Source organism: Chiloscyllium plagiosum, unplaced genomic scaffold (genome assembly GCF_037043375.1).
Source record: "Chiloscyllium plagiosum isolate Xiang-an unplaced genomic scaffold, Cpla_swu_hap1 HiC_scaffold_8, whole genome shotgun sequence".
In the NCBI taxonomy this organism is placed as follows: Eukaryota; Metazoa; Chordata; class Chondrichthyes; order Orectolobiformes; family Hemiscylliidae; genus Chiloscyllium; species Chiloscyllium plagiosum.
In genome coordinates, this window is record NW_028270146.1 from 19,913,948 (window position 1) to 20,023,071 (window position 109,124).

The following is a 109,124-nucleotide window of genomic DNA, read 5'->3' on the forward strand; positions in this document are numbered from 1 at the left end:
AATTAACTGTTGACCTTCATAGTGAAAGGATTCGAGTACAAGAACAGAGATTGCTGCAACTGCACAGGGCCTTGATGAGACCATATTTGCACTAATATGTTGATAATTGGAACTGTGCAGCTTTATATTCACTTCTTAAATTATATCTATTCAATTACAATCATGCGTTAAAGCCTACTGAATAACACATCGATGAATGAAGCCCATCAACTCCAGAGTTCACTGAAAGCATGCCACTGATGGCTCTTATCAACATTGAGTAGCAATTTCTAAAATCATCTTCTATTTAAAATATATAAAATACAATTTGCACACTCCATATCTCAAATCTGCATACCATGCTCCTACAAAAAAACTCAAAAGAAAACGTGGAATAAGGTCTCTCTTTAAAGCAGTAGGAGATGGCGAGAAAGTGCATATCTCTACTCCAGACTAATTAGTAATACATCCTAGTTAGAAAGAGATGAGATTCTCCTCTGCTTCCCTTACTTCTTGGTGTCTATAACCCCTTATTATAGAAAATAAAGCAAATTACTTTCTACCCTTTCCCCTCCCTCACAAAAGTTCCAACTGAAATAAGTAAAATCAAAAAAAGTCAAGAGAATGGGTCTCTAACTATAAAACAACCAGTCCATACACACCCAATACTGCAAAACAAGAAATGTTGCGAAAATTAAAGCAAACCTGTACAAGTTGAAATCTTGATTGCAAACAGCAGTATCTATCAGAGAAATCACTTGTGTTGCTAGTCACTTTTTTTATTGAAAAACGCACCAAAACATAAGAGGTGCACATAAAAACACACATGCAATCACACACACCCTTCTCAAAGTCACAACCACAGTGGCACACACTTTATTTTAAAAAAAAGTTTAAAAAACATTGAGGTCCTTCTGTATTCGGGTGACTCCTCATGGAGGAAAACTGAATAGTTTAAAACAAAAAAAGTAGCAGAATTATATGTTAAACAAATCGCAGGTTAGAGTACAATTCAGTTTAAAAATAAAAATACAAAAAAATGAAAGAAGATACACTGCATGACACACTTACCAATAACTACCATCTAATTTAACAAAAATCTTATTAAAAAAATAACATTTCTGTTCTAGGCATCTTAATTACAGGCTGTACAGATTTTTTTTTCAACAAAGTTAGGGAGGTACTTGACTTCTGCAGGTGGACGCAGGTTGCTTCCAATTTCCTGCTACAAATTCAAATCAAATAAAACATTTCTAGTATAGTGTAAATCAATAAAGTTACACAGATTCTTAAACAAGACTTTCTGTACAAGTAATGAAAAGACACAGCAGTCCATAATCACCTCCTTAAAGCATTAAATGTATCTAGACACACACAAGAGAACCAAAATTTACATGCACGCATACTAGGTGGACAACACTATCTCTCTGTATATACGATACACTGCATGTATATACGATACACTGCAGGCAAAAAACAAGAAAGCTTATGTTCCTGTGACAGCCATGAAACAAAAATTAATCCTCTCAACTGGAACAGCTTGAATGTGACATGGGACATAGGGAATGGAGTTATACTTTAAAATGAAATTAGCCATCTTTCTCTCAGGCAGGCTCATTCTGAACAAATACCTCAAATCCAATTAATTTAGATTAAAAAGTTCAGTCACAAAAAAAAATTAGTAAAAGTCAAAAGTAGCATACACACTGGTATAGAATGCAGCTGCAGAAATTTTAGGGCTAATTTAAAGGAATTTTTGGAGTGATCAAAATTTTGCGTACAAGTTATGTATGCATTTAGCATAAACTTCTTTGTATTGTGAGTACAGCATTTGCACCTGAATAAAAGAGTCATTTCTGGATCTAATGAATGCAGACAGGGATACCAGCTTTATAAAATAAATCTAGTTCTACAGCCCACTGCACAAAATGCATTGCATTTATTCCATACCTCAGTGACCCCAGAGTGTGGGAACACCTCCCAACCTTTTGAACAGCCAACAGCCCAGTTGAAATATCTTTAATAGCAAGCAGAGACAGCTGCTGAAACGGTGATTTTATGTAAAGTAGGGAGGGAGCAGAATGAAGAATCAATCATGTAACATCCTCCACCATTAAATGTATTTACACTAATTCCACACTAAGAGAAATTAATTCCAACTGTTTGAATCATGTGGGCTACATTAGGATCACAGGGAGCATGAACTGCCCTCCCCTCAACCAGCAGCTCTCACCTTACCATTTGAGTAAAGTTTAACTTAAAAGTAGACCAGACACCATTTCGAGATTTTGCGGTTTTAACAAAGGGAAGTGCAAACTAGGCTTCCCTTACTTATTTTTTTTTTGAGGGTTGGAGCAGAAGGAATGAGAAGGGAAACTAAGACTAAACAAGAGTGGAATGATTGGGATCAGTTTATTTTCTCTTAATGATTCAGTGTTGGAGGAGTGATGGTTGAGTGGCAGAAGGGTGTATGCAGATTTGGTTTCTCAGAATATATCTTCCCTGGCCCCTTCCTCGATTGTGCATTCCCGCAACTTGGCCCTACTCTGTGTTTAGCATCTTTGCTCAGCAATTCAAAGTGATGGACTGAAGCACATTTGACAGCATCAAAACACTGTGGATTATTGAACGTTTTCAGTCAGATTACATGGTCAGAATGCAGCTGAAACTGGTTGAATGACCAGGAAAGTAAACATCAACTTCTGAGGTTTGGTATATGGAGGTGGAGGTGATGGAAATCTCCTCTTTCCCCATGCACTGAAGTGCCAGGGTTCCCTCTTTTGGACCCAGTAGTGAACTCCCCCTATCCAGACCTCTGCTGCTTAGAAACTAGCAAACACAAAAAAAAAGTTTACATCAGACACAATAATATCTTCTATCTCCTTCCAGAAAAAAAGTGGTAATTGGCATCCACTAACTCCATAAATCTCTAACTAGATAGATTTTTGAAATCAAAAAAGTGAATTCAAATTCACGATTGGGCAGGGATTGCACACAGGTGAGATTGAGTGTGTTGTGGGGGTGGGTAGAACATTTGTGACCTATTACTTGGCGGAGCATGCTTTGGGGCATAACATCCAACTTCTACTCATGGTTATGATTGTCACTTAAATATTTTATTGGATAAAAGCCTTTAATTCGGTATGTGTGGGCAATGGGATTTCACACAAATCAGTCAATTTGCTTTAAAAAAGGGTGAAACTCTGTCATAGGGCAAACCTGAGCAAAGTTTCTTGGGGAAATGCAGGAAAAAGAGCCAACACTGCACTTTCCAGAGGATTGTTAAGTAATGAAGGCAAGACCACAAGGCTAACTCAAGTTGACCCTTTCATAAACACCAATTTCCTCCCCAACAGCCATGTGGACAATATTCTACACGGGCACACAAATGTTTTTTGCACTTTTGGCATCAAACAACATGTTACTTAAAAACTGGGTGTGTTAACATTCATTTAAAAAATTTCCAAATCTCCGTGTCATCCAAACAGAATGCTCGTTTTCATACCAACAAATTAATGCTCCAATCCCAATCCAACCCAATCCATCACCTTTCAAAGCTTCCACAGAATACTAAGCTGCAGTGAACCCTGCCAAGATAAGACTACGAGCTAGGAACCACACAGAGAATTTTATAGCATAATTAGTTAACATGAGCAGGTTATAAAAGAACAAACTGTACGCCTCAGCCTCTCTTTCACCCAAGTACGACACATTCATTCAGGTCAACAAAAGCATCGCCCAAACAACCAATCAGATTCAATCTGAGCACAGTCAAATATTGCATTTTGCCTCAGTCTGCACAAAACATTGTGACTTTTAAAGCATTCTGCAGAGACCAAGTTTATGAAGCTCACCAGGCTGGGTTTAATATAAAACTGAACTAGAGAATATTTCGAGAAGTTCTACATCATGGTTTAAACCATTGAGTTAGCTCAAGCTGTACAACACCATACGACCCAAAGTGGAACACTGGCTGCAGGTTTAGTTGTCAACAGGTTCTTGATTCAGAAGTACAACTTTAACCCGGGGAGGAAACATGAGAAACAGTGAAGCGTTCTCTAACAATACAAAACTCTCTCCTGAGGTAATTGCAAGGAAACAAAACATACAGGCTGGAATTTCAATTTTTAAGAAGTCCCATCACATCAAACCGATGAAGGATTTGTTCCATTTGCTATCCCAATCACACACATTCACTCGCTGTCCTTGCCTCATTCGTTTCTCAACCCCACCCCCAAACCCCACCCTCCCTTTCCCCATCCATTCTTTCTGGTAACACTTTGGGTTCATTCAATCACACATTTCCTCTGCTATTTCGTGTGGGTTTAAGATCCCTGGAACAGTCATTTGAAGCTTTCTCTTCTCCTCCTGGGCCTGACGCAGAGCTGTTTCCCTCTCCTCCAGGAACAGGTCTGAAGTGTCTTCACCACCAAATTCCTAACAAGAAAAATAAAACCAAATCATCATCACAGTTACTATTCCATTCATAACTCATGTGAAAGCACAATAAGCACATGTGGCAGCCCTGCCTCCCATCAGAATTTTTTCTTAAAAAGTTTCTGATGAGCATCTGCTGTCTGATAGAGAGGGAGATATCGAAGCATTGTTTGAAACCAATATAACCCTTAAACAGTGATATTCAAGAATAATTTAAAAATGCACATAGCACCTTAACTTGAAGAAGTGTCTTAAAGCACTTCACATGAGCATTATATGACAAACGCTAATTCAAGGTAACCAACAGCTTGCCAAATAAGTAGCATTTAAGGAATGCCTTAAAGAAGAAAAACAAAGGCAGAGATGTGGTGACCTTTTGGGAAAGAATTCCAGCACTTTGAGCCTGGGCAACACAAGGCACAACCACCAATGATGGAATAATTATGAAATCAGGAATCCACGAGGGAATATGCTTTGGAGGGTGGTGGTGCTGATAAGAGATGACAGCAATAGGCAGGGTCAAGATCTTACAGCGATTTGAAAACATGCACAAGGATTCAACACCACACCTAGCCTAAACAAGATACTTGCATTTTAGGAAACTGCACGTAGTTCTAGGAGGAGTCCGAACCACAGCTGAACGTGGTGACGGATACACCTATTGGATTTGATGCCACCAATTTCTTTGCTGGGTTGGGTTCTCGAGGGCTGACTTGGTCTAGTGGCCATGAGAAAGACTTCAAATGTCAGGTCCAAAGGTATTCCCCTGTTAATCTCATGTAATATCAAACACTCCTCAGCATTAACTCATTTTAGATTCTTCCACAACACTGGTTGGACACTGAAAAGGGCTGGGATGGGGACGCAGACCAAAACTGTAAACGAGGGCATGTGAAGATGGGTGAAGAATTGAGCTGATGATGTAGTGGCAACGTCATGACTAGTAACCCACAGCCCCTGTTCAACACGTGCTCAAGACCCACCATGGCAGATGATGAAATTTGAAATCATTAAAATCGTGGAATAAAAAGCCAGCGTAATGGCAACCATGTAACCCATGTGGCTCACAAACATTTTTAGGGAAGGAAATCTGCCATCCTTACTTGATCTGGTCTGCATGTGACTCCAAAGGCACAGCAATGTGGGCGAATCTTAGCTGGCAATTAGTGATGAGAAAAAAATGCTAGACTGGCCAGTGATCCTCACTTCACAAGTGAATTGAATTGTTATAACAAAAAGGAAATTTAGGGAGATAATATTCAGGACAGGATCTGCAGGCCATGGTACAATAAAGGGATAAACATATACTGGTCCTAGATTCTGACAGCATGCAATTTTCATGAGACAGAAGAAAAAAATGAAATCAGGTGGGGTTGGTTGGGGGACATGAGGAGTCAATTAATAAAAGGGAATGGCGAGTGTTAAATTCGCGAGACTATGAATCCAGAGACTATGGCAACGTTCTTGGGACCTGTTCAAATCCTGTCATTGTCGATGGAGGAGTTTGAATTCAATTTTAAAAATCTGAAATTAGGAGTCTAATGATGACCACAAATCCATTGTCGATTGCCAGAAAAATCAGTCTAGTTCATTAATTCATTACAGCGGCATGGTGATTCAGTGGTTAGCACTGCTGCCTCACAGCGCCAGGGACCGGGGCTCAATTCCTGCCTCGGGCAACTGTCTGTGTGGAGTTTGCATATTCTGCCCGTGTCTGTATGGGTTTCCTCCGGGTGCTCCAGTTTCCTCCCACAGCACAAAAATGTGCAGGTTAGGAGAATTGGCCTTGCTAAATTGCCCGCAGTGTTAGGTAAGGGGTAAACGTAGGGGTATGGGTGGGTTGCGCTTCGACGGGTCGGTGTGGACTTGTTGGGCTGAAGGGCCTGTTTCCACACTGTAATGTAATGTAATCCTCCCACAGCACAAAAATGTGCAGGTTAGGAGAATTGGCCTTGCTAAATTGCCCGTAGTGTTAGGTGAAGGGGTAAATGTAGGGGAATGGGTCTGGGTGCGTTGCTCTTCGGAGGGTCAATGTGGACTTGTTGGGCCGAAGGGCCTGTTTCCACACTGTAGGGAAACTAATCTAATAATCTAATCTAATGCAATGTCCTTTAAGAAAGGAAATGGCCACCCTTACCTGGACTGGCCTATACATGACTCCATACCCACAGCAATGTGGCTGACATTTAACCACCCTTTGGGCAATGAGAGATGCACAATAAATGCTGGTCTGGCCAGTGACACACTCATCTCACAGATAAATTTAAAAAGAGTACGAATCCAAAGGTAGAGACATTTTCATCGCCAGTTATCTTCCCCTCTCCTGACCTCAAGATCTTAATGCCTGCTGAGTTGCTAAATCATCAGTGCGGGGTACCCACAGGAGTCTGCCCACACTCATTGCGCAAATCTATTCAAAATCTGCAGAAAAGAATCTGCAACATTAAACACCCAAGTCCAACTATACTCAATGAGACTCATGGCTAGAGTAGGTTTCAATATATGTCCTCAAACATGGAAAATGGGAATAGTAAGATAACAAGAGTCCAGAAAGTCTGTTGCTGTTAGGGTGAAAGGCAAGGCTGGTACGTGTCGGGAATGCTGGATAACTTGAGAAATTGAGGTTCTGGTCAAGAAAAAGAAGGAAGCATATCAGGTACAGACAACAGAGATTGAGTGAATCCCTACAAGAGTACAGGAGTATGAGGGAGATCAGGAGGACAAGAAGGGGACATGAGTTAGCTTTGGTAAATAGGGTTAAGGACAACCCAAAAGGATTCCACAAATACATTAAGGACAAACGGGTATTGGGAAAAACAGGGCCCCTTAAAGATATGCATGGAATTGCAGATGGGGGGGAGATACTAAACAAGTTTTTTGAACATAGAACAGTACAGCACAGAACAGGCCCTTCAGCCCATGATGCTGTGCCGACCATTGATCCTCATGTGAGGTAAACCTAATGTACGAACTCTCAAATTTCTGTGACTATATGCATGTTTAGCAGTCTCTTAACTATCCCCAATGACCTCGTTTCCACAACTGCTGCTGGCAACGCATTCCATGCTCTCACAACTCTCTGCATAAAGAACCTGCCTCTGACATCCCCTCAATACATGCCGCCAAACAGCTTAAAACTATGACCCCTCGTGTTAACAATTTCTGCCCTAGAAAAAAGTTTCTGGCTATCAACTCTATCTATGCCTCTCATTATCTTGTACACCTCAATTAGGTCCCTTCTCTTCCTTTTTTCCAATGAAAGAAGTCCGAGCTCAGTCAACCTCTCTTCGTAAGATTAGCCCTCCATTTCAGGCAGCATCCTGGTAAACCTCCCCTGAACCCTCTCCAAAGCATCCACATCTTTCCTATAATAGGGCAACCAGAACTGGACACAGTATTCCAAGTGTGGTCTAACCAAAGTTTTATACAGCTGCAACAAGATCTCGCAATTCTTAAACTCAATCCCCCTGTTAATGAAAGCCAAAACACCATATGCTTTCTTAACAACCCTGTCCACCTGGGTGGAAATTTTAAGGGATCTATGTACCTGCACACCAAGATCCCTCAGTTCCTCCACACTGCCAAGAATCCTGTCTTTAATCCTGTACTCAACTTTCAAGTTCGACCTTCCAAAATGAATCACTTCGCATTTATCCAGGTTGAACTCCATCTGCCACCTCTCAACCCATCTCTGCATCCTGTCAATGTCATGCTGCAGCCTACAACAGTCCTCTATACTGTCAACGACACCTCCAACCTTTGTGTCGTCTGCAAACTTGCTAACCCATCCTTCAATCTCCTCATCCAAGTCATTAATAAAAATTACAAACAGTAGAGGCCCAAGAACACCACTCACCACTGACTTCCAGGCAGAATATTTTCCTCCCACTACCACTCACGGTTTTCTATCGACCAGCCAATTCTGTATCCAGACAGCTAAATTTCCCTGTATCCCATTCCTCCTGACCTTCTGAACGAGCCTACCATGGGGAACCTTATCAAATGCCTTACTGAGTCTATATACACAACATCCACCGATCGACCCTCATCAACTTGTCTAGTAACATCCTAAAAGAACTCAATAAGATTTATGAGGCATGACCTGCCCCTCACAAAGCCGTGCTGACTGCCTTTAATCAAGCCATGCTCTTCCAGATGGTCATAAAACCTATCCCTCAGAATCCTTTCTAACACCTTGCAGACGACAGACGTGAGACTTACTGGTCTGTAATTGTAGTGGATTTCCCTATTTCCTTTCTTGAAGTGAGGAATTACATTTGCCTCCCTCCAGTCCTCAGGTACGACTCTGGTGGAGAGCGAAGATGCAAAGATCTTCGCAAGCGGTGAAGCAATCACATTTCTCGCTTCCCAAAGCAGCCGAGGACAAATCTGGTCTGGCCCTGGCGACTTGTCAATCTTAATGTTTGTCAAAATTTTCAACACATCAGCTTCCTCAATCTCTATCCATTCCAGCATGCCCACCTGCTCCTCAATGGTTTCATTCACTACAAAGGTCCTTTTTTTTTTAGTAAAGACAGAAGCAAAAAACTCATTTAGGGCTTCCCCTACCTCCTCAGACTCTATACACAAGTTCCCTATGCTATCCCTGATCGGCCCTACTCTTTCTTTGATCATTCTCTTATTCCTCACATACGTGTAAAATGCCTTTGGATTCTCTCTAATCCTTCCTGCCAAGCCTTTCTCGGGCCCCCTCCTGGCTCTCCTCAGACCATTTTTGAGCTCTTTCTTCGCCTGCCTGTAATCCTCGAGAGCTGAGCAAGACCCTTGCTTCCTCCACCTTACGTAAGCTGCCTTCTTTCTTTTGACGATAAGCTCCTCCGCTCTCGTCACCCAAGGTTCCTTTATCTTACCCCTTCTTGCCTGTTTCAGAGGAACACATTTGTGCATCACTTGCAACAACTGTTCCTTAAACAGTCTCACATGTCTATAGTGTCCTTTTCATGGAACAATTGCTCCCAGTCCATGCTTCCCAACACACATCTGATAGTATCATAATTTCCTTTTCCCCAATTAAATGTCCTCCCATTGTGCCTGCTTCTCTCCTTCTCCATAGCTATGTAGATCACCAAAATGCTCTCCCGCTGCAAGATCTGACACCTGCCCCGGCTCATTGCCGAGCACCAAATCCAAAATGGCCTCTCCCCTTGTCGGCCTGTCAACATACTGAGTTAGGAAACCCTCCTGAACACACCTTACAAAAACAGCTACTTCTAAACCATCTGCTCGAAGGAGATTCCAATCAATATTGGGAAAGTTAAAGTCATCCATTACAACAACCCTACTACATTCACACTTTTCCAAAATCTGCCAACCTATTCTGTCTTCAATCTTCCTGCTGTTATTGGGGGGCCTGTAGTAAACCTCTAATGAGGTGACTGCTCCCTTACTGTTCCTAATTTCCACCCATACTGACTCAGTAGGCAGACCCTCCTTGACAACGGTAACTTCTGTAGCTGTGATACCCTCTCTGATTAGCAGTGCTACACCCCCTCCTCTTTCCCACCTCCCTATTCTTTTTAAATGTTCTAAACCCTGGAACATCCAGCAACCATTCCTGCCCCTGAGAAATCCACGTCTCTGTTATGGCCACAACATCATAGCACCAGGTACTGATTTTGCATTAGTGTTTACTATGGAGAAGGATGTGGAAGGTATCGAATATGGGAAAATAAATAGCAACTTGAAAAATGTCTATACTACAGAGGCAGTGGCTCTGGATGGCTTATAAAGGTGGATAAATGCTCAGGATCTGATCAGGTGTGCCCTGGAACTCTGAGGGAAGATAGGGAAGTGATTGCTGGGCCCCTTGCTGAGACATTTTTACCATCGATAGCCACAGGTGAGGTGCTGAAAGACCAGAGGTTGGCTAACATGGTGCCACTATTTAGGAAAGATGGTAAGGAAAAGCCAGGGAACTATAGAGCAGCGAATGTGACATCAGTGGTGGGCAAGTTGTTGCAGTGAATCCTGAGGGACAGGATTTACATGTATTAGGAAAAGCAAGGACTGATTAGGGATAGTCAACATGGCTTTGTGCGTGGGAAATCAGTGTTTCATTAACGCGATTGGAGTTTTTCGAAGAAGTAATGATAAGGGCAGAGCAGTGAATATGATTATTGTGGATTTCAGCAAGATGTTTGACAAGGTTCCTCATGGTAGACTGGTTAGCAAGGTTAGATCTCATGGAATACAGGTAGAACTAGACATCTGGATACAGATCCAACTCGAAGGTAGAAGACAGAGGGTGGTGGTGGAGAGTTGCTTTTCAAACTGGAGGCCTATGATCATTGGTGTGCCACAATAATCAGTGCTGGGTCCACTGCTTTTCATCATTTATATAAATGATTTGGATACGAACATAGAGGGCATAGGATTAAGGAGAGGGGAGAAAGATTTAAATGGATCCAGAGGGGCAACGTTTTCATGCAGAGGGTGGTGCGTGTATGGAATAAGCTGCCACAGGAAGTGGAGGAGGCTGGTACAATTACAACATTTAATAGGCATTTGGATGGGTATATGAATAGTAACAGTTTAGAGGGTCAAGTGCTGGCAAATGGGACTAGGTTAATTTAGGCTATCCGGTCAGCATGGATGAGTTGGGCCGGAGGGTTTGTTTCTATGCTATATAGCTGTTTGACTAACTCTCTCTCTCTTAAAAAGGCGATACAGATAGATTTTTAGACATTAAAAAGCGCCAAGGGGTATGGGGAGGAACTGGGAATATGGCAGAGATAGACAGATGATCAGCCACGATTGTATTGAATGGAGGAAGCTGGTCAAGGGGCCGAATAGCCTACTCCTGCTTTTATTTTCACTGTTTCAAACGTGGATTAAACATCTGACGACCATATGTTTACACAGAGCATCCCAGTAGTTCAAACAATGAATGGATGCATTTTGGTTACAAACAAAACAGTTTTGGGAACAAAGGGGAGAGATTTTAGCCCCAAAGCTTGCTGCTTTTCCTGAGAGTACAAAAGCAAACAATTTATCCTGAATCTAGAGGTTGCTGAAGGCAGCATCACAATGCACGGGTTTGTAAATCCTTAACGTTGCTTAGCTACAAGGCACAATTACTCAAGGTGTTCTTGCTACAAATTCCCCAACCAAAGCAGGACTTACTTGATTCAGTTCTCGCTGCATTCAGTTCTTACCTTTATCTGTACAAGGAAATCTCTCAGATGTTCTTTGAAGGATGGAATGTCTTGGTTGAGGCTGAACAGACCAGTCACAAAAACTTTGATCTGCGCACTGAGGCATGAAAAGATAACAGAAACAGAATTGAAACAATTTTACACTTCCTTTTGTCATGCAATTCTGAACAGTGAAAGCCTAAAACACAAGCGAATATTAACATTTCTCTCCAAGCTACAAATAGATCCTTGGGGGAGGAAATTCAGGCAGCAAGGACTGATGTCAAGGTAGCAGAGGCTCTCCAAACACAGCACCTCATGAAGTAGGGAAATATTTACCCCTCCAAGCTGCACAGAATCCTGCCTTGGAACTACATTGCTGTTCCTTCACTATTACTGTTGCAAAATCCTGAAATTCCCTTCCTAACTGCACTGTGGATGCACCTCCACCACATGGACAGTAGCACCTCAAGGAAGCAGCTCATTGCCACCTTCTCAAGGGTAACAAGGGATGGGAAAATAGCGAAGTCCATATGCAATGAAGAAATAAGTAGTACAAAAAACAACAAGGACACTGTTCTCAGAAATGAACCAATGTGGATGTTTTTTTTTTAAAAATCTGCAAATCACAGCATAAAACCCACTAACGTCAACTGCACTTTTTCTGACAAAGGAAACAAAATGAGAAGTGAGAAACACAATGGGCACTAAAGATAAGAAAAAATGACAGAGTAGTTAGGTGGGAACACAAGACAAAGCAAGAGTCATAGGGATGTACAGCATGGAAACAGACTCTTCGCTCCAACCAGTCCATGCCGACCAGATATCCCAACCCAGTCTAGTCCCACCTGCCAGCACCTGGCCCATATCCCTCCAAACCCTTCCTATTCATATACCCATCCAAATGCATCTTAAATGTTGCAATTGTACCAGCCTCCACCACTTCCTCTGGCAGCTCATTCCATACCAGTACCACCCACTGCATGAAAAAGTTGCCCTTTAGATCTCTTTTATATCTTTCCCCTCTCACCCTAAACCTATGCCCTCTAGTTCTGGACTCCCCCACCCCAGGGAAAAGACTTTGCCTATTTCCCCTATCCATGCCCCTCATAATTTTGTAAACCTCTATAAGGTCACCCCTCAGCCTCCGACGCTCCAAGGAAAACAGCCCCAGCCTGTTCAGCCTCTCCCTATAGCTCAAATCCTCCAACCCTGGCAACATGCTTGTAAATCTTTTCTGAACGCTTTCAAGTTTCACAATATCTTTCCGATAGGAATGAGACCAAAATTGCACGCAATATTCCAACAGTAGCCTAACCCATGTCCTGTACAGCTGCGAGATTTTTTTTAAAAAATGAAACAAAAACATTTGCAATTTCTTCAACTGGTAGATGTCTCCAACACTGATCCTGTAACTCAACTAAATTTCACACCACCAGAATTCGCTCTGGTCTACACTGTAGGAGTAATCCCAAATGGAGAGAAAAATTCTTCGATTAACTTAACCCTTTAGTGTTACCAGTGTCGTGGGACTGGGCCTGAAGGAAAGAAACAAAATAAATAGGAGCATGTAAAACAAAAAAGGAGAGAAAAAGACAGAAACAAAACAAAAACAATAGAAAAACTGAAAGAATTGGTGATGCTGGAAATCAAACAAAGACAGATATTGCTAGAAAAGCTCAGCAGGTCTGGCAACATTTGTGGACAGAAATCAGAGTTAACATTTCGGGCCCAGTGACCTTTCCTCAGCTCAAAAAAATGAATTGGTTTTATCTCATTATTATTAGTCTCAACAGCTTATTACGGGATAGTTCCTCAACTTCACCTCTGGAATGTGGTGGTAAGAATGCAGGACATAATCATTTTCATAATCATAGCACTTCAAGCAGTGGAACACTGAATACAACAAGGAGCACAAACACGGTCTATATAGTCTCCCTGCGTAATCAACACAACTTGTGCCACATGATCAGCTAACTCAGCATAGAACAAAGACCAAGGACCAGATTGTCCTTGGCTGAATGGCTAAAACTATCACAACTCTCTCTGGGCAGCACTCACTCTTGGAGATGAGGAAAGGCAGTTTTCAACAAGTTGGCCACAAACTCTTGCACAAAGATCTGATTGTTGATATTGGGGGTCGCTGGGCTCAAAGACAATGTGATCTTGCCGTCCTCCACTAGGCTGAACATGTACGCCAAGATGGTGGCATGCATAGTTAATCCTGGAAAGGAGAAATTAAAATGTTTTTACAAGTTAAAACACATTCATACAATCATATGTAGTCAGATCCAATCTATATAACCAATAACTAACTATATTCCTCCTACACCTCCCCTCTCCAGCCCTACAGTTCTAAAAACATGGGCAGCCTCTTATCAATTTCAGCCACATAGCAACTCTATAAAGTAGCACTTTGGAGCCAGAAGGTTCTACACTGAACAAAACCAATAGGATTTGGAATGTGCTGCATTTTGAATGGTAGTACGGGATTCCAAAAAAAGAGCCTGATATTTGAAAGTGATGAATTTAGAAGGCTATGGACATAGGGTCAGAGAACGGGATTAGTTCGGTAACTCTTTTGGGAGTCGGTACAGCCATGATGGGTCGAATGGCCTCCTTCTGTACCACATACTCTAGGAAAACCTAGTTGGACATTCCAGTGCAGTACAGGAAGTACATTTCCTACACTATGAAGCACTTTACTGGGTTACAATGCACTTTGAGACATGCCATGATGGTGAAAAGATGCTATTCAAATCCAAGTGCTGGCAGGTGGGACTAGATTGGGTTGGGATTTCTGGTCGGCATGGACAGATTGGACCGAAGGGTTTGTTTCCAAGCTGTACATTTCTATGACTCTATGATTCTACTTCTCTCTGCTTTTGCCAAGACCCTCCCCCAAATCAACTGAACTTCAAACAGAAGGATTTGCGTTTGGACCAAACTGTATTCTCACCCGAGCTTCCTAGTACAAAACCCAACCAATGGTAAAGAAATAGCCCCAAATTCTCACCCCCACTCAAACTATACATAACTCTATATTACAGGGGAGATTGCAGCATAGCGGCTGTCACGAGATGAGTAACCGAGAGATTAATCCAAAACACTGGGGACAGGAGTTCAAATCCTCACTTTGACAGCTCAAATTTAAATGAATACATCTGGAATACAAGGCTGGTCTCAGCAATCGTGACAAACAAATTCTTAAAACCAGAAACCATTTGATCCACTAATGTGCTTTCAGGAAAGGAAATCGGTCTATGTGGCAGACTCTTCACAGCCTCTGAAACAACCCTCTCACAAGACACTCATTCAATTAGGGCAACAAATTCTGGCCTTGCCAGTGAAGCTCACATCCCAAGAACAAATTTAAAACAAAACCTCTCTCCACCACTGCACTGAGCTCATCTTAGTTCACTGGGCCAGTAAAAGGTGGTGGGAGGGATTTACAAAAAAAACAATGCATTAATTCCCTCATCTCCCTCTCCAGGATCTTGAACACTATCCAGATCAGAAGGCCAACTTCTTTTGTATTGTTGAAACAGTTAACAAATATAATTTCCCTGCCTTCTTGAACATCCCATCAGCCCACCTACCCAGTCAGTACAGCCATCTTAAAAGGGAAGGGGGGAGAAGTAAAGATCAAAAAGTGAAATGTCTGATTTACCAGCGGTGTGCGAAGTATCTGTCACCACTGAGAAGATGTGCTGAAGAATGTCACAGAAATACGTTTGATAAAAGCTCTGGGCAGCTGTCTCTTCCTGTGCGACATTCTGCAGGAGAGTATAAAGTATAGACAACCCTGCAAAAACAAATGCAGAATTCAGTTCAGACCACTGTCGCAGTCCAAAATCTGTGGGGAGACAAAAACTAGCGAGCCATAAATACAAGACGAAACTGCTAATACATCCAATTAGTAATTTGGCAGAAACTTCATCACCAAGGGAGCATTCAGAATGCAAAACCATGAGGCAAAATTACAATGCGATCAGGCATGTACAGGACATTGGTTAGGCCACTGTTGGAATATTGCGTACAATTTTGGTCTCCTTCTTATCAGAAAGATGTTGTGAAACTTGAAAGGGTTCAGAAAAGATTTGCAAGGATGTTGCCAGGGTTGGAGGATTTGAGCTATGGGGAGAGGCTGAACAGGCTGGGGCTGTTTTCCCTGGAGCGTCGGAGGCTGAGGGGTGACCTTATAGGAGTTTACAAAATTATGAGGGGCATGGATAGGGGAAATAGGCAAAGTCTTTTCCCTGGGGGTTGGGGAGTCCAGAACTAGAGGGCATAGGTTTAGGGTGAGAGGGGAAAAGATATAAAAGAGACCTAAGGGGCAACTTTTTCATGCAGTGGATGGTACATGTATGGAATGAGCTGCCAGAGGAAGTGGTGGAGGCTGGTACAATTGCAACATTTAAGATGCATTTGGATGGGTATATGAATAGGAAGGGTTTGGAGGGATATGGGCCAGGTGCTGGCAGGTGGGACTAGATTGGGTAGGGATATCAGGTCGACATGGACGGGTTGGACCGAAGGGTCCGTTTCCATGCTGTACATCTCTATGACTCTATGAACTGTGGAGCAAAAACTGGGAGCAGATGCTCTCAGGGAAATGCGTGACCGAAATGTGGAGGTTGTTTAGGGAGCACTGGCTAAGAGTGCTGGATAGGTTTGTCCCACTGAGGCAAGGAGGGGATGGTAGGATGAAAGAACCTTGGATGACAAGAGATGTGGAATATCTAGTCAAGAGGAAGAAAGAAGCTCACTTAAGAATGAGGATGCAAGGATCAGACAGGGCTCTAGAGGGTAACAAGGTAACCAGGAAGGAACTGAAGAATGGACCAAGGAGAGGTAGATGGGGGCATGATGAATCCTTGACATGTCAGATTAAGGAAAATCCCAAGGCATTCTACACTTGAGGAACAAGAGTTTGGCCAGAGTGAGGGTAGGACCAATTAGGGATAGTGGAGGGAACTCGTACCTTGAGTCAGAAGGGTTGGGGAAGTCCTTAATGAATACTTTGCTTCAGTATTCACTAGTGAGAGGGACCTTGTAACTTGTGAGGACAGTGTGAAACAGGCGGATATGCTCGAACAGCTTAATGTTAAGGAGGAAGATGTGCTGGAAATTTCAAAAACATGATCAAGTCTCCTGGGCCAGAACAGATATACCCAAGGTTACTACAGGAAGCGAGGGAAGAGATTGCTATGCCTTTGGCAATGATCTTTGTGTCCCCACTGCCCACTGGAATAGTACGAGATGAATGAAGGGTGGCAAATGTTATTTCCTCATTCAAGAAAGATATGATTTGGAGATGCCGGTGTTGGACTGGGGTGTATAAAGTTAAAAATCACACAACACCAGGTTATAGTCCAAAAGGTTGAATTGGAAGCACACTAGCTTGCAGAGTGTCGCAACCACCTGATGAAGGAGCAGCGCTCCGAAAGCTAGTGCTTCCAATTAAACCTATTGGACTATAACCTGGTGCTGTGGGATTTTTAACTCAAAAAAGGTAATAAGGATAACTCTGGGAATTACAGACCTGTCAGTCTTACATCAGTGGTGGGCAAATTATTGGAGAGGATTCTGAGAAATGGATTTATGATTATTGGGAAAAGCATAGTTTGATTAGAAATAGCCAGCATGGTTTTGAGGGGGGCAGGTCTTACCTCACAAGCCTTATTAAATTATTTGAGGATGTGACGAAACACATTGAAGATAGAGCAGCGGATGTGATGTACATGGATTTTAGCAAGGCATTTGATAAGGTACATGGTAAGCTCATTCAGAAAATAAAGGAGGCATGGGATACAGGGAAATTTGGCTGTCTGGATACATATCTGGCTGGCCCATTGATGGCAGAGGGTGGTAATAGATGGAAAGTATTCAGCCTGGAGCTCGGTGATCAGTGGTGTTCCATAGGGAACAGTTCTGGGACCTCTACTCTTTGCGATTTTTAGAAACGACTTGGATGAGGAAGTGGAAGGGTAGTAGGTTTATCCATGACACGAAGGTTGGTGGAGTTGTGGATCGTGTCAAGGGCGGTTATAGGTTGCAACGGGACATTGACAGGATGCAGAACTGGGCTGATAAGTGGCAGATGGAGTTCAACCTGGAAAAGTGCAAAGTGATTCATTTCAGAAGGTCGAATTTGAATGCAGAAAACAGGGTAAAAGGCAGGATTCTTGGCAGTGTGGTGATCGGGGGTCCACATCCAAAGATCCACCCAAGTTGATAAGGTTGTTAAGACGTGTGGTGTGTTTGCTTTAATTAGCAGAGGGATTAAGTTTAAGAGCGTGAGGTTATGCTGCAGCTCTGTAAGGCCATCACACTTGGAATACTGTGTTCAGTCTGGTTGCCTCATTATAGGAAGGATGGGGGTGCAGAGGAGATTTACCAGGAGGGTATGTCTTATGAAGAAAGGTTGAGGGAACTAGGGCTTTTCTCATTAGGGCGAAGAAGGACGAGAGGTGACTTGATAGAGGTCTACAAGATGATGGGAGACATAGGAAGAGTGAATAGCCAGAGACCTTTCCCCAGGGCCGAAATGACTATCACGAGGGGGCATAATTTTAAGGTGAATGGAGGAAGGTTTTGGGGAGATGTCAGAGGGAGTTTCTTGGCAGACAGAGTAGTGGGTGCGTGGAATGCACTGCCAGCAGTGGTAGTACAGTCAGACACATTAGGGACACTTAAGCGACTCTTGGATAGGCAGATGGAAATCAATAAAATGAAGTGTATGTAGGTTAGTCTGATCTTCGAATAGGATAAAAGGTTGGTACAACATCAAGGACTGAAGGGCCTGTACGGTGCTGCGCTGTTCTATGAAAGGAGGAGCCAGATAAGCATGAGAAAGGAAGAGGAAATAGTAGGACATACAGATAGGGCAAGAGTAATGTGGGAAGAGGCACATGTGAAGCATAAACATCAGCATTGACCTGCTGGGGCTCTTTATCCATTGCACCAGAGAAAAGGAAGGAAGGAAGGAAGGAAGGATGGAAGGAAAGGCCGCTTGGCACAACAAAGCATACCTGTATCAGCCACGTTCCTCATGGTGTGTTTGAAAGCCCAGATAATGGAGTCAAGGACCAATTTGAACTGGGCTGGAGGTATGTTCAGGAATGCAGGGAAACAATGACTATTGACTGCTTGAAGAAGCAGAAAGAAGTTAGTCCTGTGCTCTGGATACTCTTCAAAATCCTGGAGAGGAAGACAAAGAAAATTAAATTCTCAAAATTTTGTGTCGTCATTTAGATCTTTATACAGATTGTAGGTGGCAACCAACAACATAATTTTATTGAAGACTTAAATCAGACCTCTAATTAAATTGACAGACCACTCCTGTTCATTCAAGTTCAAATTCATTTGAATTTGAATGCAACTTGAATTTATTATTGCAAAAACAAACTGGGCTAATCGAAGCAGCTGATAGACTGGGGGAGCTACCAGCCAAGTCCTGCTATGGAGAATGAGATTTTGATCTAAAAAAAAAACACACCGTTTATTTTATACAGTTTCAGAATCTGAAACAAAGACGTTGTTGAGATTCTGGTTCATTCCCTACTGTGGATGGAAAACTGCTTAGGAATGAACGTTTGTGACCGACTGATGAGGCAGTGAATACAGGTAGTGTCGGCAAATTCAAGAGTGGAAAGGAAAAATATCAGACACAGAAATTGATCAAGGTATGCAAGTACATGATTTTTTTTTTCCCCAGCTTTGTGATTAAACAATCACAAGCTCTTTCAGCTCCTTACTTCCCAAAATTCCACAGACGTCACATGTTGAGACATAAGACAAACAATGGCTGCACAGCAAGTTGGGTAACTAAAGTGATGGTACCCAAGGAGAACAAAAAAAAATCTTCGAGTGGCAAGGAAGGAGGAAGCATTTTAAATGAAATTACACAATTGATGTAGCACAATTCTCAATAACAGAACAAAAACCAGGATTACTCATCCTTACATCTCAAGTATAGAGTTATATATTTCCTATTGTGCAAGGGCTTTAGGACCCTGGGGAAAATGGTGTCATGGAACTGCTCCTCATTGGGTATAAACAGTACACTCTGACAGAGTGAAAGAGAGAGCACGAGGTGGAAGCCTGAAGTCTAGCTCTGTGAATGAGAGAAACACACGCAGCAAAGCAAGCACCACACAGTACAATTTAGTCAAAAACTTTAAATAACATAACAATAAGATTAGATCTGGATATATTACCGAATACCATATATTATAGTCTGTAATAAACAGGGCTATTAAAAGAAATGAGCCAGAAGACAGTTCTTGACCACGTCATTTTGAGTAGTCTAGAATCCAAATTCATGAATGTGGATGCAGCACCACTACACTCTCTGCACCTTTGGGCTGTTTTAACTAAAGTGACACTGTTTTGTGTATTCAATCTGCAGTTGCGAAAACACCCAAGTTATACAAACTGGTTTCACATATGGAATAGGTGCAGACGCTCACTACAACAGTCTGGGCTACAGTCGGACATCGATTCCAGACAGAAAGAAACAAACAAACAGTCATGTGCTGACAATCCAAATGGTACCATTGCAATATCCACTATTTATACATTCTATTTACCCCAGCCATTTCAACACAGGAAAATTAAGAACTAAGTTACTTTTAACAGATGAACAGGAGGAAGCTGTGGCTGGGTGGATGAGTTGACAAAGAAGCAGTGGGGACATAAAAGTACTATGAAAATATAACATGAGAATCACAGGGTTAATTAAAAAATAATGACAGGACCTGACTTCATATTTGCAGTAATAGAATATAGAATTTATCCAATAAACCAAGATGTAAAAGGGAAAGGGCAACATGGTGGCTCAGTACTTAGCATTGCTGCCTCATATTCTCCCCATGAGGTCAGACGGATTGGCCATGCCAAGTTGCCCTGTAGTGGCCAGGGATTTGCAAGTGAGGTGGATTAACCATGATAAATGTGGGCCTGAGTCTGGATGGGGTGCTCTTCGCAGGGTTGGTGTGGACATAATGGGCTGAATGGCATCCTTCTGCGCCGTAGGAGTTCTCAGAGTCTATGAAACCAGTCTTTCGGACTTAGAGAGAACTCAAAATTTTCATTTCATGGAAATATGTAAATATCCTATACATTATAAAACATTTTATTCATTGTCAACAGTACTTCAAGGGAGAGAATTTAAGGGAGACAGGACTTCCAAGTGCCCCCCATTCCTTTGCCTGTTATGCTTTGAGCTAGGATAGAGTTAGGGGACAAAGTTTTATAGGGGTTTAAGTGATATGGACTACTGTGAGATTTATGACAGAGTCAGATGTAAAAGTCCAGCAAGTCCACTTCTATACCAGATACATCTTGCTCCATTGTTAATGCATTCCCAGAGTGGTGAAGTAAGGTTGTCATTTGGAAAAAAGAGACAGGATCTCGGGGCAGCAAGGGAAGTGGAGGGGGCTACCCAGCTCAGGCAGAGGGCACTTGCAATACATGTGGGGGTCTGCAGTGGGTCAGCCCCAACTCCACTCCTCGAGAACGTGCGGGGTGCAGAGTTGATGTAGACTCCACTGATGAAATTGTGACAGATGCTGGAGCAAGCTGGCTGGTGGAGGCCCACCTTTCCTCTTCTTGAGGGCTGCAAAGGCTTCAGCTACTTTGATGTCCTGTGTGACTGGCTCCTTCCAGGGAACAACAGGTGACCCGTGATGGACCTCACGTCACACAGCCATCGCCACAGACACAGAGGGGCTGATGACTCTCTGCAAGATCACACTGATTCACATGGTTTCCTGATGACAAGGTCAGTGCTAAAGTCCAGGCAGCAGAATTTTGGGATATTTGCCGTGTAACCATAGGTGCAGTGTGCCATCAACAATACAAGTGGGAGAGAGCTGTAACACAACATTGCAGAATTCATCAACTAGGAAGCGGCTCCATTCCATTAATGGTGATCTATGCTTGCTGTTAACACAACCTGGAAATGTGTGCCTATTACTGAGAGTTGCCATGTTTCCTATATCCTGGAGCACCCTCCTTTACCTGGTGTATTTGAGGGTCTGGGATCTTTTAAGGGTGGGTACTGAGAGACTCAGGACTATCCCATTGCAATCACAGGTAATGACACAATTGTGCAACTCCTGACTGATGCACAGCACAGGTACAATGCCACCCACGTTTCCACTAGGACTATGGCTCAGCAGACGGCAGTTGTTGAAGGGGTGGTGGCGGAGGCAACAAAGTGATGTGCTGGATGCGGAGAAACTGAGGGATGGGGAACATTCTTCATAGGATGAGGAGGTGGAGGCCTGACCTGCTATGCCTTTCCTGCAACACACCCTCAACTCTGATCTCCAGCATCTGCAGACCTCACTGTCTCCAGGCTAGACAAGTGGGCTGAGAGACTGAGGGGTCCAGTTGAGTCCACCTTTTCCCACCAATGTCAAAGCAGCATATCCAATGTAAGGGGATCATTCAATCGGTATCGCAAACAAACATTCTGGCTGGGACAAATGGGATGGAGATTTTAATCAAAAGGAATTCCATATGCTCATGCAAATTAAAATTCTCTTCTTCCCGACAGAAATTATGGGAAATATTACATTATGTTTTGTTAATGAAGTGTGGACAAATTGCTGCTCAATCTAAGTTGGCCTTGCTTTAAATCAATGCTCACATCAATAACTATTAATATATTTAGACCTAGAAAGGGGTACAGAGAGACTTCAACCAGCACAGAAACCAATCACTAAACATGCTCTTTTAAAGCATTAACAGAGGCTGCGTTGGAAACAGAGCAAGGATAGGAACTGGTTCCAGCCCCTGCACTATCATGATGTCAAGGACATGATTATGCTCCTTCAGCTCTGGGAATGCTGTGGCTTAAGCAAACAGGATCGCATGACACACAAGAATTTCCTACGCTCAGAATGAAAAATTACCTTGTTGATCATGTCCAGAGTACACTCAAACAAGGCATCGAAGATCTGGGGTACTTCTGCAGTAATGTGGTTCTCCAACTTATTCACTATGGTGGCCATTGTACTCAAAACCTCAGGCTCCCGGGCTGCAGGGACATTCCTCTGGTAGTCGATCAGAACTGCGTCAAGCAGCGGGGGGACAAAGTTTTCTGCAACCTGACAAAGTCAAGAGGCAGAGAGAGAACAGGGTGAGAGAGTGCAGCTTAGTATCTTGGCATACCACCTTTGTTTATTTGTTGACAAATGATAATAGAACTCAGCCTCAGGGACATCAGAGTGGGAAATTAGTCTAAAAGACTCGAGCACATTCTTGGCATCAGAGGGTGAGAGTCAAGTCTGGTATTTATTTGTTAAGTGCTGAATGCTGATTGAGTGCACTGCCCACGTCTCCTTATTTGATAGGCACATCAGACTTTGAGAAGTCAAAATAGCTCAATATAAAAATGAAGCCATTGTTTTTAGTAACCATTTAGTCTAGCCTGGTGATAAAGATTCCTTTTCAAACCGTACTATGCTCAATGTCCCCACTTCAGGCATGCAATTTGGAACCTTGGTGCAGTTGCCAATTAAGAGCTTAAATTTTAGACTACACATCACAAAGACCACTTACTTTTACACCATTCTTGGTTCAAATCCCTCTATTACTGAAAAACAACATATAGGCCTTTGTCACTTCGAAATTCCAGGACTCCAGGTCTATTCTGCCGTCCACTTCAAACTCAAACACATCCAAAACTCTACCACAGACTGCTTGCTAAACACTCCAAAGCTCACTGGGTCCCCTATAGCATAAAATATACATCTAACCTCTATACCGCCTTGACCTACCACAGCAATGAAATCTCCTTAAGTCCGCTATCCCATCTGACCACCCCATTCCTCTGGCTGCTCTTTTGTTATACAATGCTTTCCACCCAGAACTCTAGTATTGCCTGCACACTGTCCCAATCCTTCTTCCCAAACTCCCTCTTCTCCTTTAGAGAGGCATGTTGTCAACATCCATCTCTGCAAGCAAGTTCCTATCTACTCCCAACTTCCCCCTTGCTGACAAGCGACCAGTTTTCTTCATGGCCGCTAGCAAATGTCTCTGGGATACTGCTTTTACAACAGGAGTTCTAAAACTTGCTCCCGACTCTGACCCCAATTCATGGATTGAAAACATTAGGGTGGCACGGTGGCTCAGTGGTTAGCACTGCTGCCTCACAGCACCAGGGACCCAGGTTCAATTCCAGCCTCGGGTGACTGTCTGTGTGGAGTTTGCATGTTCTCCTAATGTCTGCGTGGGTTTCTTCCGGGTGCTCCAGTTTCCTCCCACAATCCAAAGATGTGCAGGTCAGGTGAATTGGCCATGCTAAATTGCCCATATTGTTGGGTGCATTAGTCAGAGGTAAATTTAGGGTAGGGGAATGGGTTACTCTTCGGAGGGTGGGTGTGGACCTGTTGGGCCGAAGGGCCTGTTTTCACACTGTTGGTATTCTATTCTGTGATTCTAACATGCCTGGACCCCACAATAGGAACTGTGGGATCAGAAGAGGGGGTGGTGAGAGCGCTTTAGGACCAAGGATGAGGTGGAAGAGAGGCCAGGAGGGGTGGGGGAAAAAAAAAGAGAAGCAACACACTTGGTCTTCAGGGATTTTTTGAGAACCTGTGTTTTCATGACAGCAGGATATCAGGCATTAAAAAGGATCAATTAGGTCATGCCCAGGATTTTAAAAAAAGGCTTAATGCTATTGGAACTCTGTGTCAGCAATTATACCTTGGACCCTGCAACCCTGTGGGGAGGGGGCGTCATGAACCACATTTTGGGAAGCTATGCTTTGCAGGCACTTTTTAGTGTAGGACCTAAGAAATATGAACAGGAGCTACTAATTTACCTATCAATACCAAAAATTGAGGCTGATCTCACTGTGGCCTCAAGTCCTGTCTGTCCCCCATGACCCTCAATCCCCAGGTCAATCAGATATCTGTTCAAGTCAGCCACGAGTAGACTCAATGACCCAGCCTCCACTGTACTCTGTAGAAGAGAATTCAGAGAATAAAAAAAACTCCCTCTTTATTCACATACAAGTTGCTTTTGTATCCGATTAAAAAGAAGAAGACAGTATAAAATAGCAATCCAAATAGGACAAAGGGGCACAAATCCAAAGTGAAGGGCAACAGATACACATTAACAATCACAAGCTCATAGAGTCACAGATGTACAGCATGGAAACAGACCCTTTGGTCCAACTCGTCCATGCCGACCAGATATCCCAACCTAATCTAGTCCCATTTCCCAGCACTTGGCCCACATCCCTCCAAATCCTTCCTATTCATATTCCTATCCAGATGCCTTTTAAATGTTGCAATTGTACCAGCCTTCACCACTTCCTCTGGCAGCTCATTCCATACACGTACCACCCTATGCCCCTTAGGTCCCTTTTAAATCTTGCCCCTCTCACTCTCGACCAATGCCCTCTAGTTCTGGACACCCCCATCCCGGGGAAAAGACCTCGTCTATTTACCCTATCCATGTCCCTCATGATTTTATAAACCTCTACAAGGTCACCCCTCAGCCTCTGACACTCCAGAGAAAACAGCCCAGCCTATTCAGCCTCTCCCTATAGCTCAAATCCTCCAATACCGGCAATATCCTTGTAAATCTTTTCTGAACCCTTTCACGTTTCACCACATCCTTCCGATAGGAAGGAGACCAGAATTGCATGCAATATTTCAACAGTGGCCTAACCAAGTTCTTCAAACAATTTTTTAAAAAAGTGATCAATTCACTTAATTGGGCAATTAGAGAACGAAAACAAATCTTTTTAAACAGTAATATTTCAAATGGAAGAGGAACGTAGAGCTGTTCTGGATAAATAACCCATACTGGGGCAATTATACTCACCAGCTGGGGATCGGAGGACCGGCTCACCCACCCTGATATCAGCTTTAAAGTCTCCCTCTTTACTGTTCTCATGCTTTTGATTAAAGGTTGTTTGGTAACAACTTCACCTAAATGGGGGAAAAAGAAATATACAACATACATATTAAACAGTCCTCAGGATCAGTGAGCCTTTCTTGTAATAGGCTAGTCAGAGATCTTGCGATTTTGTTTCCGTGGCACTGTCTCGGTGCTACCCTGCAGTAGGAGAGGGGGAACCAAGTAAAATGGGTTTGGGGTGGGACAGGAGAGGGAGGGGACAGACTGTTCAATCAGATACTTAAGGAAGTGCCTGCCCATGAACTCAGCAATGGGCGAGGGGAATGATTCTCACTTAAGGGTTTGTATGCTGGGGTAGCACGGTGGCTCAGGGATTATCACTATTGCCTCACAGCATCACAGACCTGGGTTCGATTCCAGCCTCGGGTGACTCTCTGTGCAGTTGAATATTCTCCCAGTGTCCGTGTGGGTTTCCACCGGGTACTCTGCTTTCCTCCCACAGTCAAAAGATGTGCAGGTTAGCTGGGTTGGTCATGGTAAATACAGGTTTATGGGAATAGGGAAGGGGATTGAATCTGGACAGGATGCTCTTCAGAGGGTCAAGTGCAGACACGAATGGCCCCTTTCCGCACTGTAGGGGTTCTATGATTCTAACTCCTTGCAGCAATCCAGCATTGTAACCCAACACAACAGGCTCCAATCAAAAGGTGGCAGGCACACCACAGTTTGGTCTCAGGTACCTGCGATGGCAGGCAAAAATGTTCAACTGTAGGAATTCACAAAGTCATCATATAATGGCTTAATTTCTAACTAACTTTCTTAAGAGAGACTGCCAAGCAAGAGATATGTAAAGTCCGATTTCTGATACATGGGAGATGGGGCGAGAACAGGAAGAAAGACAGAGTGCACCTTATATCAGCAACGTGTCAAAACACAAACTATCACACTCAGCTCTGTACTAATGTAAACGTAAAGAAATGGCTGTTTAGAAGGAAACTCTTTCTTCGACTTTCCGATCCAGTCCACCTAATGGGGTAGGTTAGCTTAGTTGGCTGGATGGCTAACTTGCAGTGTAGAGTGACACCAATAGTGGGTTGGTTTTCACACATCAGCTGGAGGTCACACAGAAGGTTCCACCTTCTCAAATGTCACCCCTCTCCTGAGGCATGGTGGCCCTCAGGTTAGACCACCTCCAGTCATCTGTCTCCATAGTATTTAGATGTGCACTTATGATGCAGAGGCATACAAAGGTATGGATCATGGGATTAGAACATTTAAGTCACTGTTTTTAACGAGCACTAACTCGATGAGTTCAAAGGGCTCTTTTCAAGGCTGTAGATCTTTATGCTTCTATTGCTTATACATCTTAAACCGAATGGATATTGAAGCTCTCCTTTACCAATTAGACAAACCTCTTATTTCTGTCCAAATCATAGATTGGCTCTTTATAGAAGATAAAGAAAATACAGGTGGATTCAGGAATGGTCTATTCTGCTTCTTAAACCCGTTCCATCATTTAATTAGCTCACAAATTATCCGAACGGCAATTTTATCTAACCTAGTTCCACAAACTTTAATATGTGTGCCTAACAATAGTCTATCAATCTCAGTATTAAGGTACTGAATTGATCCCCATCCACAACAGCCTTTTGGGAGAAGCTTTTCATTCTGAGAGGAGGAGAATTTTTGGAACAACCAGCTTAAAACATCCGATCCCACCTTCCCCACCAAAAAAGTGGCTAGTTACCATTGGCCTGGATAGCTGCAGAGATATTCTCACTCAAACACTTATACACGTTGAGCATGTCCAGATATATCCGTCCTAGCTGAATGACAAATGGATGTCCAACTGCCTTGCAGGCTCTCACGTTGGTCTTCAGGATGCTGCCAAGCTGCTTCACCGTCTCTGCATCCTTCAAAATGTCCACGTTCTTTGTAAAATGATTTGAGTAAACGGAATTAGTATCCACTCGGACAAAAGAAATGCTCTAAAATATTTTCCCCATGCACCTTTAACCCTCAGCATTTCTTCCTGCCCATACCACCAGCAGCTCCCCAACCCCGTTGTCTGTCAAAGTTGAGAAGAAAGGGGATTGACAGTCATGGTGGTGGGGATACATTATGTGCGACTCTCCTCATGACAGTCATGCTGGAAAACTGATTGGCGTGGACAAAGCTCAATATGAAAATTATTATTTCTCCACTTATTGCTGGAAGAAATGGCATGTAATTTACTGATGACACTCATCTGAACATCAAAACTAGCTGATGGTAGATACTGTGAGGAAGTTGCAAAGATGTCTCAAGGGGATTTGGAGAGCAGGCAAAAAATTTGGCAGATGGAATAAGAGAGAGAAATGTGAGGTTGCTCACTTTGGTGAGAAAATAGGAATAGTGGCTATTTCTTAAATGCTAGAAGATTGGGAAGTCTTGCAAGTTCAAAAAATGACTCGAGTATTCTTCAGCAGCGAAAGAGGCAAATGGTACATCGGCCTTTATTGCAAAGAATGTGTGTACAGAACTAAACACAGCTTGCTGTCATTATACAGAGTCTTAGTGAGTCAAAAGTGGGCACTGGAAAAGCACAGTTGAGGAGCAGGAGAAGCAACGTTTCGGCCAAAAGCCCTTCATCAGGAATGAGACTATGAGGTGAGGGGTTGGAGGGGAAACGGTTAGCTGAGAGTGTGATAGGTAGATGGAGGTGGGGGTTAGTGGTGATAGGTGGGAAGGAAGGAGCACTGGTAGGACAGGTCATGAGGGTGGTGCCGGCCGAAATGGGATAAGGTTTGGGGGGGGGGGAGAGTGAAGAAACTAGTGAAATCCACATTGATGCCATGTGGTTGGAGGGTCCTGAGGCAGAAGAGGCACTACAGAGAGTAAATCTTTCTATATACAACACGACAATCTCCAGGTGTGGTCTCACGAAGAATCTTAGTGAGACCACACCTAGAGATTGTCGTGTTGCATATAGAAAGATTTACTCTCTGTAGAAGGAGCAGAAAGAAGGGATTGGCGTTGAAGGGATTGATTTATGTGGAAAGATTCAACACGGTTAGCTTACATTCCCTGGAGTTTAGCATAATGAGAGGTCATGTCTATCAAACATAGAAAATGATTATAAGGATTGATAAAGCAGAGGTAGGAAGGATGTTCCCCTGCTGGGGCAGATCCAGAAAGAGAAGAGACACCATCTCAGGATAAAAGGGCAGGCCATTTTGGTCCAAAATGAGCCATTTCTATGTGGGGTGGTGGACCTTTGGAATTCTCTGCCCCAGATTGCTGGGGAGGCTCAGTGGTGGAGCATTTTCAAATCGGAGGTCAATAGATTTTGACACAGGCAGCATGGTACAGTGGCGACTGACTGTGTGCAGTTTGCACATTCACCCAGTGTCTGCGTGGGTTTCCTCCCACACAGTCCAAAAATGTGCAGGTTAGGTGAATTGACCATGATAAATTGCCTGTAGTGTTAAGTGAAGGGGTAAATGTAGGGGAATGGGTCTGGGTGGGTTGCGCTTCGGCAGGTCGGTGTGGACTTGTTGGGCCGAAGGGCCTGTTTCCACACTGTAAGTAATCTAATCTAATCTAATCTAGGGATATGGAATTAATTCAGGAAAGTGCTGTTGAAGTTGAAGACTGGGTGTGATCTTGCTGAATGACAGAGTGGGTTTGAGGGGCTGAAAGGCCTACTTCTGTTCATGACAAGAGAGTGAGAAAAGTTTAACATTTGAGACAGCCTTTCCTTTAGTATTCAAGCCATGAAAGGAGCTGGAGTTTTCAAAGCCTTATGCTGGACAGATGGTCTCAATTTTGGTGACAAAGCTGTCCAGGACACTGGTTTAGAGACGAAATTGAAATGTGGAATTTAAGGAAATATGATTAGTACTGTATATAAAGAAGCCGCAACTAATAAATCACTCAGTTCACCACTGTGGAGATAAAAGAATAAAATTGTGGCATTTATTGCCTCATTGTTATAATGCTTGTTAAATGTCCTGCAGGACTTAGAACAGTTCCAGTTAACTATGAAAAAGAAAAAAGGTCTTATTCTGCTATAACCAAATTAGTTGTTAGATCCTACACTTATTTCCAATATCAGACTTCTCCGTTCTCAAATCTTTCATTGAAAATTACTAACAGAAAGCATTCATTTGCAATTATTGAATGAATTCAATAACCCAACGTAAGGGAAGACAGCCAAGTAGACTGTCCACTACTGAATGAATTGACCTATCCCTCAGTTGCCTAACTTACCTTTGTTGCTTGCTGAATAATGCTGTCCCACACCTGGTTAGGCAACAGCATGTATTTCTCAATTAAATGCTCCTGGACAGTTTGATCAGTTTGAGCTCCAATCATGTAACCAACAGCTTCATAGAATGTGTGCACCTGAAATACAAGAATAAAGTTTTAAACTTTTCCTCAGGAGTTCATGAGGTAGAAGGTGAGCTTTCAGCACTGGAATGAGTCAGAGAGAGTGAGAACGCGAGTGTTAACTGAACACTTTATTCCAGACGGCAGTCACATGCCTTAGACTAAACTGGAAGATCCCAGAATGTGGTCAGAGATGTGAGGAGTGAAGCTGGTATGGTGATAAGGAAGTAGTAGCCTCAGCCATTGCAAATGTCCCACAGGATCAAGATTCATGCACTTTGTATGGATAAGAGTAGAAACATTTCCTCAGAGCCAAGACAGAGTCCAGTAGGCTGTTCTGCTCGGTGCCAAGGTCGAGGACATTGCTCTAAGTGGAGAGGATCTTCAATAGGAGGTAGATGATCCAAATGTCATAGTCAGTGTGGGTACCAATGATATGGCAGGCACGGTGGCTCAGTGGTTAGCACTGCTGCCTCACAGCACCAGGGACTCATGCTCAATTCCAATCTTAGGCGACTGCCTGTTGGAGTTTGCACATTCTCCCCATGTCTGCAAGAGTTTCCTCCAGGTACTCCAGTTTCCAAAGATATCTAGGTCAGGTGAATTGGCTATGCTAAATTGCCCATAGTGTTAGGTGTATTAATCAGTGGGAGTGGGTCTGGGTGGGTGTGGACGTGTTGGGCCGTGTAGGAAATCTAATGGATAAAAATGATAAAAAAAGGTTCTGTTTAGAGATTAAAATCAACTAGAGGCTAATTGATAAAAGCAGAACTACAAAATGATGATAATTTCCCCTACTCAATTCTCAAGCAAATTACCACAGGGTAAATAAGGTTAGAGAGATGTATGCACTTGGTGCGAGAGAAATGAATTTCAAATCATGGAGCATTAACATTAGTGCTGGGGAAGTGAGGGAGCTGTACTTTTGGGATGCTCCTACTTGTCCCAGGACCAGTACTCTGGAAAATCACAAGAGAGGGTTTTAAGTAGAATAGCATGTTATTTTTGGTGGAGGAGCATGGAAGTGATTCCTTATGGACAGTGTGTGTTGGAGTACACTTGAGAGAAATCAGAAGGGCTAAAAAGGGAAATACGTGATGGCTTTGGTAGAGAACATAAAAGATAATTCAAAGAGATTCGACAAGTATAAGAAGGGCAAAAGTGTAACTAGGGAGAGAATATTCACGAGGGCAAGAATTCACGTGGCACTGCAAGTAGTAATTGAGCATAGTGGAGCTATGGATAATAATAAATTGAGTGTGGCATGGACAGAGTACATAATCATCTACTACTCAATAAATCCTCTTAAAATTTGTTACACAAACTGTCTGCCAAACCTTTGACGTGTTGATGATTGATGGCTCAAGTTATTGGAGCTCTACCCATCCAGGCAAGTGGGGAGTATTCCATCACATTGCTGACTTATAACTTGTAGATGATGGGCAGACTTTGGGGAGATAGGGGGAAGTAACTCACCTCCTATCTAAGTAATTTACAAAATTAGCAATCCAACAGGTGAAAACAGTGACCAAACTTCCAAAACATTTACTGTCATGAAACCGTTAATCCATTAATCCAACGGCATGAGGTACAGCAGTCTATTTCTTCTGAAATCCCTGCTCCCCACCAAAAGATAGGTGTATTTCACACCAAGGGATAGGTGGTTGGCAACACCTCTTTAAAATGTTTTGAAAAAAAACACCTTAAATACGCACACAAAAACATGAACTGCAACTGCACTCACCTGATGAGGCTGCAGATCACAAATGATAGTGTTAATATTGGTCAAGATCTCATCAATGAAAGGCATCACCTCTCCTACTTGCACTTGAACAAAGTGGCGTCTGCACTTTTGGGCTATCTTAATAAATGTGTCACAAGCCATGTCCTGGACACCATCATGAGTCTCTGTAAAAAGCAATAAGGGGTGTAAAGCTCACTTTTTCTTAAAAAAAATCTTAAAATTTACATCTAAAAACCTTTCATAGGTTGAGTTGCATTTTTTAAAAAATCCAAATTTAATTTCACCGTTCTCCATAGGATATTCATTCCAGAGTTTTACATACCCTTTTTGGAGAAACGTAGTGCTCTATAAAAAAACAAACAATATTAATCCAAATTCTACCCCCCAACAGTGAAACAGTATTTTTACACTACTATTCAAAGTTTGTGAGAAGTTACACTACTATATCAGAAACATCTCCAAATAAAAAAAACTCTACAACTGTTTAAATTTAAAATGCATTTAAGTAGAATTTGACGACAAAACTTTCTTGATTCAGCATACACTGTACCCAAAGGACATTCTCAGTCTGCATAAAGTCTAATGACTAAGCAAACTGCACAGCAATAAATAGCACCACAATGACTACAGTACACGCTGGGCTTCATGACAAGTTTCCTTACCATGCATAAACTCAAAGAGTTTGTTCACCACTGTCTTTAGGAACTTCCAGTGAGCTCGCAGGAACCGGGGATACTGTCCCACCACGTACATAATGTTAGAGGCGATAATAGCCTTGTTATCCTTCCCACGTTTTTGTTCACAAAGGCCCAGCAAATCCTTCAAAGTCAAAAAGGTTCAATGATAAGTAAAACGAGCAAAGTGAATCAAGCTATCACACCTTATTTTCTTTGTTCAAGTTCTCACTCAGCCCCAAATGTCTAAAGCTCTCCTTTAAAAATGGATTCAGGAGCAAAAACCTTCTCCCAGTAAGAAAGGTATCAAAAAGAATTATCAAACAAACACTCAACAACTTAAGACAGCACCTCTAACATGATTCTATGAAACATTCCAGCATGCTTCAAAGGAACACTACAAAATAACATACACCACCAAGCATTGAAGGAGGTGCTTGGTCAAAGGGGTGGATTTTAAAGAAAGTTGCAGAAGCTGGGTGGTGGGGAAGAGGAGGAGTGGGTATCTGCTTTGGCAACGGAAGGCACAGCCAGCATCACTGCAGCAATTATTATTGGGAACACAAAAGAAGTCAGAGTGTAGATATACCGGAGGGTTGAGAGTAAGAGATTATGGGAACTCTCCACCAGCAACTGACCTTGATGACTGTGACAAGGAATCGTTTCTCATCCTCTTCATGCATTGCACCACTGATGGAACCAATAGCCCAACAAAGTGTATTCAGGTTTTTCCATGACCATTCTGTACCATTCACTTGATTGTGCAGCTTCTCAGTCATAATGCATTCTGTGTCAGCATAGTCTAAATGTGTGAGATAGACTGAAACAGGAAAACAAAGCAGCCTTAAAAATCACAGAATCCACTTAGTGCAAATAAAGGCAATTGGACCCATCAACTCTGTACGGACCTTCCGAAGAGCATCCCACCCGGAACCACCACCTCCCCCACCCTATCCCATTAACCCTGTATTTACCATGGACAGAGTCGAAAAGGGTGGCACTGGAATAGCACAGCATGTCAGACAGCACCCGAGGGGCAAGAGAGTCAATGTTTTGGGTAGCACATTCCTGATGAAGGGCTGATGCCTGAAATGTCGGCTCTCCTGCTCCTCGGATGCCGCCTGACCTGCTGTGCTTTTCCAGCACCACACTTTTCAACACTGACTCTCCAGCACCTGCAGTCCTCACTTTCACATATTACCATGGCCTACCCACCGAATTTGCACATCTTTGGACTGTGTAAGGAAAGCCATGCAGACATGGGCAGCATGTGCAAACTCCACATGGCCACCCCAGATTGGAATCAAATCTATGTCCTTGGCGCTGTGAGGCACCTGTGCTAACCATTATACCACCATACTGGCCTTATTTAGGGGTTTCAGACATGGACGTGTTGTTTTGGAAGAACTTGCCAACAACAAAAGGAGAGATGGCAACATTCTTTCAAGTCAGTATGGCAAATTGCTTGCAGGCTGTGGTATTTCCATCTATTTGCCACCACTTGTCATTCTAGACAGAAAAGGTCATGGTTTTCAATGCGCTTTCACAAGAAGCCTTGATGAATTTCTGCAGTGCATATTGTAAATCGTGCACACTGCCGTACAGGTGGGAAGAGGAAGTGGACATTCGGAGATGTAGGGTCAATTAAGCAAGCTGCTTTGCCGGGTTAGTGTCAGTCTTCAGGTGCTGTTGGAGCTACGCTCATCCAGGCAACTGGGGAGTATTCCATCACACTCCTGATTTGTGCCTTGTAGATAGCAGACAAGCTGTAGGGAGTTAGGAGGTGAGGTAGTCATGACAAGATTCCTAGTCTCTGACCTGCTCTTGTAACCACAGTAATAATATGGCTGGTCCAGTTCAGTTTCTCAAATGAAAGATGTTAAAAAAAAACATGAAAACTACAAATTCATTATGCCTGTAAGCATCTGACAAGAGAAAACATTTGGTCTGGGTTTGTTGGAAATGGAAACAAACATTAAAATCCTTTTTCAGAGCTGATCAAAACATCTCTCCTTTAGTTAGTTTATGCTACAATTGAAAGAAACATCTGTAAATTCATTCCCAGGCCTTCTCTAATCTTTAGAGAAAAAAGCACCACCATCCAAATTGCAATGAGAGTGGCCATTTTGCCCAAAACATACATACATCCCAAAAGAAAATGTCAGCAGTATGTTTATAAAAATATATTATTCATGAGTCATGAGTTTGGTGGCTAGGCCAGCATTTATTGTCCATTCTGAACTCAAGGTCTGGGTAGTAGTCAACTTCTTGAACCACTGGTGTAGGTACTGTTGCAGTGATGTTCGGGAGAGATTTCCAGGATTTTGAGAGACAGTGAAGGAGCAGCAATGTAGTTCTAAGTCAGGGTGACGTGCAACATGAGAAAGGAACCTGTAGGTGGTGGTATTCTCATGGATACATGTTTTTTTAGATGGTTTGGAAGACGCTGTCAAGACAGGGTTGGTGAGTTGAAGCACATCTCGTGGATGGTGCACACAGGTCTAACTATGCATTAATCACAAAGTGAGTAAAATGTTGATGGTGGTGGGATAGGGTGCTAATCAATCCTTTGTCCTGGATGGGGTCAAGTTCTTGAGTGTTACAGAGCTGCACTCATCCAGGCATGTGCAGTCCAAGTCCCATACTCTGTTGGCCACTTTTCTTCATCTACCTATATCACCTAATCTTTGAAACTGAATCTTTCCACAACAACCAAGAAACATGGAATTCAATTTCAGAACACTCTACAAATAAAGTTCTATTGCTGAGACCTTGCACCAACGTCAGTTTAGCCTGAATTCAACGACTGAAAATTGTCCGCTTCTATCAAACATAACCCATATTTACACTTTCTGAAATATAATTTTTGCCTGTAATCATAACAAAGAACTCCGATTATTCCATTTTTAATTTCTGCATTCCTAATGGTTCTGAAAGATAAAAGTTGTTTTGACCACAGGTGAAAACCACAACGATCAAAATTTTTGTTTGCAGAAGTTGCCATTTCCAAATAGTATTAATTATTCTGTTAAAAGACATAGGTAATCCCTAAACTTTTTTGTTTTAACTTGCTATGCTTTGATACAATTAAAATTCAACCAGCATAAAGCATTCAGTAAAAACAATGACTGCAGATGCTGAAAACCAGAGTCTAGATCAGAGTGGTGCTGGAAAAGCACAGCAGTTCAGGCAGCATCCGAGGAGCAGTAAAATTGACGTTTTGGGCAAAAGCCCTTCATCAGGAATACAGGCAGAGAGCCCGAAGACCCTTCAGACTCTCTGCCTGTATTCCTGATGAAGGGCTTTTGCCCGAAACGTCGATTTTCCTGCTCCTCGGATGCTGCCTGAACTGCTGTGCTTTTCCAGCACCACTCTAATCCAGAATAGAGCACTGCCCAAGAGAGCAATGAGCTTGGCAGATGACATGCTTATAACACAGGTCGGGGTGACTTATCTTCAGGTAGGGCTCAAACTATGTGCAAGATGAGTGAAGCGATTTTTACCCAAATTTCATGCGATTATAGCACTGGAACCTCTACAGAGGAACCTCGATTATCCGAATATCAATTATCCAAATACCAGATTATCCGAAGGAGATCTCAAGATCCAGAAGAAACATGACATCAAAGAGCCGTTTCAACCCTGATCCCGTCTTTTGTTTACAGGTACAGTGATTTAAAAACAAACTCGGCTCACTGAAATGCTGTCGAGAACAGTCCATGACAGTCCAGGCACTGTCTCTAAATGACTGACCTCCCACCCCCTCTCTCTCCCCATACACTTTCCCTGGAGTTCTACACAGGGTGAACCATAAACCCCCTCGCCCAAATAATCTCTCCAACATTGTCCTATACAGAGCAGAGGTGGAAATTGTCAAAAAGTTGTGCGTGTGTGCGCGCGCGCGCGCGCTATTTGGGGTCAGGCGGTGGGTGGGGATGGACGGTGGTGCAGGGTTGGGGCGGGAAGGGTAGGGGACAGTGCTGGGGGTGGGGCCTTGCCTTTGAATAGTCTGCTGAACAGGGGGCAGACTTATCAGAAAACTCCGAGCCCCAGAGGAAATAAATTAACCAAATAATCAATTATCCGAATGAAACAGTGCCCACCGATCTCACTCGGATAACAGAGGTTCCTCTGTACTTGGCTCAGAATCCCAATTACGTTGCTCTTAAGTCATGTGGGTGTCTTAAAGACATTGATAAATGCTCTGCAAAGTCTAGAGAAACTATGTAAGAATAAATAGCATTTTTTTGCCTATTCATTAGATTATAGATTGAAAAATGAAACAATATCTTTCAACATCAATGCCATTAACAGGGCATAGTACCCCGTACTGGAGCTTAATCTTTTTGTCCTCAGCAGTATTTGAGGAACAGGTGGAGCAGTGGTAAACACTGTGGAAACACCAATATCACTTCTTTCTTGTACCCATTTTGTTTGGAGAAGCTATATAGTGGTCAGTACTTTTTTTTAAAAAATAATTCATTCAAGAGATGCCAATATCTTTGGCAAGTTCAGGACTATAAGTAACAAAATTATACTTCTCAAACGCTGACCTCCAAAAGATGATACCTTAACCCTGTGAATATCCTCACGTCCTCACACGGTTTCTAGGAGAGCCTGCAAAAGTGAAAAACTACCAGACTGGACCCAAATCCCCTTCAGACACAATCAGTTCAGATCGCTGGATAGTAATCAGCCATAGGAACTCTGGTTACATGTACTCCTCCCTCCTAACTTTCCAAAAGGAAACAAAAAAGTCAAATGCAGTATGTCCACAGCCAAGATCAACTCAATCAGAATTCATACATAGGAACAAGAATAGGCCATTTGGACCTTCAAGCCTAGTCTCCCATTCAAAGAGATAATGGCTGACCTTTATGGTGCAGGAGGAACCAATTCAGCCCATTCTGATAGTACAATTTTCTGAATAGGCATTTAATGTAGTTCCATTCTCTGCTTATCCCTGTAATCTTGCACACTGTTCCTTTTCAGGTGACAGTTTAATTCCCATTTAAGTACTTCAATTTGCCTCCACCACATTCTCAGGCAGTGCATTCCTGCACCTCTAAGGAACAGCAGGAGGCCGTTCAGCCACTCAAACTTACTCCACCCTTCATTGAGATTACAGCTGACCTGGGCCTTTGGCCCAGATCCCTTAAGCTTAACAATAACTTATCTTCTCTCAAGATTTAAAATTAGCGACTGATCCAGCATCTACTGCTGTTTGTGGAAGGTAGTTCTAAACATCTACCAGACTGTGTGCCTACAACTATAACACTCACTCTGTGAAAACATTTCCTCTTGTGGCACTTCTGCTTGTTTTAATAGTGACTTCAAACCCATGTCCTCTTGTCTGAGTTCCCTTTGTGACCGAGAACAGTTTCTCTGTTTACACATGCAGAAAATTGAACACCTGTGAAATCTCAACCTCCTTTCCACAATGGAAAACAGTCCAAACTTCACCAATCCATCTTTATAACCGAAGCTTCTCATCTCTGGAACTATTCTTAAGGATCTATTCTGCATTCTTTTCAAATCCTTAAGCACATGGCACCCGGATCTGGATGCAATAGTCCAGCTGTGGCTGAACCAGTATTTCATTCAAGCTCAATGTGACCTCTTTATTCTGATACTCCATGCTGCTATAATAAAGCCAAGGTTATTGTATGCTTTATTCATCACTCTCTCGACCTGTCCTGCCACCTTTACTGACTTATGCACCCAAGTCTGTCTGATCGTACACCCCCTTTAGAGTTGTACCTTTATTTTATCTGGTTTCTCCATGTTCTTCCTTCCAAAATATAATCAATTCACGTTTCCCCACATACAATTTCATCTAATACCCAGCCACTCTAAAGATAATTTATAAAAACCTCATGCTTACCAAGTGTCTCTCTCATTGTTTTGTATAGATTGATGGAGTCAGTGTCCTTCATGAATTCCCGAACAACTTCTCCCTGCTCATTCTCCACAACAAGCACCTCTTCTGGTTTTGCCATTCGACTAATCATGATAAGCCTCACCTGAACAAGGAAAACAAAAATTTATTTGTTTATTAAGTAGAAGCCGAGAGACAATTAATTGTGAGGACATTTCAAAACAAGTTTGTACGTGTGACTGCTATGGTACATGCCTTGGATAAATTTGGAAAACCACAACCTATTTCCCAGAGTGTGTTTATAAAATGGGCTTAAAGTTAATACGACTTAAAATTTGCATCATCAAAAATGTGATATTGATATCAGGGTTTTAGCTTTGAATGACTGGTTAGAACATGGTGCTGGTATCAGGTCAACTGACTGCTTTCCTGGCGTCATACAGCTCTGGTAGATTGATGGGGGAAAGCATCAGTGATGTGAGGGTACTTCTGAAAGATGAGGAAAGGCTTACTAAGTCTGGATTTCACCTTGGTTGTAAAAAAATGATTCTTTACCATTTAAAAAAGTTACTTCATGGTAAGGACTTGCTGAATAAAGATGATTAATCAAACATCCAGCAGAGGCAGTAGTCATTAGTGAATGCAGTCAGTAATGCAGGCTGATTTCATCTGAACGACCCTGTGTAACGCAATCACTGACTGAGTGAAGGACATGCAAATTAGTAAGAAGTGAATCAAAAACAACAAACAACTAATAAATCAGATGTGTGGTCAGCCAATCATGTGTACACCTTCTTGGTGATGGTTAGGAGCCAAGGAACAGGTCATCCATGCAGTGTATGGAGAATGGAGGTCCGTAAAGAGGAAAAAAAACTTCCATAGCACCTTCCACATTCACACCGAGAAATGCCATTATTCTAAATGTAAAGGTAAGATGAAGTGATAACATTTAAGTTGAAAGTGTTGTATGTGATATTAACAAATGCTAAGCCCACTGGGCAGAGGATCAAGAGCAAAGATTCCATAGGATTTTTAAACATTAAAACGACAGATTAACGCACTATTAGCATCCATTAACCAATAATTTGGAAACACCAAGAACATCCATGTCAAGCAGCACCCAAGCACACAATGTTATATTTCACAGGAGTATACAAGCTGGGAGGATTCAACACAAGCAATTAGCCTAATCTAGACTGGTTAATACACACCTTTGACAGCACTGGTAGGTAGATCTGTCTCCGAGGTGGGACGTCACTGTGAGGATTGCCCAGAGCAGGAGATGCACTAATAGAAAAGGGATTTTCACGGTAAAGCTCTCCTGCCAGATGATTCCAGTATTCCAAACAGATCTTAAAAATTTCTATCTCTTCCACTTCTGATACAAGAATCATATAGTGTAGGCCCTAGGATAATCAAAACAGACAAAACAAAGTTAGTAACACTCATCTGCTTGGGTTTAATAGTTATGAAGATTTCAGTGCAAGAGATAGGAGTGGAAATAAGCCATTTAGCCCACTGAGTCTGTTCCCCCAATGAGATCATTGCTGCGTTGATGATCAACCAACAATGAATACAATTCAAGTGTTTGTTTGAGAGCTACTTTGAAATTTCTTGAAATGGTTTTGTAATGGTCTCATTTTAGATTCCAGCATTTTCACTGCCACTATGCTCACTATACCAATGTTATTGCTATCTGGTTGGCACAATACTATGCACCAGTTAATAATCATGGAAGCCTCCATCACACCAAACCATTTACTATGTTACAAATGCTTGTGCAGCGATATCTTCCTTTATTAAATCATCTCAGCTTTCTCATTAAGGTCACTGAACCAACTGCCAAAAGTCCCAGGAGCTCAACCACACCTGTAAATCTGCAATGTCACTGAGAGTTACTGGAAGGAAGGGAAAAGGCAGAGATGCCACACAGCAATGAAGTTACTGGAGGACAGGATGGAGACATTATCACAGCATTCCACCTTTGAAGTATTTAGCGTTCATACTTACATCCAAGAGTGCCTCTCTGAGCTCCATTGTCCTTTCTACTAAGGTGCCATGCTCCTTCAAGAAAGTACATAAGAAAAGACTCAGATTCTGGATGAAATTCTGTTCATCATCCTTCCCATTTGCATATGCAAGGCGAATGTTAGTATTCACAGGTAGCATCTGAAAAAGGAAAGAGAGGTGAGAGATTGACTCCACATAGGAGCATAATACAACCAAATCCACAATAAAATCTGCACGACACAATTCAGTTTCCAAAGTAAATGAGCACTAAAGTAGAAATAGTGAAGAACTAGGTGACTGAATAATAAGGAAAATTAATGAAGCTCGCTACTGATAGTGCCAAATGCAATTACTGAGAAATTACAAACAAGCATTGACTGACAGTATCATTCAAGTCCAGGTCCTCTGGAACCAAAGTCTCACCAGCTATGCTGAGGCTTGGCCTGTGCATAGTACGTTCAGCAAATTAAGTATTGAATGCCGTACGATTCTGATGGTTATTCAATCCAACGATGAATACAAGTCACAAATACTAACAAATTCTGCAACAATTTCAACCTACCTGTTTGAGCTGAATAAGTGTTAATGTAAACAACGAGATGAACTGTTCATCATATTGACTGACACCAACGCCAGCAATCTCTGTCAAACATTTCAATGTGACATTTCGAAACATGGGCACATTCAGAAACTAAGCAAAAAGAAAATGCAAAAGATTAAGTTAAAATAGACAACTTATAGTGAAGACTTATATCTACATGCAAGCTTGACAATGAAAGCACTTCTGGTCAAAATTTTCCATTCATTTTTATGTGTCTAATTTCTCTGTACAAATCTTCTAAAATTTACACAAGAGCTTTGTATAGTTATAATAAATTTTGTATGGTAAACATTAGAGAAGCAAACTAAACAAGACATGAAAGCATCGCTCCTGAGGTTTTAATGTTGTTAACGTTACATTAATGTTTACAAGTCCCTCAGTATCAAGTTGGTTGAAAAATTCTCTGGTTACTCCTGAGTGAATGCACAAACATTAACAGCAGCATTATTTAAAAAAAAAAAAACACCTTATCAATGGTGCAGGAAAATGCAGTTTGCGGCTTGCTATTGTGTGCACATCAAAACTTATTAAAGTTCAAATTAACACAAAGATTTTCTAAATACCCTGCACAAATTTGAATCAGCTTCCCACTGGTGGAGACTACCGATAACTATAATCACTGTAAGTGATAACTATAGCATGAAGAATCTATACTTGCATTTCTCATGAAACAATCTCAATTGACTCATAGAATCTCTACAGTGTGTAAACAGGCCCTTCAGTACAACAAGTCCACACAGACCCTCTGAAGAGTAATCCACCCAGACACATTCCCCCCTACCCTATCACTCTATATTTATCCATGACTACTGTACCTAACCTACACATCCCTGAATGCTATGGGCAATTTAGAATTGTGAAAACACTTAACCCGCACATCTCTGGACTGTGGGAGGAAACCGGAGCACCCAGAGGAAACCCACACAGACATGGGGAGAATGTGCAAACTCCACACAGACAGATACACAGACAGACAGACAGACAGACAGACAGACAGACAGACAGTCACCTGAGACTGGAATCAAACCCGCACCCCTGGCACTTGTGAGGCAGCAGTGCTAAACATTGAGCCACCGTGCTGTCGTAATCACAGAAACGAAAATACGGGCAGAAAATGAAACACTTTTCAAAAAAAGGTTGAATTATATTTCTGCTTCTTCAATTATCTCCAAAAGCTATTTTAACTGAAGAATGCACTTGTGCTGAATTGTCATCACATTGTTTTTAAAGATTATGTACAAATTGTATCATATTAGAAAATTTATCAGACTTCACACAGATTACATAAAGGAGGTCAACATATCAGGCTTGTTCAGTTGGGAACATTCATACTTGGGCGGGGGGCGGGGTTGAAGAATGGATTAAAGTCCACACCCGCTAATAAAACCCAGCTCCTCTTCATCACCTCACTCAGCTCATCCTCCATACAGTCAGATTACCTAGCAGCTAAAAATTCCAGCCACAACTTCCTCCAGCTAAATAACAGACAATCAAATTTACTGCCTTGAGCTGCAAATTGGCATGGGAAGGTTTTCTTCCATAAGGCGGCCTGTACAGAATTACAGAATGGCTATAGAAGACAGGACGAAAGTGCAGACTGCAGATGCCAGAGATTAGAGTCAAGATTAAAGTGGTGCTGGAAAAGCACAGCAGGTCAGGCAGCATCAGAGGAGCAGGAAAATTGACGTTTCGGGCAGGAGCCCTTCATCAGTAATCCTTAAAATAGGTTTTGGAGATAAGTGAAGCAGAAATATAATTCAATCTTTTTTTAAAAAAAGTGTTGCATCTTCTGCCCATATAGAAGACAAGAGTCAATCAACCTGCCCATCATGTCGGGGCTGTCCTTCTGAAGGGACATTTTATTGAGTGCCAGTCTCCCATCTTCTCCTCAAAGCCCTTCAAATGTTTTCTTTTCGGTAACAATCTACCTCCTTTTTCAAAACTTCAATTGACCCTTCCTCCACCATCCCTCATCACATCCTGGATCTAAACCACTTGCTCTGAGAAATATTTTCCCTTATGTCGCCGTTGCTTTTTTTGCCAATTACTTTAAAGATTGATGCCCACTTGGCTCAGCATCCTTCCACTATTTCTCCCAGTCTACAATCTGCATCATCTTTATCAAATTTCTTCTCCAACCAGGTCTTCTTTAAAGGAAAGCAATGCAGGATTCTCCAATCTATCCACATAATCAAAGTTCCTCATCCCTGAAACCATTCTCCTCAATCTTCTCTTGTGCATTCCCACTTCTTCCAAAAATACAAGGACACAATATTCCAGTTGATGCTGAACTGGTGTTTGCACATGCTTAGAATAACTTGCTTGCTTTTGTGCTTAATTTCCTTAATGAGAAGCCCAGGATGCCATGAACTTCATTAGAGAACCTCTCACCTTGGCTTTCAAATGATTTATGCACACGTACACACAAATGCAAGCTGTTAACATTCGCTGTTTCATAGTCAAGCTCATGCCTAGCAAAACACAACATACCACATTGAGAGAATCCAAATACACTATTCAAAAGAACATGGAGGCCATTGACCTTCAAGCTTCAAATATTTAGCAGGTCATGGTTTATAATGATGATCAATGATCATCATGTTGCCTATCCACCTTTGGGTCACATTCATTTATGCTTTTTTTTGTTAAAAGCAATGTCTCTTAAATTTTTTTAACGATTCAAAAGGTAGGTGGGAAACTAAAAAGGGTGATAGGCACACAAAAGGCTGCAGGTGAACAATCAGATACAATACAAATGTGAAGTGTGAAGTTGTGCATTTTAACAGAAAACAATTAAAACAAACAATATTTTTCAACTCTGGAGATGGAAAGCATTTGCAAAAAGAGACAACTGTACACAACGTACAAAACAACATGCAAGTAAAGTAAGCAATTAGGAAGTCAAATTGTGCTTTCGTTTGTTACAAACAGATCGAGAGTAAAGAGTAAAAAGTAGCTTACTATAATTATACAAGGTACTGGTAATTACACACTTGTAGAGTATTGGGTAGAGTTGTGTTCTCCTTATCCAAGGGAGAAAATAATTGCCCTAGAGGGAAAGCGACAAAGCTTTGCCACATTGGATGAGGGAACTGTCATTTGAATTGATTGTGAATAAACTAGGCCTATACTCCCTCCAGTTCACAAGAGCAAGAGCTGATTTAATTGAAGAATATTAAGTTCTTAAGGAACTGTCTGGAGAAAGAGAGATAATGGGGTCAGAGTTTCCAAATAAGAAGGCAACAGCCGTTCAGAAACACTAGTGAAGAGAAATCTCTTCGCTCAAAAGAAATATGAAAATTTGGAATTCGTTATCAGTTATAAAAGTCAATTCTTTGTCATGGAGTACATTGAAGACAACGGTCAGTACATTTTTAGTTACTAAGGGGATAGTGTGGAAGGTGGAGCCGAGGGAGAAGAGAAGTCACAATCGTGTCAAGTAGCAGGCAAGGCAGCCTATTCTAGCTCTTAGTTATTACATTCTCAAATCTAAATTCCCATTGATCTATCATCCATGACCTTTTAGTGAAAAGAAATTTTCAAAACAAAAAACATTAATCTATTTGATCCTGTCCCTCATTCTACAGCAAACTTGCTGAAGGGACAAAGTGCCATTTTATGTAAATGCAACTTTCTGCCCACTGATCAATTCCTAATATGTCAAAAAACAAAATTATTACCTCTAATAATTTGTCCTTTAAACTGGAGAGTGCAGCATGGATAAAAGTTTATGGTTGTTTCAGTGCTTCCTCAATTCATTCTCAAAAACAATAGGACCTTGTTGTGTGACATAAGTGAACACCATGTCATGTTCAGGGTTACAAATAAGATTTAAATAAACTTCCACTGATTTGTCTGCCTCTCCTGTTCTTAGTACTAATAATTTTTTGGTGAATTAATCCCAACACCCTGCCCCTTCCAACTCTATTTTGATTTAATCCTCTCTCCCTACTCCACCCTCAACTTTGATGGTCTACATAGCCCTCAACAAGCTCTGCATGTAAATTAATTAAATTGGAAAACATAGGTGCTTTACTGATGGTGGTTAATAGTTGATTTTAAAAAAACGCCACGGAAAACTTGGTAATGAGAGAACCGTTGATACCAGGAGTCAAAATATCCTCGGACATTACAAGAAATCTCTCTTCTCTACAGCAATACTTAGTCTAAACCAACAATTTCTTTTGTACATTCAAAAGGTCATGGGTGCTATTAGCTAGGCCAACATTTAGTCCCATCTCTACTTGTCCATTAAGAGTCAAGTTAAGAGTCAACCACATTGCCGTGGGTCTGGAGTCACCTGCAGACCAGACTGGATAAGGATGACAGATTTCCTTCCCTGAAGACATTAATGAACCAGATGGGCTTTTACACAATTGGCTGTAGTCATGTGGTTGCTTTTTCTTTTCAGAGTTTTGATTGAATTCAAATCCCACCATCTGCCATGATGGCATTCAAGCTGGTTTCCCCAGATATTAGGCTGGGACTCTGAATTTCTAGCCCAGTGTACTTTGTATGGTACAATCTGCCTGTACGGCACACCAAACAACACTATTCACTGTATCTTGGTATACGTGACGACAAATCAAACAGTGACATTACCACAACACCACAGCCTCCCCACAAGTGTTAGATGTGAGAGGCAATGGGTATTAAAGGTAACAGTAGCCCTGGCCAGCATTCTAGGGGAGGAGAAGGAAAATGCCAGAAGACACTCTGATGCTATGCTTGAAGTGTGGCAGCTCTGACTTTAACCAGCTTTAATGAACCAAGAGGAGCTTTCTACCAATTGATGAAAATGGCACAAATTTGCCCATCAGGCTGTTAACACTCTTTGACTCCAATTATCTTTGATATGGAAGCAGAGCTAAGTGGAAAAGTGAGGGAAACAAATCCTACACAGTGGATCCTATGCCACGTGCCCAATGATCTAGGATTAGAGAATTGACATGCAAATTGTGTGAAGACGTATGACAGAAACCCTCAACTCGAAACAAACGTAGCCTTCGAAGTGAGGGCAGCTGTCAACTCAAACACAACACCAATTTACAGCAGAATAGTACAGCTGTGACTGAGAAAAAAAAAGGAAAAGTAAACCTCATATGGCTCTCCAGTGGCCTCGATTTCATTGCACCCCATTTCACAAAGGCATCAGAGTCAAAAAGAACCAGTAAAAGAGATTGGTTGCAGCAAAAGGACATTTGATTACATCAAAAATTGGCAAATCTGACCTTGTACACCAAGCTAGAGATGAGCTTTGTTTCGAAGATGTAACCTAAAGGAATCCAGTTCAGAAACCGCAGCAATGTCTCCAGGGTCGCATGCACTAAAGGGGCATTCTGGGAGTTCTCCTGAAAATATACAAACCATGATCAGGCACAATATGATGGGATTGCAATAAACAAAGTCTCTATACAAGATACTAGAAATGAAAACTAATTTTTTTTTTTGTTTTACAAGTTATGCTTTGGTTTCAGATGCTTTAATGCTTCCAAATGCACCAAGATCTAATGAACAGTTACTTCTCGCTCTACTCAATCTAGTAACTACTCACCATCACAAACTGACAGAGTTGAAATATCTGCGAGAATTCATTGCACATACTGTGGGGAGAAAACAAAAGTGCAATTTCAGATTTAAAAAACAAACAGGTAAAGGGGGCAAAAACAATAGGAGTTCTCCAAAAGAAAAGAAGTGTGCGTTGCACTGCTCAAGTCGGGGGAAGAGTTTTGCTTACTAATTCGGACAGTACGGGACAGGCGGACTTTGCTCCATTATTAGGCCAAACGCAGACAGATGTCAGCACACATCTATATGCTCTGAAATTTGGGAATGAAAATACCATTCCTCCCAGTCAGCCCAACTATTGGTCTAATGATCTCCAAAAGCAACTATCCACACTTGTACAGATTCAACCTTATCCCTTATTAGACTTAGTGACTTTTCATTAGTTGATCTATTGTGCAAATATCAGCATGTGCATAAGCCTACTCCCACACCTCCACTTTCTGTTAGATCAAAAATAGCCATTTGTAATATATATGGCACAGGAGGTAGAGGCCATTCAATCCATCCTGATTTTCTTCCATTCTGTTTTGTCGGAGATGTGGACATCACTGGTAAGGTCAGCATGTGTTGCCCATTCCAAATTAACCTTCAACTGAACAGTTAACAAATCAACCACATTACAGTGGATCAGGAGTCACATGTAAGCCAGACAAGACAAAGGGCATTAGACCAGACGAGTTTTTACAACAATGGTAGTTAGTTATCAGGCTCATCACAGAGACTAGTTTTACCATTCCAGAAATTGCTGAAAAATGTGTTGCTGGAAAAGTGCAGCAGGTCAGGCAGCATCCAAGGAGCAGGAGAATTGATGTTTCGGGCATAAGCCCTTCTTCAGGAAGGCTTATGCCCGAAACGTCAATTCTCCTGATCCTTGGATGCTGCCTGACCTGCTGCACTTTTCAAGCGACACATTTTTCAGCTCTGATCTCCAGCACGATGGGCGGCACGGTGGCACAGTGGCTAGCACTGTTGCCTCACAGCGCCAGAGACCCGGGTTCAATTCCCTCCTCAGGCGACTGACTGTGTGGAGTTTGCACATTCTCCCCGTGTCTGCATGGGTTTCCTCCGGGTGCTCCGGTTTCCTCCCACAGTCCAAAGATGTGCAGGTCAGGTGAACTGGCCATGCTAAATTGCCCGTAGTGTTAAGGGGTAAATGTAGGGGTATGGGTGGGTTGCGCTTCGACGGGTCGGTGTGGACTTGGTGGGCCGAAGGGCCTGTTTCCACACTGTAATGTAATCTAATCTAATAATCTAAACTAATCTAATCTGCAGTCCTCATTTTCTCCATTCCAGAAATTAACAACTTCAAATTTAAATCCCACCAGCTACCATGAGATTTGAACCCACCCCCAAAACAGTATCCCAGCCAACCAGTACCAATACGCCACCATCACCCCTGCCTCTTCCCATAGTCTTGCAAATTTTTCCTTTATGTACATAATTAATTTTCTTACAAAACTATCACTACATCTTCTCTCACCATTCTTTCAGGCAGAACATTCCCATCATTGATACAAATCCTGTTGTAGATGTATGGGCCCCAGCTATGCCTGTCTCTTTGTTGGCTACGTAGAGCAGTTGATCTTCTGTAATTACACCGGCACCACTCCCCACCTCTTCCTCCGCTACATTGATGACTGCATTGGCGCCACCTCGTGCTCCCGCGAGGAGGTTGAGCAATTCATCAACTTCACCAACACATTCCACCCTGACCTTAAATTTACCTGGACCATCTCGGACACCTCCCTCCCCTTCCTGGACCTCTCCATCTCCATCAGTGACGACCGACTTGACACTGACATCTTCTACAAACCCACCGACTCCCACAGCTACCTGGATTACACCTCTTCCCACCCTACCTCTTGCAAAAATGCCATCCCGTATTCCCAATTCCTCCGCCTCCGCCGTATCTGCTCCCAGGAGGAGCGGTTCCACCATAGAACACACCAGATGGCCTCCTTCTTTAGAGACCGCAATTTCCCTTCCCACGTGGTTAAAGATGCCCTCCAACGCATCTCATCCACATTCCGCACCTCTGCCCTCAGACCCAACCCCTCCAACCGCAACAAGGACAGAACACCCCTGGTGCTCACTTTCCACCCTACCAACCTTCGCATAAACCAAATCATCCGCCGACATTTCCGCCACCTCCAAACAGACCCCACCACCAGGGATATATTTCCCTCCCCACCCCTCTCTGCCTTCCGCAAAGACCGTTCCCTCCGTGACTACCTGGTCAGGTCCACGCCCCCCTACGACCCACCCTCCCATCCTGGCACTTTCCCCTGCCACCGCAGGAACTGTAAAACCTGCGCCCACACCTCCTCCCTCACCTCTATCCAAGGCCCCAAATGAGCTTTCCACATCCAAAGTTTTACCTGCACATCCACTAATATCATCTATTGTATCCGTTGTTCCCGATGAGGTCTCCTCTACATTGGGGAGACTGGGCGCCTCCTAGCAGAGCGCTTTAGGGAACATCTCCGAGACACCCGCACCAATCAACCAAATCGCCCAGTGGCTCAACATTTCAACTCCCCCTCCCACTCTGCCGAGGATATGGAGGTGCTGGGCCTCCTCCACCGCCGCTCACTCACCACCAGACGCCTGGAGGAAGAACACCTCATCTTTCGCCTCGGAACACTTCAACCCCAGGGCATCAATGTGGATTTCAACAGTTTCCTCATTTCCCCTTCCCCCACCTCATCCTAGCTTCTAACCTCCAGCAACTCGATCCCCTGACCTGTCCGGACTTGTCCGACCTGCCCAGCTCCTTTTCCACCTATCCACTCCACCCTCTCCTCCCTGACCTATCACCTTCATCTCCTTCCCCACTGACCTATTGTACTCTATGCCACTCTCTCCCCACCCCCACCCTCCTCTAGCTTATCTCTCCACGCTTCAGGCTCTCTGCCTTTATTCCTGATGAAGGGCTTTTGCCCGAAATGTCGATTTTGCCTGTCTTCGGATGCTGCCTGAATTGCTGTGCTCTTCCAGCACCACTGATCCAGAATCTGGTTTCCAGCATCTGCAGTCATTGTTTTTACCTCGTATATTTTTTAGTGCTGCCTAAGCCAGATCTCTAGCCCAAATTGTACTTCCAGCCACAGATAAACGGATTCTTACATGAGGTGACTCTGCAAGCTTGCAACAGATCAAGGCTGACTGCTTGAGGAAAGGAGACAGTGCAGTGGCAGGACTATGATTCTCCAGACTATCCAGTCCAAGATAAGGGAGGGACAGATTTTGAGAACATTTAGCTCTGTTCACCCACCTGTCTTTTAAATGCTTGGCTTTCACCTGCGTCATCTGCCCACTAGAGAAATCAAACACTTCTTCACTGAGCAGTTTTAAAATAACCATGTTGTTCTGACATAGAGATTCACTGGTTTTGCTGGCTCCGACTATATCATTAATGAATGTGGGCCAGTTTTTGGGCCATTCATGTTTAAGGATCTGCAATTCAAAAAAGTATTAGGTTAGAATAAAAATCCCAGACCAAGTTCCCCATTCCTCACCTACCAATACAACTTCCACTGACACCCAGAGAACATCAGGGAGTACAGGTGATTCTGCTCGAATGAGTGTTTCATTAACAAATTCACTGTAATGCAACTGACGAATGGGGGACACTTTCTAAAGTGCAGACGTTTAAAACGTGTGTTGGCCGTAGCACGATTACATCACCAACACTTGAAGCACTATTTCTAAAGCACCATTTTTCTATAATGCAGAGCTGCACAAGAACACAACATGTCATAGAAGAACTACCTTTATGTTACATGTAGCTATTCATCATTGCAACCAGCCATAACTAACTAGCTTAGATCAAAAGTATTTTTTTTCTCCAAAGAACATCAGATATCAATAGACGTTGGCTGGTGAGAATTAAACTGGTGAAAGAAAATCTTCAGTCATGTGTGAACAGTTAAAGATATATATGATTCGACATTCAGTAATTTTCAGGCGAGAACCTGAAGATGATTTTTTATGGATATTCACTTCAGGAAGTTGACTAAAATTGCAGTATCCATAGAAAGGCAGTTGAGCTAGGGTCAGTAGAAGAAACAACCTTCTTCTTATTCTCTCCAACTAGGCCTCACTTCCAATAGTGTTGTAAACAAGGAATTTATGCCATTACAGATGCAGTTTCCGAAAGTTATGCAAAAGCAAAAGCAGACAATGTCATATTGTCAAGATATAATTCTTGTGAAAGATCTATACAGAAGTGAATCAAAGACTGATCCCATTGTGAGCAAGGTTATGTATCACTTGATGTGCATGGCAGTCTAAAATGACAAACCAAGTCGATGTTTGCTTCCACTAATCTACCTGATCTACCTAGGTGCCAAGGCCTCACTATAATGTCATCCCACAAGCAGTAGCCACTGGCCTCAGCATCTCATCCCAGTGGCTCTTCAATGTGTGCAAGCAAGCACAAACCACAGTGATATTGCAGCCCAGTCTGAACCTACTCCATTCAGATCTGCACACGGGAAGCAGGTGGTAATACACAGCAACCAGAAAGAGAAGTCAAGAAACAGGTCATGATGTGGCTGTACAGGAGATTGCTTAGGCCACTATTGGAATACTGCGTGTAATTCTGGTCTCCCTTCTACAGGATGGATGTTGTGAAACTTGAAAGGTTCAGAAAAAATTTACAAGGATGTTGTCAGGGTTGGAGAGTTTGAGCTGTAGGGAGAGGCTAAAAAAAGGGGTGGGTCTTTTTACCTGGACATCAGAGATTGAGGGGTGACCTTATAGAGGTTTATAAAATCATGAGGGGCATGGATAGGGTAAACAGACAAGGTCTTTTCCCTGGGGTGGGGGAGTTCAGAACTAGAGGGAATAGGTTTAGGGTGAGAGGGGAACGATTTAAAAGGGACCTAAGGGACAACTTTTTCACACAGAAGATCGTGCATGCATGGAATGAGCTGCCAAAGGAAGTGGTGGAGGCTGGTACAGTTCGAAAATCTAAAAGGCATCTGGATGAGTATATGAACAGGAAGGGTTTGGACGGATATGGGCCAAATGCTGGCAAATGGGACTACATTAGGTTAGGATATCTGGCCAGCACGGATGGATTGGACCGTGGGGTCTGTTTCCATGCTGGACAGCTTTAGGACTCTAAATCTGTTCCTAAACCAATTTACATGGAACACAAATAAAAACTTGGGTACACCTGCACATATTGCAACTCATTTCTTTAAGGGTTTAAAATCCTTCCTTGTAAATTTACTCTTTTCTGCCCCTTTCATATGTACTCCTGGAACTCGCAAAGACCATGTTGGGGCATGGTCACCAGACAGGGATGTCCCTACAGTATGGTGCCCATGTAACCATCCCACGTTGCGACAGGGTGTTTTAGCTGAGCATTCGTAGCAGTAAGGGTGGGCATTCGTAGCAGTAAGGGAGTTTATACAGCTGCTGGCGACTTACCCCTAGTCAGTCCAGAGAAGTTGAAAGAGCACTTGTGATGCAGTGGTAGTATCCCTATTCTGAGCCAGAAGGCTCAGGTTCACGTCCCACCTGCTCTAGAGGTGCATCATAACATCTCTGAACAGGTTGATTAAAATATCTCAAGGTAAATTATACTTTTATCGTGATCAAAGCGTGCATAAAACCAATATCAAATCTGGGATTTCCTCGCTATGGTTCCTTGTCATGTTAGACAGGACAATGACAAATTAATTCCTGATGAAGGGCTTATGCCTAAAACGTCATCTCTCCTGCTCCTCAGATACTGCCTGACTGGTTGCGCTTTTCCAGTACCACACTCTTCGACAAATGACAAATTACAGAGCACATTCGCAGATTTTTATACTTTGAGCTCAATGTGGTGGTTCATAATGGGACTCAGGATAGGGAGGCACAAAGAGGTTGGTGAACAGTTCATGGGAAGATAGTAGCCAGGAGACCATGCGCTATCAAAAGTCACAGTCTTCCTCTCCCATCCCAAGTAGGCACAGGGCAAAATGAATGTTAGTCAGGATGTACCCATACAAGGCACCTGTCATGTTCAGAGGCAGCCAGGTCAGACACTGCTGAGGCCCATGGACATCAGCCAGGAGGGACAAGGGGAGAAAAATCAGCCAGCCCTGATCAGAAGGTTGAACCTACTGCTTTAAACACCTCATTCCATTCCAAGGGTCAACTGAGATTCTATTCACTTCACACATGGTTCAGGGAAAGAACAAAAACAGATTATTTTGCCAGATTTGCATTCTCACACTTTTACCAACCTGGACAAGAATCATATTCAGTTTTCCAAGATAAACTTTATCTTTCTACAAAAGAAAAAACAGACACGTGTTAATTAGTACCCACAAAAACTTATTTAACCTAAATGGTCAGTCTAAATTTAAAAACAAGACACAAGTAACAAGTACGTGGATGAAAGTGTCTCCACCCCAAGCCAGAATTCCAATCCCAGATTGTTATACATGGATACAAACACGGGATCCAACTTTACTCTGATACACCCTTAGTTAGAGCTTGCTGTAGTGATCATATTTTATAGAAAACAATGCAAGTGTCAAGCCTTAAACCAGGGAACAGAAAATTCCAAGATTGGAATGAATATGCCCAAATACAACATGGAAATAATATATGAAGTACACAATACATTACCTCCAAAGTCTCTGAAGATGTTTTAATGATTAAGCCAACAACATACTTTTTTATTCCTGCAATGGGAGAAGAGAAAAGGGGAAATATTGAACGAGGTGTCTGGAATGAAAAAAAAGCACAGGCCAGAGATAGTAGGAAAGTGGCAGACTCACCTTCACATTGATTTCTTGGAAGTATTTTCCAACGGGTTTTGATCACATTTTCCAGTATCTGTAAGGCATAATACTGAGAAAAAGAGATTAAAAACCCTCAGTGCTGTTTCAAACAATAAAAGGAATGCAAAACCAACAGTATCACTTTTGATGTTCAACCCACCTCACAAAAGAAAATATCTTCCTAAGTCACCATTTCTGGCATAGACAATTTACAAGACTTTGATGGAAACCTGAAATTAGCCCAGGACAACTCAGCAGGTCTGGCAGGACTCTGAAGAGGTCACATCAGACTTAACAGTTTCTCTCTCTTTACAGATGCTGCTGGACCTGCTGAGTTTCTCCAGCAATTTCTGCTTATCCATCAGAGTCAGTCCCGTGAGAGAGGTAACAAAGTAGATCTAGGATAGCTCAGAAGTTGATCAAAACCACACTATGCAGAGTGAGAGGTGAATAATTCTTCAGTTACCAAACACTTTTAAACATGCAAGCTAAAAGTCTATAGTTATCAATAACCAAAGGAATGGCATTTCTTCTCTTTCAAATGTTACAACTTTCAAAGAGAAATCCAAGCATTAGACATCCATACAGACAGGCATTTTAAGTTGTTAAATATACAGGAAATTGCAAACAGATTTAATGTAATTTTCTTCCTCTGTTTCAAAGCAGACCATTTCTTATTCAGCAGTGCTTTTTATTTTAAAAATTCATTTGTAGGATGTGGGCATTGCTGGTTGGCCAGCCAGCATATTTTGTCCTTGAGGTGGTGGTGAGCTGCCTTCTTGAACTGCTGCAGTCCACTTCTGAGGGTTGACACTCAATTTCATTAGGGAGGGAATTCCTCCAAGATTCTGACTAGTGAAAGAATATGGGGGTGACCAATAATTCTTGAAAGTAACACTTTTGATTAGCAAAAGAAGTACATGTGAAGAGGAAGGGAAGGGGATCAAATCATTGTTCAGGTCACTCTTTCATTGTATCAACATAGCAACTGGAGTAGGCCATTCAGCCCACTCTGCCAGTCACAATATATCATAATAGTAGATCTCAAATATTACTTTCTCACCCAAGTCCAAGACAGGAAGGTGGTATTTACAGAGGAACCTCTATTATCCAAAGGACATGGGTGTATTTCATTCGGTTAATTGAATTCCGGATAATATAGTTCATCCAAACATCAGGACTTTATGATCTTGCTGGATAATGCGATATTTAGATAATTGAATGCTGAATAATCAAAGTTCTTCTGTACTGCATAAACAATGCTGACTGAACTGTAACATGTAAAACAATTAAACAGTCTGACTGGACCACTCAAAGAACAATATTCCAGAGCCTTCAGGATTTCATATCGCGTTCATCAATTTGAGATTATAATATCGCACACCATTTTATTGTATCTTTTTGGATTTATTTCTGTGCTCTCTCTCTTTTCTTTTCCAATTCCATCATGCTGCATTCAGATGATTGCTGTGAAATAATTTACGTCTCCTTCGGACACAACCTTGGTTTCTAAACCAAAGCCATTGCCACTCTCGCCAGCATTTTCTTATTCACTTGTGGGATGGGGGCATCGCTGGCTGGCCTGCATCATAAAATCTTTCGATATGGTATTCCTCCTGCTCTCTGCCCTAAAACTGGTTTCCCTTTTGTTTTGTGCCAGTTCTTCGCCCTTCCACAGGCTTATAAATATTTATATTTCCATCTTTCTTCAATTCTGATGGAAAGTTATTAACCTGAAATGTTAACACTGCTTCTCTCCTCAGTGCCTGACCAGAGAAGTATTTTCAGCATGTATTTGGTGTGTATTTCAGATTTTCAGTATTTGCAACATTCTGCTTTTGTAGATAGAACCAGGAACCAAGGGGCATAACCTTTAAGCCGCCTCCTACATAATTTAGGGATGCTGCCAAGAACTACTTTCCTACTCAGTTAAACTCGCCTTTAAATAATGAGAAGGGTTGGGTAACATCAGCTGGGCCACCAATGCTGACGCGAATGAAAAAGAAGGGTAACCTTGCACATCACAAGTAACAAAGTACTCAAGACACAAAGGCAAAGTAATCTCATGAATCACAGAATCCCTAGTGTGGAAGCAAGTCCTTTGGCCTATCAAGAGCACACCAATCCTCTGAAAAGCATCCCACCCAGACCCAATCCTATCCCTGTAACCCTAAAGTTTCCCATGGCTAAGTTACCTAGCCTGCACATCCCTGGACACTACAGAGCAACTTAGCATGGTCAATCCACCTTACCTGCATATCTTTAGAAAGGGGGGGGGGGGGAAGAAGAGAGAGAGAAAAGAGAAGAGAACCGGAGCATCTGGAGGATACCCACGCAGACTCAAGGAGGATGTCTGTGCGGAGTTTGAACAGTCCCCAGAGAATGGAATCGAACCCAGGCACTGTGAGGAAGCAGTGCTAATCGCCTTGCCACCATGCTGCCCTTCCTCTCTGTTAAGCTGAAATAGAGTGTGTCCATCTGCCACTATCTCAGCTTTTCGGGGCATAACCTGAATGAGTCAAAACTGAAACAGACTAAATTCCATTCAGAGAGATGGAGGTCAAGACAGAGATCAGCCACAGTTTAACTAAAGTGAAGGAACAGGCTCAAGGAGGTTGAAAGGCTTCTTAGTGCTCCTAGATAGGATGCATTTTCCTTTCTATATTCTGACATTAAACTATGACTCAAAAATTAAAGCTAAAAACTAAGTGGATTGTTAATTGCGATCCAGCGCATAATTTAAATACAGTTAACAATGCAAGGATTTATTTAAGCGATCTGCTAGAAGTTGGCTGGCTCTTTAGGTAGCTCAATCTTTGACTGCCTTTTAACAGCTCATCTCAGTATTCATTTTTGCATCCTCCTGAAGGTGTCATTTCCAAAAATCTTTGAGGTGTCAAACTAGCACATTTTTAGTTCTAAGAATGTAGTGTACTATCCTTTCGCTTCCCCTTTGTATTAGTTGCAATGGATTGCCACTTTGGACAACATTACCTTTGTATTCATATTCTGAGAAAACTCTAGAATGGTATCCACCCTGGTCCAAGCATCGGGATGTTCTTTTAAATGGGTTAATATCTCTTGTGCCATTCGTTGCTGGGAAACAGAAAAGTACCAAATTTAGCAGGACATATTTATTCTTTAAAATGAAGAACGCACAAGTTTACTGTTCATGGTAAAAAGTATTGAGACAAAGAGCATCACTCTGGGCCATCCAAAAAGGTGTTTATTCTTACCTGTGGGCCCTCACCATGATACAAGCAATTTACAACATTGTCCAGTAGATTAATATCTAGCTTCTGATTGAAGTCCAGAAGCTGACGTGCAGGGTGGTCGGTGGTCATAATTGTTGGCATGGGGTCCTGCAGAAGAGTAAAACAAAAAAAAAAGGTCAGACAAGCAGATAAGGAACAGTGTACAATGCATGTTGTCAAAACTGGTCGTCTTTGCATGATACAAATCAAATGGGCTGAATGCATTAATATTAAATTCCCCACAATTTCACAAATCATCACAAATGCATAAACACCAAATTCACCAATTTGACTGACTGCTATTTGGGACAGAAGCAAGTTTTGTCATCAACAGGAAAATAACTATTTGTAAACAAACATTCTTTAACAAATGGCAAAGAAATTACTAATTTACAACTACGCAAGTTCACCATATTCCTTTAACCCTCTTCCCACCAAAGACATTCTGTAATAAAATATTGGCTGAAAAACACAGAGAAGGTAGAACAACTCCTATAGAACACAAGTCCAAAGCATAGGGATGGAGAGTGTTATTTACCACAGGTCTTTTGATTTTAGCAATAGTGACACAATGTTATCCACAGATTGATACTGAATCGAAAATTGACTAGTTGTTCAGGAACCTACCTCTTTTTTTTCCCCAAATGTTAGAAAGTTTGTCTTTTCTCTAGGGAAGTTCCTGTTGGATGTCTATGGCTGCACTGCACTTGCCAAATGCAGCTGGACTAACCTGAAGGCTATCACAAGACACAGACTCCTAGTGCCATTATGTCTCACTTCTTGAAAAGTTACAGTTTTGCACAGACGAGTTTATACCACACAATCCAACTTGATCTGCATTTTGCAGAATAGAGAAAGTTCACTGGGTACTCTCAAGTCATACACTGTCCAACTTGCACTTTACAATTTACACTCCACAACAACGAGCACCCGAGCTACAAATCTTCGCACAAACTTTGAATTCCATCCCCCCCAAAAGAAAAAATGTCCCTTTCATACACAACAGGTGCTGTACTTAAAAATATATTACTATTGGGGTCACACATGGTCAAAGGTGTTACTATAAATAAGTTTTCTTCTTTCCCTGATCTACAGTATAGTTTTATAAAGTGGGAGGGTTAGGGCAGTCTACGTGAATGTTAACTCCAGTTCCAAGTCAGTTGAAGCATAAAACAAAATACTTATGCTTTTGATGGGTTGATTTATTCACAGAACATAGCATCACAAAAATCTCTTTCCTACAGGTGAACCCTATTGTCTTCAGGAAGTGTTTTCACTGCCCTCCTGGTCACTGCTCACCATGAAAAAGCTGATTGTAGATCGCTGTTTGGAAGTTGTGTGTCAAGCATGCAGATAACATGTCCTGTCCAATGCAGCAGATTAATTGTATCCCGTGCCTGAACACTGATCATGTTGGCCGGAGAGGAGGGATCTAAATATCAGAGCCAAGAGCGTGGTACTGGAAAAGCACAGCAGGTCAGGCAGCATCCGAGGAGCAGGAGAATCAACATCTTGGGTAAAAGCCCTTCATCAGGAATGATGAACATTAGAGTGTCTATACTGCCTGTGGATCTGCAGCATGTGACTGAGGCACTGTTGATGACATTATTTCTTAATGGATGAGACAGCGTTGGATGTACCCCATCATTGACGTGCACAATAGGGCTGCCCTGTCGTCTTTGGTGTCACGTTTGGAGGTCTGAGTCATTGAAGACACTGTTCTGGGGACGGCCAAATGCTGTGTTGGCACTTTGGAGGAAATATTTATTATCTTTATTTGTCCTCACTGAGAGGAGGCACCCATGGTGTAGGAATTGATGTACCTAGTCCAGTGGTTAGCCATAGATCTTGATTGTTGGAGAAGGCAATGCTTTATAGCGACAGCAGGCTGGTTAAGACTGCTTTTAGCTTCTGAGTGATAAGTCTTATATACATTCAGTTGCCTCTTCAAATGTGTCAAATAATAGCCTATGACTGGGCATTCACACAAGTGAGCAACATCTGCATACTAGAGAAGCAGTCTTGGTTCTGCGCTGGAGATGATGCAGGTTTAACAGTTTCCATGCGAGCAGGACGCTTATGGAAACGGGGGAAGAGCACTGCATCAAGGAAGATGAAGAACAGCCTCGGAATGATGACACAGCCTTCCTTAACTCCAGGACCATCCAACGTAGTGAAGCAGCATCAGCAAAGGAACCAACCATTTTCACTAACTCCAACAAGGCCAGATGGAAGCCAAGCCAGGAGAACCCTGAACACTCACCTGTCTCAAAGCACTACCTACCCCACCTATGACAGTGGGTTTAATTCCAGTATTTTAACTATTTAGCCACCTCAGGACCCACAACTCTGGGGTAAAGTAAGTAAAAGACTGCTAAGGAGGGAGAATTCCAGTGTCCATGCAGTGTCTTTGCATATTGTTTTTAAACTACGCAGATTTGTTTCCAATAAACATTCATTAGTTTTTTGATTTCAAGTTATTTTTGTTTTTTCTTAAAATTTCACAAGATGTTAGAAATAGGCCAGTCCTTCCTCTCCACCCTACCCCCGTGACCTGACCATACCTCTTCCCACCTATCCACTCCACCCTTCCCACTGACCAATCACCTCCAACCAGCATTCACCTATCACCATCCCACCTATCTCTGCCCCAGCTCCAACCCCCATTTATTTCTGAGCCCCCTTCCCTTGGCCGGATGAAGGGTCCTGCCTGAACCATTGACTCTCCTGCATCTCTGTTGCTGCTTGACCTGCTGTGCTTTTTCCAGCTGTGCTTTTATCGATTCAGACTTTCCAACAGCTGCAGTCCTCACTACCTGCGAGAAAATCGGTTGTGCACATACCCAGAATAGGACATGGTTGAGTACATCCTGGTTACAGAGCTATGACCAAGAAGCATCTTTGATTTCTTTTCAAAAAGCAATGTTTATCTCTCTCTTTGAATGCATCATGACATCACATCTAAGGTGGAACCTGAACCTGGGCTTCTGACCCAGAGGTTAGGACACTACAACAGTGCCACAAGTCCACTTGGATTAGCTGGCCGCACCTGCTTTATCCAGAAGGTCTCCTATGGCTGAATGTGGTTAGCTTCAGAGACCAGACAGTTTCACACTAGGCTGCACTTCAAGTCCTGAATCAAAAAATGCCCTTCACCCTAGTATCCTAACTAATGAACCATCAGCCACAAATGTTGTGGGGGCTGAACGTCCTCACAAGATCTGCATGGAATAGATCAAACTTTCCGTCTACAACAATCAACAACCAGAATGCACTGTCTGACATACCAATCAGCTTGCAGCATAGATGGATCCCAGGATTATGAGTGATTTAATTCATCTCAGGCCAGAGAAAGACAACAAGGTGGGACAAAGCTGAGAAAAAAAAAGTTAACACATTGCCTTTGCATTTCTTAAACTAGAAGGATAAAAAAAAAAGCGATTTCTCTCACCTCAGCTAGAGAGCAATGATCCATGGATATTTTTCTACTGGAGGAAGGCTCCCAGGGACTGGTATTGAGACCCCTGCTCTTTCTGTTAAATATATTAATGATGATGTGCAAGGTACAATTTCAAAAGTTTGCAGATGATAAAACTTCAGAAGATTGTAAACTGTGAACAGAAGTGTAAAACTCCAAAAAGGTAACTGACAACTTGAAGTGGGTAGGTAGGTAACATATCCTGTTCAATGCAGAGAAGGGTGGGGTAATGCACTTCAGTATGAGGAACACTGACATATCATTTAATTTGGGAAACACAATTCTACAATAAGGAGGCTCAGGAGCAGAGGGACCTGGAAGTGTAAGTGCACAGATTGTTGAAGATGGCAGGACAGAGTAGTGTCAAAAAGTGTGGCACTGGAAAAGCACAGTAGTTCAGGCAGCACCTGAGCAGCAGGAGAGTCGATGTTTCGGGCATAAGTCCTTCATCAGGAATGGGGGTGAGGGTTGGGGTTTTGGAGAGATAAATAGGAGGGGGGGTTGGGGCTTGGGAGGGTGGGGGGTGAAGGTAGCTGGGAAGGCAATAGATAGATGCAGGTGGTGGGGGGTGATATGTCAGAGCAGAGGGTGGAGAGGATAGTTGGGAAAGAAGATGGACAGGTAGGACAGTCAAGAGGGCGATGTCAAGTTGGAGGGTTGGATCTGGGATGAGGTGGGGGGAAGGGGAGGGGAGATGAGGAAACTGGTGAAAATCGACATTGATGCCATGTGGTTGTAGGGTCTCAAGGTGGAAGATGTGGTGCTGTTCTTCCAGGTGTCGGGTGGCTAGGATTTGGTGGAGGCAGTGGCCCAGGACTTGCATGTCCTTGGTGCAGTGGGAGGGGGAGTTGAAGTGTTCGGCCACAGGGCGGTGGAGATGTTCTCTGGGGCGTTCTGCAAGTTGGCATCCTGAGTCCCCAATGTCGAGGTGGAGAGAACAGTAAATAAAGCATACTTTTCTTGGCTTTATTTACAGGGGCACAGAGTACAAGAGCAACGAGTTGATGTTAAACTTCAAGAAAACTGTTACGCCTCAGCTTGATTATTAGGTATAGGTGTGGGTGCCAACGTTCTTGGAAAGTTGCAAACTTACTGGAGTGTGCAGAAGCAGTTTGCAACAACATTCCCAGGTATAAGAAACTTCAGTTATGAGGATTGATTAAAGATGTTGGTACTGCTCTCCATGGAAAGAGGGCAGAGATTGGAAAGAGACTTTCAAAATCATGAACAGGCTGGACAGAGTAGACAGGGTGAAGAAACTGTTTCTGCTTGTAAAAAGAATAAGAACGAGGGCATATATTTAAAGTCATGTGCAAGGGTGATCAGAGAAAACAAAACCCTTTCCATACAATGAGTGCACTAAGTGCTGTGGAAGCAAATTCAATTGAGGCAGTCACGAAAGCGCCTAAAAAAAAGGCACAACTTACAAAGTCACCAAACATGCAACAAGGCAGCAACTTTAAATGGCTCTCAGACATTATACCCCTTTATTACTACCGCCTTTCTTCACCTTCTGTGGTCAAGTTCATTTTAATTGTTGCATCTTCACTGTATTAAAAAATAGACCACAACAAATTCAAGGCATTCGAGACCGAAGTCAGAATGTTTGAGCATCTCAAACTGCTCCAAGATTACAGTCACTCCAGCTTACACGCAGGCGATTTCACTGAGCAACAGCTGACTCTTAGACACTCGGCAAGCAGAGTGAAAATCTAATTTGTGGGGACAACAACCCAATGCTTGTTGCTCTGATTAAAGAACAAAAATCAACATATAATTTAGGAGTTGCCAACATCTTTTTCCACTGTAGTGGGAAGACGGATCATGTACTTGTATTTTTAAGAAAAACAGGTGTTTTCAGACAGATAAATGAAGAACTGGTCAGAAACTCAAAATTCTGTGGCTATTAACCCACCTCCTGGTTCCCCAGAGCTTTCTGCTACCTGCCAGGTACAATTCACCAGTCTGATTAAATACTCTACCTAGATGCATGCAGCTCCAACAACATAAGCAGCTCAACACCAACCCAGACAAGGCAGCAGAGGAGCAGGAAAATCAACATTTTGGTTTACCCAAAATTTCGATTCTCCTACTCTCCGGATGCTGCCTGACCTGCTGTGCTTTTCCCGCTCCACACTCCAAACTCTAATCTCCAGCATCTGCAGTCCTCACTTTCACCACCCCAGACAAAAAGTGTCCATTTGATTGCCACTGTACAGTTGGTGGATGGCTCCTCAGACTTCCAAACCTGCCACCATTACCACCTAGAAGAACAAAGGCAACTAATACATGGGAGCCCCACTACTTGCAAGCTCCCATCCAAGCCATGGACCCTCCTGACTTGGAAATATACTGTTATTCCTTCACTGTCACTGGATTAAAATCTTGGAAACCCCTCCCCAAGAATAAAAAAACAATAATAGACTGCCTTGGTTCAAGTAGGTGGCTCACCACCATCTTCTACACAAGGCAATTAAGGCTGACTGATCTATCAACTGTTGAAAGAGGTTTTAAAAAAACACCTAAAATGTGAAGATTTCTCCAGATTTCCATCATTCTAAAGCCACAATAAATAGGAACAGGAGCAGGCAGTTTGACCCCTCAAGTCTGCTTCACCATTCAATAGGCTGATCCAACATTCCTCAAGCCACTTTCCTGCCCTTTCCCTATAACCCTTGATTCTTCCTTCTGTGCAAGAATCGCTCTCAGCCTTAAATACACAGAAGGACTCTGTCCCCTACAGCTCGGACTTAGACAGCTACTGGTAAAAAGTACATTCCTCATATCACAGGGTCAGAGATACTAAAGGAACTGTACAATTTAATGGGAAAGCCTGCCATTTGATCCTCTGTCCAGCTCAGACAGAAGAAAATGAAATGGTTCAGCCTCCTGTGCCACCGTAACCCTACCCCATACCTTTTTAAATCCTATTTGAAATATTTGTAAGTTTTCCTTTTTAAAAACTGAATTCTCCATTGCTACATCCCTGCCAGATTGCATGCCCCAACAAACCTTTACATCAACAAGTTGAACTACTCCATTCCTTTCAAAGATTTTATATTTACAGGAAGGATGTGGAAGCATTGGAAAAGGTGCAGGGGAGATTTATCATGATGTTGCCTGGTCTGGAGGAAAGGTCTTACGAGGAAAGGCTGAGAGACTTGGGTCTGTTCTATTTGGAAAGAAGGTGGCTAAGAGGGAATTTGATAGAGACATACAAAGATGATCACAGGATTAGATAGAGTAGACAGTGAAAGTCTTTTTCCTAGGATGATGATGTTAGTGTGCACGAGGGGACAGAACAACAAATTGAGGGGTGATGGATTTAAGATAGATGTCAGAGGCAGGTTCTTCATTCAGAGTGGCAAGGGTGTGGAATGCCCTATCTGCTAATATAGTTAACTCAACCACATTAGGGGCATTTAAACAATCATTGGATAAGCACATGGATGATGATGGGATTGTGTAGGGGGATGGGCTTACATTCGTTCACAGGTTGGCGCAACATCGAGGGCCAAAGGGCCTGTTCCGCACTGTATTGTTCTATTTACTTAATCAGTTCACCTGAATCCCAAATCCAATTTCAAGCTCCATTCTGAAGAAACTTTATAACATTTTTGTGTATCCTCTTCAAACATTTATTGAGTAACTCTTAGCATAAGCCACACATTGCTGAACAATCTCTTCTGCACCCATTAATATGTCCAAAATGGGACTCAACATATCTGATTGTGAACTAATTGAAGTTTGTACATGCTCTTGTGGCTCTTCATGCATCAACTCCTTCATCATTGACCTATACTTTTTCCCAGTTTGGCAGTATTTCCACTTTGAAGTTAACAGCCTGATTTTAATATCCCTCCACATCTACACCCTCCTACAGCAGTATTACAACCGTTCCAGTCCCTACCCTAACACCTCTACATTCTTCCAATTCTGGACTCTTCCATATTCCTGACTGTCACCACTCCACCACTGGCGGTCATGCCTACTGTTGCCTCAAAATCCCATCTAAACCAATCTCTCTCAATTTGCAGAGTGGACTCGATGGGCCCAATGGCCTTACTTCCATCCCATGTCTTATTTTAAAGATGCTTCTTAAATATTACCCCTCACAGTATCTCTTTTATGGTTTGGTATCAATGTCTGTTTGATAAGCTCCTGTGACTCACCTCGTGATATTTTACTATGTCAAAGCCACTACTCAAATGCATGTTTTTATACTCTTGACCAGATTTTTAAAAAACTATTGTCACACACTATCTTTTAAACCAATCAGCTGGCTCCCTCTCTAAGATTTGCATATTTGATCCCCCCCAAGAATATACAGTCCTCTAAGTTTTACAATGTTGCATGTTTCATCATTCTATTCCAGAAGACCTCATCTCAAATTTCCTCAGCAAACTGCACCTCCCATAGGAGAGGTAAATAGGACATCTAATGGGACATAGGTCAATACAAGATGAAGTAGAAGCAAGGAACTCTATGATACAGCAAACAGTATTCACAGCAACCTGGCCCCCAAACTGATAACATGAGTTTATCTAGCTTCCCTTAAATTTACACTATTCAGTCCTACTTGTCCAATCTTTCCTGATGGAGTTAAATCCCAAGATTCTGATACCATTCTCCGTGCAATAGTGGTGAGAAGTATTGGAGTCTGTCACAAACCATCTCAGAGTTCAGCTAAATAGGAACCATCCCGGAGTTTAGGATAGTAATGGGAATGCTGAGGAACATTTCAGGAACAACTCCAAACCAAAACCAGTAGTACAAGTGCAGGATTGCCAACAGCAACATGTTTTCCACAAAAGCATTGGGCTGAAGGGATAATGCAGTCCAAATATTGCCCATGCATGTGTCTCCCCCACATCTAAAGCCAAAAATTTTTAAAAACCTATGTAATGACAAGTCAGAAAATATAGAACATGCACCTAAAAAAAAAAATGAAGTCAGCAATAAACTCAGGACAAATTTTCCTCCAAAAAGAAATACGTTTTCTTTATAGAACGTGGAATAAATCGCTCTATGGAAATGTTTTGTCGAGGTATACAAGTCCTCCAGGCAAATGGCATCTATCAAAATGCTTGTTTGTTTTTCTCTCAAAAGCTTATGAAATAAATCAATGATCTTTAATTAGCGTACAGAATATTAATGTCCCTCTACACAGATTATACCGAGTTAGTTCGGTGTTTTCAGCATTTTCTCTCGTTTTCATCCATCATTCCACACATGTAAAAAGACAAACATTCAGCACGGTCACCTGAAAATTATGGGTCCTCCCTAGCCTGAGGCTGAGCAAGCATAGTCAAACATAATACTTAATAAAACCAAACTGGTTTTACACAAAGAATTTGCTGAAAAACAACTGGGGAAATAAAAAAAAACAAGGACTTAATTAGTTGCACAGCACGCTGTGAAATCTAACCCCAACCAATGTTTTGAATGTTTGCGACAACAAGATAGTAGTCTCAAGCCTCAACATATATAATGAAAAGTTTAGAATATTTCCACAATATAATTTCACAACTGAAAGTTGCTCATACAACAGTCTGTCACAAGCTACTTAAATGCAGAATTCCTCTTAAAAAGATTTTCCTTCTCAAACTCTCAAGTTAGCCCATTATCTATTATTTACTTGTCTATGCTATTTAACTATGGGATATGCCTGTATTGCTGGCAACACAAAGCTTTTCACTCTTCCTCAGTACACATCACAATAAATTAATTTAATTCATGACACTCCCAAGGTTCTGTTCAATGAGACCCCCCCCCCCCCCCCCCGCCCACTCCCCAACAAACCTGCTTACCTTGTTGCTGGGTTAATTTCTAATTTCTTTCCCTTCAAGAAGCAGATGAACGTGCCATGATTAGAGATCACTGACATAAATTCTCTCTCCATAAATGCTGTCAGATTTCTTTTCTCCTACTTGTTCTTGGGATGTGAGCATGGCTAGTAAGGAAGAACAGAACTCTATTCTAGTACTGAAGCAGAGATGCACTATCAGGGTGCTCTCTTTCAGATGAGACAATTAACCAAGGCCCCATCCATTGAAATGGATGTCAAACATTTATTATTATTCCCAAGAAGGGCAGGACAGTTATGGTCAGTATCCCGAGCAATATTTGTCCCTCAAAATCAATATCACATCAAAAGAAAAATGCAATGTGGTCCCCCTCAAATTAAACCACCAATTAGTGGGCGGCACGGTGGCACAGTGGTTAGTACTGCTGCCTCGCAGCGCCAGAGACCCGGGTTCAATTCCCTCCTCAGGTGACTGTGTGTGGAGTTTGCACGTTCTCCCCGTGTCTGCATGGGTTTCCTCCGGGTGCTCCGGTTTCCCCTCTCAGTCCAAAGATGTGCAGGGTCAGGTGAATTGGCCATGCTAAATTGCCCGTAGTGTTAGGTAAGGGGTAAATGTAGGGGCATGGGTGGGTTGCGCTTCGGCGGGGCGGTGTGGACTTGTTGGGCCGAAGGGCCTGTTTCCACACTGTAAGTAATCTAATCTCTTTATAATGAGAGACCAGCTCTATGGACCAGTAAGATTATGCCATCTTCACGTCAAATCCTAACTACACATTGGATACTTTTGTTTTTCTCATCTACGCTTTAATTCCCTTGCCCGTCATTTAATTAAAAAATTGTTCCCTCTTGTTATCAAATCTTCAATAAAGTTTCCTATTCTACATTCTTCATGAGTTCAAACTCAATCAATCAATCAACTTAGCTTTCTCTGCTCTATTAAAAAAGTGAAGAATATCCCTTGGATAGACAGGGTACAGCGTATACCATTTTCTTTGTGGGGAGAGTGGAGAAGCTGCATCCAATCTGCAGCTGATCTAAGTTGTTTGACAAAAGTGTCATACAAAATGTATCTTGGAATCAACGCTCATTATTCTGTAAGAAGGAAAAAAACTCAGAAGTAAAAAGAAATTACAAACTGCAATGGTTTTTATAGCGCAGCAGCACACAAATCTGTAAGATTCTGGTTTCAATTTGCAAAAAGTACACAGAGGACGGTCACCTCAAAGTGGGACACCTTTTGAGGTCAGCACAAATCAAGCTCATTATGTTTGAATCAAACAAATGCTGAAGAGAAAAGCGGCAGAAATTACATACCGCAGTGGTCTCCTCTGGAAGTTCCACCTAAGACAGTCTGGTGATTATAGTGCAGAGTTAGCAAGGGGTCAAATCCCACCAACAGGTACTGCAATAAAAACAAAATACCTCTGATGCAGGAAACCCGAAATAAAAATGAAGTGCTGGAGAAACTCAGCAGGTCCAGTAGCATCAATGGAGAGAGAAATAGAGTTAGAGTTACTGTTGAGTCTGATAAGACTCTCTTCTTGAGGAAACATAATTTTGTGTTGTTTATCTGTGAATCGGCATAAAGTTTTAAAAGAATCACCTAGTGTAAAATGTGAGGGATTACCATTAAAACTCTGCCTCCCTTAATTCCGCCTCTAGTCTGCATACATCTTCAGCCCAGCATTACAATGTTCTGGCGGCATGCAGTGAAGAGAGTCAGTGCCATTGTGACAGGACAGTTAAAAGTGAAGTTAAATAAAGTCAAGATACAACTGGACCAACCAGAAACCTTCCCAAGCTGAACCTTACTGGAACGAAAAAGAAATGCTTAATTGGTATACAGTCATTCACTGGTACACTTTATGATCAAGGAATCAGCATCCCTTCTGGATAGGTCATAGCACAAAATTAGATATCCCCATTAATTTTTTTCTAGTTGTAATGCTAACAGTAATCTATTGTCAAGATCATAAATTCTCATAATCTTCTCCAAACATTGGTTTTTAATGAAGGGGTTAACTTTCAATGAGAGCTTGATGTTACACAAAATCTAAAAATTCATTTACAACTAGATTAGATTAGATTACTTACAGTGTGGAAACAGGCCCTTCGGCCCAACAAGTCCACACCGCCCCGCCGAAGCGTAACCCACCCATACCCCTACATTTACCCCTTTACCTAACACTACGGGCAATTTAGCATGGCCAATTCACCTGACTTGCACATCTTTGGACTGTGGGAGGAAACCGGAGCCCCCGGAGGAAAGCCACGCAGACACGGGGAGAACGTGCAAACTCCACACAGTCAGTCGCCTGAGGTGGGAATTGAACCCGGGTCTCTGGCGCTGCGAGGCAGCAGTGCTAACCACTGTGCCACCGTGCCGCCAACTAAGTAACATGTAATTTAGCCATGGGCAATGGTTTCAGTTTCATCACTATTTACTGGAATAAAATGCTACAGCAAAAACGACCAGAGTCCCAATTGCTTCCAGCATATCAATAAGGCAATCTGCTCCGAGAGTACACTTTCACATCTCTGCTGACCACTATATCCCAGATTACATTTTTCCATCTCATGCCTAAGCATTTTAGGGCAGCATAGTGGCTCAGTGGTTAGCACTATTGCCTCTCAGTGCCAGGCACCCAGGTTCGATTCCAGCCTCGGGCAATTGTGTGGCATTTGCACATGCTGAACGTCTGCATGGGCGTACTCCAGGTGCTCCGGTTTACTCCCACAGTCCAGAAATGTGGGGGTTAGGTGAACTGGTCAAGCTTAATTGCCCATAGTGTTCTGGGATATCCAAGTTAAGTACATTAGCCAGGCGTAAACGTAGAGCAATAGCGTAGGGGGAATAGGTCTGGGTGAGTTCAGTGTGGACTTGTTAGGCCAAAAACCCTGTTGCCACACAGTAGGGATTCTATGATTACATTTCAGAACATTTCCAAATCTCATACAATGACAGTATAAATTCACAGCAACATATCCTGAGCTTATTCTCCTTGTAAAACCAGCTTGTCTAATACCACAGTCTTGCTCATCCCAGTACCCTTTACTACACCGGTTTTTGAGTAACTCCCTTTTGACCAAACAATTATGGATTGTTTCACGATTAACCTGTGGCAAAGAATTCCAATAGTTTTTGAACAATCAACTTCTCATTCAATTCCTTTTCAGTGATTAAGTACAGTTCTGTACTTACCCTATGACAATTTCACTGATCAGTACAATTAATCCTTCAGAGTTCCTTAAATCTTTCTCCTATTATCAGTTTACCAGACTTACTAAACTGAAGCTACAGTATGGCAGCCTTTAGAATAAAGATGGTTTTGTTTATCTTTTTACACTCTTGACAACACATCCTGCCACTTTGATGCACCCATCCATAAACCACAATACCTTTGTTCATCTACGTTTTGCGTCTTTAATCTAACTTCAGATTCCTACAAATTCAGTTGTACCTGCCACTCATCAGGAGAAAGTGAGGACTGCAGATCAGAGCTGAAAATGTGTTGCTGGAAAAGCTCAGCAGGTCAGACAGCATCCAAGGAGCAGGAGAATTGACGTTTCGGGCATGAGCCTGAAGAAGGGCTCATGCCCGAAACGTCGATTCTCCTGCTCCTTGGATGCTGCCTGACCTGCTGCGCTTTTCCAGCAACACATTTTCAGCCCTGCCACTCATCAGCCCAGTCTGTTCACTTGTGCTCGTTTACAGACTTTCACAATCCTGACCAGTTTATCATATTAATTGTTCTAAATGGAGAATGTAACTTTCTGGCATTTTCCTTAACGACAACTAGGAATGGGAGATAAATGATGGCTTTACCAACAACGTCCCCACTGAACCATTTAAGAAATCTTCAGCTCAACTACTTCCACAAAAAGTGTACATGATACCTTATTGCATTATGAATCCCACTTCAGTTTTTCTCTCACCAAATAAATCTATTGCACAAAAAAATAAAATTAAAACTCTTCATTTAAATCTCCATCTGACATGGAAATATACATTCAGAAATGGAGGATATTATTGGAGAGTTGTTCCAGACTTAAGGCCTATTTCAGGTGGTTGAGCAGATAGTCTAGGATTATTGCCTCATATAATAGATGGCAAAATATACACTGAAGGTGCCAAGGACATTACACATTCTCTTCTGATATACCATATAGGTGGTCCGGGCAACATTTCTGACCAAACATGCATTTAATATCAAAACAACAGGGGAACTCACGTCAGTTAGATTCAATGATTTGAAAACCAGATGATTTTTGCTGCAACTGGGCACGAACAATAGTACAGAAGTGTTGTTAGTTATTCTTAACAGGCTAACCCACTGTCAAGATGTTTACTTCCACTGGACGGAGTGTCAAGCTAATGTAGAAAATTCATGTCAGCAGTCAGATGAGATTCTCCCATATCCTCTCTCTCAATGCCAAGACCATCCCAAGGCCACATTACAAAAGCCACAAACTAACTCCCACCATCTACAGTCATAGATCTGGATTGCTTTATTTCAGAATAAACCATCACAAAACATAACCAATGCTAACCAATCACCCCTGCATCACAGCCTAGACGTCTATCTACAAGATTATTTGAACTCCCAGCAGTAACTTAGACCGTAGTTAAGGGTGTAGTGTATTCCCAAAGACAATATTAAGTTATATGAAGATCTTAGCTTTATACTTTGCTTAGGGAAGCACCACGGCTCAGTGGTTAGCACTGCAGCCTCAATGCCAGAGACGCTGGTTCGACTGCAGCCTCGGGGACTGTCTGCGTGAAGTTTGCACATTCTCCTGGTGTCTGCATGGGTTTCCTCCAGGTGCTCCGAATAGGCAAAGTCTTTTCCCTGGGGTAGGGGAGTCCAGAACTAGAGGGCAAGGTTTAGGGTGAGGGGGGAAAGATATAAAAGAGACCTAAGGCGCAACGTTTTCACACAGAGGGTGGTACGTGTATGGAATGAGCTGCCAGAGGATGTGGTGGAGGCTGGTACAATTGCAACATTTGGATGGGTATATGAATAGGAAGGGTTTGGAGGGATATGGGCCGGGTGCTGGCAGGTGGAACTAGATAGAGTTGGGATATCTGGTCAGCATGGACGGGTTGGACCGAAGGGTCAGTTTCCATGCTGTACATCTATGGCTCTAATCCAAAGGTGTGCAGGTTAGGTGAATTGGCCACGCTAAATTGCCTATAGTGTTAGGTGCATTAGTCAAAGGGAATTAGGTCTGGGTGGGTTACTCTTCGGTGGGTTGGTGTGGACTTGTTGGGCCAAATGGCCCATTTCCACACTGTAGGGAATCTAATCTAACATTATTTACATCTTTTCCTGAAATGTTCTGTGCCACATGACTCAAGTCCAACAAACTCTTCTATTCTGGTTTCAGTCATTTATACATCTCAGCATACTTGTTTTCAGTTCATGCTTTCACTGTGAAATTGAACTAATTCAGTTAATGTAGATGGATTAATATGGCAAATTTTAATGGCGAATGCCTCTCACGATGTACTGAGCAGCATAGATTGCAAGACATCATCTTTGATAATACAGAGACAGCTCACTTGTGCTTTGGGGTGGCAACTGCTTTCTTAGGGCAAGTGCCAATAACCTATTGGTCATTCAACAATTCCCGTTGGAAAGTGAGTGCTTATACAATGGCTTGCATGCATTATTTTTTAAAAAAGAAATAAAAGGCAGAAGTTAAAAACAGAAAATACTTATTATTCCAAAAATCTAAGATAGCAGATTGACATGATTTCAGAAAGCTGTAGAAAAAAAATGCAAAAAAATTTAAATCTCCTATGAATGCAAAATCCTACAAGTTTTACAGTTTATGAAAACAGCAGTAAATTAGAAAATACACAACCATACATTAGAGCTATTGTTTCTCTACACTGCTTATGAGATTTTCATTAAAAGCTAAAGATCATAACGGAGAAATAATAATTTGAGACACAAGTTAGGATGAGCAAACTAAATGTAGACAAGGACCAAAGAATTTGACTCATTGACAGATTCAGAGCATTCTGGAACAAGGTACAAATGCTCCATGTCATAACAGTAATATAAAAAGGATGAGATTGTATACCATATGGTTAGTAGCTGAAGGTTGGCCTGGGTTCCAATATGACATCAAATGGATGTTGTGAACTTAATCTTAGTAAATCTGCAATGCAAGCTTCAGTAATGAATCTAACTATCATGAATAAGTTTTACTTGCCAAATTCTACAATACTTAAGTACTACTGAGTCAGTATCAATTTCAGCCATCTTTTAAAATGGTAGCGAATTTTGAGAGGATTTGTAGCTCAGGTTGAGGTTCTGGGGTGTTGGTTTGCTCGCTGAGCTGGAAGGTTCATTTTCAGACATTTCGTCACCATACTAGGCAACTTCTTCAATGAGCCTCCAGAAAAAGCACTGATGATGATTCCTGCTTTCTATTTATATGTTTGGGTTTCTTTGGGTTGGTGATGTCATTTCCTGATCTTTTTCTCAGGGGGTGGTAAATCAGATCCAAGTCGATGCGTTTATTGATAGAGCTCCAGTTGGAATGCCATGCTTCTAGGAATTCTCGTGTGTGTCTCTCTGTTTGGCGTCCTAGGATGGATGTGTTGTCCCAGTCAAAGTGGTGCCCTTCCTCATCTGTATGTATATATACAGAGAGACACTGCGATTTGAACTCTTGCCCTCAGAACATTGGACTAGCAATCCAGAACTCCAGGCCAGTGACATTACCACTGCACCACGAGGTTCACAAATAAGACAGCATTTTCTAAGACAGATGAGGAAGAATTTCTACTTAGAGGGTTATTAATATTTTGAGTTTTCTTTCCCAGAGAACTGAGAGGGCTGATTAGAATTTGATTAGACCCCGCAGAGGTTTTGAACATGATGGATCATGGTGATGGTGCTGAGGGGTGCAGCAGACAGGAAAGTTGACTGAAGACCACACAGAAGTCATGATTGTATAGAATCATGTTCAATATTAGATTCAAGGGGTTAACTAGCCTAGTCTTGATATTTATGACATTATAATTATATGCAAATTTTACTGATAAGGAGACATTAAGGCAGGTGACCAAAATCAAACAATAGTGTTTACAAGGAAGGAAAAGAGGGGTATTGAAGTTGAACAGTTTAAGAAGGATGTTCTAGAGCTTAACACCTCAGTAGCTGATGGCAGTGATTAAAAGTGGAGCACGAAGTGCTGGAATTAGAGGAGTGCAAATATCTTTCTGAAAAGAGGAGATAACAGAGATAGATTGGAAAGGGTAAGGCCATGGATGGATGGCCCAAGGCAGGAATTGAGTCAGCTGTGTTACAGGAGGTGGAAATATGTAGCCTTTGTGATGGTGGGATTGTGGTTGGTAGGGGATGAAACATGTAACCAAGTTTAGTTCACTTTGACAGAGTAATGAAATCAATGGACCTGCCAAGGGCCCGGAGACAGGGGCTTTGACTTACTCAAGTTTAAAGAGGGCATTTCTGCATATCCAGCAACAAATACACAGTCTGACAATCAATGGGGATGGGGTTGTTGACATAAGTATTGATGAAGACACTCGGTCACTCTTCTTGGAATAGTGCAATCTTTTATTTCCGTTTGAGTCTACAGATGGAACTTTGGTTCAGGGCACTTTGCCTGCACTACTTGCAACAGGAGTAGGGGATTTAAAAAAAGGCACAAATAGAGATAAATAGTTATGATAATTGTCATTACAGAAACATGCACCATGACTGGGAACTGAATATACAAGATGTTTGATGTTTAGGAATGGCAGATAAAGGATGGAGGTGGAATTGTGCTGATAATGCTTGATGGGATCATTACATTAGTGTGGAAGGATCACAGATCGTGGGAACAACAACATGTAGAATGTGAATGGAGCTCAAAACAGCAAGTGATAGCAGGCAGTGGCTGGAGATACTTATAGGCCAAATAGTAGTGGTAGTATGGGGCATTGTATAAATCAGGGTATGAGAGAAATATGCAACATGGGCAACAATCTGTATATAGTCTGGGTAATCCAACTGAATACAGATACTCTGAAAGACAAGTGTTCAGAGGATCTGAAGATAATTTTGAGGAACCAACTACAAGATAGAATTTTAGATATAGTATTATGTAACAGGAAGGGGCTAATTAATAATCTGTTGAGAAAAGAACCTTTAGGGATAAATGACTACAATACCACAGATTTGGTATTGTGTTTGAATACCATTTATGTATTGAAACACTTGCACATTATGTTTGAAACTGAGAAAGTTTAATCTGGAAACAAGATTCTTAAATTTGAATAAGGGAGATGAGGAAAGCAGGAGGCTGAGCTAGATTGGGAAAATACACTAAAATACATAACTGTACTAAGGCAATGGACAGTATATAAATAGCTATTGGTGGCTTACATCAACTACACATTTTTTCCAAGGTATAGAAACCCAAATGTCAGTCAACTATGGCTGACAAAAGAAATTAAAAATTGTGGAAAATTAAAAACAAAGGCTTGTAAAGTTGCCAGAAGTAGTGATAAATCTGAGAATTGGGAAGTTTAAAGAAAACAGCAAAGGAAGACCAAAAAACTAATAATAAGAAAAAATTTAGTTTTTCTATATTGCATTTGTATTAACTGCAAGACCTTTCTAAAGGAGTGCAAACTGAAACGTTTGGCTAAGGTGAATGTGGATATATTATTACAGTCAGGAGAATTTGTAACAGGGAATAGAAGAACGGCAGAAAAACTAAATGATTTAATTTGTGTCCATTTTCAATGAAGATACAAGAAATCTCCCAGCGCTAGGTATTCAAGTGACTAAGGAGAATGAGGAGCTGAAGGAAATTCAGCAAAAAGGTTGTACTGGAGAAATTAATAGGGCTGAAAATTGAAAAGTCACAAGACTTGATAGCGTACATCTCAAACAGTGTTGAAGTGGCTAGAGATAATCAACATATTGGTGGCCATCTTCAAAAATTCCATCGATTCTGGAATGGTTGCAAGGTTGGAAATATCATACCCCTATTTAAGAAAGGAGCAAGAGAGAAAACAGGGAGCTACAGATCAATGTTACCTTTAAGCTGTGCAGTCAATCAGCTCAGAGAATCCATTGCAGCTTTGACTATAGGTTCCAGGTGTCACAGGTTTTGGAAGCCAACGCAGCTGTTCTGAAAGTTAGAGGGAACACTGCTCCAGTCTTGTCATCTTTGCCTCAGTAAAAGGGAAAATGCTAGAAATCTATTATAGAAAATGTAATAAGTGAACCCTTGGATAAAAATGATTTGATCAAGCTTAGCAAGATTTTGTGAATGGAAGACATTATTTATGACAAATACTGGAGTTGAGGATATTACTAACAACTGATAAAAAGGGAAGTTGACAGAAATAGAAGTAGGGTACTTGAATTTTCAGAAGGCTTTTGATAAGAACCCCCTCAGAAGTTTGGTTAGCAAAATTGAAGCACATGGGATAGCAGGAAATGTACTGACATGAATTAAGGATGGCAAGCAGACAGAAAACAGAGTTGGAAGAAATGAGTCATTCTTATGTTCTGAAAACAACAAATGCTGGAGATCACAGCATCCATAGAGAAAGAGCAAGCTAACGTTTTGAGTTCAGATGACTCTTCATCAGAGTTGGATGTTGTCTGACCTGCCGTTATCTCCAGCATTTGTAATTTTCAGTACAGATTACAGCATCTGCAATAGTTTGCTCTGTCATTCTCATATTGGCAGATTGATTAGTATGGGTGCTGCTCACAATTTCAATGAGTTTGATATAGGCACCAAATATAATATTTCTAAATTAACAGAGGATACAAAGCAAAGCAGGAATATATGTTGGCAGGAAGATATAACGTGGTTTCAGAACGATTTGGCAGGCATGATATGTGGGCAAGAACATGGCAGATGAAACATAATATGGGTAAATAGTGTCAAGGGACAGATGTGCAGACTATTTAAATGGTGAGGGTTTGGGAAATGATGTACAAAAAGGAACCCAACTCTTCCAGCAAGTTCAGTAAGCTACGAGGAAAGCTAATGGAATGTTAGCCTTTATTGCAAGAAGATTTCAGTTTTGGAGTTGTGAGGTCTTGCTTCAATTACATAGGAGCCTAGTTACACTGGAGTACTGTGTGTAGAATTGGTCTCCTTATGTGGGGTGGGTGTGGATTGGGTTGCAATTATAGTGGTCATACCCCTGGACCAGGAGACCCAGTATCAAGTCCCACCTGCCACCAGAAGTGTGCAATAATATCAATCTTTCATCACAGGAGAGGTCCCAGAGGACTGGGGATTAGCCACTATTGTTCCTTTGTTTAGGAAGGGCAACAGGGATAATCTGGGGAATTATAGGTTGGTGAAACTTCGTCAGTGGCAGGGAAATCATTGGAGAAGGCTAGTAGCAAAAGGCAGCATGGCGTTGTGCAGGGAAGATCTCATCTCACAAACCTGAGTTTTTTTGAGGAAGTGACACGGATGATTGATGAGGGCAGGGGGGTAGATGTCCAAATGGATTTTAACAAGGTCTTTGACAAGGTCCCTCATGGAAGGCTGATTAAAAGGTGGTCATGTAGGATCTGAGCGAACTGGTAAGAGGGATACTGAACTAGCTTAGCCATAACAGAAGTGGTGGAAAGGTGTTTTTCAGACTGGAGGCTTGTGACCAGTGGTGTTCCGCAAGGAATAGTGTTGGGACCCCTACTGTTTGTCATATATGTGATTGAGGATAATGTAGGTGGTCTGATTGGGGGAGCCATGGATAATGAGGAGGATTGCCAGAAAATACAACATGATGTAGAGCTAGAGAATCGGGCAAAGAATGGCAGATGGTGTTTAATCCAGACAAATGTGAGGTGATGCATTCTGGAAGATCAATGCAGGACACGTAAATTGCAGAACCCGGAGGAGCACCAACTCCAGAAGGATCCATGCGTACAGGTCCACAGTTCCCTGAAAGCGGCAAAACAAATGAACAAGGGGGTTGAGATGGCATACACCATGCTTGCCTTCATTGGTTGGGGCACAGAATATAAAAATTGACAAGTCATGTTACATAGAACATTTATTAAGCCATATTTGAAATATTGTGCACAGTTGTCACCATACTACCAGAAGAATGTACAGGCTTTGAAGAGGGTACAGAAACAGTTTACCAGGATGTTGCCTGGTTTGGAGGATATTAGCTATGAGCAGAGACTGATCAAACTTGGCTCATTTTCACTTCATCACAGGATGAGGGGCAAACTGATAGAAGTTTACAAAATTATGAGAGACATGGATAGAATAGTGAGTCTTTTTCCATGGGGAGAAATGGAAATCACTTGGGACATAGGTTTAACATAAAAAGGGGGGCAAGTTTAAAGATGATGCAAGAGGCAAGGTTTTGTTTTACACAGAGGGTGGCAAGTGCCTGGAATACACTGACAGAGAAGAAGAAGGGGATGGACACAACAACATTTAAGAGGAATTTTGACGGATATATGAAGAGGCAGGGAATAGTGGGATGCAGACAATGCAAAGGCAAAAGGTTTTCAGTTCAGAAAGACACAATCTTAGTGGGCATGTTCCTGCGCTGTACTGTTCTTTCTTCTTTTCTCAGGAAAGATATTATCGTAATAGACGGAGTACAGCAAAGGTCACCAGACTTGTTCTGGGATGGGAAGACTGTCCTACGACGAGAGATTGGGCAAAATATGCCTGTATTTTCTGGAGTTTTAAAGAATGAGAGGTGATCTCATTGAAACCTACAAAATCCTTGAAGGGATATACAGGATAGATGCAGAGAAAACTTCCACCTGGTTAGGCAGTCTAAAACCAGGGGACACAATTTAAAAATAAGCCAGTGGCTCCAAAAGAGCAGCTTACCTTTATTAAATATAATAAATTTATTACAACATCTACCTGTATTGACCACACAAGAGTAGAGAACATTGCAGAGCTCTGGACCTCAGAGTAAGTGTTGCATAGTAAAAAATAAAAACAAAAAAAATAGAGACGAGGAGGAATTTCTTGTCAGATGGTAATGAACCTGTGGAATTCTTTATCACAGAAGGCTGTCAAGACAGGGTGTTGAAGTAAATTCAAGGCTCAGAGAGTCAGACATTTTGGAAACGGCTAGAAAGTGGAATCAAGAATCAAAACAGCCATAATCTAAATCAAATAGCAGTACAGACTGAACAGCCTACTTCTACACCTATGCCTCATCTGCTTCCATTTTCCTCCAGCTTCAAAATACAGCCTAAAGATGCTTCTTACATCAGTGTCAACTTTCACTTACATGGCTGCACAGGATCAAAGGGCCCAACTCATTTTAACTGATTCAATTTGTGTTACAATTCTGCAAAGCCAATTCTATTATTTGAACAATTGGGAATACCATGCATAATTTAGAATCTTGATGATTATTCACGAAGTACTCATTTTTCAAGTTTCTTTGCTACAGTGTAGTTCAGGCTGTCAATCTAAGCAGCAATATGTTCACCACTGGTAGCTTTCCTCAGTCCTAACATACTGAGCACTTTTTCAAACTTCCAACAAAAACGTTTTCACCAGATTTCAGTCAGATATAATAATGTATTTCTGAAATTTTCATCGATTTGAATTATGAAAAACACTTAGCAATGTACTTACAGATTGTGTCCTTTGAAATTTGGGTTATATCTGGAGAAAACAATTTTGAACTGTGAAACAAATAGGGTGAAGTAATAGTTGTTTACAAGCTATGCTTATGCAAGTAGCTTTTGGAGCAACTCAAGGTTTTAAGTATTAAAACATATTAACTCAAGCATTTTTCCTTACTGCTCATTATTGTAGAATCACAGTGCAGAAATACCATTTGACCCACCAAGTCTGCACTGATCCTCCAAAGAGTTTCCCACCCTAAACCAGTGAATGCCGCATTGTGTTTTCGCCATGGCTAATCCAACTAACCTGCACAGGCCCTGAATACCATAGGTCAATTTAGCATGGCCAGTACACTTTACCTGTACATTTTTGGACTGTGGAAGGAAACCAGAGCACGTACAGGAAACCCATGCAGATAATTGTAAAACTCTGGGGGTTATGGTTTTCATTATCATTAGTATTGAGTGTTGTATTTCAATCCAAAGCTCTTACAAAATGATTTTTTTTAAAAAAAAAACAATCCGCAGACCAAATGGAGGAAAAGTACAATTTCCAGAGGAGTATAATTAACAATTAAGAACATACTCTGTTTATGTGCAGATTAGGTGAATTGGCCATTCTAAATTGCCCATGGTTTTCAGGGACGTGAAGGTTAGGTGCATTGGTCAGAATGAATGTAGAGTAAGTAATAGGATAGAGGAATGGGTCTGGGTGGTTACTCTTCAGAGGGCCACTGTGGACTTGTTGGGCCAAATGGCTTGTCTCTACACTGTAGGGATTCTATGAATGGAAAAGATACAAATTCCACACAGTCACCCAAGGCTGGAATCAAACCTGGGTCCCTGGCACCACAAGGCAGCAGTGCTAACCACTGCGTCACCTGAGGGACAAGTATTTAAACACTAGGAATAAATGTTGAAAAAATGATGTATTGACTGGATCAGGAGGCAATATAGGTCAGCAAGAGCTGGGCGCGAGCTGGGCGGAGGTGCAGTTGGAGTGCAGAGCTGGTCGGGAAGGTAAGTGATTGATATCTGAGTGGGTGTGTTCTGGACCCCAGGCCCTACAAAGTAGGGCCTCCCTCCCATCCTCCTCCTCTAACTTAACTTTAAAGTCCACAGGTAAGCTACTCAGTGTTCTTGTTTTGGAGATTAAATGTAGAGCAATGGCAGCGCAGGCAGTGGAATGTTCCTCCTGCAGGATGTTTGAGGTAGGGGTGACCACCGATGCTCCTGCCGACTTCATTTGCAGGAAGTGCAGCCAGCTCTTGCTCCTCACAGAACGGCGTTAGGGAACTGGAACTTGAGTTGGATGAACTGAGGATTATTCGAGAGGCTGAGAGGGTGATAGATAGAAGCTACAGGGACATAGTTACGCCAGAGAACAGAAGTAGCTAGGTAACAGTTAGAGGTGGGAAGGGGAGGAAGCAGGCAGTGCAGGGATCCCCTGTGGTCATTCCCCTCAACAATAAGTATACCGCTTTGGATACTGTTGGTGGGGGGGGTGAGAAGGCCTAGCAGGGGTAAGCTGCAGTGACCGGGTCTCTGGCACGAGGTCTGGCTCGGAAGCTCAGAAGGGAAAGGGGGAGAGGAGGAGAGCAATAGTTAGAGGAGACTCTATAGTTAAAGGGACGGACAGGCGGTTCTGTGGACATGGGCGAGACTCTCGGATGGTTTGTTGCCTCCCGGGTGCCAGGGTCCGAGACGTCTCGGACTGTGTCATCAGAATCCTTAAGGGGGACGGTGTGCAGCCAGAAGTCGTGGTGCACGTTGGCACCAATGACATAGGTAGGAAGAGGGGTGGGGAGGTCATTCAGGAGCTCAGGGAGTTAGGCTGGAAGCTAAAAGCTAGGACGGACAGAGTAGTCATCTCTGGGTTGTTGCCGGTGCCACATGACTGTGAGGCAAGGAATAGGGAGAGAGTGCAGTTGAACACGTGGCTGCAAGGATGGTGTAGGAGGGAGGGCTTCAGGTATTTGGACAATTGGACTGCATTCTGGGGAAGGTGGGACCTGTACAAGCAGGACGGGTTACACCTGAACCAGAAGGGCACCAATATCCTGGGAGGTAGGTTTGCTAGCACTCTTCGGGGGGATTTAAACTAATTTGGCAGGGGGATGGGATCCAGACTTGTAGTCCAGCAAGTAGGTTAGCTGTTTGTCAGGATGTCCAAGAATGTAGGGAGGCTGTGGAGAAGGTAGCACTGACAGGGAATACTTGCGGAAACAGATGGGTTCAAGGAGTATCAGAAATAAGGTGGGTGAACTTAAGGCGTGGATCGGTACCTGGGACTACGATGTTGTGGCCATCACGGAAACGTGAATAGAAGAGGGACAGGAATGGTTGTTGGAGGTTCCTGGTTAGAGATGTTTTAGTAAGATTAGGGAGGGTGGTAAAAAAGGAGGGGGGGTGACGTTGCTAATTAGAAATGGTATAACGGCTGCAGAAAGGCAGTTCGAGGGGGATCTGCCTTTGGAGGTAGTATGGGCTGAAGTCAGAAATAGGAAAAGAGCAGTCACCTTGTTGGGTGTTTACTATAGGCCCCCCAATAGCAGCAGAGATGTGGAGAAACAGATTGGGAATCAGATTTTGGAAAGGTACAGAAGCCACAGGGTAGTAGTCATGGGCGATTTCAACTTCCCTAATATTGATTGGAAGCTCTTTAGATCAAATAGATTGGACGGGACGGTATTTGTGCAGTGTGTCCAGGAAGCTTTTCTAACTCAGTACGTAGATTGTGCGACCAGAGGGGAGGCCATATTGGATTTGGTATTTGGTAACGAACCGGGACAAGTGATGGGCTTGTTAGTGGGTGAACATTTTGGTGATGGTGACCACAATTCTGTGACTTTCACCTTGGTTATGGAGAGAGATAGGTGCGTGCAACAGGGTAGGTTTTACAATTGGGGGAAGGGTAAATACGATGCTGTAAGACAGGATCTGAGGAGCATAAGTTGGGAGCATTGGCTGTCAGGGAAGGATGTCGTGGAAATGTGGAACTTTTTCAAGGAACAGATATGACGTGTCCTTGATATGTATGTACCTGTCAGGCAGGAAAGAGATGGTCGTGTGAGGGAATCTTGGTTGACGAAGGAGGTTGAATGTCTTGTAAAGAGGAAGGAAGAGGCTTACATAAGGTTGAGGAAACAAGGTTCAGACAGAGCAGTGGAGGGATACAGGATAGCCAGAAGGGAGCTGAAGAAAGGGATTCGGAGAGCGAAGAGGGGGCATGAAAAATCTTTGACGGATAGGATCAAGGATAACCCCAAGGCATTTTATGCGTATGTGAGAAACATGAGAATGATGAGAACGTGGGTAGGTCCAATAAAGGACAATAGTGGGAGACGGTGTATTGAGTCGGAAGAGATAGGAGAGGTCTTGAATGAGTACTTTTCTTCAGTATTTACGAATGAGAGGGACCGTTTTGTTGAAGAGGAGAGTGTGAAACGGACTGGTAAGCTAGAAGAGATACTTGTTAGGAAGGAAGATGTGTTGGACATTTTGAACAACTTGAGGACAGACAAGTCCCCCGGGCCTGACGGGATATATCCTAGAATTATGTGGGAAGCAAGAGAGGAAATTGCAGAACCGTTGGCAATGATCTTTTCGTCTTCACTGTCAACGGGGGTGGTACCAGAGGACTGGAGAGTGGCGAATGTTGTGCCCCTGTTCAAAAAAGGGAATAGGGATAACCCCAGGAATTACAGGCCAGTTAGTCTTACTTCGGTGGTAGGCAAAGTAATGGAAATGGTATTGAGGGATAGGACTTATGAATATCTGGAAAGACACTGCTTGATTAGGGACAGCCAGCACGGATTTGTGAAGGTAGGTCTTGCCTTACAAGTCTTATTGAATTCTTTGAGGAGGTGCCCAAGCATGTGGATGAGGATAGAGCAGTGGATGTAGTGTACATGGATTTTAGTAAGGCATTTGATAAGGTTCCCCATGGTAGGCTTATGCAGAAAGTCAGGAGGCATGGGATAGTGGGAAATTTGGCCAGTTAGATAGAGAACTGGCTAACCGGTCGAAGTCAGAGTGGTGGTAGATGGTAAATATTCAGCCTGGAGCCCAGTTACAAGTGGAGTTCCACAGGGATCAGTTCTGGGTCCTCTGCTGTTTGTAATTTTTATTAATGACTTGGAAGAGGGAGTCGAAGGGTGGGTCAGTAAATTTGCAGATGATACGAAGATTGATGGAGTTGTGGATAGTGAGGAGGGCTGTTGTCGGCTACAAAGAGACTTCGATATGATGCAGAGCTGGACTGAGGAGTAGCAGATGGAGTTCAACCCTGTCAAGTGCGAGGTTGTCCATTTTGGAAGGACAAATAAGAATGCGGAATACAGGGTTAACGGTAGGGTTATTAGTAAGGTGGAGGAGCAGAGGGATCTTGGGGTCTATGTTCATAGATCTTTAAAAGTTGCCACTCAGGTGGATAGAGCTTGTAAGAAGGCCTATGGTGTATTAGCTTTCATTAGCAGAGGGATTGAATTCAAGAGTCGTGAAGTGATGTTGCAGCTGTACAGGACCTTGGTTAGGCCACATTTGGAGTACTGTGTGCAGTTCTGGTCGCCTCACTTTAGGAAAGATGTGGAAGCTTTGGAGTGGGTACAGAGAAGATTTATCAGGATGTTGCCTGGAATGGAGAATAGGTCGTACGAGGATAGGTTGAGAGTGCTAGGCCTTTTCTCATTGGAATGGCGAAGGATGAGGGGTGACTTGATAGAGGTTTATAAGATGATCAGAGGAATAGATAGAGTAGACAGTCAGAAACTTTTTCCCCGGGTACAACAGAGTGTTACAAGGGGTCATAAATTTAAGATGAAGGGTGGAAGGTATAGGGGGGATGTCAGGGGTAGGTTCTTTACCCAGAGAGTGGTGGGGGCATGGAATGCTCTGCCTGTGGGAGTGGCAGAGTCAGAATCATTGGCGACCTTTAAGCGGCAATTGGATAGGTACATGGATGGGTGCTTAAGTTAGGACAAATGTTCGGCACAACATAATGGGCGGAAGGGCCTGTTCTGTGCTGTATTGTTCTGTGTTCTGTAATGATACAAGTAGCAGGATTTTGGTTGAACTGGCATTTATGGAGGGTGAAAAGAGGGTCAGACAGCACAGTGGTGGATTGTTCACATCTCGAGACAGCAGGGGGCTTGTACCAATTAATGAAACTATTGCAACTCTGCAACATTGAATTCATATTTTATGACAGGAACACACAATGTCAGTTGATATTGCTGGAGTGCAATGATTTAGGCAAGATCCCTCCGACCTGGTGTGAATAAACCCATGTGTGAAATGAAAGAAGCTGAACAGTCTAGTCAGCATCTCTTTCAAGGAGATGCAGAAGAACTGCCCATTTACTTCATTTTATTGTATAACAATGGTTGCCACCTTTGCCTATATTCTATGGATACTCTGCCTGAAGGCATATCCTTCATTCATTATGGCTAATTCTCTGACTGGAGACATTTTCTGTCCACAGTGTTGCATTGCCTACTAATCTCAGAGATTGGGGTGAGGAGGCAAGTCTCAAATCTCTCTCAACAGAACCAGCATCACAGCTGCCCTACTGATTGCTACACGTGACAATAAATCAATCAATCAAAGTAGTGTGAAGCTTTGCTTACGAGCAGAACAGGCAGATCATAGTAAGCAAGGATGTACAGATCAGAAATTGTTAAAAATACTTAGAGGCATACATTGCACAGGGTGTGTGCTAGATGAGATCAACTCGAGCAAGATCAGCATTACTTTGAACCGCAACTAAACTCCAAAACAAATGTGAGCGTTGCTGGATGCAAGATTTTTTTTATATGACTCAATTAATTTATTCATCCCTTTAGCAATCTACTCAACTTCAGAATTGGTTATCTCCACCACAGCAATCAAGACAATACCAAAGATCAACTAAAAGCAGCACAATAAGACGCAGGACATAAAAGGACCAAATAGTGACAATTTATTAAGGTTCAGGTGCTCGGCTAAGTACATGTGTACGTATTTCAGTCCCTGTCATGTTGGGAATGGTATAATGGTTTATAGTTGAGAGAGAAATTTAAAATTGAACATACCAGGCCAACCACTGTCCATCATCTGTTGAATTTGTTGGCCTGTTTTTGTTACTACATAATTGTTACATAATTATGTAACTTAAACCTTTTTACTTAGTCTGTAAGAAAGATTTCAATGCACTCACAGTTTCTTGAACAAAATACAGAGTGCAGAAAATATTTATAAAGATGTTACTGGGACTGGAGGGTTTGAGTTACAAGGAAAGGTTGGGTAGGCTGGAATTTTTTTCACTGGAGCATAGGAATTTGAGGGGTGACCTTGTAGTGGTATATAAAATCGTGAGGGGTACAGTTAAGGTGAATAGCCATAGTCTTCTTTTCCTAGGGTAGAGGAGTTCAAAATTAAAAGGCGCAATTTTAAGGTGAGAAGAGAAAGATTTTAAAGGGACCGGAGGTGCAACTTTTCCCACAGAGGGTGATTCACATGTGGAACGAATTGACAGAGAAAGTGGCAGATGCAGGTACAGTTACTACATTAAAAAAAATACTTGGACAGATACATGGATGAGAAAGTTTTCCAGAGAACTGGGCCAAACCGAGGCAAATGGGACTAGTATAGTTTGGAAAACTTGGTCAGCATGGACAAGTTGGACTGAAAGGTTTGTTTCCATGCGATAAGACTCTCTAGCCTGGCTCATTTTTGCTAAACCAGTCAGACCGCACAAACTTTGGAGTCAGAGACGTACAGCATGGAAACAGACCCTTCGGTCCAACTTGTCCATGCCGACCAGATATCCCAACCCAATCTAGTCCCACCTGCCAGCACCCAGCCCATATCCCTCCAAACCCTTCCTATTTGTATACCGATCCAGATGCCTCTTAAATGTTGCAATTGTATCAGCCTCCACCACTTCCTCCACCAGCTCATTCCATACACGTACCATCCTCTGAGTGAAAAAGTTGCCCTTTAGGTCTCATATCTTTCCCCTCTCACCTTAATCCTATGCCCTCTAGTTCTGGACTCCCAGACACAGGGAAAAGAACTTGCCTATTGACTCTATCCATGATTCGGAGATGCCGGTGTTGGACTGGGGTGTACAAAGTTAAAAATCACACAATGCCAGGTTATAGTCCAACAGGTTTAATTGGAAGCACACTAGCTTTCGGAGCGATGCTCCTTCATCAGGTGATTGTGGAGGGCTCGATCGTAACACAGAATTTATAGCATAAATTTGCAGTGTGATGTAACTGAAATTATACATTGAAGAATAGATTATCTGTTAAGCCTTTCATCTGTTAGAATACTGTATTCTAACAGATGAAAGGCTTAACAGACAATCAATTCTTCAATGTATAATTTCAGTTACATCACACTGCAAATTTATGCTATAAATTCTGTTACGATCGAGCCCTCCACAATCACCTGATGAAGGAGCATCGCTCCGAAAGCTAGTGTGCTTCCAATTAAACCTGTTGGACTATAACCTGGCGTTGTGTGATTTTTAACTTTGTATCCTATCCATGCCTCTCATAATTTTGTAAACCTCTATAAAGGTCACCCCTCAGCCTCCGACGCTGCAGGGAAAACAGCACTAGCCTGTTCTGCCTCTCCCTGTAGCTCAGATCCACCAACCCTGAATTTATAAACTAACATGGAGTAACCGAAGTATTTGAAGGCATGTGGAGATATGGGGAGGGCAGGACAAGAAGAAATATTAGAGATGTCAGATTTATAGGATGCAGATAAAGTAGTCATAAACAGGCAGTACTGAACCTGGTTATAATCTTCAAGTTTTCATTTTGTATTTTGATAGCTTTATGAATTTTATTAACGCAATGAGGACCGGGGTGTTAAAACAAAAGTGGGTAGCTGAACGCCAACAAAGTTATTCAACATCGTGGAGGCGGGGTGCCTGCTCTAATCCATGCTACGAAAGAGACCGACAGCTGTTGAGCCAGCCATGACACACTACAGTCAAGTGCTGTGAACAAAACATCCAATAGACAAGGGCCCGGAAGGCGGGAACTCAACTGCTCCCGAATTTGGTTTTTCTTTTCTGTAACGTTCAAAACGTGGTTTCAAACAGTTTCAGAGTACCTCCAGGGAACATCACCCAAACCGCGCAATCCAAGTCCCACCCGATATGAAGAAAAGGACGTGAGAATCAAAACAGCTCGAAAACAAAGATTAACTCAAAAACATAAACAAGGCTAAATAATAAAGTTCTAGATCATCCCCACCCACTTCTCCCGAATTACTCACGATTTTTAAAAAGCAAATTAGGACATATTTAAATTCGAGCATATTTTAACCGATAGAGTCCATTTATTTTTGGAAAAACAGCACAATGACTGCTGAATTACATTATTATCCATAAAGAATATGTATTGCACAAATACTAATTAAATGCAAGTTTATGTAACCATTTAACTGTACACCATTGCAATAGCACGTCAAAAAAACCCAGCAAAAGTGCACACTTTAATGCAATCTAAGACTACAAAGTTACATTAACTAATCTCTTGTTAAGACAGCACCAGAAAATATATTTCGTCAAAACAGCTTATACAAGCACCCAAATATTAGGCTTAACGCATAGCAATAGTTTCAACTCCATGCTAGGATTTTCAAAATATAAAACGGTGAGCTCTGAAGCATGATCATTAATAGAATTAAAATATATTAATTTTCTTGCATATGACAAATGCATTTAAAATATTAGGATTGATTGTACACAGGCGGGTCTCAAACAAGCCTGTTTTTTTAAATCAAAGGGAGGATTAAATTATTACAATAGAATAAATATCTTGCAATTAAAGTGAATCAACACTGCAATTAGTAAGTCCAAGTACGTGTACAAGACTCGTGTTTTTGAGTGCATTTACCTCCTTCCAAAAACAAACGATAGTGAAGGCGAAAGACACTCCCCTAAACGTGTCGAATGCCAAAATACAGGCCCCAATTCCTCCTTCAAAACCCCACGTCCGTTAGAAAAAGCTGTGTTCCACTTACCAAATGATTATAAATCCCTCCTCGAGATTCTCCTGAGCTGAACTGTAAATTTATCCAAGATGAGGAAGATAAATAAAAAGAGCTCAAGTGTAGGAAGGCTCTTTCTTTGGTCTTCACTAAGAAGTGCTCACTTAGCAACAGTTGTCCCAATAATGATACAATAAACACTATATATATGTATGATTTCTTCTGTCGTGTCCCGCGTGCTTTTTATCTCTCCTCTCGCTCCCCTCCTCGCTTACAAAGCTGGAGGTGAAAATAAATTAATCTTCATGTGCACAAACTTAAAAGAGGATGGTTGGTTTCTCTCGTTTAATCTCCCACTGAATCAGAAAGCTTTGAAAAATGCAGCAGAATGATTTATTATTTTTTTCCAATTAAAAAAAGGTAAGCTATCAGCTAGAGTAAATGTGGGAACCTTTACGCTGCTGCTCGTCTTTTCCCTCACACAAAAAAATCTAACAACCGGTTGCAACCAGTTCTTACTGGGAGATTCCATCTTCATGTAGACATCCGGGAAAAGACGGAAACACACGAACAGCCACCGAAACCTTCCCCCTTTCAGCCTGTTCATTTTAAGGAATAAAATTCTACCTACTTTTTAAATCAACGTTTGGATGATTCATTGATTTTCTTTATCTCTTTCTCCCACCCCCGAATGTGATCTCAGTTATATTTGGAGGGTTTTTTCTACATCTCCTGCCATGTGAAAATACATGAATTGCACCTCTTGTAATACGAATGTTTTTTTTTAAATTAAATAAATGGACTGCAATCTTCATCTATTTGCACTTGGACACGACCGATTCTGAGGTGACGGGAGTTAATTTGTTATTTTTCAGTCACAGGTTTTAGTTACATTTTTACCGCGCTGCTGGCGGATACATTGTAACAAACGCCGCAGAATTATCAATGCCATAGATACAGGCTGCGTTTTTCCAGGTCATTCTTGCTTTGGGGCAATTGCTTGGCTATATTTAATATACGGTACATATATGTATATCTGGATTGTTCCAGTTCCATATCGCTTGTTCCACCCGCAGAATCTATATAAGGTAATCACCAATCACGCACCCCCAACTCTCTTCGAATCTTACTCATGAATGGGAACTCACGTCACGAATCATAAAATCATTTTATAATGTAACGCCTTTTTTGTAAGGGACTGGGTGAGGGATTTGACCCAATGCAAGCCTTTCTCCCTTTTTTTTTCTTATTTGCTTATTACCCTCTTCCCAAGCATGTATTTACGATTAGTCGGAAGTTTGTGCAGAGCGCGACATGAACGCAGTTCTCTTGCTTCCTTCTCGCATACTGCAGTGAAAAAGGAGGGTTTGGCGTGGCTATTTTGTGTGGATGTGACTGGATATTGCCCGAACAACACGCGAGGCACGTCCCCCTCCCCTCCCCTCCCGTCCCCGAAGATACCAACCGTCCGGGATTGTTCTGGGGTGTCTAGGAATTAGGGATTGATCTCCTGCTGACTGTTGCGAACAAACATATAAGTCGAGAACCAAAATGTGTGTGTGTTTTCCCATTTTCCTTAGAATTGTTTTGTTCATTCGTTACAAAAATATCAGAGATGACTGGGTGGGGTTGTTGAGGTCAGCAAGAAGTAAGCACTGCAGACGCCCTCTCATCGCATGTTGTAGACCTTGGGTGAAAATATTGCTTTAAAACTAACTCCAGTTTTTACCATTTTGAGTATTCAGTTTCTTTTAAAACAATTTGTTGCTGTACCACTGAATTTTTTAAACGCACGTAGTCAAGAACAATGTTTTCTTTATGTATACAGCAAAGCTACCCCTCAGTGGAAATTAAATCAGATCTAACTGCAAATTCAATTTTATATAGAATATATTTTGTACTTAATCCATGGCGTTCTGATGTTGATTTTTGTGTTTTCAATTATAATCAAAATTAGCTAGCCAATGAGATTTTCTTCCCAATTAGAATGTTGAAGGTCTGTCACCTGTGGGAAAGAAACACATTTTGGTGCCATTTTTTAAAAAAAGCTTGCCCTCTGCTCCTTGAACTTGTGCCAATTTTAGCTCAGTGGGTTGCACTCGTGCCTCTGAGTCACAAACTTGTGGGTTCAAGTTCCATTTCAGGGACCTGAGTCTAAATTCTTGGCTGACATTCCAGTACCAGAATTGAGAGAATGCTGCACAGTTTGAGTTGCTTGACGGCTTAAACCAATGTCTTATTTGCACTCTCTGGTGAACATGAAAGCACAGTGACAGATTTTCCTAGAAAGTTCAGGAAGGATCTCCCCGGTTTCCTGAGCAACATTATTTGCCAACTAAACCTAAAAACAGATTAAATGAAAACAGAAAGTGCTGGAGAAAGAAGGCTACATACAAAGACAGCAGCAGATCTAGGGCTAAAATGTGAATGTGGGAACAAGGTGGTATTTTCAAGAGAGAACTACAACGTCAGGGATAACCAATGCAATTATTGGAGGACCAGTCTTCATTTACCATTTAGGGACTTTCATAGCTTTCTAGATTCAACATTAAGTTCAGGATAGTGAAGAAGGCATTTGGTATGCTTTCCTTTATTGGTCAGAGCATTGATTACAGGAGTTGGGAGGTCATATTGTGGCTGTACAGGACATTGGTTAGGCCAACTTTGGAATATTGCGTGCAATTCTGGTCTCCTTCCTATTGGAAAAATGTGAAACTTGAAAGGGTTGAGAAAAGATTTACAAGGATGTTGCCAGGGTTGGAGGATCTGAGCTATAGGGAGAGGCTGAACAGGCTGGGGGCTGTTTTCCCTGCAGCGTCGGAGGCTGAGGGGTGACCTTATAGAGGTTTACAAAATTATGAGGGGCATGGATAGGATAAATAGGCAAAGTCTTTTCCCTGGGGTCGGGGAGTCCAGAACTAGAGGGTGTTGGTTTAGGGTGAGAGGGGAAAGATATAAAAGAGACCTAAGTGGCAACTTTTTCACGCAGAGGGTGGTACATGTATGGAATGAGCTGCCAGAGGATATGGTGGAGACGGGTACAATTGCAACATTTAAGAGGCATTTGGATGGGTATTTGAATAGGAAGGGTTTGGAGGGATATGGGCCGGGTGCTGCCAGGTGGGACTAGATTGGGTTGGGATATCTGGTCAGCATGGACGGGTTGGACCAAAGGGTCTGTTCCCATGCTGTACATCTCTATGACTCTATAACTTCAGACCATGAACTCTGTCCTCCAATTTATTTTTCTGCCCCCCCGCCCCACACACAGTGACCCAAAATATTCACTCTGATTTCTCTTCACAGGTCTGCTGAGCTTTTCCAACAGCTTCTGTTTTTTTATCTAGTGTTCTTTCTTTTGCTTTGACCTATATTCGGCTGTTAACACATATTCTGTAGGTACTGAACTCCTCTATAACCCCATTACCACCCCCTTTTTTGCCTTTTTTTCCTATGACACATAATCTCATGACTTCCTTCCCCTCGATAATCTTCCCTTGACCTTGCTTTCTGTTCCACTTGGCAAAAGTGGATCCTGCAGATGCCGGAGATTAGAGTCAAGGTTAGAGTGGTGCTGAAAAAGGACAGCAGGTCAGGCAGCATCCGAGGAGCAGGAAAATCAACATTTTGGGCAAAAACCCTTCATCAGGAATGAAGCTGGGAACCTTGGGGGTGGAGAGATAAATGGGAGGGGGGTGGGGCTGGGGGGAAGGTAGCTGAGAGTGCAATAGGTGGATGGAGGTGGAGGTGAAGGTGCTAGGTTAGAGAGGAGGGTGGAGCGGATAGTTGGGAAGGAAGATTGACAGATGGGACAGGTCATGAGGACGGTGCTGAGCTGGAAGGTTGGGACTGTGGTAAGGTGGGGGGAGGGGAAATGAGGAAACTAGTGAAGTCCACATTGATGCCCTGGGGTTGAAGGGTCCCGAGGTGGAAGATGAGGCATTCTTCCTCCAGGCATCGGGTAGTAAGGAAGTGGCAGTGGAGAAGGCCCAGGACCTGCATGTCCTTGGCAGAGTGGGAGGGGGAGTTCAAATGTTCGGCCACGGGGTGGGCTCCATCTTTTTCTACAGTATAAAACCCATCACTGGTCCAATTCTCTCTTCAGTTTACAAGAGGAGTAATATTGTAATTGAAGTGTTAACTCTTTCTTCTCAGAAGCTGCAAATATGCTGAGTTTATAGAGTGATAAAGTTATACAGCATGGAAACAAACCCTTTGATCCAACTCATCCATACCAACCAGATATCCTAAATTAATCTAGTCCCATTTGCCAGCATTTGGCACACAAACCTGTAAACTCTTCCTATTCATATACCCATCCAGATGCCTTTTAAATGTTGTCATTGTACCAGCCTCCACCATTTCTCCTGGCAGCTGATTCCACGCACGCACCAACCTCTGCGTGAGAAAGTTGCCCCTTAGGTACCTTTTAAGTCTTTCCCCTCTAACCTTAAACCTATGCTGTCTAGTTTTGGACTCCTCCACCCTGTGGAAAATACCTTCACTATTCACCCTATCCATTCCCCTAATGCTTTCATAAACCTCTACATGGTCACCCCTCAACCTGCGATGCTCCATGGAAAATAGACTCAGCTTTTTCAGCCTCTTCCTATAGCCCAAAACCTCCAATCCCGGCAACATTCTTGTAAATCGATTTTCTTCATCACTTTCTGTTTTTCTGTTAGATCACCAACATCTGCAGTGTTTTGCTTTTGCTCACAACAGGTGATCAAGTAATTATTCCACCAATAAATGTGAGGCTTTGCTGTGTGAAAACCAGCTGTCGTGGTTCATACTTTACTGAAGTTACTACACTCCATTGGATATACGTGCTTTGGGCTCTCCTCAAGTTAAGAATGGTGCTATGTTAAATGCAAGCATTTGTTTTTATCCTGTTGACTTAGCTCATGAATTGATTGCATATATCTCCTTAATTCACTGGTCAGATCTTGAGTATAGGGGTTGGGACGTCATGTTGAGGTTGTCTCGGACGTTGGTGAGGTCTCTTCTGGAGTACTGTGTTCAGTTCCGGTTGCTCTACCCTAAGAATGATATTTACAAGGATGTTGCCAGGAATGGACTGGAAAGACATTTGGATAAGTTCATGAATGGGCCAAGTTTTGGCAGGTGGGACTAGTATAGATTTGGAACGTGGTCGGCATGGACTGGTTGGACTGAAGCATCTGTTTCCATGATGTATTACTGCATGACTCTATAAAGCCTCCTCTAAATCACAAAAAAATTCAGCAGGTAATAGGAAAAACAAATGGAACGTTAGCCTTTATTTTGAGGGGAATGGAATACCGTATATAATCATGTATAGGTCGAGTTTTGCAGACCATTTTCAAGCTGAAATTAGGGGGTCAGCTTATACACGAGATATTATTTTCGAGGGGATGAAAATTCATGCTTGATGTGAGTCAAAAATGGACAAACAAGACCCAGATTTCTAGATAAAATAATAAAGAACAAAAGGAAAAAGAATTATGGCCATTGTTGAATATTTATCTACAAAAGAACTGTCTTAATTCTGCCTATTATGGTAGAACGGTACTGTCATACCATATGTCAGTTAGCAATACCGTAAAGTACACATAGGCCTACATATATGTACAAAAGTTGTTAGGCATACCAACAAGTGGTCAGTCCATAGAGTCATAGAGTTGTACAGCATGGAAACCAACCCTTTGGTCCAACCCGTCAATGCTGACCAGATATCCCAACCCAATCTAGTCCCACCTGCCAGCACCCGGCCCATATCCCTCCAAACCCTTACTATTCATATACCCATCCAAATGCCTCTTAAATGTTGTAATTGTACCAGCCTCCACCACATCCTCTGGCAGCTCATTCCATACACGTATCACCCTCTGCGTGAAAAAGTTGCCCCTTAGGTCTCTTTTATATCTTTCCCCTCTCACCCTAAACCTATATGCCCTATAGTTCTGGACTCCCCGACCCCAGGGAAAAAACTTTGCCTATTTATCCTATCTATGCCCCTCATAATTTTTTTAACCTCTATAAGGTCACCCTTCAGCCTCTGACGCTCCAGGGAAAGCACCCCCAGCCTGTTCAGCCTCTCCCTATAGCTCAGATCCTCCAAAGCTGGCAACATCCTTGTAAATCGTTTCTGAACCCTTTCAAGTTTCACAACATCTTTCCGATAGGAAGGAGACCAGAATTGCATGCAATATTCAAACAGTGGCCTAACCAATTGTCCTGTACAGCCGCAACATGACTTCCCAACTCCTGTACTCAATACTCTGACTAATAAAGGAAGGCATACCAAACGCCTTCTTGACTATCCTATCTACCTGCAACTCCACTTTCAAGGAGCTATGAACCAGCACTCCAAGGTCTCTTTGTTCAGCAACACTCCCTAGGACCTTACCATTAAGTGTATAAGTCCTGCTAAGATTTGCTTTCCCAAAATGCAGCACCTCGCATTTATCTCATTTAAACTCCATCTGCCACTTCTCAGCCCATTGGCCCATCTGGTCCAGATCCTGTTGTAACCTGAGGTAACTCTCTTCGCTAGGAGAAAGTGGGGACTGCAGATGCTGGGGATCAGAGCTTAAAAATGTGTTGCTGGAAAAGTGCAGCAGGTCAGGCAGCATCAAAGGAATAGGAGAATCGATGTTTCAGGCATAAGCCCTTCTTCAGGAATGAGGAGGGTGTGCCAAGCAGGCTAAGATAAAAAGTAGGGACACCTCCATTTTTGGTGTACCTCTTATGCTCGCATCCAAATCATTTATGTAAATGACAAAAAGTAGAGGGCCCAGCACTGATTCTTGTGGCACTCCACTGGCCACAGGTCTCCAGTCTGAAAAACAACCCTCCACCATCACCCTCTGTCTTCTACTTTTGAGCCAGTTCTGTATCCAAATGGCTAGTTCTCCCTGTATTCCATGAGATCTAACCTTGCTAATCAGTCTCCCTTAGGGAACCTTATCGAACACCTTACTGAAGTCCATATAGATCACATCTACTGCTCTGCCCTCATCAATCTTCTTTGTTACTTCTTCAAAAAACTCAATCAAGTTTGTGAGACATGATTTCCCATGCATAAAGCCATGTTGACTATCCCAAATCAGTCCTTGCCTTTCCAAATACACGTACATCCTGTCCCTCAGGATTCCCTCCAATAACTTGCCAACCACCGAGGTCAGGCTCACCGGTATATAGTTCCCTGGCTTGTCTTTACCGCCCTTCTTAAACAGTGGCATCACATTAGCCAACCTCCAGTCTTCTGGCACCTCACCTGTGACTATCGATGATACAAATATCTCAGCAAGAGGCCCAGCAATCACTTCTCTAGCTTCCCACAGGTCATGAAATAAAATCAGAGGAGCAGTAAAAACAAAAAAAGACTATTAGTATTTTATTAGAAATGACCGCATTAAACTGTTAATACAATATGATAAACATTTTCCATCAAAAAACTGATATTCACAGCAAAAAACTCTTCTCATTGGAAATCACAAATATCATTGGATAGCTGCTTAAAACAAAAGTTACCAGTACATGGAAAGGTCCATTAGAATCCTTCAAATTCATTGTCCTCATCAGTTGTACCACTGAATAATTCATTCCAATCGTCTGGGTCAAGCATATTGTCCTATGGATCATCTTCATCTGCACTCTCAAGGGGATCATCAATTGATTTGTCATCACTTCATTCTGACCATAAATAGTCATCCTCCATATCATCTAAAGCATTAGAAATTCCACATTTTTGTAGGCTTTCACAATAATTTCAGTTTTCAGGACTTTAACAATCCACTTGCATACAGTTGCAAGTAATGGAGCACGCATGTTATCGACTCATAGTTAAGTACAGCACGGAAACAGACCCTTCCAACTCGTCCACGCTGACCAGATATCCCAACCTAATCTAGTCCCTCTTGTCAGCATCCAGTCCATATCTGTCCAAACCCTTCCTATTCATACACCCATCCAGATGTCTTTTAAAGCTTGTAATTGTACCAGCCTCCAACACTTCCTCTGACAGCTCATTTCATACACATACCACCTTCTGCGTGAAAACGTTGCCCCTCAGGTTTCTTTTATATCTTTCCCCTCTCACCCTAAACCAATGCCCTCTAGTTCTGGACTCCCCCAATCCAGGGAAAATACTTTGTCTATTTAATCTATCCATGCCCCTCATGATTTTATAAACCTCTATAAGGTCACCCCTCAGCCTCCAATGCTCCAGGGAAAACAGCCCAAGCTGATTTAACCTCTCCCTACAGCTCAAATCCTCCAACCCTGGCAACATCCTTGTCAATCTTTTTTGGACCCTTTCAAGTTTCACAACATCATTCTGATAGGAAGGAGACCAGAATTGCATACAAAAGTCAAAAAGTGGTCTAACCAATGTAATGTACAGCCGCAACATGACCTCCCAACTCCTGTACTCAATACTCTGACCAATAAAGGAAAGCAGCCTCATGTCTTCTTCACTATCCTATCCACCTGCGACTCTACTTTCGAGGAGTGATCAACCTGCACTCCAAGTTCTCTTTGTTCAGCCACATTCCCTAGGACCTTACTATTATGTGGATAAGTTTTGATAAGATTTGCTTTTCAAAAATGTAGCACCTCACATTTATCTAAATTAAACTCCATCTGCCACTCCTCAGTTCATTGGCTCATGAGATCAAGATCCTGTTGTAAACCGAGGTAACCTTCTTCACTGTCCACTACACATCCAATTTTGGTGTCATCCACAAACTTACTAACTATACCCCTTATGGTCACATCCAAATCATTTATGTAAGTGATGAAAAGTAGTGGACCCAGCACCAATCCTCTGGTCACAGGCCTCCGGTCTGAAAAGACAACCCCCACCACAACCCCCTGCCTTCTCCTTCGAGCCAGTTCTGTATCCACATGGTTAGTTCTCCCGTATTCCACGAGATCTAACCTTGCTAACCAGTCTCCCAAGGGGAACCTTATCGGATGCCTTACTGAAGTCCCTTATCAATCCTCTTTGTTATTTCTTCAAAAAACTCAATCAAATATGTGAGACATGATTTTCCAAGCACAAAGCCATGTTGACTATACCTAATCAGTCCTTGCCTTTCCAAATACATGTACATCCTGTCCATCAGGACTCCCTCCAACAACTTGTCTACCACCGACATCAGGCTCACTGGTCTATAGTTCCCTGCCTTGTCCTTACCATCTTTCTTTAATAGTGAAATCACATTAGCCAACCTCCAGTCTTCTGGCACCTCACCTGTGATTATCGATAATACAAATATCTTAGCAAGGGGCCCAGCAGTCACTTCACTAACTTACGACAGAGTTTTTGGGTACACCTGATCAGGCGCTGGGGATTTATCCACTTTTATGTGTTTTAAGACATCCAGTACTTCCTCCTCTGTAATATGGACATTTTTCAAGATGTCACTATCTATTTCCCTACATTCTATATCTTTTATGTCCTTCTCCATAGTAAACACTGATGCAAAATACTCATTTAGTATCTCCCCCATCTCCTGTGGCTCCACACAAACACCGCCTTGCTGATCTGCAAGGGGTCCTATGCTCTCCCCCGTTACCCTTTTATCCTTAATGTATTTGTAAAAACCCTTTGGATTCTCCTTTACCCTATTTGCCAAAGCTATCTCATGTCCCGTTTTTGCCCTCCTGATTTCCCTCATATGTATACTTCTACCGCCTTTATACTCTTCTAAGGATTCACTCAGTCTATCCTGTCTATACCTGACATATGCTTCCTTCTTTGTCTTAACCAAACCCTCAATTTTTCTAGTCATCTAGCATTCTCTACACCTACCAGCCTTTCCTTTCACCCTAACAGGAATATATTGTCTCTGCTCTCTGGTTATCTCATTTCTGAAGGCTTCCCATTTTCCAGCCGTCCCTTTACCTGTGAACATCTGCCCCCAATCAGCTTTTGAAAGTTCTTGGCTAATACCATCAAAATTAGCCTTCCTCCAATTTAGAACTTCAACTTTTAGATATGGTCTATCCTTTTCCATCACTATTTTAAAACTAATAGAATTATAGTCGCTGGCCCCAAAGTGTTCCCCCACTGACACCCCAGTCACCTGCCCTGCCTTATTTCCCAAGAGTAGATCAAGTTTTGCACCTTCTCTAGTAGGTACATCCACATACTGAATCAGAAAATGTTCTTGTATACACTTAGCAAATTCCTCTCCATCTAAACCTTTAACACTATGGCAATCCCAGTCGATGTTTGGAAAGTTAAAATCCCCTACCATAATCACCCTATTATTCTTACAGATAACTGGGATCTCCTTACAAGTTTGTTTCTCAATTTCCTGCTGACTATTAGGGGGTCTGTAAAACAATCCCAATAAGATGATCATCCCTTTCTTATTTCTCAGTTCCACCCAAATAACTTCCCTGGATGTATTTCCGTGAATATCCTCCCCCAGTACAGCTATCCGTTATCAAAAACACCACTGCTGCTTCTCTCTTGACTCCCTTTCTGTCCTTCCTGTAGCATTTATATCCTGGAACGTTAAGCTGACAGTCCTGTCCATCCCTGAGCCATGTTTCTGTAATTGCTCTGATATCCTAGTCCCAAATTCCTAACCATGCCCTGAGTTCACCTGCCTTCCCTGTTAGGCCTCTTGCATTGAAAGAAATGCAGTTTAATTTATCAGTTCTACCTTGTTCTGTACTTTGTCCCTGCCTGCCCTGATTGTTTGATTCGCTTTTGTTCTCAACTGTACCAGTCTCAGATTGATCTCTTTCCGCACTATCTCCTGGGTCCGACCTCCCCCCCCCCCACACCTTACTAGTTTAAATCCTCCCAAGCAGCTCGAGCAAATCTCCCGGCCAGTACATTAGTCACCTTCCAAGTGTTCCATTTCCACTTGTATCCAAGAGTCCCATTTCTTCTGTACTAAGTCCTTAAAAGGTTTATCCAGTGGCTGCACCATGTCCGTAAGGCCTCCAGGAATCATTGCAAAGTCAGCATTGCAGGTGCAATCCGTCCCTCTTGTACAGGTCACTTCTACTCCAGAAGAGATTCCAATGATCCAAAAATGTGAATCCTTCTCCCATACACCAGCTCCTCAGCCACGCATTCACCTGCTCTATCCTCCTATTCCTACCCTCACTACCTCGTAGCATGGAGTAATCAAGATATTACTACTCTTGAGGACCTCCTTTTTAAGTTTCTGTCTAATGCTCTGTAATCTCCCTTCAGAATCTCATCCTTTTCCATTCCTATGTCATTGGTTCCAATGTGGACAATGACCTCCTGCTGGCCCCTCTCCCCCTTGAAAACATTCTGCACCCTCTGTGAGACATCCTTGATCCTGGCACCAGAGAGGCAACACACCATTCTGATTTTTCGCTGCTGGTGAAACTTCTGTCTGTGCCTCGGACGAGAGAGTCTCCTAACACAATTGATCTCTTGGAACCCGACGTACCCCTCATTGTATTAGAGCCAGTCTCGATACCAGAAACATGGCTGTTCGGGCTACATTCCCCTGAGAATCCATCACTCCCTACATTTTCCAGCATACTGTTTGAAACAGGGATAGCCACAGAAGACTCCTGCACTACCTGTCTACCTCTCTTACCTTTCCTGGAGTTAGCCCATCAATGTGACTCCATCTGCGACTTTTCTCCCTTCTTATAATTGCTCCCCTTTTTTATTTCTCCTTGCTCTTGTAAATTCCTCATTGCCTCTACCGTCTCTCCAATTGATCCATTCGATCTGACAGGATTCGCAACCATTAGCATTTATCGCAGATATAATTCTCAGTAAGACTTAAACCCTTCCTGAACTCCCACATATCACTCTACTAAGGACCATTTTTGCTTCTTCTAATCTACAGACCCAGAAAATAGTACCGTCTTATTCCTCTACAAACACTGCTCCAGGCTAACTTATACTTATGGCTTATATTTTTAAGTTTAATCAAGGGACACATCTTAAATAAAACAAAGAACCCACTCTACTCACTATTGTAGATTTACAGCAAGGCTATACTTAAAACTATTCACTAATCTGTTTCTGTGCTGACCTCTCACAAACAGGTATCTCCAAGATCAGTTGTGAATTTCACTGCTTGTTAATTTTCCTAGACACACTCTGATGAAAATTGTTACCCTCTGTGAAGCTTTTTTCCCCTTCTTGCATCCAACTGTCCCATTTATTCTGTACTAAGTCCTTAAAAGGTTTATTGATGCTAACATCCAATGGCTGCACCATGCCAGTAAGGCCTCCAGGAATCATTGCAAAGTCATCATTGTTAGCTTGAAGTTCACTGATAACTCTTTTCACTCTGTGCGATCCAAACATATCTGAAACTAGTAAGCTTTTTTTCCTTTCTAAGTCCACCTGGTCACATATTCCAAATCTCCCTCATCCAAGTCTTGCAGCCTGTTTCATGGATGAGGAAGACACTGCCTTTTGGAAATTTCTGTTTGGGCAGAGTTTTCTGCTTATAAATCACCATAGACCTTTTTTAGTTCCATCTGCCATACAACTTACAGATTACTTACAGATTACAGATTACTTACAGATTACAGATTACTTACAGATTACTTACAGTGTGGAAACAGGCCCTTCGGCCCAACAAGTCCACACCGACCCGCCGAAGCGTAACCCACCCAGACCCATTCTCCTACATTTACCCCTTCACCTAACACTACGGGCAATTTAGCATGGCCAATTCACCTAACCCCTGCACATTTTTGGATTGTGGGAGGAAACCGGAGCACCCGGAGGAAACCCACGCAGACACGGGGAGAATGTGCAAACTCCACACAGAGAATCGCCTGAGGCGGGAATTGAACCCGGGTCTCTGGCGCTGTGAAGCAGCAGTGCTAACCACTGTGCTACCGTGCCGCCCATACAACCAAGTACAGACAGTGAATTGACTCCATTCATGGCCAGTAGTCTTAACCAAAACTGTTTTTGCTCCAATCTTGTCCACAGTTCTGTTCCCTGGTATATCAAAGTTCAGTAGGGTTTCATTCATATTGCATGAGAGCCTGTACCCATTTTCTTCCGACTTCTGATTACAAATCAATGGAACCCAATTAACATTATTAAGATATGCTGGTAGATATTGGACAATCTTGGTTTTCTGTCTGAGAACGAAATCATACCTTTTCATAAACCTAATGTACCATCCAGCACTGGCTTTGAAATCACTGAATTCATCTTTTCTTGCTTCGTTTTTGGCATGTATTTTTATACATTGTCAAGTTACTATGCTTCTGTTCTGACAACACTGAATTACCCAGTCAGCAATCTTTTCTTCCAGTTGTAGCCTTTTGTTCAGCTTTCCTTGGTTGGCATAGTTCTGTTTTGGTATAGCCTTTAGACTTTTCTCCTCCAATTTCAAACAAGTTTTTCAGAAATACAGAATTCCCTTGCAGCTACGCTATTTTTGTTCTTCTCTGCAACTTCAATAACTTTTAGTTTAAACTATGCTGTACACTTGTTTCTTCGTGATGTCATTTTGTCAGAAACATTTGCGGGAGTTTTACAATAAGTTCAGAGCACAACTGTACACGACACCCACTTCTAAGAAACTGAGGCAACAGCGGGAAGACAAGGTCAAGAGTTGCCATAAGGTACCGTAGATATTTGCATGCACAGGTCAAATATATGCATGTAAATATATAATTATCAACATTCAATTTAATGAATTGAAAATCACGTTGCACAAATATATATTGGTGTGCATAATATGTGATGACACAGGTATTGCATTTGAATCAAAATTGTGCAAATCATGCCCTTTAAGGTTGCATATATAGTCAGGAAGAGACTCCCGAAAAGCTAGGGTCCACTTATACACGAGGTATATGAAAAATGCCAGATATTTTGCCCAAAAATAAGGACAAACCAGGGAATTATAGACCAATGAGCATGATGTCGGTGGTGGGCAAGTTGTTGGAGGGAATCCTGAGGGACAGGATGTACATGTATCTGGAAAGGCAAGGACTAATTAGGGAAAGTCAACATGGCTTTGTGCATAGGAAATCATGTCTCACAAACTTGATTGAGTTTTTTGAAGAAGTAACGAAGGGGATTGATGAGGGCAGAGCGGTAAAGGTGATCTTTATGGATTTCAATAAGGCGTTCGACAAGGTTCCCCATGTGAAACTGGTTAGCAAGGTTAGATCTCATGGAATACAGGGAGAACTAGCCACTTGCAAACAGAACTAGCTCAAAGGTAGAAGACAGACGGTGGTGGTGGAGGGTTGTTTTTCAGACTGGAGGCCTGTGACTAGTGGAGTGCCACAAGGATTGGGCTGGGTCCACTACTTCTTGTCATTTATATAAATGATTTGGATGTGAGCAGAAGAGGTATAATTAATAAGTTTGCAGATGACACTAAAATTGGAGGTGTAGCGGACAGCGAAGAAGGTTTCCTCAGATTACAACAGGATCTTGATCTATTGGGCCAATGGGCTGAGGAGTGACAGATCGAGTTTAATTTAGATAAATGCGAGGTGTTGCATTTTGAGAAAGCAAATCTTAGCAGGACTTATGCACTTAATGATAAGGTCCTAGGGAGTATTGCTGAACAAAGAGACCTTGGAGTGCTGGTTCATAGCTCCTTGAAAGTAGAGTCGCAGGTAGATAGGATAGTGAAGTAGGCGTTTGGTATGCTTTCCTTTATTGGTCAGAGTATTGAGTACAGGAGTTGGGAGGTCATGTTGTGGCTGTACAGGACGTTGGTTAGGCCACTTTTGGAACATTGCATGTAATTCTGGTCTCCTTCCTATCGGAAAGATGTTGTGAAACTTGAAAGGGTTCAGAAAAGATTTATAAGGACGTTGCTAGGATTGAAGAGTTACAAATCACACAACACCAAGTTATAGTCCAACAGGTTTCATTGGAAGCACTATCTTTCGGAGCGCCACTCCTTCATCAGGTGGTTGTGGAGTGATATGGGCTGGGTGCTCGCAGGGGGACTAGATTGGGTTGGGATATTTGATTGGCATGGATGACTTGGATGAAAGGTCTGTTTCCATGCTGTACATTTCTACGACTCTATGACTTACACATGAGATCGACCTACACATGAGTATATATGGTACAAAAAAAGGCAAGTCTTACTAAAACTGTACAAGGCACTAGTGAAACCTCACCTAGTATACTATGAACAGTTTTGTGTTCTTATTAGAGGGAGTTCAGAGTGATTTCACTAGATTATTCACTAGTATGGAGGGATCTTCTTATGAATAGAGGTTGAGTAGGTTGGGCCTATACTCATAGACAAGACAATCATACAGCACAGAAACATACTGATTCGGGTTTAGAAAAATACGAGGCAACTTTATTGATTCTTAGGGGTTTTGACATGGAAGATGTGGAGAGGCTGTTTCTCCTTGTGGGACCAGAAGATATAATTTCAGGATAAATGGTTGTCCAGATAGGACAAAGTTGACATGGAATTTCTTCCCTAAGAGGCTAGTGAATCTGTAGAGTTCTATCACACAAATCCCTATAAAGGCTGGATCATAAAGTATATTTAATTCTGAAACAGGGTAAATTTTAATCAGTAAGGGAATTAAGGGTTATGGGCAAAACAGAAAATTGGACCTGAGGATTATCAGATTGGCCATGATCTCATTGGATTGTGGAGCTGACATAATAGATTGAATGACGTATTTCTGCTTTTATGTTTTTTTGATCTCTGAAGCAACTATTATAGAAGCTGAAGGACCCAAGTTAATTTATTTTCGTTTAACTTGTTCCTTTAATGTTGGAAGCTCCTCTATCTTATTAGGCATTATGTAATGACCATTGTTCCTAATGTGGCTTACCAATGGAACTATCAATCTTTAATTAGAAAATGTGTTTTTCTTTGCAAAAGGACATGTAGGCAAAAGTTGATTGCAACTGTAATTGAGTGGCTGCCTGTTGAGAGAGAGAGAGAGAGAATCTGGAATGTCACACTTGATGCACGTCAAAAAAGCTTCAAATGCAGTATAAACTGAACTTGTAATCTCTTGGGGGTATTGCAGACTGTGAACATGATTGCTAAAAAAGGCAGCAGTTCTGGGCAAAAGACATATTTACAATTTCCCCCTTTCAAGAATATTCAGAGGCAGGAGTTAAAATTCTGGTCTCTGTGGGTTAATGGTCAGAAATCTTTGTGTATGAACTAGTGTGTTGTGAGTTTCATCGTTCTGAGGACAGGAAATACTCCTGCAGAGCAGGTAAAAAGGTGTTTCCAGTCAGCCACTGTTGAATGGAATCAGGACAAAAGAGTTTCAATCAACCTACAAAGCTGAGACTCTCGAAATTCACCCTTTAACAATCAACATCAATGCTACCAGTGATATTCAATGGCTGCAATGTTCAACTATCTGCTGTTTACAAACAATTGCAAAAAATATCTTTTTTTAACCTTTTACTTTTCGCAATCATCTCTTAATTCAAATCTGTGTGTTTATGCATTTCATTTCTAGTTCTTCGCACTTTTAGTAATGAATTCTCAGTCTTTCTGTTAATTTAAATAAGCCTAATTAAATTTGTTCCCTTTTAAAACATAAGGTAATTTGGGTCTGGGGTAAAGTCATAGAATCTCTACAGTGTCGAAAGAGACCTTTTAGGCCATCAAGTCTGCACTAATCCTTCGAAAAGCATCCCAGTCAATCTCTGTAAATCTACTGAAAACAAATAATGCTGGAGATCACAGTTGGTCAGGCAGCATCCACGGGGAGAAAACAAGCTAAGAGTCACCTAGACTCAAAACGTTAGCTTGCTTTCTCTCCATGGATGCTGCCTGATCCACTGTGATTTCCAGGTATTTTTGTTTTTAGTTTTGATTCCAGCTTCTGCAGTAATTTGCTCTTACCTTGTAACTCCACATTCACCATGGCTAATCTACCGAGCCTACACATCTCTGGATGCTAAGGACAATTTAGCATGGCCAATCCACCTAACCTGCACATTGTTGGACTGTGGGAAGAAACGCATGAAGACACAGGGAGAACATGCAAACACACACATGCAGTCACCCAAAATTGAGATAGAACCTGGGTCCCTGGCGCTGTAAGGTAGCACTGCTAACCATTGTGCCATTGTGCTATATCCATAAAAGAAGGGGTCCTTATAAAATTAACTTTGATGCAACCAACGAAAGGGCAGATGAATAACCAAGATGAATCAGTTCACCCTGCCTCATCAATTTTTGATATGGAGGTGCCAGTGTTGGACTGGGGTGTTCACTTGAGAATGTAACTTTTAAAAAGTTCTGGGATTTACATATGAAGGAACTGAAACCAACATGCCCATTCTAAAAGATGAAAGACTTAACAAACAATCCAGGTCATTTTCAATATATAATTACAGTTACATCACACTGTAAATTTTGCTATAAATTCTGTGTCTTATGATCTTATAGTCCACAACTACCTGATGAAGGAGTAGCGCTCCGAAAGCTAGTGCTTCCTATTAAACCTGTTGGACTATAACCTGATTTGTAACTCTGCCACATCAGGGAATTATGATTTAATGTATCATGCCTAGAGCCATAGTAAGTTGAGGAACCTTATCCAGAACTGCTTGGAACAATAGATTAGGCAGAAAGAAAGAACTGATACTGATATATAGTGTTTAATTAATGGAATAAGAGCAATGCCAGTATTCCAAGGCCATTTTTAAATAACTCTTCAGACAGTGTTGAGCTGCTTTCTTGAAATGGTACACTCTGTGTGGCATAGGTACTTCCACAATGCTGTCAGGTGAAGAGTTGCAGAAATTTGGGTCAGCAACGATGAAAGAACAATGCTACATTTATAAGTCAGAGGATGTGTGACTTGGAAGGAACTTGCAGGTTGTAAAATTCCCATGCATTCCTATAGGTAAGTTATCAAAACCAACTAAAGGCCAGCAGAAAAATAATAATAGAAGATACATTTTGAGGGTAAACTTGCAAGTAATATCAAGATGTCCATCAAGCATGTCTTTTAATATATTAAAAAAAGAGACCAAAGTGAATGTAGGCCCTACAGAGAATGCGGATGGGGAAATAATAGTGTAGGAGCTAAGAATGGCTGAGAATTTAATCAATATATTATTGTTCATGTTGAAAGAAATTAATATCATTCCAAAAATACTAAATAATCAAAGGCAAAAGGAGGAGAGGAAATAAGTACAATAAGTATCACTAGAGAAAAAGTACTAGGGAAACTAATGGGGCTAAAGACTGATAAGGTCCTGGGAAGTGTTGCTGAACAAAGGAACCTTGGGATGCAGTTTCATAGTTCCTTGAAATCTATGTATTCTACAGACAGGGTTGTGAAAAAGGCATTTGGTATGCTTGCCCTCTATTGGTCAGCGCATTGAGTATAGGAGTTGAGATGTCATGTTGTGTCTGTACAGTACATTGGTTAGACCATGTTTGGAATACTGCATGCAGCTGTGGTCTCTCCACTATAAGGAAGATGTTATGAAATTTGAAAGGGTTCAGAAAAGATTTACAAGGATGTTGCTGGGGTTGGAGGATTTGAGCTATCGGGAGAGGCTGAATTGGCTGGGGCTATTTTCCCTGAAGCATCAGAGGCTGAAGAGTGACCTTATCGAAGTTTATAAAATCATGAGGGGCATGGATAGGGTGAATATTCAAGGTTTTCTCCATGGTGTTGGGGAGTCCAAAATTAGAGGGCATAGGTTTATGGTGAGCGGGGAAAGATTTAAAAGGGATCTAATGGGCAACCTTTTCACATAGAGGGTAGTATGGAATGAGCTGCCTGATGAGGTGATGGAGGCTGGTACAAGTACAACATTTAAAAGGCATCTGGATGGGTGTCTGAATAGGAAGGGTTTCTCAAGATATGGGCCAAAATGCTGGCAAGTTACATTAGATCAATGGAGAATATCTGGTTGGCATGGATGAGTTGGACCAAAGGGTCTATTTCCATGCTGTACATCTCTATGACTCTAAGTCCCTTCGACCTCCTGGGACGCACCCTAGGATCTTAAAAGAAGTAGATACAGATGCACTGGTTGCAATCTTCCAAGAATCCTTAGATTATGGAACAGTCCCACAGATGAGAAAACTGTCAATGTTAACACTTCATTTAAAAAGGAAAGGAAACAAAACAGAAATAACTATAGAATGTCTAGCTTGACATCTGTTATTGGGAGAGTGTTCTACTCAATATTAGGATACAATAGTAGAACGTTTAGAAATACATAAAATGATAAAGCAGAGTCAGCAAGGCTCCTTGAAGGAGAAATCATGCCTGAAATATTTATGACAATTCTTCAAGGAGTTAACAAGCAGAATAGGTAAAGGGGAACCCGTAGTTGTAATTTACTTGGATTTCCGGAAAGTATTTGATCAGGTTCCACATGTTTGACTATTATATTCATAGAGTCATAGCACAGAAACAGAAACTTTGGTCCAACACATCTGTGCCGAACAGATATCCCAATCTGAATAACTGAATGAGAACTGAGTCCATGGTGTTAGAAGTAGTTGATTAGAATGAATTGAATTGAATTTATTGTCACGTGTACTGAAGGACAGTGAAAAGCTTTGTCTTGCGAACAATGCAGGCAGGTGACATAGTTAATTAGCATAGATAAGTAAATAATAGGTAAACAGCCACAAAAACAAAAACATAAGTACAGGGAATGGCTAATTAATACTGACAGAGAGTAAGGAAAAGGGTTACATTTTCAGAATGGCAAAGTATAACTAGTGGAGTGCCACACGGACCAGTGATGGGACCACAGTTATTTACATTATATATGAATGACTAGGTGGAGGAAAGTGAATAACACTGTAGCCATGTTTGTGAATGACACAAAAATGGATAGCAAGGCAAGTAGTGAGAATGACACAAAGAGCCTATAGAGGGATGTGGACAAGGCAGGGGAATGGAGTTGGGGATTGTCAGATCAACCATGATCTTGCTGGATGGCAGGGCAGGCTTGATCGGCTGAGTGGCCTGCTTCTGCTCTCATGTCTTATGGTCTCATAGCTACAACACCATGCTTGAAAGGTAGATAGCCCACAAGAACGCCCAGGCAGCTGGGGCACTGCTGAGCTTTCCTTATTTTAGACATGTGAGTCTCACTCAGAGTGCATACTGCTGTTCTGAGTTTTGCTTTCCCTTGCGGGCCATAAACCCACTATAGTCACAACTATATGGCACCATGACATTGGAGGGTCACGGTTTTTTTTTACTGTTCAGCTGGGAAGTGAAGTGAAGACAAATGAGTTGTATATGTGATGCTTCCCTGTCATTACACTTCACAACAAATTAATTGATTGCTAAACAGTTGATGGCAGTATTTCCTTTGGGTAAATTGGCTTTTCAGAGTGAATCAGTGTTATTCTGTTGAGTGAATGATAGCAGGGCCCTAGGACAGTGCATGTAGAACAATGGGACCAATGTCAGAGTTTTCCTTAATGATGGTGCAATGTTGATACCGGAGGCAGACAGCTGAAGAAGTGCTGTAACCAAGGATTGGTGCACTGTATGGACAGCTTGGAGTTCTTGTTGAAAGTGCCATAGACCTCAGCAGCATGGCTTTGGGAGATGACACAGAGTTAGACCTCTGCTTCTGAGCCAGAAGCTCCGGGTTCAAATCCCAAACACGTTCCAAGAAGATGCATTTATAATGTGGGCAAACAGATGGATGATTAACGTCCAAATCCTTCCAACACACCACTTGTGGTTCAGTGTCCAGTGAGCCATGCTTGATGCAGTGAACCTTACATTACAGCTAACAGCCTCAGGCTCACCATCTCAAAATCTTAAAAACTGCTTTCTGTGCCAGAGAATTGTGCAGACTCACCGCTCTCTGGGTGAAGATATCTCTCCTCAGGACTGAGATGTGGAGAGATTTCTTAAGAGTGGTGAGTGATCAGACATGATCATATTGAATGGCAGAGCAGACTGCAAGGACCAAATGGCTTACCTCAGCTGTTATTTTTTATGTTCTTATTCTCTGTCACAGAAAGCAGTTGAGCTGAAACTATAAACTATGAAGCTTTTCCAGAAGGAGTTAGATTCAATTCGGAGGGCTAAAGGGATTAAAAGGTATGGGGAGAAAGCAGGAACAGGGTTGGATGATCAGCCAGGATAATTCTGAGTGGTGGAATAGGCTTAAAGGGCTGAATGGCTTACTCTTACTCCTATATTTTATAGTGTCTTCTATGTCTCTTAAGGGAATGGGCCGATGGAAAATAGTGTGGCAAAATGTGAGATTATGCACTTTGGTAGAAAGAAAAGCTGTATGTTCTTTAAATGGAGAAAGACTGCAGAAAGCTACATCATACAGGGATTTAGGCATCCTTGTGTATTCCAAAGGTAAGGTGAGAGTGACAGCCCATGATATCAAGGCCACATTTGACTAAGTGTGCCTTCAAGCCCTAACAAAACTGGAAACAATGGGTATTGGGGGGAAGTTCTCTGCTGATAAGAGTCATACCTGACACATAGGAGGAAGGTTGTTGGAGGTCAGTCATCTCAGCTCTAGGACACTTCTGCAGGAGTTCCTTACAGTAGTGTCCTCAGTTCAAAGATCTTCAGCTACTTCATCAATAACCTTCCTTCCATCATCAGGTCAGAAGTGGGGATGATTGCAGTAAGTTCAGCACCATTCACAACTGCTCAACTACTGAAGCAGTCTATATTCAAATGCAACAAGACTTGGACAATGTCTAGACAAGTGGCAAGTAACATTTGCTCCACACAAATTCTAGACAATGACCGTCTTCAATAAATGACAATCTAACCACAACTACTTGACATTTAGTTGTGTTACCATCACTGGATCCCACACTATCATCCTGGGGGTTACCATTGACCAGAAACTCTGCTGGACTCACCACATAAACACAATGGCTACAACAGCAGTTCAGAGGCTAGGAATACTGCAGTAAGCAACTCAC

General features: G+C 42.2%; 1 protein-coding gene across 2 annotated transcripts; it reads right to left on the reverse strand.

The window, feature by feature from the left end:
* Positions 1–4,230: 4,230 nt before the first annotated feature.
* Positions 4,231–87,765, reverse strand: LOC122553379 (exportin-1-like). Of its 2 annotated transcripts, none has more exons than XM_043697061.2 (25): positions 87,268–87,765; positions 56,322–56,447; positions 56,080–56,181; positions 53,083–53,155; positions 52,931–52,986; positions 52,543–52,587; positions 49,575–49,756; positions 46,287–46,335; positions 45,964–46,083; positions 40,694–40,822; positions 40,132–40,290; positions 39,333–39,527; positions 38,128–38,266; positions 32,882–33,063; positions 32,232–32,388; positions 31,570–31,733; positions 29,706–29,840; positions 27,202–27,385; positions 25,419–25,525; positions 22,496–22,690; positions 18,605–18,773; positions 15,241–15,375; positions 13,632–13,794; positions 11,592–11,688; positions 4,231–4,416 (listed from the first exon to the last, which is right to left on the reverse strand). In XM_043697061.2, exons 2-25 carry the CDS (start codon positions 56,439–56,441, stop codon positions 4,270–4,272), a joined length of 3,204 nt encoding a protein of 1,067 aa, XP_043552996.1. In that variant the 5' UTR covers positions 56,442–56,447; positions 87,268–87,765; the 3' UTR covers positions 4,231–4,269. The 2 variants fall into 2 exon arrangements, with proteins under 2 accessions (XP_043552996.1, XP_043552997.1); XM_043697062.2 differs by lacking the exon at positions 87,268–87,765 and adding an exon at positions 66,938–66,956.
* Between the last annotated feature and the right edge of the window lie 21,359 nt (positions 87,766–109,124).

Bases quoted from the DNA above. Each gene is read 5' to 3' on its own strand.
- LOC122553379 (XM_043697061.2), bottom strand. From the start codon at position 56,441: ATGCCAACAATTATGACCACCGACCACCCTGCACGTCAGCTTCTGGAC. The intron at 40,291-40,693 runs GTAGGTTGAAAT...TTCCTTTTTCAG, and splicing joins CACTTATTCAGCTCAAACAG to ATGCTACCTGTGAATACTAA. The intron at 18,774-22,495 runs GTAATTTTTCAT...CTTCCTCTCCAG, and splicing joins CTCTGGACATGATCAACAAG to GATTTTGAAGAGTATCCAGA.